The sequence below is a fragment of the Salvelinus fontinalis genome, chromosome 34, assembly GCF_029448725.1.
Source record: "Salvelinus fontinalis isolate EN_2023a chromosome 34, ASM2944872v1, whole genome shotgun sequence".
In the NCBI taxonomy this organism is placed as follows: domain Eukaryota; kingdom Metazoa; phylum Chordata; class Actinopteri; order Salmoniformes; family Salmonidae; genus Salvelinus; species Salvelinus fontinalis.
In genome coordinates, this window is record NC_074698.1 from 16,090,380 (window position 1) to 16,216,671 (window position 126,292).

At 46.0% G+C, this 126,292-nt stretch overlaps 6 protein-coding genes, 1 long non-coding RNA gene and 3 other non-coding genes across 27 annotated transcripts in view; 5 read left to right on the top strand and 5 right to left on the bottom strand.

Annotated features, from left to right (window-relative positions):
- The window catches only part of LOC129833286 (ras-related protein Rap-2a-like), a 1,752-nt gene extending 119 nt beyond the window's left edge, over positions 1-1,633 (top strand). Inside the window, exon 1 of the mRNA XM_055897757.1 lies at positions 1-1,633. This exon is cut by the window's left edge and continues 119 nt beyond it. Within this exon, the coding sequence (XP_055753732.1) occupies positions 1-723 (723 nt within the window). The 3' untranslated portion in view covers positions 724-1,633.
- A 2,761-nt stretch (positions 1,634-4,394) lies between these two features.
- On the bottom strand, positions 4,395-15,317 carry LOC129833285 (phosphoribosyl pyrophosphate synthase-associated protein 1-like). 3 transcript variants are annotated; one of them, XM_055897754.1, is made up of 11 exons: positions 14,915-15,316; positions 14,299-14,351; positions 12,272-12,338; positions 11,692-11,864; positions 11,101-11,216; positions 10,934-10,989; positions 10,683-10,828; positions 9,653-9,697; positions 7,587-7,657; positions 7,244-7,390; positions 4,395-6,551 (listed from the first exon to the last, which is right to left on the bottom strand). In XM_055897754.1, the coding sequence occupies exons 1-11, from the start codon at positions 14,995-14,997 to the stop codon at positions 6,393-6,395; spliced, it is 1,116 nt and encodes a 371-aa protein (XP_055753729.1). In that variant the 5' UTR covers positions 14,998-15,316; the 3' UTR covers positions 4,395-6,392. The 3 variants fall into 3 exon arrangements, with proteins under 3 accessions (XP_055753729.1, XP_055753730.1, XP_055753731.1); XM_055897755.1 differs by lacking the exon at positions 9,653-9,697; XM_055897756.1 differs by lacking the exon at positions 4,395-6,551 and having other exon boundaries at positions 6,558-7,390; positions 14,915-15,317.
- Positions 15,318-18,720: 3,403 nt separating this feature from the next.
- LOC129833287 (cytoglobin-1-like) lies at positions 18,721-26,712 on the top strand. The gene is made up of 3 exons (XM_055897758.1): positions 18,721-19,060; positions 25,425-25,656; positions 25,757-26,712. Exons 1-3 carry the CDS (start codon positions 18,918-18,920, stop codon positions 25,913-25,915), a joined length of 534 nt encoding a protein of 177 aa, XP_055753733.1. The 5' UTR covers positions 18,721-18,917; the 3' UTR covers positions 25,916-26,712.
- A 23,879-nt stretch (positions 26,713-50,591) lies between these two features.
- LOC129833288 (fas-binding factor 1 homolog) lies at positions 50,592-64,827 on the top strand. Of its 16 annotated transcripts, none has more exons than XM_055897769.1 (31): positions 50,592-50,766; positions 54,067-54,091; positions 54,192-54,233; positions 54,353-54,431; positions 54,560-54,620; positions 54,712-54,762; positions 54,857-55,082; positions 55,225-55,263; positions 55,416-55,553; positions 55,657-55,801; positions 55,937-56,100; positions 56,184-56,277; positions 56,470-56,910; positions 57,041-57,103; positions 57,231-57,319; positions 57,873-58,106; positions 58,276-58,325; positions 58,435-58,485; positions 58,639-58,767; positions 58,861-58,961; positions 59,057-59,263; positions 59,432-59,539; positions 59,705-59,844; positions 59,978-60,114; positions 62,874-62,996; positions 63,202-63,387; positions 63,574-63,750; positions 63,869-64,063; positions 64,161-64,260; positions 64,345-64,478; positions 64,679-64,827. In XM_055897769.1, exons 3-31 carry the CDS (start codon positions 54,206-54,208, stop codon positions 64,760-64,762), a joined length of 3,774 nt encoding a protein of 1,257 aa, XP_055753744.1. In that variant the 5' UTR covers positions 50,592-50,766; positions 54,067-54,091; positions 54,192-54,205; the 3' UTR covers positions 64,763-64,827. The 16 variants fall into 16 exon arrangements, with proteins under 16 accessions (XP_055753744.1, XP_055753742.1, XP_055753738.1 ...); XM_055897767.1 differs by lacking the exon at positions 50,592-50,766 and adding an exon at positions 50,815-51,143 and having other exon boundaries at positions 59,750-59,844; XM_055897763.1 differs by lacking the exon at positions 50,592-50,766 and adding an exon at positions 50,816-51,143 and having other exon boundaries at positions 57,249-57,319.
- Positions 64,629-66,890, bottom strand: LOC129833292 (uncharacterized). Its single transcript, XR_008756058.1, has 7 exons — positions 66,741-66,890; positions 66,274-66,348; positions 65,918-65,950; positions 65,697-65,758; positions 65,442-65,470; positions 65,174-65,236; positions 64,629-64,926 (listed from the first exon to the last, which is right to left on the bottom strand). It is a non-coding gene; the product is annotated as an uncharacterized LOC129833292 (long non-coding RNA).
- Positions 65,311-65,383, bottom strand: LOC129834057 (small nucleolar RNA SNORD49). Its single transcript, XR_008756185.1, has one exon. It is a non-coding gene; the product is annotated as a small nucleolar RNA SNORD49 (small nucleolar RNA).
- LOC129834055 (small nucleolar RNA R38) lies at positions 65,551-65,622 on the bottom strand. Its single transcript, XR_008756183.1, has one exon. It is a non-coding gene; the product is annotated as a small nucleolar RNA R38 (small nucleolar RNA).
- LOC129834056 (small nucleolar RNA R38) lies at positions 66,104-66,175 on the bottom strand. Its single transcript, XR_008756184.1, has one exon. It is a non-coding gene; the product is annotated as a small nucleolar RNA R38 (small nucleolar RNA).
- An 802-nt stretch (positions 66,891-67,692) lies between the features above and the next one.
- On the top strand, positions 67,693-118,305 carry LOC129833290 (sphingosine kinase 1-like). Its single transcript, XM_055897777.1, has 5 exons — positions 67,693-68,259; positions 77,372-77,521; positions 80,114-80,208; positions 80,371-80,486; positions 113,350-118,305. Exons 1-5 carry the CDS (start codon positions 67,833-67,835, stop codon positions 114,200-114,202), a joined length of 1,641 nt encoding a protein of 546 aa, XP_055753752.1. The 5' UTR covers positions 67,693-67,832; the 3' UTR covers positions 114,203-118,305.
- Positions 118,306-118,392: 87 nt separating this feature from the next.
- LOC129833291 (serotonin N-acetyltransferase-like) lies at positions 118,393-121,497 on the top strand. The gene is made up of 3 exons (XM_055897778.1): positions 118,393-119,644; positions 119,951-120,105; positions 120,287-121,497. Exons 1-3 carry the CDS (start codon positions 119,494-119,496, stop codon positions 120,740-120,742), a joined length of 762 nt encoding a protein of 253 aa, XP_055753753.1. The 5' UTR covers positions 118,393-119,493; the 3' UTR covers positions 120,743-121,497.
- Positions 121,498-126,292: the final 4,795 nt, after the last annotated feature.

Below are 126,292 nucleotides of genomic sequence, written 5' to 3' on the forward strand. Positions count from 1 at the left end.
TCATCTCTAAAGGTTCAAGGAGAGTTATTTTGTAACAATAGCAGAATTGGAAGAGAGAGAGCCAGTGTTAGAGGAAGTGTGTCAGAGGAAGTCATCATGTCTCTAGAAGTGAAGGAGAAGACTGAGGTGCGTCTGGTGTTCCTGGGGTCGGCCGGCGTGGGGAAGACGGCCCTGATCAGCCGCTTTCTCCAGGACACATTCGAACCCAAGCACCGACGCACCGTGGAGGAACTGCACAGCAAGGAGTTCGACATCGGAGGGGCCAAGGTCACCATCCACATCATGGACACCAGCGGCAGCTACTCCTTCCCGGCCATGAGGAAGCTCTGCATTCAGAACAGCGACGCGTTCGCCCTTGTGTACGCCATCAATGACCCTGAGTCCCTGGAGGCTGTCAAGAGCCTGCGAGACGAGATCCTGGCGGTCAAAGAAGACAAGTTCACACCCATCGTGGTGGTCGGCAACAAGACGGACCGGCATGGCGAGCGGACGGTGTCCAGCGAAGACGTGCTGTCCACTGTGGAGCTGGACTGGAACAACAGCTTCTTGGAGACGTCTGCCAAGGAGAACAACAACGTCCTGGAGGTGTTCAGGGAGCTGCTGCAACAAGCCAACCTGCCCAGCCGGCTGAGCCCAGCACTGAGACGACGCAGGGAGACCTTCCCCAAAGACGGCAACAAACGGCCCCCCATGAACAAGACCAACAGCTGCCTCATTTCCTAAGGCAGAGGGGCTGGAGGGGTCTGACAGGCAGACAAAGGCAGACAGGGGCCAGAGAGGCTGAGGATGGGGACCCGAAGCTGGGTCAGTGTTACAGACAAACACAGTGGTGTTGAATGTGCTACTACTGCTGCTGCTATAGACCGTGCTGCTGAGTTGGAGTCTGACGGCTTCAATTCCCTGTAAGCCTCCTCATCTAACCATCCTAAGTATCTCCACCACAGTATTTCCACTGAAGTAGAGGAAAGGAACACTGTCTGTTAAAGGGGAACCGGAACTAATGACATCACACAGGTGCGGGACATTGATAAAGCTGAAACTAAATGAAAGAAGTGCAAGAACACTGAATGTCCTGAATGTGGTGGTGTCATTGTTAAAAAATATCTTGTGACAGTGCAAAAGTGTCAATGAGCGTACTTTGTCAAGTTTTCAATCTATGTCCTACTATGTTACTGTTGTGTTTGCCTTTTGTAAGTGTCGACGGTGTTCACTTGCAATAGCTGTGAAGATAGACAGTTGTGGCTAATTGGGCAAAAGCTGAATTTGGACAATGTGTCATGAGAGCTTTTTTATTCATCAAGTGAAGTTTCTTTGTGACAAATCTTTATTTTGCTTGTCAATTTGTCTGAATCAACTCTGGTTGCGTTCCTCATTCTATAATACCAATTTGTTGTTTGGCAATATTTATATGCACTTGGAGTTATTTTGCACAGATATTATTTATTAAAAAACGTACAAAATGTGTTCAAATATAAATTATATAGAGTGTATTGTTTTTCTATGACAATTTGAAGTACATGTTGATGATTAAATCATGTTTATTCACCAAAACAGTATAACAAATACATTATGGTTTTATTACTTGTATATATATTGTCTATTCATGATAAATAAAATATTATTATATATCAAAGTATTAGTCATGGTCATTTTCGGTGGACTCATTTTGACAGGTGCTTATTGGAAACAAAAGTGTAATAAACTAATGGCCAAGTAATAACACATCTGGTATGAGGTGTGACAAGGACTCATTTATCATGCAAACATCAAATCTCTTTACTCAAGTCAAAACTCAACAAGCCAGAGACTGTATAACAGACTAGCCAGAGATGATATTTAGAACAACTTACAAAGCAATACCACCAAAGAATCTGTCAATTTCCAGTATGATTGCAGCAGAGACCTGGCCAAGCTCTGGAATAAATAAAAAGAACACAAACAAGCATACAATCAACAAGCTGATAATAAAATCAGCTTCATTACCAGGGGCGTAGAATCATCCCAAAACATCATACCAGTATCACAAATCCACATCCTCAAAAATCACTTCCTCCCAAAACCTTCAATAAGTATCCTACCTCTTCAAGCATCTTCACCATCCTACCCATGCTAGATGACGGAGACGTAATTTGTAGATCGGCAGGTAAGGGTGAAATCAAGTGGCTAGATGTTCTTTACCATTCGGCTATCAAATTTGCCACCAATGCTCCTTAAAGAACACATCACAGCACTCTATACTCCTCTGTAAACTGGTCATCTCTGTACACCTGTTGCAAGACCCACTGGTTGAAGCTTATTTATAAAACCCTCTTAGACCTCAGTCCCCCCTATCTGAGATATCTACTGCAGCCCTCATCCTCCACATACAACACCCGTTCTGCCAGTCACATTCTGTTAAAGGTTCCCAAAGCACACACATCCCTGGGTCGCTCCTCTTTTCAGGTCGCTGCAGCTAGTGACTGGAACGAGCTGCAAAAATCACTCAAACTGGACAGTTTTATCTCCATCTCTTCATTCAAAGACTAATTCATGGACACTCTTACTGACAGTTGTGGCTGCTTTGCGTGATGTATTGTTGTCTCTACCTTCTTGCCCTTTGTGCTGTTGTCTGTGCCCAATAATGTTTGTACCATGTTGTGTTGATACAATGTTGTTGTGTTGCTACCATGCTGTGTTGTCATGTGTCGCTGCCTTGCTATGTTGTCTTAGGTCTCTCTTTATGTAGTGTTGTGGTGTTGCTTGTCGTGATGCGTGTTTGGTCCTATATTATATTTTTTATCCCAGCCCCTGTCCCCGCAGGAGGCCTTTTGGTAGGCCATCATTGTAAATAAGAATGTGTCCTTAACTGACTTGCCTAGCTAAATAAAATGTTAAATAAAAAATGTTAAAATGTCACCAGTTACAGTAAGTTGTCTCACATTACCCTCTAGTGGTAGGCCTATATGTTTTTGACATTGCTTGTCTGTCACACAACGCACCTTGAAATCTATGGGGAAACCCGTTAGTAAATACAAAACCTGGCCAGAGCAGAAATAAAATACTAGGGAACATCTCACTGTGCCAGACAAAAGACCTTTGTTTGTGCTGCTCGGCAGGATGTCAACTTGTTCCTCCAATGCCCAGATCATTGACATGGCTAGTAACAGAAAACATTCTGCAGGGAATCATGTCTAGGTTCCATATGAAAAGAGTGTGAAATTCTACTTTCCTGATCAATGCATCATTAACCTGACACTGCCACAAAAAAATTAAGTTATATAATATGGTTGCATAGACATTTCAGATTTAGCATATGACTTCCTGTAGCTATCTATATCAACAATTACCTGCAGATAATGTTTCCATAGTAACAATCAGAATCCAGTATAAGTGTACTTAATGAAAGTTAAGACTGTAACAACTGTGCTCTAGTGATAATTCTAATATATAGTACTGTGCACACACATGCACACAGAAATATGTTTCCCCTTTCCAGCCACACACAGAGACATGGTGCATTGTTTCCCTCTGCCCAGACGAGGAAGTGACCTATGATCTGTGACACTCTAGTTCCCCTTTGAGTCCTGTTTAAACACAAAGCTCGAATGCACCAGCTGGTTCACACTCACCACCGCGCACCGACAGAGACCCACACTCAGGTGCGTACCACTCTCTCCGGGGTTGGAAGGGCTTCCGTTTACCATCTATCAAAACTTAAAGAATGTACAATTTATTTTATAGGTGATGGGCTAACTTACAGGTCCTAAATATTATGCATGCAAATTATCCAAGACTTCATAGGGCCAACATCAGAAGTCAGCACTTCTAGTTAAAAGAAATTCTATTACTAGTCTATAATGTCTCTATCATACCTTTTTACAGTTCTTAGGAGTGGTGAAGTATTTTAGCATGTGCATCCTTACCAATGCCTCCACTGCATGGGATAAGAGTTTTCTAGTCCGTCTCTGCCCCTCGACTTGGTCAAAGCTCCTCAGTGATGAGTAGAAACCTGAGAAGTTTGGAACAAGTAAAGGGTCCCTGACTTCATCTGAAGAAGTTGTCTCACTGTACTGTCCACTAACTGCATTAGGTAGCTATACTACAACAACACAAACCAGAAGTAATGTTCTCTGATCAAAGCGTAGATAAAACTCAGTGGTATTTTCCCCTGATCAAGTATAACAATTGACAATATTGGGATTGTGCGATGGTCAAATAATTGTGTAACTACAAATCAATAGTTCTGGGATCTGATAAAGGTTGCCCTGAATAATGTGAAGGGTTCATTTTAACAGAAGAGTCAATTGATTGTTAAGACTAGAGATACTAGAATTCTCCAGAATAAAATGTAACTGGTTACATTATTAAACACATTACAATTTTGTTCACCAATAAAAAGTCTGGCAAAAAACAAATGAAGCCAAAGGTTTATTTTAACTTACAAAAAATTGGATGCAGACACCAATTATTTGATTAATCATAAACTCACAAATAGGCTACATCAAGATCAGACAATGAGGGTGAAGTAACAAATCAACGTGCTATCGGAAGACATGGATATGAGTTGGCATAGCAACAGCTATTTCTCTCCACGGACCTTTCCTCATGTCTGTACACAGGTATAGTTAGCGGTTTACAATTATCACATCCTACAGGATAACAAAAGAACGAATGTCAACAACAAAAGTAACAAAGAATGGTAAAGAGAAAGTTCTGCCGAACGGAATGCAACACATTTACATTTGCAGACTTTGCTGTACCAGAGACATAGGCACAAGCATTAAGAGCGTTTTTTCTTCACATACATTATGCATTTGCCTCAGAAGCATATCTCCCTGAGCTTAAAGGTCCAACAGAGTGTTCAGACACGACTTCCCTTGAACATCAGTTTGACTATTAGTCCACATCTTTTCACAGGGGACACTAAATGGCATCCATCATGACAGATCTCAGTCCTCCTGATCAGCAAGTTGACACCACAATTCCATACATCATACAGTAAAGGGTCACGATTACAATTTCTATATTCAAAACCATGACCTCAGCATGGACACATAATGCATATATTGTCAGTCTTTCTGAATGCCAATGAGAAGCAACAAGACTATATAGGAAAGTCTACTTCAGAGTCAGGATGTCATATCCCCCTTTAATATAAAAGGTAATATCCATTCCGATATCCAGCTGATGTTATACAGTTTGCCCAACGATCTGTGGCAATCATGACATTTGTTACAGTTACACAGAGAATAGTTGACTGACTGGACCAATACAGTAACAATGACTAGGACAGTGTTTGGGATTCAAACATGGTGGGTCAAAAGTTCCTAATCTGTGGCCTAATGTGTGGTGGTAAACAATACATGTGGTCTTATTAGATGTATTTGGTGAGTCAGCCTGAATTCACGAGGCTTAGGTGTTACACGGAACACAGAACTGGTTGGGAGCTGCTGTACTAGGGTTCCTTTAGCTTTGTTCTCGGTAGGTTTTGCATTAACACACCTGCAGCTAAATGCAAAGCAGTCACAGTGCTCGGTAGGCCTGGAGGGCCAGAGGTGGGGGGGAATGATTCAAGCAATAAGTGATGTTGTTGGGAAGATACTTCAACAGAGTGAAATACGGTCACCCTCCTTCATAACGGAGAACTGAAGAAAAAGCCATCATTAGATATGTTGACAGTGGCTAGACCAGGGGTGAGCAATCATTTTGGCTCGAGGGCCACATCGGGATTTCAACATTAATCAGAAGGCGGCACAGATTTTCTTCAAAAGCAATTTGTGGGCCAGAAAAAGGGCAGTTGTTTGAAAAAAATATCGGTCCATTATAATATCTACATACTTTCTATCTAGCTTCAGACATTCAAGAGTGGCCTGGAGTTTTTTGACCCAAAATAAATCCCCCCCCCTACACCTTTTATTCAGGTGGGAAAACAGTGAACGTGAACCAACAAAATAACAAATCCCTTCCTATCTTGAAGCATGGAGGAATTAAAAAAGACATCAAAACTACCATGGAGGTGAGGTACAGTAATTCATGCATTGCTGGTTTGCCAGACCTTAGCATAGTAAGGCAAAAAAAAACACAAATGACCTGACAACAAATATGCACGTTAAATCAACCTTTTAGTATTGCTTAACTTTTTGTTTCTTTTATCACTTTTATTGAGCAACTCCATGTTATGTTTCGGGCACTAAAAGCTGATGAAAATGCATTTTATTGGTTTGTAAGAGGGGATATGATGACGGTACTCCCCCTCGTCCTAGTCATCTGAACTAGGCTGTATGTGAAGGTGCAGACAACAGGGACAGTATGCACTTCTAGCACTGTGGAGAGAGGAGGGGAGCATAGCGTGTATACCACCAGCCTTTCTCCAAACACCTCACCTAGCACAGACTGAAGCCTATGTCTCTGGCCTAGTCGTCCACCGTGATGTTGCGGAACAGGTAGGCCATGGACTCCCCGTTGTGGATGCGGCGGATGGCCTCGGCCAGGATCATACTGACGTCCACAGTCTTGATCTTGGGACACTGGAGCTTCTGTACCTCGTGAGGGACGGTGTTAGTCACCACCACCTGGGAGGTAGACAGACAGGGATCAGAGGAGGAAACACCATAACAAAGGTCGGCCGTGTGCAGTAGATCACCTGGTGGGTGTCCACGAACAGTGTTGATATTACATGTGGAATCGCTTGGAAATAAATGGAAAATTATGGACAATGTACTGTGGTCAAAGGCGATAGGATGGCCGGGCCACCCGCTGCTTTCAACCGTTCGTCGGCGTGGTCTATTTTGTCTCATTCCCAGACTGAACTGTGCCTGACTACCGTATCTTATAACAGCCTTTATACAAACGACGAAACAAGTTGCAATACCTTGCACACAGGTGGTACATAGAAAGTGTTGCCACTGCCTTTCTGTTGTAAAGTGACTGAAAAGCTTTTACGATGAGGAACTGAGCACTTCCCCTTTCAAGATGTAGTGATAAATTCAGAACACAAGGCTGCTGTTACAGATGTAGAATCTTAATTTGATCACCCTGTTGCAGGAAATGTAATGCTTCTAAAACTTGTAGTGTATTTGAAGTTTAAAAAGGCTTCTGAAGTTTGTCATTTCCAATTGATTTTCCCTCATGAAAAACGTATCAACCCCTACAAAAACATCTATTAATTACAATCCACATAATAATTCACATTTCCTGTTGCTGCAGGATTATTTTCCTGCTGTAGCAAACTGTCTGAAATGAAGATCCTACATCTGTATCTCACTTCGTCAATGGCGGACTCCTCAATAAGACGGGGGGCATCGGCAGACAGCAGCCCATGTGTAGCCATGATGTAGATCTTATAAGCTCCTCTCTCCTTCAGAATCTCAGCTGCCGCCACAAAGTCCTCCACGTCGTCTATGATGTCATCCTGGGAAAGAACGGCAACCACAGGATTGGAAATGATGTACGCCTGTAGTTCCTTCATCCATAATCTAAGGCTGTCATATTCTGTTATTAAATACAATGTGGCAAAATGTTGAAAATTAATTTCAAGTGGCTCATTTTAGCACAGGCCTTCCAGGACAAAACCACAAATGGCCCAAACAAAGGGGCACATTTCTTACAACAATGATGGCGATTCTTCCTCCCACATCTCCTACAACAGTGATTGGGGGCTTCTCCTTGGCCATCATTACTGAAAAGGAAGAATGAATAGGTCACTGCTAGTGATCACATACAGTATCCATAGGCATAAACAGTAAAACTAATGAAGATACATCTCAGAGTAGATTGGGTAAATGGGGTTAAAAAGTATGAGCTTTCTACAATTACAAAGTCCAATTTCAATCACTGTTATGATTATGTATTCTTCAATTAATAATTGATGTTCCATGCAATTCCCCCCCTTCTGGGTAACTGACTAACATTCTCTTTTCAAAATGAGATGTATTTGGGAAATTAGATAAATTCTGTTAATTGTCCCAATTATACCCTTATAGTGGAATGGAATGGAAATGGAATGCCAAACTCATTCCAGCACAAGGATAATCAAAATGACAGGCTTTTTGCCCAGCATACCCAATCAGACGCTGATATTAAATTGCCTCCACAACACACTGTCTGCTCAGAGCTCAGTGCAGACATTTGGCAACAGTTTGCATATAGCAATATGCACAACCTAATCTTGTCGTTAATCCATCAAAAACGATAGAGGCAGACAAGCACTGATGAGGTAATCACACGCTTACTAATGTTCCAGGTTTGTCTTATTGAACACCACTGTTGTCAGTCAATGGGGGAAGCGCGCAATCAGCGGATGGACAATCAGCCAGCCAGAGTGGGGAAGCTGATTGTGGCTAGTGGATGCTAGAGATGAGCAGGGAACACAGGTTCATGCCAGGAACACATTCCTTCCTGGAACACATGCCTTCCTTACAGGGGACCACACACAAGCAATAATAAGCACTGGAACATTTCAGCTTTTCAAAATGCATCAACATCACCACTAGGTCTTAAAACCTTCTGTAGTCTTAAAGAGGTACTACCTAGAATGTTTTCAGGTAGAATATAGAAATGAATCAAAATGATCTAGTAAAAACTATAGTTAGGCCTACACATATGTTAGAGATAAACTTGTCTTGGATATGTGAGGCAAGAGTTGAAAAGCCTGAAGATCTCAGCAATCCTCTCAATGAAGCTAGAAGCCAGCATTGCTGAGCTAAGGAATACATAAGCTATAATACAACTAATATGTGATAGTCATGGTTTGAGGTTATAATCAGATTTCATATTCACACCCAAACCAGTAGATGTGTTGTTATTGACATGTAGGGTCCACATTTAGGATTTATAGTTATTTAAATGTGGGAAGGCCCAAGGTGCGTGACACAGCAGCCCAGTGGTTTGTATGGGCAGCACGGAATAGGGTGAACACAGCATAACCCTGACCTGACCTACTGTGGTGTACTGTACTGTGTGTGTTCAGCAGCACATACAAGAACAACATGCTGCCACCCACCCAAAAATCTGGATATTTGCTTAAGATTCTGAAAAAAAGGATGATCCTGTTTCCTCTTCCTAACATGCTGTATTAGGCCTATATATCAAAGGCATGCTTAATTAGTATTCAAAACATGCATTTCTGAAGGCCAGGTGTAAACCAGACTCCTTCGGGCGAGGCTTCAATAGGGAAGCATGATGTGTTGATTGGCAAGATGAGTCCGGATGAAAATAAAAACATGTATCTGGGAGAAATGGTTCCGTTTGTCAGATGATTGAAGAGAGTCTCACAAAGCAACTAACGGAGGGCTTTCAGGCCATCTTGCAAAACAGTCTGAAGTCTCTGCCTCTGACACGGCACACTGCTGGAGACCTGACTGTGGATCAAGGAAGACATTGATCCATTCCTGATGAGGATCTCAACAGTATGCAGTGAGGGTACATAGGCATCAGTACATCCACTATGGATCTGTAGCGCTGGACCACATCAACTAACTGATCCAGATCATTTGTAATTGGACCATTGATTGTCTTTGTTATGCTTTCCTCAATCACAACTGAGGACCTTGCACTTAAGACTGTTTGTTGGCAAGATGATTCGAAAACCCTTGATCACTACATGCACGCATTTAGGAACCATTTGGAGAGGAACCATTTGGTGGTCAAAAGTGAATTAAGTTTACGGTCGTACTTGGGAGCTCTATGCCTGGGAACGGAGCTTGTTGTTTGCTGCCAGCTATTATCAACAAATAAACACCACGTTAACACACATCCACAGAGACTCGACATAACAGACTACGAAGACATGAAGCCAGGACTGGGAAAATCCTCTTACATGAAGCAAAATCGTTAAAGCTAACCCGTGAAGAATCCAAAACCATTCCTCTAAGCTTATTCATTCAAGAAATGTGTAGGACAGTTTGCAACTGACCCAGGCTTACAATAAGAGGATTTTCTAAGTCAAGGATAATAAATTAAGTAAATAATACAAATATTATTACAAACACTAAAGCTGAAGGGGGACACAGCCAGTTGGGCATAATAAATACTCTGGAGTCATTTGCCAATGACACAAAGCCCAGACAGAAAGTCTGACCATGTTTTGTCAGACCCAACTGTTTTAACAGCCTTACCGCGAATGTACTGAGAAAATGAGACATATTCAATATCAAGTTAGTGTCATTCTCTCAAAATGAAAAACAAAATGTCATTTTTAAACATGCAAACCATTCTAAAACAATTTGGTATGAATGCCTTTACATTTTAGGGAGGCTAAGGTCGCAACATTAGTAGAGACAGTGTATCTGTGGAATTAGAACATGCAGTAAATAGGCTAGACAATTCAAGATCCTTTAAAAAATAATGTCAGGTGTTAAAATGGTTATAGCAGAATCATCCCTTATGAAGCTGTTAGTGCTGACATTAAATCCATATGAGGATTTTGCAATGGATATTTTGGGGGGTTGAAATAATTCTTCAAATAATTCAGAGACTTGAACATTTCACACTACACTTAACATATTTTTGGATGCAACCATTGACGAGTACAGGCATCTATGCATCCATCTATATCTTACAGACACAGCCTGACCAACACTAAAGAATTGGGGAAGCTACAGACAAAGATACAGTTTCAATTTGATCTGATGGCAGACTGACTACAACTACACCTGGCTAGTTACCAAGCTATAAGCTATATAGGGCTTCTAGAGAAGTCTTACAAGGCAGCTCCAGCCCAGGGTGTCCTGAGGTGTTACGGACACAGGGGGGAGAGTGTCGTCCGTCCGCCATGTCAGACTCTGAACACTGAGCCTCGCCATGCATCACTGCCAGGCCCAAACGCAGCCGCTCTGCATAGGACTGAGCTCTGAAAGACAACAGCAAGAAAAAACTGGAGAAATGCAGACACCCTTTTACATTATTTACATTAGATGATCACACTCCAGGCCTCCGTAACTAAATAGTATGTTACCTCTTAGCAGCAGACGGTGACTTTGCAACAATAATGGCGTTTCTGTAATCTGGGACCTGAAGGGAAGTGAGAGCCCACATTTTACATCGAATAGGCTGCTGTGTGTAGTTTACTATCTTACAACTTTACTACCAGGCATGGCACATGAGCTACAGTGAGATGGTTACCTCCTCCTGGATGTACTGAAGCAGAAAGGGGGAGGCACGCAGGTTGTCCACTGGAAAACTGAAGAAGCCCTGGATCTCCTTCTGATGTAAGTCCATGGTGATGATGTGAGTTAAACCTGGAAGGAGAAAGAGGATAAGAAAAGAGACTGAAGAAACAGCAGACTGCTTTTAAGAGAGGGTGCAGAATGAGAAATCAGCCACAGTGGCAAGTTTAACGGGAAATGTAAAACATTTCCACTTCAAATTCTTCTCCAGCACAACCCCAACACCAACACATGTGAAAATGGCACGTTTCTATTTTGTAGTAAAAATAAATAGGTGGATGAGTGCTTCCAATGACATCAACCAATTAGTAGACAATTAGAAGTCAATGCATACTCATTATTGGTTAAAATCACGTGATGCACACCGCTGACGTCATTGGAAACACTTATCTTCCTCTATATTTTTTCCACAAAACAAAAAAACGTGCCATTTTCACATATTTTGATGTTGGGGTGGGGCTGAAGATTACAAATATGAAGTTGAAAAATGTATTCATTTTCCTTTAACACAGTAAACTGTTAACACTTGCATACAGGCTGTAATTACCTGCTTTGGCTAGCATGGAAGCCAGCAGCTTGCACACTATGGAACCCCTTTTTCTCATCTTGCACTGCTTGCTGTAGGGGAAATAGGGAATGACCCCAATTATGTTCTTTGCACAGGAGGTCTTAAGGGCGTAGGCCATGACCAGCAGCTCCATGATGGCCGTGTTGACATCTCTGGTTAAAAAAAAGGGAAAAGTGTCAATAACAAATAATGGTCACATTTATGGTGCGGTCAGTGCAAACTCATGCTGAGCAACTCTCCAGCAGAGGGCAACAACATATGCTCAGTACAGCTTGTGCACGCCAAGTCAGATGACAGATAAGAGGATGGCTATTAATAACACTGGTAGCTATTCATATTATGGTAGATGAGCTTGTGCCTGATTTATAATGTGTGAATCAAACAGGTTTGAATATGGGTAATGCAACCTAACACGTGATGTGACTGTGTGAATACCCCTCCTACAACATAGATTGATATGCATAGTCCTAAAGGCTGCACCACATTACACACACAGTATAGGTGTGTGTGTGTCCTAGAACAGAAGTGTGGAGGAGATTACATATTTCAGTCTACTCACCTGGGTATGGTCTGGATGATGAAGATAGTTAGGCCGCGAACAGATTCCTTCACGTCTACTCTGGTCTCTATCAAGGGTCACATAAAGTTGAATCAACAGCAAGTGTGGGTAAAATGCTAACTTTACACTTACAGCTCCCCAAATGTGCCTAGACTTGTCTATGTCAACTAGGGCATAACACTCAGTTCAGACATAATTATCAAGCCATTGTAAACACTTATCTGTAACATGTAATTTTATCTAAAAGAAAAAAATGCTTTGTATCAGGCCAAACAAATAAGTTGTCCTTTGTATTAGCAGAGTAGGCAGAGTGACTGGGTTTCAACTAGGAGTTGGAACTGGTTCAGGGAACAAAACCATTTTTTTTTTTTGGAGGAACAGAATCGGTAACGAACGTGATCTATACTGTTCTGGAACAGAACAGTTATTTTAAAAGTATGGGAACCGGTTAATAACATTATTTTATGTTCCAGGCATTTTTTTCAGTCCCACAAAAAATGCAACAAAGCGCCTATGCAAAGCCCTCCCTCTCTCGCTCTCAATTTCAGTCCCTTCTCGCACCCTACACTTGTCTGTCCAATCCATGTAAATAGCTTGCCCGCTCCATAGCAAGCTATTCTATCCGCACTAATTGGTGGTGATTTAATTTTGAACTAAATGTTGTTGTTTTTTTAATCTTCCATTTCAGAGGTTTAAAAAGGAAGGAATGATATAAAACGTTTTTGGGGTTAGAAACGGTTCACCACTTAATTTTGCTGTCAGAACAGTGCAACAGAACGAAAAATAAAATTGATGGTTCTGTACAGAACGAAACGATTGGAAAATAATTTGTTTCAACCAATGATTTATACAGTGCATTCGGAAAGTATTCAGACCCCTTGACTTTTTCCACATGTGTTACGTTACAACTGGGCCACTCAATGTCTGGCTGGGCCACTCAAGGACACTTGTCCCGAAGCCACTCCTGCGTTGTATTGGCTTTGTGCTATGGGTCGTTGTCCTGTTGGAAGGTGAACCTTCACCCCTGTGGTTCCAGGTTTCCTCCAGACGTGAGGCTTGGCATTCAGGCCAAAGAGTTCAATCTTGGTTTCATCAGACCAGAGAATCTTGTTTCTCATGGTCTGAGAGTCTTTAGGTGCCTTTCGGCAAACTCCAAGCGGGCTGTCATGTGCCTTTTATTGAGGAGCGGCTTCCGTCTGGCTACTCTACCATAAAGGCCTGATTGGTGGAGTGCTGCAGAGATGTTTGTCCTTCTGGAAGGTTCTCCCATCTCCACAGAGGAATCGGGTTCTTGGTCACCTCCCTGACCAAGGCCCTTCAACCCGATTGCTCAGTTTGGCTGGGTGGCCAGCTCTATGTAAAGTCTTGGTGGTTCCAAACTTCTTCCATTTAAGAATGATAGAGGCCACTGTGTTCTTGGGGACCTTCAATGCTGCAGAAATGTTTTGGTACCCTTCCCCAGATCTGTACCTCGACACAATCCTGTCTCGGAGCTATACGGACAATTCCTTCGACCTCATGACCTGGTTTTTGCTCTGACATGCACTGTCAACTGTGGGACCTTATATAGACAGGTGTGTGCCATTCCATGTCTAATCAACTGAATTTACCACAGGTGGACTCCAATCAAGTTTTAGAAACATTTGAGTCTCATAGCAAAGGGTCTGAATACTTATGTAAATAAGTGATTTCAGTTTCAAAATTGTAATACAGTTACAAACATTTCTAAAAAACTGTTTTCGCTTTGTCATTATGGGATATTGTGTGTAGATTGATGAGGATTTTTTTTTTTATATACATTTTAGAATATTGGCTGTAAAGTAACAAAGTGAAGGGGTATGAATACTTTCCGAATGCACTGTATACCAGTGGAGTCAGCTGAGAGAAGGACGGCTCATAATAATGTCTGGAATTGAGTCAATGGAAAGGTATCAAACACATGGTTTCCATGTTATTATTACAATTATTATGAGCTGTCCTCCCCTCAGCAGCCTCCACTGTTATATACATAATTAGTTTCAACTCACCTCTATTGGACTCTTGATAGACCACCGACTTGCCCAATTCAACTCCTAGTCGTCTGTGAAAAAACACACCAGACAAATCAGTACAAGAGGTATGACACTGTGATGTGTCTTATTCAGACAGGACAGAGGCCCTGCATGGAAACTGATCCCACTCTGACTAAGCCTGCTGTACCTCCATTTGAAACCCAAGCAAACGAGCAACATGTTGTAATGTGTCACATTGTAATTCAGAGACAGTGGGCCCACTACCTTGCATATCTAGACATGGGGAGAGTTCAGCTCGATCACAGACACTCGCTCCCTGTTTCAATGTCACTAACGTTAATAAAAGACAGTTCCCAGTTTCACACAGCCGAGACACCCAACATTGTCTCACATTAAATCAATTCCCTTAAGCCTCTGAATGTCATTGTCAACATCTAGCAAATTACCAACTCATTAACCCAATAGATTAATGACAGTAAGCAAGACCCCTGGCTAAATTCAAATTACTTCATCTGTGGCCATGCACCTGCAAACACCAGCATACACATTTTAGCGAGCTAGCTAGCAACATTATCTGGTTAGCTATCTATCATAACACATACATTTAGCTAGAACAATAAAATATACATACTCAGTTATCTTCTTGGCTAGTTCTGTACATGCTGCAGTAGAATTGGCAGAGAAGACCCGATAACCACTTTTTGCGACATTCATTCTGGTAGCTTGTTAGCTAGCTAGCACCTGTGTAAACCGCTAGCTAGCTTCTTCTCAAACTAACGTTACCACACTTGCAGCTTGCTAGCAAGCTAAGCTAACTGTTAGGTAGTCATACGAAGAAAGATACAAAAACGTGCGACGTTGATGTTAAAATGCACTTTGTTATTATTAGACCTTATTAAATCCAGTATGAATATAATCTCCCAAGATAGTTATGCTAGTTGAGTGAAATAAATTGCTTGCGGCTAGCTCCTCTTTAGCTTTGCTGTCTGTCTGACTGTGTGTGGTTGGCTGGAGATGAAGAGATGAACAACACAAAAAAAAAAGAATCCTGACCCGAATCAAAATACCAGTCTGGGGAAATATTTTTTATTTTATTTGACAGACCTGCCGCCTGTTATTAGTTGAGTTAGTAATGTATGTATTTTTAGTTGGAAACGGGAGTGTTTTTGAATCAATTAGTTATTTGGATTCCTGCACTGGGAGTCAAGTAGCCCAAAGGCCGGCAGAGTCGTTTCATTTCACCCTCCATCTTATTCTAATGTTGTATTTTATTTAACCAGGCAAGTCAGTTAAGAACAAATTATTATTTAGAATGATGGCCCACCCCAGCCAAACCCGGATGACACTGGGCCAATTGTGCGCCACCCTATGGGACTCCCAATCACAGCCAGATGTGATACTTCCTGGATTTGAACCAGGGAATGTAGTGACACCTCTTGCACTGACATGCAGCCCTCATATAATCATATAATCACTGGGCTGGATTTATGAGATGTGAATGAGAGGCTTGTAAGAATCATGACTCTTTGGAGTTTTTAGTTCATCATTTGCTGGTCGGTGGTCCTGCGTGCTCTGGGCATTACTTACTCAAATGAACTAAATTAGTCAAAAGATTTGTTATTTTGACTGAATGAGTCAAAAACATCAGTCAGGAGCTTGCAGGGATTTGTAGTCTTGCATGATGTCTACTTTGATGCTAATTCGCTTTTTCGATTATATGAGAGTAAATAGAGCCGAATATTTTTGATAAAACTCAGAGAGAGATGTACATGGTTATCAAAACATCATGCCAATGTAAGCCTACACGAAACACAGCCTTTATTTTAAGTGTTTCTAAAATCCCCTATGGGAAAAACGAATAGTGTAAAAATGATTGGAACCATTTCCCTGTTTGACCACTACGTTCTAGTTGTATCATGACAACACCACTGTGGAGCTCTATTAGGTTAGGGGTGAAAAAACAGACTGCTGCAACCTGATTACCTGAACGCGATACACAACATCCGGGATTAACATTTAGCCACTCTAGCAGGGCGGTGGAAAATGTTTTTTTTTTACAAGGAAAGTACAAATATTTTCCCAATTCTTTTCCGCCTTCTCTCTATTAAATAAAGCGAATGAATAAGTTGAAGCCTATGCAGCCTTAATGGAGAATGTTTCAGGTACAAAAAGGTCCACTAGGGATACGAATGTGTTGCCGGCTGCATACAATGCGTTTGGACGGTAAAATGAAATTATTCAATATCTCCATCAGCCGAACTTTGGGCTTGAAGTGAAGAGTTTAGTTGAACATCTGATTTGCTTCTTGCAGCAATCATCATGCGGATAGTGCTGATGTGATGCACTACTGCTGTGTTGACAGGACATCTCTGATCTATCTATCCTACAAAGGATACCCAAAAACAATACATTCATGTTTTCCTTTAGGCTATGTATAAAATAAGCATGGAAACATTTTAGCACCTGTGATGTCTGTGTGTGTGTGTGTGTGTGTGTGTGTGTGTGTGTGTGTGTGTGTGTGTGTGTGTGTGTGTGTGTGTGTGTGTGTGTGTGTGTGTGTGTGTGTGTGTGTGTGTGTGTGTGTGTGTGTGTGTGTGTGTGTGTGTGTGTGTGTGTGTGTGTGTGTAGGTGGTTCCTGTTCACTTGATTTCTTCTTGCAATTGCTCAAAATAACCTCGAGGTCAACAACTGTCAAGTTTTAATCAGACCCGTGCGTCAATCTAAGTAACACAATAAAAAAATGGCCATCAAAATCCGTCACCTAAGGTTGATGTCAGTGCCCCTGTGGAAATCGAATTAGCATAATAATAAATAAATAAACATCAAAAGCTGTCAGTTTAAGCTAGAGATCTGTTTTTTTTTCATTGGATGTGTCTCAATCCACCGCATTTGCCTATGTCGCACTTCCGCATCTGCGGTGAAAGGTGACCAAGCTAGAGCGGTGTTTGTCAGACCAGGAGATATCCCGAAAATCAGTATTCTCACAAAATCGTCTGTAGCGTCCAAACGGTTTGGCCTAGAAATCGATTAGGACCCCTCTATGGGAAGATGAGACTCTCATGAACACAATGGTGTTCTCAAGCGTTTTGGGCGATCTACCAACTTCTGTCTGTAGCGTTCAAACAGTTTGGGCTACACACTAATACGCCAGGACATAAGGAGAAAGATCAGTGCTGTAACAACGAATTTTTTTATGTGAAACACTTTGCAAGCTGTGTCTTGTGAGTGTAAGCTAAAGCCTACTGAAGACCCTGGAAGATCATTAGCATCATGTGGAAAGCAGTCCAGTGTATCAAATTCACAATATCAATTACAGAGTCACAGTGGCACATGTTCCAGCTTGCACTGCTCACCGCTTGACTAACCTATTCCCCATATATTTTTAATTTACAAGACAACGTCCACACCCAGCAAACCTGCCCTTAATCCTTGGGTATGTGTTCAAGTTCACACTACTTTATAGTTTATATCTTGCAAAACATCGATCCCTCTCATATGAAAAAGTACAAGTGAAAAACTGTCCTCTCTATGGACATCGTTCATGTTTTACATAGATTTCCTTGATGGAGAAGTTTAGAAGAACTCTTACAGGAATTGGACCTCACAAAGCAAGGTGTTGAACATGTATTAGCTCAAGCTTGTAACCCTTATTTGATAGTGATTTTTTGACTCCCATGTAACCTACTTTCTGCTTACACATCCAATCCACAAGTATCTTGTTACTGTATCTATTATTACCAAACCACAAGAACGGAAAGAAGGAGATTGTGAGATAATAAGGTCACTTCTACACCAATGTCAAAACACAATCTCAAAAGAATAAGGAGGATGAAAGTGAATTCATAACGAGACATGTCTGGAGATAACACTGCCAACAGTAAACTGGCCATGAAATGTCGAGGTTTGTAAATGTGTAACTTGATACTTCAGGGAGTGTACCTGTGGACAACATTCTAGTTACTGATATGATCTTTCCTTTTTTATGGAGGAAAACTAAAACCAACAAAAGACTGCTCCATTTCTAGCGTACCTTAATCTTTTGAGCAATGCCATTTATCTGTGTTCATATGAGAGCAAACATAACATTTTGTCTAATGCAGATCATTTTGACAATGCCCTATAGCTGTTAACTTTTTTTCACATGTTACTCTTGAAAAATCTGAATGCTTTTCCTCTCAATATCCCCTCCAATACACACACACACACACACACACTCACTCACACACAAACATGAAGCATTTCGCTACGCCCACAATAACATCTGCTGAACATGTGTATGTGACCAATACAATTTGATTTGATGAACACACAAAACAGAAAATAGGCAAGTACCAAATTGGGTGGCGAGGGAGAGGGGAGAGAAAGAGAGAGGGGGAGGGGGAGAGAGAGAGAGGTGTGTGGCTCCTCCTCACTCTGTGTGCGCTCTCTTCCTCTCGCTTTTTAGTGTGTTCCTCATTCACTCACTCAGAAAAGGTTGAGAGAGGGTCTCTCAGCAAGAGAAGGGTAATTAAAAAGGTGATTGTTTGAACGAGAGAGACTGTGTAAACAAAGGGAACTGTGTGGGTGTTGTGTTCTTGGGGACTCTTATCACCTGTCTACAACACACCACTCCTGCAGCACTATAGGACTCCTGGATGGAGAGGCAGCAGGGAGAGGTAAAGGCAGATCGCCTGGAGCGCCTAGAACCACTCTGTGACTCAGAGAGAGAGATGATCAAGGACACCTGGGCCAAAGTCTACCAGAACTGTGATGATGTCGGGGTGGCCATTCTCATCAGGTAAACTTTACCTATACTCTCTTTCCTTTTTTCTTGCCTATAACATCTTGAAATTGTCAGTCTAAAGACACTGAAAAACTTGCCTAGGTGCACTCATTTCCATTTGGGGAGTTGTGGAGGGCTGATGACAGAAGAGCTGTAACTTATTGAATGCTGACTGTTTCAACACAGCACACACATATTGTTCTTGGTGCACACACACACACACTCACACACAAACTGAGCTGGTGATTACAGTCCCCTGACCAGTGGCAACAGCTTCTGTCACCACAGGGAGCAAAACTCTCAGCAGCATCTTGTTATCATAGGGATGTTCAGGGCCTCAACCAAGGCAGATTTAGAACTAGGCTAAAGTTTGCTTCTCCTTAATTATTACATTGCCAATATGGCAATTGCACATGGCTCCTTATCTTGCTCAATAGTTGTTTTACCAAATCGTGTTGCAATAGTTGAGTGTAATAAATCACAATGTTCTTGCAACCTAGATTACAATCTCTCCATGACCCTTGCATGATCCCCACTATAAGTGAAGGGAACGGAAAGTTATTTTAACGTGTGAAGATTGTAACATGACGATTGACTTGACTTGCATGCTCTCAGTCTGTTAGAGAGAGCGCCATCATTCATATCTGAGCTACTGCATCTGAAATTGGCTCCCTTCCTATCAGTTGGCAGAATCAGAGGGGAAAGCGTGCAGCTCAATCCATTTTGCTGCTTATTCCAATCTGACATATTTGGCTCTGCAGGTGCTCCCTCTCTGAGGGCAGATCATGTTTCACATATCTGCAGACCAGGGATTTCTGACCTGACTCACTGAACCCTCACAACCCGTCTCTGTCTAATCTCTCATTGAGCCCCATGAAGATCAGTGATCAGGGACACTCCCTCCATTCATCATTACATAGTGGACAGGAGGTCATTATACTGTATCAAACCATTAAAAGGCAGATAGCTTTGGGTATACTACCGTCCATGACTTACTGTATATATATTATAGCAGACAAGCAGTTGCTAACCTCTGTGACCATTTGTGATGAGCAAGGCCTTTGTAGTGGGGATGTTTGCACCATGAGACAGCATTGCCCCTCATGAGTCAATAGCTGCGTACCAAGAGTTTTCATTTATATTTTTCGTAGACTTCTATTTACCACCACAAACCGATGCTGGCACTAAGACCGCACTCAACGAGCTGTATAGGGCCATAAGCAAACTAGAAAATGCACATCCAGAGGCTCCTAGTGGCTGGTTATTTTGAGGCAGGAATATTGAAATCCATCTTACCTCATTTCTACGAGCAGATCTTTATTATAATTTGTATTGTTTTCAAAGCTACAGAACTGTTTCACTAGCACAGACTGGAATATGTTCCAGGACTCATCCGATGACATTGAGGAGTTTTTCACATCAGTCTCTGGATTACAGGCAATATCCGCACTGAGCTAAAGGCTACAGCTGCCGCTTACGAATCCTACTACACCGGCTCTGTTGCTCGTCGGAGGTGGCAGGGTTTGCAAACTATCACAGATTACAAAGGGAAACCCAGCCACGAGCTGCCCAGTGACGCAAGCCCACCAGACAAGCTAATTGCCTTCAATGCTCGCTTCAAGGCAAGCAACACTGAACCATGACTGAGAGCACCAGCTGTTCCAGACAACAGTGTGATCACTCTCTCCGTAGCCGATGTGAGTAAAAACTTTCAACAGGTTAACATTCACAAGGCCGCAAGACGGATTACCAGGACGTGTACTCAGCGCAAGTGCTGACCAGCTGGAAAGTGTCTTCACTGACATTTTGAACCTCTCCCTGAAACAGTCTGTAATACCTACATGTTTCTAGCAGACCACCAGACCACCGACTCAAATTTGCATACCTCCCCAACAGATACACAGATGACGCAACCTCTATTGCCCTTTCCCACTTGGACAAAAGGAACACCTACTTTAGAATGCTGTTCATTTACTATAGCTCAGCGTTCAATACCATAGTGCCCTCCAAGCTCATCACTAAGCTAAGGACCCTGGGACTGAACACCTACCTCTGCAACTGGGTCCTTGACTTCCTGCCGGGACATCCCCAGGTGGTGAGGGCAGGCAACAACACATCCGCCACACTGACTCTCAACACAGGGACCCTCAGGGTTGCGTGCTTAGTCCCCTCCTGTACTCCCTGTTCACCCATGACTGCGTGGCTGTGCACGACTCCAACACCATCATGTAGTTCGCCGACATCACACCATTTTGAGCATCTTGACTGGCTGCACACCACTTGGTATGGCAACTACTTCGCATCTGACCGCAAGGCACTACAGAAGGTAGTGCGGACAGCCAAGTACATCACTGGTGCCGAGCTCCCTGCCATCCAGTACCTCTATACTAGGCTGTGTCAAAGGAAGGCCATAAAAATTGTCTAAGACTCCAGCCACCAAAGTCATAGACTGTTCTCTCTGCTACTGCACGACAAGCGGTACCAATGCACCAATTCTGGAACCAGCATGACCCTGAACAGCTTCCACCATAAGCCATAAAACTGCTAAATAGTTAGTTAAATAGTTAAAAGGACATAATCTGGGTCATAAATTGCAATGCTTTCATTTGATTCAATACTTGAATACCGGTACTTAAAACATCTTAAGCCTCAAATTGCTCTGAGGCATTCCAAATGCCTGTAGTATTACATGGTGACATGGAGCACTTACAAGGAGCAAACTTTAGCTGTCTTTGAATCTTTGGCATCTTTGGAGATTTGAAGGCATGTTCAATTATAATGTCAAACCTGAAACCTCAACTGCTCTCTCTGTCAGTTTAATACTAAAAGCTATGGTTGGTTAATTTAGCTCTCTCAATAATTAAAATATCCAATGTGAAATACCCATAGCTCTCTGAAAGTGTTGTATCCGGCTACGGATGCATCTCATTGTAACACAATCCAGGGTATCCATATGTAGTTGTATTTGCATTTATCAAATACCTATACAATTTCCACTCAGTATGTCACTTTTAGAACAGCCATGCAACTATCTCAGAAATCCGCTCTATCCCAGAGTAGAGTAGGATTAACAGACTGATGATTATAAAACACTAATGAGGATATTTATATGCAGCCACCATAGGTCAAGGATGAGATTAAACACCACTGTCTTCAGTACTTATGAGTGAAACAGAGGATCTGGCTTTACAAATGAATATCATTGCATAGACCCTCCATTTTATGCAGAAGATAATGAGATACCCGCTCCTCTGTCTTCCTTGTCTGCTTCCTCTGTCACGTTCCTCTTCCTGGAAATGACTGGACCAAAGCGCAGCGTGGTACGAGTTCATGATATTTTATTTAATCAGAACACTTGAACAAAAATAACAAAGAGAAAAACAAACAGTTCTGTAAGGTAACTATACAGAAAACAACTACCCACAAAACACAGGTGGGAAAAGGCTACCTAAGTATGAGTCCCAATCAAAGACAACGATAGACAGCTGCCTCTGATTGAGAACCACACCCGGCCAAACACAAAGAGATAGAAAACAGAAATAAAGAAACTAGAATGCCCACCCTAGTCACATCCTGGCCTAACCAAAATAGAGAATAAAAGCCTCTCTATGGCCAGGACGTGACAGTACCCCCCCCCCCCCCCCCCAAAGGTGCGGACTCTGGCCGCAAAACCTGACTCTAAAGGGGAGGGTCCGGGTGGGCTTCCTTTACGGCGGCGGCTCTGGTGCGGGACGTAGAACCCCCTCCGCCTCTGGCTCCCCCCACTTTGGTGGCGCCTCTGGTGCGGGGACCCTCGTTGCGGGCCCCGGACTGGGGACCCTCGTTGCGGCCCTGGACTGGAGGCCGTCGTTGGAGGCTCCGGACTGGGGACCGTCGCTGGAGGCTCCGGACTGGGGATCGTCGCTGGAGGCTCTGGACTGGGGACCGTCGCTGGAGGCCTGGTCCTTGGAGGAGGCACAGCATGAACCAGGCTGGGGAGACCTACTGGAGGCCTGGTCCTTGGAGGAGGCACAGGATGAACCAGGCTGGGGAGACTTACTGGGGGCCTGGTCCTTGGAGGAGGCACAGGATGAACCAGACTGGGGAGACCTACTGGAGGCCTGGTCCTTGGAGGAGGCACTGGATGGACCGGGCTGTGGGGGAGCACTGGAGTTCTGGTGCTTAACACTTGCACCTCTCCTCTTGGCTGAATGCCCACTTTAGCCCGGCACGGGCGGAGCGCAGGCATAGGACGCACTGAGCAGTCACAGCGCACCGGAGACACAGTGCGCAGAGCCGGCGCAGGATACCCTGTGCCGAAACGGCACACCGGAGACCAAGAGCGCTGAGCTGTCACAATCCGCCCTGGCTGGATGCCCACTCTATTGTGGTACTTACGGAGAGCTGGCTCCGAGCGCACCGGGCTGTGCATGCGCAACGGAGACACGGTGCGCTTACCCGCATAACACGGTGCCTGCCCGTTCACTCGCTCCCCGCGGTAAGCACGGGAAGTTGGCTCAGATCTATAGCCTGACTCCGCCAATCTCCCCGTGTGCTTTTGGGGGGCTGCCTCTCGTGCCTGCTTCGATGACTTGCCTCCTCATATCACCGCCGCTCCTCCCTCGCTGCCTTTATTTCCTCCTTTGGGCTGCGATATTCCCCAGCCTTTGCCCAGGGTCCTTTACCGTCCAGGATTTTCTCCCAAGTCCATGAGTCCGAAAAACGCTGCTCCTCCTTACCACGCTGCTGGTGGTGGGTAGTTCTGTCACGTTCCTCTTCCTGGAAATGACTGGACCAAAGCGCAGCGTGGTAGATGTTCATGATATTTTATTTAATCAGAACACTTGAACAAAAATAACAAAGAGAAAAACGAACAGTTCTGTAAGGTAACTAAACTATACAGAAAACAACTACCCACAAAACACAGGTGAGAAAAGGCTGCCTAAGTATGATTCCCAATCAGAGACAACAATAGACAGATGCCTCTGATTGAGAACCACACCCGGCCAAACACAAAGAGATAGAAAACATAAAAATAAAGAAACTAGAATGCCCACCCTAGTCACACCCTGGCCTAACCAAAATAGAGAATAAAAGCCTCTCTATGGCCAGGGCGTGACATCCTCCCAACACTTGATTTCACAGGTGAGGGTAGTGGAAGCCATGTGCTTTCATCGAAGCACAATGGCTTCCCCATAAAGCTTCCATTTTCTGTTGTGGGTTTTAAAAGGATAGAGGTATGGGACATCTGGAACAGATACACACAGACAGCTGTATTGTATCTGTCCTGGTCACTGTAGGCTGTAGTTTATTGCTCAATACTATTCTCTTTCACAATGTGGTCTCCAGTGTTCAAACCAGTTTATGCCACAAAGAAACCCTATGTCATCATTGGAATTTGAGTTATTCTGTTTTTATATGGTAGAGAATCAGATGTGTGGTACGTAAGGAATATGTCTTATCCTAATACATTGTTTGGGTGTTTACAAGAGCTGACAGGAATACACAAATACTGTAGCACACCAATGTTGAACATGAGTGTGGGTGTAGGTGCATCCGTCCAAACCAACCATATGGTATATCCCTATGATGTAGAGCTAATTGTCTCCAACCCCGACAGTAACACAGTGAGGGGGAAGCAGCAGATGAAGTCACTGCTGCCTGAGTACACACAGCCATTCTGACCGTTTATTTCAGTGTGTAATTACACAAGCAACCAACTAACCATCTCAATTTCATTAGCGCACTTCACTGTTGGTCTGCTAATCCTATGGCCAGACATGGAGATGAAACACCAGCTTTGTGAGTTTTAGGGGAGAGCTGTGCAGCTTGTATACAGTCACTGTCAGCCACTGAGACCAGACATCAGGGACCACATTGGAAACAAGTGGAATCGCTATACCGTGTTATCGCCTAGGTTGTACCCAGTGCATATTTTTCCAAATAAATCAATCGCCTGGACCAACAGGTCTCCTAGACCTAGGAGAACATAGCAGTAGCCACCGAGATGCCAGGATGTACACAGACCTGTAGCACGATGACAGGCTGGGTGTGATACTGTATATCACAGGCTGGGTGTGATACTGTGATACTGTGGTACATGATATAATTGTGCTTTTTTTTTTTCTTCACTCAGTTTTTTTGTAAACTGATAAACATTTCTTCTGCCTTATCAGCTAGAAGAAATTTATGTTTTTATCAACAGAGTTATCTTGTATTTGAATAGCACATGCTTGTGCTCAGGCCATGGTTGAGTAAATGAAGCATAACCTGTACAGAACCTGGAAAGTGGTTAAACATTAAAAGGGAAAACATGCTCTGCAGCTGTGTCAACACGCTCCAACTATGTTTACTTATAATATCTCACTGGGCCAAGTAATGCACCTCCTTTCTTCTACAGGCTCTTTGTGAACTTCCCCTCCTCCAAGCAGTACTTTAGCCAGTTCCAACAAGTTGAGGACCCTGAGGAGCTGGAGAGGAGTGCCCAGCTCAGGAAGCACTCACGCAGGGTGATGAACGCCATCAACACCCTGGTGGAGAACCTCCATGACGGGGACAAGATTGTGTCTGTTCTGAAGCTGCTGGGCAAGGCCCATGCACTCAGACACAAGGTGGAGCCTGTCTACTTTAAGGTGAGGAAGAACCAGGCAGTATGTTTTCACATTACCATTATCCACAGGCACACCAAAGCAAATGTATCACTCATTCCATTTCCCTCTCTCTCTTTCTCAGATCCTGTGTGGGGTGATTCTGGAGGTGCTGGTTGAAGACTTTCCTGATTACATCACTCCAGAGGTGGCAGGGGCTTGGACCAAACTGCTGGATGCCGTCTACTGGCATGTGAAAGGTGTGTATGAGGAGGTGGGCTGGGCCTCCAGCTCTGTTGTGTGAACCATCTGTCTGTCTGGGTCAAAGTAACCGTCAGTGACTACTGTGGACTCCCGGAGACTGACTACTACTGGAACTTGGCTTAAGAGGAGGACGATCTACGTCTGACCATTCAGGGGAAAAAATGTATCTTTCCAGAGCTCAAAAAATCTTCCTATGTATCATCATGGCTCCCTCCCTGTATCTTTCCTATGCCCCACTGTGGGGTGTGTTCTTCTGATGGACTCTCTTATGAATGATGGGGTGGTGGTTTGTGCTGACTTTGGTTGGAATGTGTGTGAATGGCCATATGTGTGTATGCGTTTATGTTTGAGGTAGAGCATAAGCCCTACACAGACTGATAGAATCGTGGATGTCTCTTCAGGTACACTGCCATGAGATTATGTTGAAGATTGAGGATGGGCAGACATAAGAACTGTATTATGTCATAGAGACAGTCTAAACGTACACTCTCATACACATGTTTTTATCTTTACACCAAAAACAGATATACAGGGGAGAGTATGTCTTCTGCTAATCACTCAGTTGTTAACCTGGGTTGTGCCTTTCTTTATCCCTGACACTGACATCAAGATCTTTGTTCATTTCATGTGATGCTTTGCTGGTGTTTCCTGGGCAGTATATTGTATTTCAGAATCAGTCACCCTTCAGAATCAGATCCACTTCACTGTCTCACAAAATGAGAAATAACTTGTGAGGTGTGGTGTCCACATTTAAGCAATGTAAATGTTTTTTGTATCAATGCCTGTATCTGCATAATAACATAATAAAGCAAAACAATGATTATATCTATAATGAAATTATGACATGCATATTATTCTTAATCCCTTGTTTTTCACTGTGAGGTATTAGCACGCTCTTTCCTCCTGCTGTGGCCTACTCCCTGTGAGTCAGCAGTCCTAACGATAGGTGGATTAGCAGGAGGCCTAAAGTTATTTATACCTCCCATTTCACCAGACACTCAGAGAGAATTGCTCAGTTCTGAATCCAGCCACCTCTCCCTGCACATCATTGATTGTTGTGGGAACACAAGTGCACACGTTGCCTTTCACACCAGCATCAATAAAGACTTGTGTACCGTATGTGCTCCCCCATACCAACCTACTGTATATAGATATCATTACACAATAGAAGGTGCAGTAACAATACATTAGTATAATGAGTCTGGATTACTTAATGACTTCTATGAAGGTGCAATAGAACTACTAGTGATATGTTATTTACATATATGCCGAATCTGATAATGAAAACAATGACATGAACACACACAAACATTAAGACAGCTGTGCTTTGTCCCCAAGATGAAGGCTTAATCTAGGTTTTCATTATATAAATGATTTTACACAAGATCAAGTTCAAGTAAACTCAAGAATTCTAGTAGCCTACAAGTGCATGCATTCTTTGTTTAATATAGGCTACACGCTCTACTCTATCAAAGCCCTGAGACATTACACAATAAAGACAAAACACTCATTATGACTTTAAGCATGAGAGTATGCTACTACAGCAAAATCAAGGTCCATAACAGCCCTGCAGCGCTAGTTCAACCCACACCACATGAATGGCCACAGTACATAGCGCCCCTGTAAAGCTACACTAGTGGCGATGGAGGATTAAAAGGTTGAGCTCAGACCACAAACACTACTTTCTGTTTACCTCCTGCCCTTGCAACAGGGCCTTCACCTGATCTGAGCTAATCCCACAGGCTAATCTTGCCACTAGCTTGAGAGCCACAGGAATCATTCTACTCTCCCTCAATGGGAGGAATGGTCCCAGTGTTCTAACCCAGCTGCAGTCCCAAAACGGGATACATGTGATAGGACCATGTGCACCACTACGATGGTCCTCACCACTATTGCTGTCATCCTATACAGAAAGTTCTCAAACCGAGTCGAACCGTAAGTACTCTTATTTTTACTCTTTATCATCCTCTCCCTCTTGCTCTGGTCACGTTCACTTCTTGAGGGAAAACCTAGTTGATAATACACAGAGCCACATGTATCTGGTCACATGTACAGGTAAGGTTGACAGATTTTGTGAAATGTATCTTGGTTGGTTCGATATATATATTTTTTTTAATAGTTTTTGGTTGCTTTGTACTTACCTCTTGCATCACGGTGTTATGTCACACAGTGCATCAGAACTGTTAACGGTTGTGTATTTTGATACTGCCATGGAATTTGTGTACTGTTTGTAAGTGTTCTCATGTCCTTCATGGAAAATTACAGCAAATATCCCAATAGCACTGAATGTAAATTATTTGAACAGATATCTAATTACCAATCAAACATGAAATCAAACATTGATCAAAATGTGATTACTCTAAGGGGTAATCATCTAAATGCTAGATAAATTATGCTATATCACTGAAAGTATCCTGAAAGTCATGGCTTGTCTTCCTCAAATCATACACAATCTTGATCGAACATCAAGTGGAAAGTTTCCAGGTTAGCGCTGCAGCTGCAACCTGGACTCAGGGATAGACGTAACATAGTAAAGAAAAAATCTTTGACACTCACATTAGTATGATATGCTACGTTTGGTATGGTATGTATTATAATTTGTGGTGCTAAGTAGTTGCAAAGTTGTTAATTACCTAAAATGCTAAAGTTGTCCATGATGAAATTCGAACACGCAACCTTTGGGTTGGTAGACGTTCATGTTATACCTCCCTCCTTAAATAACCTTCTGTCTTATGTAACCACAAAACACAACATATCATACTAATTTGAGTGTCCCGGACAGAGTGGCTATATATTAACAAAATTGCAGCTAATGTAGGGATGCATCTGAGCTCTTGAGCTCTTGCATCTGAGCTCAAAAATGCATCTGAGCTCTTGAGCAGAGGGCTGCTAATTGACTCTAAGTGCAATCCTCTCAGCCCCCCTGGCCCTGCATGACGACTCACATGGCAACAGCACATAATGTCATGTGGCTGCAGCAACATATCAAGCTCAAAAGCATGGACAAATATTCATTATGTGATTATATCAAATTAGGATCCATAGTTTTATCAGTCTTACTGACAAGTCAAGAATTGTAATGAAGCTTCAATATGTGCTAACATCAACAACACTGGATTGATGAATGTCCCTCATCTCCCATTTCAGGCACAATGTTGATGATGCCAATGAGGTGCCCTACATGAAGAGCAATGGAGTGGACCCTAAGAAATAACAACCCTCACAGCAGACGTAGCTCTAGTCTACAGTTTACATGGTACATAAAAGTAAAATAACAAGTAGCCACAGAACTGAATGCTGTCTGATATTTCAAGATGTGGAAAGGAATGCAAGAGGAGGAGGGGAAGAGAGAGGGAGGGAAAATTGAACATGTGGCAGAAGTAGAGATGCATGAAGTGAGAAGATGTATGCCCGTTCCACATTAAGCTTTCAAGTACTCACCACTACGCTGCTCCCACTAAATGATTTAGTGGCAGAACAACAATTCATCAGCTCAGAGGAAGGTTATTATAAATGCATTACCTCCCCAAGCCTACCAGTTCAATGGAGTCGTGCAGGGCCTCATAAATATGGGTCAATAAAGGGACACACAAAAGACTCAGGATGAATGAAATAGGCTTTATTGTATTAGTGTGAACTTTCACCCTTCCTGTGCGTAGAAGCTCTCAGATCTGAGGTGGGTCTTTTCAAATGAAGAGACGTGAGTTTATTCATTTATTCATAGCATGATATCTCCCTAAATGATTAATGCCCCCCCGCATGTAAGCTTTTATGCACCCTCTTTTCTCTCTTTTCTTCCAGACACGAACTGAAGACAGGTCTTCACCTTGATGGTTACACATCTGGTGAGTTCTCAATGGCTGCATTCTATGTCTCAAACTTAAACACCAGAAATGGAGAAGTACTACTGGATTACTACTCATTACTACTACCTGAGATCTACACAAAACCTACTGGTTTTACTACTTGATTGCTATTTAGATGTGTAGTAAACCAGTAGTGATTTATATAGTAATTTAAGTAGTAATGAGTGATGCATTGAGACGTTTCACTACTGGTGAACACTACATATTTCCTATTCAAGTCAATACATAATTCTTCCTTGATGACTACTGAGCTTTTGGGTATCTGCTACTTAAAAACTTCTTCGGGATCGGTGTCCCTTCCACGGGACGGTTGAGCTAACATAGGCTAATGCGATTAGCATGAGGTTGTAAGTAACAAGAACATTTCCCAGGACATAGACATATCTGATACTGGCAGAAAGCTTACATTCTTGTTAATCTAACTGCACAGTCCAATTTACAGTAGCTATTACAGTGAAATAATACCATGCTATTGTTTGAGGAGAGTGCACAATGTTGAACATGAAAAGTTATTAATAAACAAATTAGGCACATTTGGGCAGTCTTAATACAAACATTTTAATAGAAATGCAATGGTTCATTGGATCCGTCTAAAACTTTGCACATACACTGCTGCCATCTAGTGGCCAAAATCTAAATTGCACCTGGGCTGGAATAATACATTTTGGCCTTTCTCTTGCATTTTAAAGATGGTGGTACAAAACAAATACAAAATAATGGTTGGTTTTCCTCTGTATTATCTTGTACCAGATCTATTGTGTTATATTCTCCTACATTCCTTTCACATTTCCACAAATTTCAAAGTGTTTCCTTTCAAATGGTACCAAGAATATGCATATCCTTGCTTCAGGGCCTGAGCTACAGGCAGTTAGATTTGTGTATGCCATTTTAGGCGAAAATTGAAAAAAAGGGTACGATCCTTTAATACCTACACATACCGACACAATTCCTACATGTTCACTATTGAATAACTATGTAATGCCTTCACATTACTGCTCTATGCCTACTCAATCCCTAATGAATAACTACTGCCATTTGTGTGTGAAGTGTTATGTCACTACTGATCACTACTGAAAAAAAAGTGGGATACATGCCAGCAAAGCCATTACACAACACTAAACAATACATTAATTGCACTGAAACAAACAGTGCCCACAAACGGCCTATATAAAGCTGTCTCAACAGCAGTCCCAACATCTTACCACTGCCACACCTGGCTATCAGCGGAGCTTAGTCTCACAGCGAAACAGTTAATTCAGCCTCATTTACTGCCTTTTAGAACAACATAGCTGATATGGCTGACTTGCCATAGCTGATATGATTGACTTCCAAATGTGGTTTCTAATGACAATTAAGATGTACAAACAATGGCATAAGGGGACAACAAGCGGATTAGAGGCAATCCGTAATTTTGATTAAGACATTAATGAGCGAGCTAGGACAGACCTAGTCAATATAACTATTTGTTTTGCACTTTTGAAATGTACAGGAACAGAATTCAGAACATGGGCCGTTCTTACAGTGTTCTCCCTGTACCCCAAATCAGAACCGTAGGATAAATAAGGGGGGCATATAAGCAGACAATGAAAGCTCTTACATTATTCAATGATTACATTTCTCTAAAACAGGTTATAGGCTACATGTGCACAACGAAGTAGAAGAAATTAAGAGGGGTAAATAGACCAAATTATTAGGGTGAGGCACATGGGCTACTAACATCTTACTACACAACATACACTTAGTATTACTTTCTTAGCTACAGTATAAATATCTCCCTGGCATATTACATCATTTATGCAGCAGCATACAATATCTTTTGGGCTCACCTTGTTGTGTTGTGCTCACTTGAACAGGAAGGTGGGCACGGCGGTCCTTCGTGGGCAAATTTTGTCATCAAAGTCTGGCATTCTCTGGATTTATGGTGCTTTCAAAACAACTGGGGACTCTGTAAAAAACAAGGTAGAATCATGATGACGACATTGATCTTCAGGTCATAGCTCTAGAAAAAGGCCGGATTTACAATTCCGAGTTGGATGGCCGTTCAAAACTTATTTTCCCAGTCGGATCTCGTTTATTCCCGACTTCCCAGTTAACTTGACATCAGTGAGTTCAAGACTTCGCAGTTCTGAGTTAACAGTTGTTTTGAGCGCGGCACAAATCATGCTTCATTGACAGCATGGCCAAGGTTGAATGTTTATCATTTTAAACTTGTAAAAGAGCCCCTTAATCCCAGATTTTTAAAAAATATATGATTTAACCAGGTAGGCCAGTTGAGAACAAGTTCTGTGACCACACAGCTACTCCACTGAATAGCAGGCCGGGGATTGCTTTGCAATGCTTGCAGTTAGCCACTGTCACTGATTCCTTCCAAACCACTCGTTTTTGAATTCGTGATTTCCAACTTGTTGTGTAATGTTTATGTCCAATGGCCGATGAGCACTGATATGTTTTATCTTTACTATTTCTCTTCATATGACAAGGATTAAAAAGGATTTGCCAGTAGATTATCAACTTGATCCATGATGATGACTGCTAGCAAAGATTTTGGAAGTATGATGTTGACATGATCAGTCCATTCAAAACTACTGTACATAAAGCGTGATTTGAAATCATTTTACCTGTGGCCAATGACCTTGAGCCTTCTTGGATGGGCACTTCTAATGTAACTCTATGGTAGCACCCAAGGGGATATAATTTTCTAGCTCTGCCCTTAGACTTGGCAGTGATGTAGTGTCCCCATGAGTGACAGAACACTGAGCCAATCACGCTGAAACGCTATTTTCTGCTGGCTTGCCCCACCACCACAGAGAGCACTGAGCTAGGCTGAAACACCTGCATTTTGAAGCTACCTTACTCATGAAAACAAAAAAGAGACCATGTTTGTATGCGGCTTTATTAACTCAATGATATATTTTTTTTTACATTGTTTGCAAACTGATATGTAACACGTATTAATTCCAAAATAATATGCAAACAGGCAAGCCCCACCAATTTTTTTTATATACTGTACATTTATTTATTTTACCTAAAAGTGTGGTGCTCAAAAAATGCCCTGAATGACGAATCGCCACTGATTAAATTACATATTTACACTTTTGTTAATCCCTTTGAGGCCTTGTCTTCATTCAGCTTTGACTTCTTCAGGATCAGTGGGTCCCCCATGGGACGGTTGAGCTAACGTACGTTAATGCGATTAGCATGAGGTTGTAAGTAACAGGAACATTTCCCAGGACATAGACATATCTGATTTTGGCAGAAGGCTTACATTCTTGTTAATCTAACTGCACAGTCCAATTTACAGTAGCGATTACAGTGAAATAATGCCACACTATTGTTTGAGGAGAGTGCACAGTTTTGAACTTGAAAAGTTATTAATAAACAAATTAGGCACATTTGGGCAGTCTTGATCCAAAAATGTAACATAATGCAATGGTTCCTTGGATCAGTCCAAAACGTTGCACATACACTGCTGCCATCTAGTGACCAAAATCTAAATTGCACCTGGGATGGAATAATACATTATTGCCTTTCTCTTGCATTTCAAAGATGATGGTACCAGATCTAAAGTGTTATATTCTCCTATATTCCCTTCACATTTCCACAAACTTCAAAGTCTTTCCTTTCAGATGGTATCAAGAATATGCATATCCTTGCTTCAGGGCCTGAACTACAGGCAGTTAGATTTGGGTATGTCATTTAAGGTGAAAATTGAGAAAAAAGGGTCCGATCCTTAAAAGGTTTTTAACTATCTTCAGATTCTCTTTTTTGTTGCAGCCATGTTTCTCCATCACGTAATCTTTTAGAAAATAAAGACAAGCACCAGAGACAACAAAATATAAGCCATTATCAATTATTTGCAATCAGAGGTCATATAAGACAACACAGAAAAACATTTGCATACAAGCACACATACTTATTAGCTAGCATGACGAAAACAGAGGCTACAAAGCTACATTCCAATGGGGCTAGCAAACAACTAGGCTAAACACAACACCGTTTTGGCTAGCAATCTTTTTGTTGAGGTAAAAAGTTTATATAAACTGCTAAACAACAACATGAAACTATTCAGAAAACATAAACAAGAGTTAAACTTACAGATGGTGGCAGCATAAAGGCTATGAAAGACAGGATGATGAAGGATGGAAGATGATTACATTCGGAATTGTCAAAAACAGTAGCTAGCCAACAACAACCAACTACTTCCTGTTTTGCCTTCATCTGCGGTTGAGAAAAGCCTGTGTAATCTGGCAATCGTGTTGAAATGACTTATTTCCTACCAACATCAAGTAGTAAAACCTATACCTGATTACTATTGAAAAGCCTGTGTAGAAAAGCTGTAGAATTTTAACTACATATTTACTACATGCATCATGTAGTAAAAAGCTCAACCTGATTACTACTGTAATCACTACTGTTTTCATGCTGAACACTACAAAACACTACTTGTGTATCTTGAGTAGTGCATCATCTACACAATCCTTACAAGTCTCTACATAGTCACTACTGCACGAATAGGTTTTGTGTAATAATTCAGTAGTACTTTTTCATGCGGTACTTACAGTAAGTACTTACAGTAAGTAAAAATACTTTAAAGTACTACTTAAGGAGTTTGAGGGTATCTGTATTTTACTTTACTATTTATATTTGACAACTTTTACTTTACTACATTCCTAAAGAAAATAGTACACTTTTTACTCCATACATTTTCCTTGACACCCAAAAGAACTCGTTACAATTTGAATGCTTAGCGGTACAGGAAAATGGTCCAATTCACAGACTTATCAAGAGAACGTCCCTGCCTCTGATCTGGCAGACTCACTAAACACAAATGCTTCGTTTGTAAATTATGTCTGAGTGGCGGAGTGTGCCTCTGGCTTAATATAAGGAATTTTATGTATTTTTACTTTTACTCAAGTATGACAATTGTGTAGTTTTCCACCTCTGAATGTACCACTGCTGATTGAAGCTCCTTGCTAACATGTTAACTCCTGTGCTTTGGGTATTTTTTCAGTCTAGTTTGACAGGCAAACATTCTATAACCTAAACCCCAAAATGGGTATGTTACAGACAACAGCAGCAGCTCCATCTCAGTCATCTGGAATTGATGCAGCTGGCGCCATTGTCTCTCCAGTGTTCAGAGACTGTGCATTGCCACGGGAAAAGCATCCGGAATTAATAACAAGCCAGGGCAGGCCAGCACAACAAGGATCTTTTTTTATCACATCTTCAATCCCCCATCTGTCCTGCAGATCCCTCTAATGTTATTTCGGCAGAGGACAGTCCCAGGAGGCCTCCCTCCTCCTTCTTGAGGCAGGAGAATTCCATTTCTGGGAATGAAACCTCAACCAATCACATCTTGGTGGAGCTGAATCTACAGAACAACATCTTGGTTTATTGTGGGTTTCTTGTTTTGTAGAGTTGGACGTTTTCTTAAGGCTTAAAGAAGGCCAATGGTCAATGTAAAACTGTTGGAAAGTGTTCCGTGCCTCAAAAAACAGTAGTTTTCTTTGATTGTCATTTTTTGTCTTTGAGCAAATAGGGCTATACAGATTTGTGTCCATTGAGTAAATTATAATGGCTTTTAAAGAAGAGGCAGAACTTTAAAATTCTGCACTTTAAATGGTAGGATGTTTTTGGTAATCTTTCACATTCCTAAAGTGACCTAAATATTGTTTTTGACTGAAACAAGGAGCTATGGATAAGCAATATGTTTAAAATGAATCGCTTGAACCCATAAATATTTGACCAAATGTCAGAGAACATAAATGTCTTGTAGTGAAGATGTGTGTGCCATGGCTACTCAATCTAAAGCGCAATGGAAAGAGGCATCTGTTTTGTACCCCTCTGTCAACCCTCTCCAGTCACAATGCATTGCTATGTGGTGAAAGAAAGCCTGCAATGAATCACCTCTTTCCCTACACCTTTAGCATCCCGTTGGTCCCATTGAAGGAGCAACAGTCAGAAAGAGGTGTGTTACTAGTCTGCCTATGTTCAAAACACCGCTCCAACTTTACTTTACATTTTTAAAAGCAGCTAGGTGTCACCTTAGTAAACGTCTGCCTTGAGTCAGAGCTTGGTTATGATGGTGGTTACTGGTAGGACGGTTTGTTACAGAATCGACTTTCCTTTGACATGTCATCTTACAACCTGCTTCTTCTCTCTAAAGCAAAAATGATGTCTGTTCTTTGCTCTCCCCACCTGATCAAATAAAGAGATTGGAAAAAAATTATTTAGTTTGTACATATTTTTATGGCCTTGGTTTTAATTTTCCCTTGTTGTAGGATACCTACTCCCAAATGTTGCATTGTATGTACTGCATGATGACCGTTACTGTATTACCACTTATAAGAGACCCTTCAACATGTAACATACACAGTCTGAGATATTGAATCTGTTCATGCTTGTTTTTTAACCACTCCAAACAAGAAGAATTAAGTAGATGCCTAGGAAGATGTCATTTGACCTCATAAGGATAAAATACTGATCACAAACGTGAGCAGGTAAATATAGCTCTGCTGCTGACACAACAGCCTTGTGTTATTCACTTCCAATCTCACCAGGCGTCAACATGACAGTGGTTACTATCAAATCATTAGACTGGCAAATGACCCCACAAATTGGTTGAAGGACCTTGAAAAAGGTCCATAAAGAAGCCAAACGAGTCAGGTTTTGGAAGACGCACGGCTCTCGACCTTCGCCTCTCCAAAGTCCACACGGGAGTTGCAGCGATGGGAAAAGACCCTAACTACCAAATAGATACCACGAAATTGGGGAGAAAATTGGGTAAAAAAAACAAAAAAAACAAGAAGAAGCCAAAGGAAAACACCTATGGTGTTACAGGCAACACAATATTATCTTTGCTAATAACACCAGCTTCATGACAATAACAAGATGTTCCTGAATAAATAGTTTGCAAATGCAGACTTTGGGAGAGGGTATAGCAGACTTTCATTACCTCTGATCTCCCCACCTCCCTCAAAACTACAAAGGGATGGCAATACCCACTAGAGATAAATGGAACAGTCGCTGTTACAACAACCATGAACAACCCAAAAAACGTGAAGCGGTGGTTAGAGGTCCCTCCATCTTCTACAAGCCTCCTCAGAGTAAGGCCTGGAGTGGAGACATCTGAAAGGGCCTTTGAGTGCTGGGGAAGTGGTCAAGGGGGAAAGTTGTTAGTAAGGCTGTTACTGTCCCACTAGACACACTCTAGTTGAATCAATGTTGTTTCCATGTTATTTCAATGAAATTACGTTGAACCAACCGCCACACTGGCAGTCACGAGTCATGACCACAGTCAAATTCCACGTGACTGTTGAGGTATATAGGCTTCTCCAAAACGGCGTGCTGGTGGTCATTAGCAGCCTACCAAACTTGCTAACGGCCAGTCGTTAATGGCCTGGTACTCAGCGCTCTGTTGTCCCGCTAATCACTCTGGCATCAATGCAAAATGCAAATGCAATTGAAAATCAAATCAAACACTTCATGAGAGCCCTGGAATTCAGAGTTTGAGCGGAATATATTGTGTTCATATAAGCCCATGTTGTACAACATTTCTACAGGCTATACTATGAAAACAGAGTTTTGATGGCCTATGTTAAAAAGAGGAGGATCCCATAAGCTTTCTATAGGCGAGGCCTACTACATTGTAAAAAAATATAAATGCAACAAATGTTTTGGTCCCATGTCTCATGAGCTGAAATAAAAGATCCCAGAAATGTTCCATATTCACAAAAAGCTTATTTCTCTCAAACGTTGTGCACAAATTTGTTTACATCCCTGTTAGGGAGCATTTCTCCTTGGCCAAGATAATCCATCCATCTGACAGGGGTGGCATATCTAAAAGCTGATTAAACAGCATGATCATTACACAGGTGCACCTTGTGCTGGGGACAATAAAAGGTCACTCTAAAATGTGCAATTTTTCCACACAACAGAATGCCACAAATGTCTCAAGTTTTCCAGGAACGTGCAATTAGCTGCAGGAATGTCCACCAGAGCCGTTGCCAGAGAATTTAATGTTAATTTCTCTACCATAAGCCGCCTCCAATGTCGTTTTAGAGAATTTGGCTGTACGTCCAACTGGCCTCACAACCGCAGACCACGTGTCACGTTCGTCGTAACATTGAAGAGAGGAGGACCAAGGCGCAGCGTGATATAAATACATTCTTCTATTTATTATAACGTAATGAAGAATACTTAAACAGACTTACAAAACAACAAACGAACATGAAGCTATATAATGACAAGTGCAGACACAAGCAACTTACACATAGACAATCACCCACGACATACCCAATGAATATGGCTGCCTAAATATGGCTCCCAATCAGAGACAATGATAAACAGCTGCCTCTAATTGAGAACCAATCTAGGCAGCCATAGACATACAAACACCTAGACTAGACAAAACCCCATAAACATACAAAACCCCTAGACATGACAAAAACACCTACATCCCCCATGTCACACCCTGACCTAACTAAAATAATAAAGAAAACAAAGATAACTAAGGCCAGGGCGTGACACCACGTGTATGGTGTTGTGTGGGCAAGCGGTTTGCCGATGTCAACGTTGTGAACAGAGTGCCCCATGGTGGGTTATGGTATGGGCAGGCATAAGCTACAGACGACGAATACAATTGCATTTTATTGATGGCATTTGAATGCACAGAGATGCTGTACCGTGATGAGATCCTGAGGCCCATTGTCATACCATTCATCTGCCGCCATCACCTCATTTTTCAGCATGATAATGCATGGCCCCATATCGCAAGGATTTGAACACAATTCCTGGAAACAGAAAATGGCCCAGTTCTTCCATGGTCTGCATACTCACCAGAAATGTCACCCATTGAGCATGTTTGGGATGCTCTGCATGTTGCGTTTATATTTTTGCTCAGTAAATAATTACTACTGTCTAAATAAAAATATTCAAAATACTTCACCAGAGAGCATGACTTAGCCACACAGGATCATTAGCTTGTTTTAAAAATGTTGCTATGGATAGTTTCAAATCACAAGTGTGTAAGTCTATGCTTATTTGGGAATCACGGAATTTGGCAACATGAACGGCAATATGTTTCTGTCAGTGACAAGCAACTAAAATGTGTGAAGATAATATGTATTGAGTATAATATAAAATGTTGTAACAAGGAGGAGAGGAAGGGTGGGTGGAGAAGACATGTCTCTCTCCAGAATGCATGCACTCAGCTCTCTAGAATGCGCTCAGTGGTCTCCTAACAATTATTGCGCGTTAATTGTTTCATTATGTGAATTGTTTGCCCTTTGATTGTTATTTTTTTTAATCAATGTCCCATCACATACAGTTGAAGTCGGAAGTTTACATACACCTCAGCCAAATACATTTAAATTCCATTTTTCACAATTCCTGACATTTAGTCCTAGTAAAAATTCCCTGTCTTAGGTCAGTTAGGATCACCACTTTATTTTAAGAATGTGAAATGTCAGAATAATAGTAGAGAGAATGATTTATTTCAGCATTTATTTCTTTCATCACATTCCCAGTGGGTCAAAAGTTTACATGCACTCAATTAGTATTTGGTAGCATTGCCTTTAAATTGTTTAACTTGGGACAAATGTTTTGGGTAGCCTTCCACAAGCTTCCCACAATAAATTGGGTGAATTTTGGCCCATTCCTCCTGACAGACCTGGTGTAACTGAGTCAGGTTTGTAGGCCTCCTTGCTCGCACACACTTTTTCAGTTCTGCACACAAATGTTCTATAGGATTGAGGTCAGGGCTTTGTGATGGCCACTCCAATTCCTTGACTTTGTTGTCCTTCAGCCATTTTGCCACAACTTTATAAGTATACTTGTGGTCATTGTCCATTTGGAAGACACATTTGCGACCAAGCTTTAACTTCCTGACTGATGTCTTGAGATGTTGCTTCAATATATCCACATAATTTTACTTCCTCATGATGCCATCTATTTTGTGAAGTGCACCAGTCCCTCCTGCAGCAAAGCATCCCCACAATATTGATGCTCCCACCCCTGTGCTTCACGTTTGGGATGGTGTTCTTCGGCTTGCAATCCTCCCCCTTTTTCCTCCAAACATAACGATGGTCATTATGGCCAAACAGTTATGTTTTTGTTTCATCAGACCAGAGGACGTTTCTCCAAAAAGTATGATCTTTGTCCCCATGTGCAGTTCCAAACTGTAGTCTGGCTTTTTTATGGCGGTTTTGGAGCAGTGGCTTCTTCCTTGCTGAGCGGCCTTTCAGGTTATATCGATATAGGACTCGTTTTATTGTGGATATAGATACTTTTGTACCTGTTTTCTCCAGCATCTTCACAAGGTCCTTTGCTGTTGTTCTGGGATTGCTTTGCACTTTTCGCACCAAAGTACGTTCATCTCTAGGAGACAGAACGCGTCTCATTCCTGAGTGGTATGAAGGCTGCGTGGTCCCATGGTGTTATACTTGGTTACTATTGTTTGTACAGATGAACGTGGTACCTTCAAGCGTTTGGAAATTGCTTCTAAAAAAGAAAATCTGAGTTCTTGGCTGATTTCTTTTGATTTTCCTATGATGTCAAGCAAAGAGGCACGGAGTTTGAAGGTAGGCATTGAAATACATCCACAGGTACACCGCCAATTGACTCAAATGATGTCAATTAGCCTATCAGAAGCGTCTAAAGCCATGACATAATTTTATGGAATTTTCCAAGCTGTTTAAAGGCACAGTCAACTTAGTGTATGTAAACTTCTGATACACTCGAATTGTGATACAGCGAATTATAAGCAAAATAATCTCTCTGTAAACAATTGTTGGAAAAATTACTTGTGTCATGCACAAAGTAGATGTCCTAACCGACTTGCCAATACTATAGTTTGTTAACAAGAAATTTGTGGAGTGGTTGAAAAACAAGTTAATGACTCCAACGTAAGTGTATGTAAACTTCCGACTTCAACTGTATGTCACCAGTAGGCCTAGAAAATGTACCGTTAATCTCCAGTCATTTTGTTACATTCATTTCTGTTAATGCATGTATTAATTACAGTAATTTACCGTTCTCATTCTCGCAATGGAAACGTTGTTTGCAAAATTCACAACCTCCTACACTTGTGAGAAACAAGTTAATGTAGGAAAGTGCCCATTTGGCAATGTCTGATTTCTGATTGTCTTAACTCACTACGTCCACCCACAAATAAAATGAGATTCTCATAAAAAAATTCTTCACCTCACACAGTAAGTCAGTCTGTTTTTTTAACATCCATTGCGAATGATTTGAAATATTTTTGTTGGTAACATCCTTCCAACACCGCCAGCCTCCATAATCACCAAACCTTGGTATGAAAGACCATAATATCATGATATGATGATACCATATACAGTGCATCGGAAAGTATTCAGACCCTTTGACTTTTTCCACATTTTGTTACGTTGCAGCCTTATTCTAAAATAGATTATATTGCTTTTTTTCCTCATCAATCTACACACAATACCCCATAATGACAAAGCAAAAACTGTTTTTTAGAAAAATGGAAATAACACATTTACGTAAGTATTCAGAACCTTTACTCAGTACTTTGTTGAAGCACCTTTGGCAGCAATTACAGCCTTGAGTCTTCTTGGGTATGAGGCTACAAGCTTGGCACATCTGTATTTGGGGTGTTTCTCCCATTCTTCTCTACAGATCCTCTCAAGCTCTGTGTCAGGTTGGATGAAGAACATTGCTGCACAGCTATTTTCAGGTCTCTCCAGAGATGTTTGACCAGGTTCAAGTCCGGGCTCTTGTTTGGCCCCTGAAGGACATTCAGAGACTTGTCCCGAAGCCACTCCTGTGTTGGGGTTGAAGCCACTCCTGTGTTAGGGTTGTTGTCTTGTTGGAAGGTGAACATTCACCCTGAGATCCTGAGCGCTCTGGAGCAGGTTTTCATCAGGGATCTCTCTGTACTTTGCTCTGTTCGTTCCCTCGATCCTGACTAGTCTCCCAGTCCCTGCAGCTGAAAAACATCCACACAGCATGATGCTCACACCACCATGCTTCACCGTAGGGATGGTGCCAGGTTTCCTCCAGACGTGACGCTTGGCATTCAGGCCAAAGAGTTCAATCTTGGTTTCATCAGACTAGAGAATATTGTTTCTCATGGTCTGAGAGTCTTTAGGTGCCTTTTGGCAAACTCCAAGCTGGCTGTCATGTGCCTTTTACTGAAGAGTGGCTTCCGTCTGGCCACTCTGCCATAAAGGCCTGAATGGTGGAGTGCTGCAGAGATGGTTGTCCTTCTGGAAGTTTCTCCCATCTCCACAGAGGAACTCTGGTGCTCTGTCAGAGTGACCATCGGTTTCTTGGTCACCTCCCTGACCAAGGCCTTTTCCCACAATTGCTCAGTTTGGCCGGGCGGCCAGTTCTAGGAAGAGTCTTAGTGGTTTCAAACTTTTTCCATTTAAGACTGATGGAGGCCACTGTGTTCTTTGGGACCTTCAATGCTGCAGAATTGTTTTGGTGCCCTTCACCAGATCTGTGCTTATACACAATCCTGTCTCGGACAATTCCTTCGACCACATGACTTGGTTTTTGCTCTGACATGTACTGTCAACTGTGGGACCTTATATAGACAGGTGTGTGCCTTTCCAAATCATGTCCAATCAATTGAATTTACCACAGGTGTACTCCAATCAAGGTTGTAGAAACATCTCAAGGATGATCAATGGAAACAGGATTTTGAATTTTGAGTCTCATAGCAAAGGGACCCATTGTCATTATGGGGTATTGTGTGTAGAATGATGAGGATTTTTTTTGTATTTAATCCATGTTAGAATAAGTCTGTAATGTAACGAATTGTGGAGAAAGTCAAGGGGTCTGAATACTTTCTGAATGCCCTGAGTCATTAAAACTGCTGTATGTCCCGAGCTCACTGGCATGTAGGAAACTGTTGCAAGTTAGTTATGGCTTCGGGCCATACCAAGTTGATGTTTTGATACAATGTGGCACTTCACTAGCAAGATAGATAGAAAGGGAGGCAGACAGTCGGAATTGAGAGATGAATGTGATTGAAAGAAACAGAATTTTCATCAAGATATTTCCTGCTGTTTTTATTTTTCGGCTTTAGGCCTATGTATTTTACTTAGTTGTATTTTACTTAGTTGACATGGAAGTTATAGGTCTACTGCTGCATTGGCCTATAGGCTGTCTATGCGTTAATTTCTCTAGCCGCCAATAGACCACAGTGTATCAATTTGTCCATATTTTTACTTTTAGATTTGTATCATTTTACTTCAGATTTTATGATTAACCACGTCAGAATGATTTTGAATAAAGACGACGTTATTAGTGAAATTAAACTGTTCCACAAAAATGCGCATATAAAAATAATCATAACTGGCACACAGATCGGTAGAAATGGTAGGATAAATTATAAGCCTCCCCAAACTTGAAACTCAGGAGCTGCCTATGGTCTTTACTATAACACCCATAAAAAATTATGAACGTGCAAGCATGTGCACACAGAGGAGGTCCCGTGAAAAAACGTGCCCACCTACGGAAATCAAAGGCCCGTCCAACGGATTAATTCTGGCAACGGCCCTGGTGTGCAGTCTAAATAAACAGTGCATGCATTTTTTTGCGACTTGTATCCTAGCCTATAGGCTTATGTGTTTTGATCATGTTTGTATCACACCAAATAACCCCTGGAACAGGGTTGGAGAGCCCATAGCCTACAGAGCTTGGTGAAGCAAGACACCTGGAACAGGGTTGGAGAGCCCATAGCCTACAGAGCTTGGTGAAACAAGACTCCTGGAACAGGGTTGGAGAGCCCATAGCCTATAGAGCTTGTTGAAACATGTATTCTTATAAACCCGTATCATTAGGCAATTTCGTCTGAAAACAGAGTTTTGACTGGCCTCTATTTATGTTATGTTTTAGGAAAACAGCTAACTTCCTGCATTTCAACACAGTTTGCCATGGGGCAGAGAGAAAAATCAGCAGTTTTATAATGCTATTCTACACATATTTTCATGAGTCTGAGAAAAATGTACAGTTAAGGTAATATTCTGCTACTCGTCACATTTTGCCATGATGCTGAGAGAAAATGTTGCAGTTTTGAAGTGAAAATCTCACTTTAAAAGTTAATATTCTGTAAGCTCATACCCAAATAATGTTGACTCATCCTATACTGGTATTGGTGGCCAAAGCATGAATTTTAGAAAAAACACCCCACCTCAAACTTGTATCTCAAACAGACCATTTAAAAAATGCTTGCTATTTTCTCATAGAGGATGATGTCATCCTCCTGAGGAGGATAAACTGGCCAATCAGCAGTCTTTATTTTTATTTAACTAGACAAGTCAGTTAAGAACACATTCTTATTTACAATGATGGCCTAGGAACAGTGGGCTAACTGCCTTCTTCAGGGGCAGAACAACTCATTTTTACCTTGTCAGCTCAGGGATTCGATCTAGCAACCTTTCAGTTACTAGCCCAACGCTCTAACCACTGGGTTACCTGGTCTACCTGCAATAATATTTTTAATGACTGGTATACGCCCACACCATTCTGTTGTTGGGACACACACACACACACGGACACACACACACTTCATTACAACACAGAAAAGTATCAGAGCACAAGGTGAGACCCAGATGCAGACACAGGAGGCAGATGGTTGGAGTCTTAGATGTTTATTGATCCAAAAAGGGGTAGGCAAGAGAATGGTCGTGGACAGGCAAAAGGTCAAAACCAGTTCAGAGTCCAGGAGGTAAAGAGTGGCAAGCGGCTCGAGGTCAAGGCAGAAGGCAGGTGGGTAAAGAGTCCAGAAACAGGCAAGGGTCAAAACCGGGAGAACTAGCAAAAAGAGAATAGAGAGGGCCTCCCGGGTGGCGCAGTGGTCTAAAGGCACTGCATTGCAGTGCTAGCTGTGCCACCAGAGACTCTGGGTTCGAGCCCAGGCTCTGTCGCAGCCGGCCGCGAGGTCCATGGGGCGACGCACAATTGGCCTTGCGTCGTCCGGGTTAGGGAGGGTTTGGCCGGTAGGGATATCCTTGTCTCATTGCGCACTAGTGACTCCTGTGGCGGGCCTGGAGCAGTGCATGCTGACCAGGTCGCTAGGTGTACAGTGTTTCCTCCGACACATTGGTGTGGCTGCGCATCCGGATTGGATGAGGGCTGTGTTTATGAAGCAGCGGCTTGGTTGGGTTGTGTTTCGGAGGACGCATGGCTCTCGACCTTCGTCTCTCCCGAGCCCGTACGGGAGTTGTAGTGATGAGACAAGACAGTAACTACTAACAATTGGATACCACAAAAAAGGGGGTAAAAAAAAGAGAATAGAGAAGGCTTGGACATATAAGACAAACTGGCACAGAGAGACAGGAAACACAGGGATAAATACACTGGCACAGAGAGACAGGAAACACAGGGATAAATACACTGGGGTAAACAAGCAACACCTGGAGGGGATGGAGACAAACACACGGACAGGTGAAACTGATCAGGGTGTGACAGAAAAGCTGCTCTTTAATAATAATAATAATAAAAAAATTGGAAGGAAAATTATTTCACTCATATTGTAATTAATTATAAGTCATATTTCATAGAAATCTGGAAACACTGGACAGTTACTTTAAAGGTCGACTTTGGACAAAACCACAAATATAATATATAATATATATATATATATAATATAGTTATATCAGGTCATTTAATGCTTAAAAACAAAATTAAAACATGAATGAGATATTTGGCTACAGAAGTGAGATTTCTTACCAATCTCTACAGTTTCTGTGAAAAACAAATCCTGTGAAATGACCTCAACACTGTCACGTTCCTGACCTATTTATGTTAGTTGTTATGTGTGTTAGTTGGTCAGGACGTGAGGTTGGGTGGGCATTCTATGTTTTCTGTTTCTGTGTTGGTTTTGGGTTACCTGGTATGGCTCTTAATTAGAGGCAGGTGTTTGGCGTTCCTCTAATTAAGAGTCATATTTAGGTAGGCGTTGTCACAGTGTTCGTTGTGGGTGATTGTCTCCTGTGTCAGTATGTATGTTCGTACCACACTGGACTGTAGCGTTTGTTTGTTTCGTTTCGATGTCGTCTGTTTCCTGTACGTAAGTTTATGTTTAGTTATGTAAGTTTATGTTCAGGTTTCGTCAACGTCGTTTTCTTGTTTTGTAGTTTGAAAGTGTTTTGTTTCGTTTCGTGTGGCCATCGTATTTTTAATAAAGATGGCTTATTTCCCAACTGCTGCGTTTTGGTCTGAAGATCCTTCTCTCCTCACCTCATCCGAGGATGAGGAGAGCACAAGCCGTTACAGAATCACCCACCACGCTAAGACCAAGCGGCAAGGGAAAATTAAACGGAGTAAGGGACAGGAGAGAAAGGAGCAATGGACATGGGATGATGTTTTGGACGGAAAGGGTTGCTACACTTGGGAGGAGATCCTGGCTGGGAGGGATCGCCTCCCATGGGAACAGGTGGAGGCACTGAGGAGAGCAGAGGCTACCGGAGAGAGGAACCGGAGCTATGAGGGAACGCGTCTGGCACGGAAGCCGAAAAAGCCCGTAAGTAATTCCCAAAAATTTCTTGGGGGGGGGCTAGGAGGTAGTGGGCCAAGGGCAGGTAGGAGACCTGCGCCCACTTCCCAGGCTTACCGTGGAGAGCGGGAGTACGGGCAGGCGCCGTGTTACGCAGTAGAGCGCACGGTGTCTCCTGTACGAGTGCATAGCCCAGTGCGGGTTATTCCACCTCCCCGCACTGGTAGGGCTAGATTGAGTATTGAGCCAGGTGTCATGAGGCCGGCTCAACGCGTCTGGTCTCCAGTGCGTCTCCTCGGGCCGGCATTCATGGCACCGGCCTTACGCATGGTTTCCCCGGTTCGCCTACATAGGCCGGTGCGGGTTATTCCACCTCCCCGCACTGGTCGGGCGACCGGGAGCATTCAACCAGGTAAGGTTGGGCGGGTTCAATGCTCAAGAGTGCCAGTACGCCTCCACGGTCCGGTATTTCCGGCACCACCTCCCCGCCCCAGCCTAGTACCTACAGTGTCTACACTACGCACTAGGCTACCAGTGCGTATCCTGAGCCCTGTTCCTCCTCCACGCACTCTCCCTGTAGTGCGTGTATCTAGCCCGGTGCCTCCAGTTCCGGCACCACGCACTAAGCCACCTGTGCGTCTCCAGAGCCCTGAACACACTGTATCTTCTCCCCCTACTAATCCTGATGTGCTTGTCCTCAGCCCGGTGTCACCAGTGCCGGTACCTCGCATCAGGGATAGAGTAGGCTTTGAGAGTACAGTGTGCCCTGTCCCTGCTCCCCGCACTAGTAGGAAGGTGCTTGTCATTAGCACGGTGCCTCCAGTTCCGGCACCACGCACCAGGTCTACAGTGCACCGTATCCGGCCAGAGCCATCCGTCTCCCCAGCGCCATCTGAGCCATCCGTCTCCCCAGCGCCATCTGAGCCATCCGTCTCCCCAGCGCCATCTGAGCCATCCGTCTCCCCAGCGCCATCTGAGCCATCCGTCTCCCCAGCGCCATCTGAGCCATCCGTCTCCCCAGCGCCGTCTGAGCCATCCGTCTGCCATGAGCCTGCAAAGCCGCCCGTCTGCCATGAGCCTGCAAAGCCGCCCGTCTGCCATGAGCCTACAGAGCCGTCAGCCAGACAGGAGCCGCTAGTGCCGTCAGCCAGACAGGAGCCGCTAGAGCCGTCAGCCAGACAGGATCTGCCAGAGCCGCCAACCAGACAGGATCTGCCAGAGCCGCCAACCAGACAGGATCTGCCAGAGCCGCCAACCAGACAGGATCTGCCAGAGCCGCCAACCAGACAGGATCTGCCAGAGCCGCCAACCAGACAGGATCTGCCAGAGCCGTCAGAGAGCCATGAGCAGCCAGAGCCGTCAGAGCGCCATGAGCAGCCAGAGCCGTCAGAGCGCCATGAGCGTCGAGAGCCGTCAGCCTGCCATGAGCGTCGAGAGCCGTCAGCCTGCCATGAGCGTCGAGAGCCGTCAGCCTGCCATGAGCGTCGAGAGCCGTCAGCCAGCCATGAGCGTCGAGATTCGTCAGTCAGCCATGAGCTGCCCTTCAGCCTGAAAAGGCTAGATACCCAGAACTGCCCATCAGTCCAGAGCTGTCTCTCTGTCCGGAGCTGCCTTTCAGTCCGGAGTTGCCCCTCTATCCTGATCTCCCTCTCTATCTTCATCTACCTCTATATTCTTATCTATCCCTCTGTCTTGATTTATCTCTCTGTCCCGGTGTTGTCCTTATTAGGTAGATTATTAAGAGGATTTTGTGGGGGGAAAAAGAGGGTGGACATTCTTGGAGGGAGGAAGCTAGGATGGATTATGGTGGGGTGGGAACCGCGCCCGGAGCCTGAGCCACCACCGTGGTTAGATGCCCACCCAGACCCTCCCCTAGACTTTGTGCTGGTGCGTCCGGAGTTCGCACCTTGTGGGGGGGGTAATGTCACGTTCCTGACCTATTTATGTTAGTTGTTATGTGTGTTAGTTGGTCAGGACGTGAGGTTGGGTGGGCATTCTATGTTTTCTGTTTCTGTGTTGGTTTTGGGTTACCTGGTATGGCTCTTAATTAGAGGCAGGTGTTTGGCGTTCCTCTAATTAAGAGTCATATTTAGGTAGGCGTTGTCACAGTGTTCGTTGTGGGTGATTGTCTCCTGTGTCAGTATGTATGTTCGTACCACACTGGACTGTAGCGTTTGTTTGTTTCGTTTCGTTTCGATGTCGTCTGTTTCCTGTACGTAAGTTTATGTTTAGTTATTTAAGTTTATGTTCAGGTTTCGTCAACGTCGTTTTCTTGTTTTGTAGTTTGAAAGTGTTTTGTTTCGTTTCGTGTGGCCATCGTATTTTTAATAAAGATGGCTTATTTCCCAACTGCTGCGTTTTGGTCTGAAGATCCTTCTCTCCTCACCTCATCCGAGGATGAGGAGAGCACAAGCCGTTACAAACACATACTGGAGGAGTTACTGGCTAGCTACAAGTGGCTAGCTTAGCTAATCAACTAGCTACCGCAGTCGCGAGCACATGACCAGAATGACAAATCGATGAACCACCAAAAGCGAGACGGAAAAGCTGCTTTTAACATACCTAATTTAAAAAAAAATGTTTTAAATTATAAATGTATGTTTGAAAATTGAGAAAGGAGGAGTTCAACTGTTTTTTGTGCCCAAAGTCAACCTTTAAAGCTAATTTCCTACATTTTGCCATTGCTTATGAAGTGTTCATATGCTACCTGCAGGGCCCTAACAAAACAAAAAAAACATTTAAAGTAATTATTGGGGGGGGGGGGGGGGGGGGGGGGGGAATTGACCTGTTCTGAACATTGGAGTTGCATCATGCAGCCTTAGAAATCTCTAGCCACTTTAATAATAAAAAAAATGAATGTAATAAATGTATCACTAGTCACTTTAAACAATGTCACTTTATATAATGTTTACATACCCTACATTACATCTCATATGTATATACTGTACTCTATACCATCTACTGCATCTTGCCAATGCCGTTCGGCCATCACTCATCCATATATTAATATGTACATATTCTTATTCATTCCTTTACACTTGTTTGTATGAGGTAGTTGTTGTGAAATTGTTAGGAATTGTTAGATATTACTACACGGTCGGAACTAGAAGCACAAGCATTTCGCTACACTCGCATTTACATCTGCTAACCATGTGTATGTGACCAATAACATTTGATTTGATTTAGAATGTATTAGAAATCAAAACATACAGCTTAAGGTTTGTATCACAACTAAAGTTGCATAAATAATTAAGGATATAAGAGGACCTGTTTCAAATAATCACTTTGTTAACTGTGCTCAATACAGAATAGCTGCACGTGCGCACTCCCTCTGAAATCGGTTGGGAAAAATATATTTTATATTTTATTCAGCTATATTCAGTTGCTATATTCACTCTTACTATAACATTATATAAAATAATGCCATGGGAATTATAAGCAAACCATGTCTGCTAAATGAACTAGTGTAGCCTACAGCCATATTGCATAGCCAGATCATGGCCTAACATAAGGACAACTCAGAATATGCTATTCTGTTCTTCTGAAATAGGCAACATTTTCTTCATATCATAATTTTCTTTAGACCTGCCTAAAATAAATAGATTGATTGTAATGTGTAGGCTATATTAAATGGATTTGTTGAGAGTTTTTTTTATGTAGATGTTCCAAAGGTCTGCATCAGTGGCTTGTAGGCTGTGTGGAAGCCTATGTACGCTAAATGTGTTTATGTTAATTAACGGTCAATTACCGTGAGACCGACAGTTATTTGCATGACACTTACCTTCTGACACAATTTCATGATCTCTCCTGCCCTACTTATTAGGAGCTCAAATAGAATTGGTTTGATCCCACCTCACAAATTTAAGTGCTCTGTGTTGTTGGTGCTGGAATGGGAAGGGGACAAGATGTTTTGCATGTAACCAATAAAGTTTTCAAGATCTATAACTTTCAAATACAAAACGCAGCATCATATGATGCAAAATGCATCATACCGGCTGTATTTCGAAAGTTATATATCTTGAAAACTTGATTTTTTTTTTTTTATTTATTTTTTTTTTATCCCGTTTTCTCCCCAATTTTCGTGGTATCCAATCGCTAGTAATTACTACCTTGTCTCATCGCTACAACTCCCGTACGGGCTCGGGAGAGACGAAGGTCGAAAGCCATGCGTCCTCCGAAGCACAACCCAACCAGCCGTACTGCTTCTTAACACAGCGCGCCTCCAACCCGGAAGCCAGCCGCACCAATGTGTCGGAGGAAACACCGTGTACCTGGCCCCCTTGGCTGGCGCGCACTGCGCCCGGCCCGCCACAGGAGTCGCTGGAGCGCGATGAGACAAGGATATCCCTACCGGCCAAACCCTCCCTACCCCGGACGACGCTATGCCAATTGTGCGTCGCCCCACGGACCTCCCGGTCGCGGCCGGCTGCGACAGAGCCTGGGCGCGAACCCAGAGACTCTGGGAAAACTTGATTTCTAACATGCAAAACATTTTGGGACTGAATCAACAATGGACTAAAGAAACAAATACCAAAAGTTAGTTTTGGGTGGAGTTTTCCTTTAATTCATCTGTTCGTGCCACAGATTTTGTTGGGTATAGTTGATACAGTCCATCACCACCATTGACTGAATGATTAGCTATGTAGACCATTTAACAATGTTGTTATATAATCAGTTACTTCGCTTCTGTACACCAATACTGACCTGCAATTAAACACAAAGTATTTAGCTAGATAAAAACAATATTTGTTATTCTATATTCTGCTATTCTGTACAATAATATATCTTGATATCTTGAAATGTTCTAACCTGACACGCCACCTAGTGGTGACCAAACAGAATGTTTAATTACCAATAATTCATTGGTAAACAGGGAGTGTACGTTGAAAATGCTACAACAGAGGAACCTGCAGGTAAACACACTGATAAAAGCATATGGATTGGTATTTTATGAACTTAAAATGAGGGGTGGTTAGATTTACTCTAAATATTTAAGTTAGTATTCAGTCATTCAACCTGGTCAATCAGAGGGAGTAGGTTTTGACTTTCTAGCTAACGTTAGCTAACGTTACCTACACCGTTAACGTTAATGCATTCCTGATGAGACAACCGCATTTCCATGTCATTTGAATGTAGCTAGTGCTGGTGGTAACGTTACAACACCTAGCTGTCCACACTCAGCATTATTTGTCCGTTGTTTCTAAATGCTTAAAAAGGTAGCTAGTGACCAAATATACTAGCTAAAGTTTGTGAAATAATAACTACAGACAGTAGCTTCTAGTCGTCTAGCCAAAGCAAATTTGCAGACTTGCTGGGATTTCCCTTCGTTGTGGTTACCAATAGTCACCTTGACGCTTAACTTTAGCTAGCTAGCTAGCTAACATTAGCTATTACATTTGCTCAGATTTAACGCTGCTGCAGTCAGAGAAACATCATGGTAAGTATCGTATACTATCTAAATCAAGATAAGAGTAATTTATCACAAGTCTCCTAATACATTCTTGGTCATTCTGCAAGATCAACCCTCTTGAGATGTAATAGTGCTCAGTATAGGTTGTTGAGAGCAAACGTTAGCCAATTCCCCACAACAAAATAGAGTCTAGTTAAAGCTTACAGTTTATAACTATTCAAGTGCCAGTCACCCCCATTGACTGCAGTGAAATTTGTTTTAAAACCCCTAACCTGGGTGGGTATAATTTATGGAACGTTCTAACAGGAATCTGTAACAAAAACTTCGTAAATAACAAGGTTGTCAACAAACAACGCATACATATGTCATTACGTTTTTCATTCACCACGTTTATTCCGAAAAATGTCTGTCCTCGCTCTGGTAGCCTATGGACAACCTGTCTAGGATCAGCGTGGCGCTAGCGGCACTCCCCCCCCCCCCCCACTGAAAAACCAGTGCCGCGAAATTCAAAAAAAATATTTTTTTAAAATATTTAACTTTCACACATTAAAGTCCAATACAGCTAATGAAAGACACAGATCTTATGAATCCAGTCAACATTTCCGATTTTTAAAATGTTTTACAGGGAAGACACAATATGTAAAGATGTACATCTATTACCTAAAAACACATTAGCATATTCCACCATCTTTTATTTGTCCACCAACACCAGTAGCCATCACCAATTCGGCTAAACTAAGATATTTATAGCCCCTAACCAACAAAAAAACTCATTAGATGACAGTCTGATAACATATTTATGGTATGGGATAGGTTTTGTTAGAAAAAAGTGCATATTTCAGGTATATGGCATAGTTTACAATTGCACCCACCATCACAAATGGACTAGAATAATTACAATGAGCAACGTGTTTACCTAACTACTAATCATCAAACATTTCGTAAAAATACACAGCATACACGAATCGAAAGACACAGATCCTGTGAATACAGACAATATTTCAGATTTTCTAAGTGTCTTACAGCGAAAACACAATAAATCGTTATATTAGCTTAGCACATAGCAATTAGCAGCCCAGCATTGATTCTAGCCAAAGTGAGCGATAAAAGTCAACATCGCCAAAAGATATTAATTTTTTCACTAACCTTCTCAGAATTCTTCCGATGACACTCCTGTAACATCACATTACAACATGCATATACAGTTTGATCGAAAATGTTTATATTTAGCCACCAAAATCATGGTTAGACAATGTGAAATGTAGACAAGCTGGTAAAGAAAACGTCCTTGCGCCACTTAGACAGTGATCTACTCTTATACATAAATACTCATAAACGTGACTAAAAAATATAGGGTGGACAGGGATTGATAGACAATTTAATTCTTAATACAATTGCGTTATTACATTTTTTAATTTATCCTTACTTTTCAATACAGTTTGCGCCAAGCGAAGCTACGTCAAAAAACATGGCGTCCTAAGCCACTAAAATGTTTCGACAGAAACACGATTTATCATAATAAAAATGTCCTACCTTGAGCTGTTCTTCCATCAGTATCTTGGGCAAAGGATCCTTTCTTGGGAGAAATCGTCTTTTGGTGGAAAGCTGTCCTCTTGCCATGTGGAAATGTCAACTACGTTCGGGATGAACTGAAAAGCGTTTCCAACTTTTCACATCGTTGCAAAAATAAATGTCCCAAAATCGCACTAAACGGATATAAATTGCTATAAAACGCTTTAAATTAACTACTTTGTGATGTTTGTAACTCCTATAACGAGTGAAAAGATGACCGGAGAAATATAACAGGCTAAACTAATGCTTGGAACAGGAGAGGGTCGGTGTCTTCCACGCGCGTTACGCAGCAAGAAAAGACTTGCTAGCTAAAGGTTTTTTTCATTTGTAGGGCCTGTGAACGAGCAATCGAGCCCGTTGGAATCGTCATCACGTAAAGGCATCCAGGGGAAGACGTAAGAAGTGTCCGTATAGTCATAGCAACGACAGAGCCCTTTTAAATGACTTCAGAAAAGTGGCCAACGTTTCTCAAATCTGACTCCATGTCAGGGAAATTGCTGTAGAATGGGCTCTGTTCCACTTAGAGACAAAATTTCAACTCCTATAGAAACTATAGACTGTTTTCTATCCAATAATAATAATAATATGCATATTGTACGATCAAGGATTTTGTGGGAAGCCGTTTAAAAAATTAGCCACATTAGCATAAATAGTCTAAACAGCGCCCCCATCCCCAACAGGTTATTAAGAATAAGCTATGTGGTGAGTTGATGCCTATTCGACAGCTAGTTAGCAAGGTGATTTTATCGAGCTACTTTGTATGCGTTGTTTGGCCATCTTGTATTTTACTAAGTTTTTGGAAAGTTCCACAAATTAAACCCACCCCCTATCCTATGTGTTCCTAATCGATACAGGCTAAACAGAAGAAAGGACAGAAGAGTAAGTCCCTCTGATGTTGTTATTTACCCATTTAAATCCTGCACAATACAACTTGAATGCAGCTCACAGATTCATTCAATATGATGTTTTTGTACTCCAGGTTCAATTGATGACATGTTAGGAGACCTGTTGGGAGATGATGGTATGTAATTACATCCCTACAACAGATCTGTGACCATTCAAACTGACAAATCATTAGTATAATATACTGTACGTACACACTGTGTAGTGATGGTAAAGTTTTCCTGTTTATTTGTACAGATTTCCCAGTGAAGGCCAAAGTTCCGGCCCGTGAAGCAGGCAGACTAGGACCTCCTCTACCATCACGCAGTGGAAAACGGTGAGTTAACTGGGACTGAAACAATTTACTGCCAGATCAGAGAGTAGTCTCAACTCTTTCTTTCGTGACTATTTAGATAGAGGATACTGTCAGTCTGCTTGCTAATTCTATGCGTTTTGGTTCTCCAGCTCACTATTGGGCGACGACGACTTCTTCAGCAAACTGGCTGAAGAAGCGGAAAAAGATGAGGTGAGTTGGCAGGTCATACATTAAGTATGGCAGAGAGGCAGTTGACTATGTTTTCCTTCATATACATCTTTTATATTCACTTCCAATCCAGGGCTCTGATGTTTCTGAGGCTGATCCCACAGCCTTACTGGAGAGCATGAAGGTAATGATCCCTTGTTCTAATGACAAATCCCCAGGGAGTAAGACTCCAGGCTTTATGTGTGAACCCCAGCTGTGTCTGTTCTATCCTTACATAGGACATAGATGATATGGACGCTGATCTCTTTAGATCAAAGAAAAAGCCCAGTTCAGCCCCAGCTCAGAGTAAAGGCTCCGGCATTGGAGGACCTACGAAAAATCCTCCTAAATCAGGAAACAAGTTAAAAGGAGGAGAAATCTCAGATGAGCTACACATTGAGGAGAAGAAGCCAAGTTCTGCTCCTGCATCGACAGCACGTGGCTACCAGAGGTTCAGTTTCACTGGTGAGCTGACTATCCTGTCTGGGTCTTTGGCTAGTCTGGCTACACCATTGGTTATCAATGACCAGGGCCACCAAATTAGTATTAATACAATGCGAATATACATAATTGTACATTATTTCTCCCTATTGCTGCATTGCTTCAGATGATGATGACGTTCTTGCCCCAACAACTGACACAAAAGGTACCAAAGCTAACAGTTGGACCCATGTATAGACCAAAAAATACCAACTGTAAAATCTATTAGTGGCCCTAAGTGTAGAGTTCTTAACACCATAAAGCATATAAATATCAAAACAGTATCCCCAGCTCTGGTATCATATCTGTTGTCTACAGACTTTGATGACCCTTTGGCTGACCTGTTAGATGATCTACCCATAGAAAACAAAAATGAGCCAAAAATCACCAAAAAAGCTCCTACAGAGAAATCAGTGCTGCCCCCAGACTCCCCTATCATAAAGAAAAAAGAAACAGGTTGGTGAACTTGTGTTTTATTTGTGAATTTATACATTTATAATTTATACATGCCCAAAAGAAGAGAGCCAGAATGTATCAAATGCATATATTTCTCCTGTAGCCTCACCAGCTCCAGTTGCAAAAAAGCGGGACGAGCTTATGTTTGATGATGATGAGGATGACCTAATGGATGCATTGGGGTTTGGGGAGAGTCCCAAAGAGAGCCCTAAGAAGAATGAGACCGTGCTCATACCAAAGAATGAGAGGTAGGGTCTCAAATGCCTCAGTCAACATCATAAGTTCCAACCAAGGCTATTACAAAACCTATGGACTATGATAAACCCAACAAAAAGACCATTTGAAATGCACCCTCCCTGTTCCTCTGCGCTGACTGTCTCTAGCAGCAGTGAGCCCCCTCAAAGAGCACGCACCAGGCTAGATGAGATTCTGGGGCGTGGGACGTCCCCTCGCCTTCTGGAGCGCCCTCCAACAGGGGAGAGGAAGGACCCTCCGCAGCAGCAGCAGGAAAAGCAGAAGCATCATCAGGAGACCCCCACTACTAAAGGTAGCTAACACTCCATGTTTTTGTATTTAAAGTGTGATATAGTATTCTTGAATTAAATGAGAGTTGTTGTTTCCCTTTGTCAGACCCCTTCCTAGAAGAAGACCTGACGTTTGGTTCCTATCAACCTACACTGGTCACTACACCTGAGGGACGACACTCACGCAGACAGTCGGTCAGGTAAGTCAGAGCTCTAGCAGAAGCCCTCAGTTTGTTTTGGTCAAAGCCTGGATCAATGCTTAGTTGGGTCAATAAAAAGTCCATCATATTTAGATATAATCTGAGTTCCTGAAGCTTATTTATGTCAGCTACTGGACCAGAGTGTATGACAAAGGAAATGGCCACCATCTAAGATTAGCCACTCCTTTTCAGATTCTCCACTGAGGACAACAGTGCCTCTTCTCCTGAGAAGAAACCCAAACCCATCACCCCCACCACGCTCACCCCTACCTTTCCCCGGCCTGCTGCAGACTGGCTGGGGCTCTCACAGGATGATGATGAGCAGGAGGAAGAGCCCCCGCCTGTACCAGAACCCTTGAAGACCCCCTCTTCATCAGTGGGAAGCAAACCCTCCTCGTCTGGCAACCGCATTCCACAGCCATCGACAGAGACTCCAAACACCTCCTTCAAATCCCCCAAACCAGTAGGACCCAGTGTAGAGGTCTCTGGAAGCCAAAAGGACGAAGAGGATTGGCTATCAGGGGCATTGAGCAGGAAGAAGACTCAATCATCCACACAGTCAGAGGAAAAGAGGACAACCCAGGAAGACTTTCTGGGGTTTGGAGACGAGGTAGATCTGGAGTCGTTTCTCAGGTAAGGCTAGGACTAGGGTACTCCACAGTGAAGGCTGGGTCATACTACCACAGTTCTAGAGAAACACCTACATTAGAAGCGACTGCTAACATCTCAGTATGTTGACATTGATTGTCTGTTACTTCCTCAGCAAACGTGGTTCTTCACCAGCTTCCAGGAGGAAAGATGCATCCACCCCCAACAAGGAACCAGGGTATGATCAACCTTAATCTAAATAGCTGTGATGTGTAATATCTACCACTGCAATATTGCCCCAGTGAGCCAAATAAGTTCTGGTGCTTTTGGACATTGAGGTCAGGATTATGTTCCTTCTCTTCAAGAGATTCTCCTCTGCCCAGGGAGCCCTCCCATAGACAGCCCAGCCCTACTGCTCACTCTACCCCAGTGAGAGAGGACCAGTTCAGGCCTGGTATGTTACTCACTCCCGTCTTAGAGGACCCAGCTAACCATGTCTATTTTCCCTCCACGTTGTGCTATTCAACTTCTACCTCATGGGAAGCATCTTTTATAACAAACTGTTTTGTTTTTCCAAGCCAAGTCTCTTTCTAGTCATTTGGCTGACCCAGAGCCTACTAGAATGTCTACCCCTATCCCAACTGACCCTCCTGAGCAGACACAGGAAACCAATCACACATTCATTAGTGACCCAGCTGAGCCAATAGGGACAAAGAGTCATGCCCAGCCCCGACCAGCTCATTCCACTGCCGAAGTAACCGAGCCTATCAGGCAGAATTCACACACAGACCACACCCCTCACTCACCTAAGACCCGTACTGAGCTTGTCACACATCCACAACCCACAGTCATGTCAAAGGCACACATCAGCTCTCCCCTCCCCACAGATACCAGTCGAGCAGTCCACTCATCTCCTCCACAATCCCCCACAATAGTCATCCAACATCCACCCACCAAACCTCAGCCTTTCCCTTCCTCTCAACTAGTCTCCCCCTTTTTATCCACAGCTGTGTCTGCTAGAGTAGGCTTCTATCCTGACCAGACCCCAGACCCCTCTCCCCTGCCAACCTCTGCTACCATTAGCTTCCCCCTGCCCCAGCAATACCATCCACCAGCCCTGCAGGATCACACGGAGCCAGGATGGCCAAGTCAAGCAGAGCTGTCCTGTAACTACCCTGCCCAGCCATGGCAGTCTATGTCTGGCCCCATGCCCCATGCTATGATGCCTGGCTCTATGCGGTGTAGGTACTCTTAGGGAAACATAGGGATAGCTTATGGACAGTAGTCATTTGAATAACTTTCCAACTGTATTCGTATTTCTAATAGTTATGCCTCTAGTTTCTTATCAATCACTGGCATTGATGATGGGCAGATTGTCCTGATTGACACATACTGTTCTTGGTTTCCCAGTGCCACAGCAAAGCCAGATGCAGAACACTGCACCTGTTGTCCAACCACAGGTATGTAGAGGCCTTTCTATTTTTCGTTTATATGCCCTAAAATCATCCATAATGACATATGTTTGGAAACCATAAGTCACTTATTTAACTCTTCCTCTCTTTTAAACAGGTGTCTCTTTCAGCCAACAGTTTGCAACAACTCTTACTACAACAGCAGCAGGTGACACAAATCTTCAATTACCTTTTCATTTGATGGAAACACTTCGCATTTCATTCGTTTTACTAATGTGAACACAGATACCTCAGGTTTTATCAGATGTTCCATTTTGAGAGTCTTCGGTAACTTGACTTTGGTATCCGTCTCTGACCGTAGTTGGAGTCCCAGCTGCTGGGGTTAGGGGGAGCTGCGGATGTAGCTGGGCTGCAGAGACAGAAGAGAGAGACTGAGAAGCAGAATGGACATCTAGCTTTACAGGCCCGCATCATCAAACTGGAGGGACAGGTATCTATCAACTGTCTTTTTGACAGTGCCCTTCCTCTTTCTGCCACTTCCATAAACAACATTCAGCTCTGACTACCTCGTCTTCTCTTCCAGGTGAGATCTCTACAGCAGGAGCTAGACCAGAACCAGATGTTGCTGGAGAGTGTTCAGCAGAGACACAAGCAGGACACTGAGCTCATGGAGAACACACACAGGTATGACAGGAGCTCAGAGACCTATAGAGGTCCTGCCACCACCACAGATTGAATCACTACCTCTTTACCCAAAAGAGTGTGTGTGCATCCACCAGGGCTCGTGTGAAGCTGCTTGACGATTCCGCGGCACAGCGAGAAGCACGGGCACGACAGGAATGCGAGGACCTAGCAGAGCGCCTAGCCACCGTCACACGTATAGCTGAACAGGAGCGTATGGAGCTGCAGGCAAAGCACCAGCGCAGACTGGCCCAAACCCAGCAGGACAGAGACCGAGAGGTGGAGCGACTCAGAGACCTACAGAGGTAGGGGGCTGCAAGATACCACATTAGAGAACAAGAGATTGTGGCCATGCCTGTATTTTCTCCCTAAAGCTCAGCTATTTTCACTGCTTGTGGATAAATAATGTATGTTATCTTTATATTTCCATAATGTTCCTTAAAATTTTCTGTGTCACGGTTTCCTTCCTCTAGGAAGTCTATTTTAGAGATGAAGAAAGACCATGAGGATCAGGTCCAGAGGCTGAAGAGATTGAAGGATGAGGAGATTGATGCTGTGACCAGTGCCACATCACAAACCAGGTCACACATGCATTTCTACTCGATACTCATTTTTAACCATACTCTGCTTAATATCCGACCTTTGCATAAGAATTATACAGAGGACATGCTACATGTAACCAAACTCGTAACTTACTACAAGTTGACATCATATAGCCTCTCTCATTCTGTGTATTGGTGTTGTAGGTCCCTGACAGTGGTGATTGAGCAGATGGAGCATTTCTCCCACAGGCTGGGGGACCTTTCGTCTCGGGTGGAGAGCACCCATGAGAACACAGCCCAGGGGCTGGAGCAGGGGGCACGGCAGAGAGACGAACAGCTCCGAGGTATCATACCACTACTCAGTTTTATGAAAAGAAAACAAGGATTTTCACAAAACAGTAGTTTCTATTTATTTTCCCTTCAGTCAGTGAGAATGTCATGACGTTATGTGAAAGTCAGCTTGTCTACTCGTTTCAGTGATGCAGGACCGTCTGGGCCAGCAGCAGAGGGCCATGGCAGAGGAGAGAACAAGGCTCAAAGAAGTCATCGCCAAGATGGACACCCAGCTGGCTGAGCAGCAGAGGCAACTAGAGAAGGTCAGGAGTCACTCAGAGGTTAGGTCTTTGTTGACTGTGCTTCTATGACAGGTCGTCATTGTAAATACGATTCTTAATTGACTTACTTGTATAAATAAAGGTAAAATAAAAATGTTGCCATGTCACCCTGGGAAAAAATGGGATTGGAAAGAAAAACGTGTCGAGTGACTTCATTTGAGGTCTTGTGTGTCACAGGGCTCCAGTTGGTGGCACCACACCCCTAAAAAAAATGAATTGGCAGCTTCACAATAGTATACATTTGAGGCACCATCTTATAAAATCATTCACAATGCTTTATTATCATATATGCAGTCACTTTAACTATACATTCATGTACATACTACCTCGACTGGGCTGACCAACCAGTGCTCCCACACATTGGCTAACCGGGCTATGTGCATTGTTTCCCGCCACCCACCACCCCCTTTTACACTACTGCTACTCTGCTCATCATATATGCATAGTCACTTTAACCATATCTACATGTACATACTACCTCAATCAGCCTGACTAACCAGTATCTGTATGTAGCCTCGCTACTTTTATAGCCTTTCTTTACTTACCTATTGTTCACCTAATACATTTTTTTGCACTATTGGTTAGAGCCTGTTTTATTGACAATTACATGAAGTTGATGCAAAGAGTCAATATTTGCAGTGTTGACCCTTCTTTTTCAAGACCTCTGCAATCTGCCCTGGCATGCTGTCAATTAACTTCTGGGCCACATCCTGACTGATGGCAGCCCATTCTTGCATAATCAATGCTTGGAGTTTGTGGGTTTTTGTTTGTTCACCCACCTCTTGTGGATTGAAGTTCTCAATGGGATTAAGTTCTGGGGAGTTTCCTGGCCATGGACCCAAAATATCAATGTTTTGTTCCCCGAGCCACCACTTTTGTCTCATTGCAAGGTGCTCCATCATGCTGGAAAAGGCATTGTTCATCACCAAACTGTTCCTGGATGGTTGGGAGAAGTTGCTCTCGGAGGATGTGTTGGTACCATTCTTTATTCATGGCTGTGTTCTTAAGCAAAATTGTGAGTGAGCCCACTCCCTTGGCTGAGAAGCAACCCCACACATGGTCTCAGGATGCTTTACTGTTGGCATGACACAGGACTGATGGTAGCGCTCACCTTGTCTTCTCCTGACAAGCTTTTTTCCGGATGCCCCAAACAATCGGAAAGGGGATTCATCAGAGAAAATGACTTTACCCCCCCCCAGTCCTCAGCAGTGCAATCCCTGTACCTTTTGCAGAATATCAGTCTGTCCCTGATGTTTTTCCTGGAGAGAAGTGGCTTCTTTGCTGCCCTTGACACCAGGCCATCCTCCAAAAGTCTTCGCCTCACTGTGCATGCAGATGCACTCACACCTGCCTGCTGCCATTCCCGAGCAAGCTCTGTACTGGTGGTGCCCCGATCCCGCAGCTGAATCAACTTTAGGAGACGGTCCTTGCGCTTGCTGGACTTTCTTGGGCACCCTGAAGCCGCCTTCACAACAATTGAACCGCTCTCCTTGAAGTTCTTGATGATCCGATAAATGGTTGATTTAGGTGCAATCTTACTGGCAGCAATATCCTTTCCTGTGAAGCCCTTTTTGTGCAAAGCAATGATGACAGCACGTGTTTCCTTGCAGGTAACCATGTTTGACAGAGGAAGAACAATGATTCCAAGCACCACCCTCCATTTGAAGCTTCCAGTATGTTATTTGAACTCAATCAGCATGACAGTGATCTCCAGCCTCGCCAACACTCACACCTGTGCTAATGAGAGAATCACTGGCATGTCAGCTGGTCCTTTTGTGGCAGGGCTGAAATCCAGTGGAAATGTTTGTGGGGGATTCCATTCATTTTCAAGGCAAAAAGGGACTTTGCAATTAATCTGATCACTTTTCATAACATTCTGGGGTATATGCAAATTGCCATCACAAACTGAGGCAGCAGACTTCGTGAAAATTAATATTTGGCCACGACTGTACACCTGTTTTCTGCACATTTGACAAATGAACTTTGATTAAGTGTAACAGACATGTTATTCAATACATACGGTACATCTAACATGTCCAAGCAGGAATGCATGATTCAAATTGTTTTTTATATGCAACCTAATCCAGTGATTCATTAATTTTTGGTTCAAAAATAGGGCTCCAGACATTTCAGCATATAGGCATGAATGTACCTTCATCTTTGTGAGCTAATATATAGACATAATTCAATTGGCGCTAATTCACCCGAGGAAATGGAAACACAACACATTAGCTAGACCTAAATAAACACCTATTGCGAGAAGCATACATTCATCTATCAGTAAATGTAACATTCTAAAAGATTTGGCCGATGCGCAATTTCAGAGCCATATCAGATCCTGTGTAAAACAGTGCGCTTTGAGCTCAATAATGATCGTTAAGAAATGTGTACTACACCTACAGAAAGCAGAAACCCTTCCATTTTTAACATGGTTAACTAGCTTGCTTTTAAAGTTATTTTCCCCGCAAATGCATGAGGCTCGCTCATTACAGCATCCGGACCCATTAAAACAGGCAGGTACAGTGGCACAGCAGACACATTTATGAGGATAATGCACTTCACTGTTGAACAAAAATATGTTTTGATTGAGGTAACCAGGTAGAATGTACAGCTTGCACCAGTGCCACCAATAAGATGTACTTGCACAGCCAAGTCAAAAGGGTCACAATTATATTCACAGAGAGGTTTGGTCTTAATTTGCATAAATGGTTAGCTTTTCCTTCCATTTCCCCAGAATGTTAAATATGATTGTGTTGTAGGAGCGCTGGAGAGTGAATGCAGAGCAGGCTAAGGCCGACTCATCTCAGAGAGGCCTGGACGAGGAGAGACGCTCTCTAACTCAGCACATTAGCATGGAGAGAGAGGAGCTGGAGAGGGCAAAAGTAAGACAGATACTGAGAGAGAAGTGGTTTAAAGATGTCTGCCAGATCCCTACTCAAGTGTTTCCCAACCATGGTCCTCAGTACCCCTTACAGTACACCGGATTCAACTAATCAAGCCCTGAATGAGGTGTACTCTTTGGGGGTACTGGAGGACCAGGGTTGGGAAACACTGACTTAGGAGACCCCTACTCCCCTCCATGTCTAGAGTGCCCTGTTGGAGGAGCAGCAGCAGGTAATGCAGCGCTGTGCAGAGGAGAGGAGGAAGCTGGCGGCTGAGTGGACCCAGTTCCACACCCAGGAGAAGCAGAGGCAGGACCGGGCAGAGCGGGAGGCCAGCCGGGCACTGGAGAGGGACGCCCACAGAGAGGGCTCCATCATCAGCATGGCACAGGTACTGCAGACTAGGATAGGACAAGAGGCTTGTATGTCTAGCATTGTTGCATGCAAACTGCCAGCGTTTTAACATGTTCAGGCAATGGAGTGAACTTAACCCAATCGTCATTACATTTCACTCACTTGATCTCAACCAATTGAGATTTGCAGAGCTTTGAAACAGGCTGTCTTCTGTAATCACCAGGAACAGGTGGACCTGAAGCTGCGTGCTGGGGAGCTAAAGCAGCATGAGGCAGCTGTAGCACGGGAGAGGGAGGCTCTGGAGAGACAGAGGGAGGAACTGGACAAGGAAAAGGAGAGGCTGAGTGGTACAGGCCTGCAGCTGAAGACACGTGCCCAGGAGGTAGAGGCCTTCAGCAAGGTCTGGACCGCAATTAGCTAGCTATTGGGTTGACAGTAATGTATATAAATCATTGGTTGTTGTATGCGATAGTGGAGGTAGCACAATGTGACTGGGCACCCTGCGTCGGTATTTGCAGCTGGCATCAGAAAAATATATTGAGGGGGAGAAGGCCCTACAGGAGTCCAGACATGTAGAGACTGAGCACCAGACCAGGCTGAGGAGCATCCACTCCCAGATGGAGAGACTGAGACAGCAGGAGCAGCACCTCCATCAGGTCAATAAGTGGGGGGTATACCAGCCAATCTCCCACCACACATCTGGAATGGTTCCAGTCAGTCCTCCTATAGCACCTTTGAATTGTGTACAAATCATATCCAGACTCATGGAAATGTTAGTGGTATATCAACTAACCATTTCCCCTTCTGCAGGAGAGAAGGAAGATGACTGAGCAGCTTAGAGAAATGGAGAGACTCAAGCACAGCCTTCCAATCACTCCTTTCCCTCAATCTATGGACCCTATATTCACAGGTGGGCTGAGCCTTTTACAAAACAAATATTTTTTCACTGAGTTAACACAGAACAGCATATTTTACAATATTGTAAATACTGCAGAATTCAGACCAGTGTTGGCAGTACCTCAGATGGCCTCCACTAAGGCTGTTCGCCAGCCCTCGCCCCAGTTTTCTAGTCCGGATTCTACAGAGCTCCAGGCCAGATTGGCCTTGCTCAGGCACACAGCAGAGAAGGTAACTAATGCATTACTAATCAAATTGAGTGCTTACAATCAGTTTAAAGTTGGACAGTGTGAGCCAATTTCAGAGGGCCAAAACAGTTTACAACAGAAGTCAGCTTAGAAAATTACCCTAGATGTTCTAGTAAAGATGGACCAAGCAGAATAGTTTCAAAATCTTTATTGTCGATCAATGTACTTGTTTTATCTTCTTAGGATCGTGACTTTCTGCAGGACGAGCAGTTCTTCCTGGACGCACTCAAGAAAGCACCTTACAATTCAGCCTTTCACACAGATTAACAATGGGCCTTAGAGCCCTGTGACTTTCTGGTTTTAAGTACACCATTAAACTTGACATTCTTTAATGTTTGCATTGAACTTGTTTCTTTTAGTCAGGCACTGATCGTTCATTTGGTCATTTCAGTTCTTGAGTCCTGTCCTTGGCACGTCTTTGACCCCATTACCTAAAATGAAAAACATCTAGTAAGCCAAGGAAGGGCTCCAGCAGTCAACTGTTACCTTATAAAACCAGAAAGTCAGTATATATGGAGCTCCCATCAAGCCTCAGGGGTTTCTATAAGTCAACACTGCTGTTCAGACAGGGATAACATGTTTCATCACAGGCTTGTTACCCTCTTCACATCTGCACCACCATTACTAATATCATTTAATTATCAGCCATAAGACTAATTCAGTTCATGTAGTAGTTACCTGATCTGATTCCAATGGCATTACTTGCTGTATTTTCAGGGGTTCACATCCAGGTTGGTAGACCTGTAGAGAAATTACATTAATTTGGTTCAATGCTACAATTGCCAAAAGCATGGTGACTTTCAGGGCTGTGAATTTCTCAGAGCAGCTTTATCAGGCGTCAGTTATCGCATCAGACGGCACTTCCTATGCAGCAATTTCATCTCGGAAACCACTGTCGCCATTATATCCACAGTAAAGTAAACCTAAAACCTTGCTGAGCACTTACCAATCAACTGTCCTCTTGACTCTCCGGCACTATAAACATTTGAAATATTAATACGTGTTCATCATGGTAATACTTTAATGAATCATTATCCCACAATATGAATCTCCCATCAAGTCTCAGGGGTTTCTATAGGTCAACACTGTTGTTCAGACAGGGATAACTTGTTTCATCACAGACTTGTTACTACACCCTCCACAGATTTAACACCATTACATAGCAATCTGACCGTCACTTAATGGCCAAAGTAACAGTTACCTGCTCTCACAGGAGTAACTTCATTGGAACATTTTCATGGGATCACACCCAGGTTGGCAGACCTGTAAAGAAATTACCATGTTTGGTTCACATTACCACAACAGTCAAAAACATCACATTCAGAGCTGTGCATTTCTCAGAGCATCTTCAGTGCAAAGTAAACTAATCAATGTCTCCATTTGAGTCACAAGAGACCATAGACGTTCTAGCTAAGTACTCACCAAGCAACTCTCCCTTCACCCTCTGAGGCCACACTACAAGAAAGGGTGTAATTAGTCCATTACTGCACGACTTCAATTGATGATCTTGCTATGCAACATGGCTACATATAACCTTAAACTACGCCACACAAGTCACTCAACTGACTACTGCTAAAACGTACCCATTTAAATCATATGAGTCTTCCATCAAGCCTCAGGGGTTTCAGTAAGTCAACACTGTTGTTCAGACAGGGATAACTTGTTTCATCACAGGCTTGTTAATTAAGCTAGGAGACACTTCAGACCTGTTCAAATCTGACTGTCATCAAACTGCCCAATTTTGAACTGGTCAAACGTAATCATGGAGATTGTTTCACCTCTTGACTGGCCACAGCTCATAGGACTTCTGACGTCCATCCACGTAGTTAAGATGGGAGTCCGTTCAAACGGTTCTGAAAGGTGCAGATAAAGATCAGAGGGATACATAGTTGACCACATGCAATAAGATACAATATAGAGTGTAAACAATGTTTCCGCGCTAGTAAATTAATCATAAGTGTGCCGCAAATGTTGACGCAGACCACCACGTTCCCACACCTCAGGCGACCTGTTCCACAGTGATTACTAAACAAAATCCGAACACTACCTAAAACCCGTTAAGTGATAAGGAAAATCAGGTAACATATGTTCGAACCTGATCTACAGAAACGCCAGGGTTCTAGAATGTTATTTAAACAGGCCAGGCCTAGACTTTTGGTTAGGAAGTTAGCTAACGTTAGCTTGCCATGTGGCTAGCAGTTAGCGAACTAGCTACTTCTGCACATGGCTAACAGTTGTAACTTACAATTTACACTCATGGTGGCTGGTCGACACTGGAGTTCGTAGAGTGTCTTTGAAGCATTTTGCTATGAGTTGATGCAGATAGTTACACCCCCCCCCCCAAAAAAAGCGACCGCCACATAGCCTCCGCACAACATTACGTTCAAAAGACTGAAAATGTGCTCTTGGTAGGTATTTATACATTTCAACACGTCATACCCCCCATGTGACCAATCTTGGACCAGTAGGGAGTGGGTTTGAATTTCCCAGAGCAGACCTCAAGTGGCGCACATATCAGGAAGGTTACTCACTCAGCGGTTGGGTTGGGTGACTTAATTTTTTAATCAGTGGTTGCAATCTGTCTCAGTGAATGCACCTATTAATACATATTTGTGATTTAATTTACATATTTTTCTTCTTTCTTTGCCCTCTGTTGCAAGCCAGTGTCCCTTGGTGCACATTTATGCACGTGTGGCACACTGGGGGGCATAAACTCCAGGACATAGCAGGCATATATCCGACTTTGTGAAATAATCATGGAAATATATATACCAGTAGTCTAGACCTAAATGATTGAACAACATAGGATATTCTGACCATATAGCCTACAAATAGACAAATGAGAGCCTTGGTTTGAAAATACCTAATTGCATTTGGTGAGGCTATAAGAGAGTAATCAATCTAAAGCATTGCATCTCGTCTTTCCTAATAATATTCTAACATCAATAGATCGTATTATTTGCTACTGGTAAAATAGGGCCTTGAAGTAGACTAGCCTATTCATTATCCACGAGGTAAATAGCAAAGCGGTAAATATGCCTAACTGAGCAACAATGTAACCAGTAGCCTGCAGGAAAATGGGTTATGGTAATATTTGCTCAAGATGCAAAACATTTATTATATTCCATGAGGAGAGGTGGATTCCTGGCATGGGGCATCCTTGTCCAACTTTCATTTCTCATTGTGTGATTCCCCTTTTAGTCACTAGGGAGAGACCTTTCAACAAGGAAAACAGCTGGTTGACTCCGGGTCCAACAGCAGTCAAACAGGCAGGGGCAGCCAGCCGCAGTTATCCTCATCAACCGCACGCCGGTCTGCGGATCACATCGTCCACGGGATGGATAACGACATCGCCGAACCGGACCCATCCCGGCAGCACAATGGTGTCGTGGAAGGGCTTTATGGAGAATTCACGGACTCGCTCAACGCAAAGGTCAGATATTCTGTCAGTTTGACTGAGAGTGCTCTCACTATTCAAAAGATCTCATCGTCACCTGGACAGGATGAGGTGGTTTTCCATTTAGCTGACTGTCTTGGCTGCCGGGCTTATAAAGTGGAGGACGAAGCTGACGTTGGGGCGTTCTTTACAGCCTATTTCTACCCGTTCAAGAGGCGATGGATAAGTACAGGCATGACCCGGCAGAAAGTAGAGCAGTGCTTTCGGGTCGCACTGGTCCAGGACCCTCTCACCAATCTTCAAGAGGCAGAGAGATGGGCGCGTGCCATCAGAGAGGCTTCTATCCGCCAGATACCCCGACGACATGGTGAGAAGCAAGGCTGCATAGTTTAAATAAAACAGTTGTTTCTTTCTGGTTTAGTTATGTTTGATGAGGGCGTAGGTTCTAATTTAATTTAGCCAAACAGCATCAAACTTTAGGCTATTTATATGGATAATCTGAAAAGTCTGTCATCATTGCCATATACTGTGGGTCTATATGTTTCCTCATTTATTTAGGAGGAATTGTATACTCTGCCCAGGGAAATGGGGCGTATAAATTCAGTTCAAAATGTGAGGGTAACTTTCCATCACCTTTATCCCATACTGCACCTAAGGTCCAGTAATTCACAACCTGCTTACTCGGTTTCTATAGAATAGGATAGGCTTAAGTGCCAACTGACTGGGAAAGCTTGGAGAAGAAAATGGAATGTCCTGGAAATGGAATGTTGTTCATCTCTCACACCCAAGAACCAGCTTTACCTGCTGTGGGAGGATGACTGCCAGTTACACTTCTCGGAGTGAAATCATTTGCATAGATTTGCAACTGTGAAATTTCTGTATAATTTGTAAGGGGTAATTTAGTCATCCCAAAAGCAACATTGCTGAACCCAAGTACTCAAGTGATTGAACTCATCGTTTTTCATCTAATGGTGCTTATGCCGGTTGTCTTGGATCACGAAAACCCTTATTACAACACAACCGTATTCAAATGCCTGCTTTTGAAATCTTCGGTCCATATCATAGACTTAGTGCAGAGACCCGACTGACCCTTCAGTTCTGAACATGAAACAGAGTGCTGCTGATGCTAGTTACCCAGTTATCACTCACTGAGGAGATCATTTGGTGTGGATGAAGCTGCCACAGGGAGAGCCATATACAAAATATTATGCTGACATTCTGTCAAAATATCACACTTTATTTTGAATTGAGTTTATCCAAGTTATTGCTACAAGATGAAATGTCTCACATTATTGTGTGCTTCATTAAATTGCATTATTAGATTGGTTTTATTGGTTTATTCGGATCCCCATTTGCTCTTGCAAAGCAGCAGCTATTCTTCCTGGGCTCCACACAAAAACATAGAACATGACAAGGAACAAAACACTGATACGCTGATAGACAAGAACAGTCACACAAATAAGATAGGAGTGCATGTGCCATGGGCCTAAATAGGCAGAATGTAAGGGAATTTCCATCTGAATAAAAAAGGAGAGCTGTCGAGGATATAGTCAATCATACATCTATTTGGTTTAAGTTGCAACAAGGAGACACCCTCCAGCATAGAAACATAAAAAACATCTAACAGTCCTTCTCTGAGAAGGCACTTATATATTAATCAGACAGTACCAAATATTCTCTAAACATCAGCCCGAGAGCCTTGTATGAAGTCAAAATAAAAGACAGTGACTTTGCCAGCCGCTACAGAATCACACAGTGTTCATAATGTCATTGTGTCCTCGGTCCTTGTTTCTTCAGTAGCTCTGGCGTCAATCACTATCGAACGATATGAGAACAATCCATAACATTCAGTGACAGGACTAGTGACCATCAACCCCTACACAAATGAGTATCATAAATAGAGCACTGGAAATCATATATTACAGAACGGGAAAACATATACATATGCTAAGCATTGTGTTAATTATCTTAACTGAATATCAACTTTATTCATCTTAAATATTCCCCATTCGACAGAGTGAAGATAATTCTCCATAAAACAGGGGTGCCTGGCTATTATCTGCTTAGGGGCGCTCTCTAGACCCCTCAGTGGCATAGTTCTAGAGGAAACGGATATTTGATTTGACAGTGACGGATTTGGAATGTTGGTTGCCAGAAATGGAGTCAGGTGTTGGTGGAATAAGGAATGAGGTCGCCCCGTGAATTGCCCTTTAGGTGTCCAAGGCAACTGAGACAAGGGTCTTTGTGGGAGTTGCACCTTAGGCTACTCACACAAAGGAGTTTCAGAGCTTTGCCAAGAAGACAGATGGTAACCTGACCTGAGAGGTATATTAATGAAGTGTCTATCGATAGCCACTGATGATAAGCCATTGAAATGCTAACAATTGATGAACTGTGGCATGACTCAGGATTCCTTCTCTAGTACAAGAAGGCTTCTCCATCTGTAGTACAGTGACTACTGCATAATGCAATGATATCATTAATTTATACGTTTTTTTTAGCATTCAAGATTCGGGCCAGACAATAATACAGTATTCAACAGAATATATTATGTATTTTAAATGAGTAATGGGAAGCTAATAGATGCAACAATATATGCCACATTAATTCCTAGTTCTAGAGCAAGGGTGTCAAACTCATTCCATAGAGGGCCTAGTGTCTGCAGGTTTTTGTTTTGCCTTTCAATTAAGCCCTAGACAACCAGGTGAGGGGAGTGACCTTAATGTATGAAAGTCAGAGGGACAGAGGGTGTATGAAAGTCAGAGTGACCGACTAATCCCTGTTCTAGAGGGTGTATGAAAGTCAGAGGGACCGACTAATCCCAAAAGGAATATTTATGTTAATTAATTTCATTTTATCTGGATTAAGAATTGGAATTGGATTAAGAAGGCAATTGCTTTTTTTGCTATAAGGTTAATGTTTAGGAAAAGCTATCAGACACTTTCAGTGCGTAATACCACATCATTCTGTTGAAACTGTAGATGCTAGATATTCCTTTTTTTATTATTTATTATTGTGGTTCAGTCACAGCTTGACTGTGTAAGGACTGCACAGTGTGTGTTTAAGTATCTGCAGTCTACCATTCAGTTCCTGTCACAGCCAGGTCATAACGGACTGAATGAGGTGTAAATAACGAAATCCTCAAACAATGTGATGTACTTTTGCACATCAAAGGCCATGGAAGGTAATATCCTGCTATTTGCCATGCCTAGAGGTACCATAAAATGAATGTCTGCATTTTTGTAAAGAAATTTAGTCTGTCTTGACTTTCAGGAAGGAAAAACAATTTCAGTGTGAACTTAAACGACTAAAACCAGATATGAAGTATGTAAAAAAGATAATGGACCTATATATTTTTAATAAGATCATCTTTGATAACTAACAATCACCAAAATAAAAACTCTGGGAGAATCTAAAATTCAAAAAACGTCATGGCCCCCATTGATTTTGTTATAATGTTTGAGTCACTCAGATAGCATAAGAACATGTCATAAGCCATGGCAAAATGTGTAAAATTGCAGGAAATTAGCTTTAAAACTTCAAAATGTTGTCTCTCCGTGTGTGTTCCACAGAGAGGGTATGTATTTGTCACTGTGATATTGCCCTACGGCCCAATGCTCTGCTGGCGCCACAGTGTCTCTCAGTGATGGAGACAAGAGCTGAACGGTCCCCCTGCTACATCAGTGGCCTCTCACCCCAGCCAGGCTGGTCCCCCGGGGCCCTCGTCTCCTGCTCTGCTCCCTCAGACAGGCCTGCCTGTGACAGGCTGTCAGGGCCCCTGGCTCTACCTCTGTGGGCTGGGTGTCTAACCCCCCACCCTAATCTTGGACTCACTCAAGCTTGTTTGCAGATATGCCAGCTATGTCTGAGTCATGGAGGTAGTGTTACACCTTGGGGACACCTGAGACAGCAAGCTTTCACTTAAAGCCATTTCTACCAGCATTGTATTTTGTTTTCCTCAGTGTTCTGGCTAGTTTTCACTAATATTGATGTGTCAAAGCAATAATGCAATAGTGTGTGGACATAATGAGAGATATTATGTTCTAAATTCATGTGTTTGGTAATACTATATTTATTGCTTTAGTAGTAGATTGATTATACACAGCAAAGTTGATCAGTTAATCAGTTCCGTTAATTTGATCCAAGCCTCAGTACTTGTTAGTACTTACACCTACTCAGCCACCTCACCTCTCTGTTTACTCTTTTCCTCAGAGAAACACACACACTAGCTTGCTTGTCAGACAGCCCTTCAGCATGAGTCAGGGTCACATCTGCCCACAGGCACTTAACCACAGGCACACACACACACACACACACACACACACACACACACACACACACACACACACACACACACACACACACACACACACACACACACACACACACACACACACACACACACACACACACACACACACACACACACACACAGGGCCTAAAAGGTTGTTTCCACAGAAATGACTCTGGGCAGCATGTTACAAAATATGACTTAGGGAATGGGCATCAAAGCTTTAATTATTAAATCAAAAACAATATTGAGCTGGCTCTTTATTTAGGGTCCTCACTGTTTCTGTAACCAACTTGGCTGCTGAAGATCACCGCCTGAAACAGAAGCCCTGTTCATACCTAGTTCTAACATGCACCTTTTGTACTGATCTTGTCAGTATTATGATTGTGCCCACATTTTTAGACAGGTGTAGACGATGAAAAGACACATTGTGATTTGATTGTAATCAGATCTTCCTGAGGTAGTCAGGCACGGATTGTGTCTGGATATCAGTCAAGTGTAAACAGATCTGCAATGGTCAAACTATTTAAATTATCATTATACCAGCCTCAAACATCATTGACAGATACCACCATTGATTTACGGCATCAGTAATTGTCTTAAAATAAAAACAATCATGTTATTTTGAAAGAATATCTGTCAAATAATTTGCTTACAGGGAGGCACCAGCTAATCTGGTCACAATGCAGACACAGTGAACGGATAAGAGACACATTTTAATACAATGTGTAGACATGACAAACCTTGATCACCTAGTTATTGGATCATATTGATCAGATCACATGTTAGCGCTAGGTGTAAACAATGCTATAATGAACCCTGTATGACTGCTACTGAAACTTTTGTAACTATCAAGCTCTGATAACCAACTTCAATTCGGATAGCTTTGCTTTCGTGCTGTATCCATGTGAATGAGTTTTTTTCCTGTGATAAGTGAAACACCAAGCTATACAGTATTTCTAGTTGCAGTCCATAGGTGCACAAACGTACACTTCTTTTAATGTCAACTTAATATGTTTTCCATACCCAATTGTACCATAAATAGACCTAATAATGATAACCGGTCTTTGACTGATTAGATCCCCTGTGAGCACATATGTTAGAGCCCACCTCTTACTGACCCAGGAACCATGGAAATGCTTCCTCGAAATATACTCTGAGGCTTCTGGGAGCTGAAGGCTTTTGAACAATGGGAGGCCCTATGTTTAAAACTAACGTTACCAAGTTAATGAGTAGACCAACGTCTAGTTTGTGTCTTTAGTTTTAGCCCCAAGCAACTATTAATGTACTGCTACAGGAAACTGAAGGAGTCAGGAGACAGGAAACACAGCAGAATACAGCAGAGCATGATATTGCTTACATGGAAATATCTCATGTTCTGTGGTGGTTAAGGCGGTGCTGAATTCTTACTCACAAGCTGTCAGGGGAGGATGTTAAACCACCTCTGTATTTGAAGCACAAGGACTACAGCATTGGCTTTGACCCCTGAGGAGGCAGTGATTGTTCTGTCATCCCTGAACTGTTTTATTGAAGCCTTTATTTGGCTCATTGTATTGAGAGCATTTTACAGAGCTCATTTGACCTCACTTGAGTGGAAAAACGGACCCTAAAAGTTGTGTACCAAACGGCAGCATCCACCATTGTGTCTGAAAGACATGAAGTCAGAGCCTTTAGTGTATAAAAGCCACATTGTGTAGTGTGAAAAAAAAAATACAATGGCAACCCTTTGTATGAATGGGGAAGAGTTAGCAAGATTGTGTTTTGATACTGTCTTAATACTGCTCTTTCTGATGGTTTCACACCTCACTTTGAGATATTTCGGTACCTCTGCTGTCCCTGCACAGGAGCCAAATGAGTAGGAGGTGCCACTCCAGGTCAGCCGGCTGGTAATTGGATTTCTGGGCAGGGACAGGGGAGGCCATTTCCGCTCAGACGGCACTGGGCATGAACCAGACAGAGGGGCCTTGTGTGGAGGGACAGTGGCACAGCAGGGTAAGGGTGTACTGGTGCCAGTCCTGTTGGCATGAGGCTACAGGATGGAATTCACAGGGTAGTGCGATGGCTGTTTCACTGCTCCCAAGGGTCCAATTAGGCCCATAGGACCGGTCCCAATGCCCAGCAGAACCGGACTCACATTCACTGGTGGGAAGTTGTGGCACATGCAGGGTTCAGAGGATAATGCTCAACTGCCAACCTTGATCCGGTACTGATAATGTCTGACAAGGTTAATTTGCATCTGAAGTACTACTCATAACCACAAACAAGTGTAATCTCTGTAAAGATGACCCCAATTAGTCGATTGGTCGATTGTTTGGTCGATAGACTGTTGCTTGACCAAGATTTCGTTAGTCGAGCAGTGGCAAATATATATTTTTTTAATTATGTGGACTAATCCATTTTGAGGCCGCAGGGATGGCAGACCACAGTATCACCAGTAGTACATTTACCGTTAATTACTATAAATTCTCATTTGGAATGTTTGTTTGGTTATGGTAATTTATGTTAATACATTCAATATCTTATCATAATTACTCGTCCTGGGTGGCACAGCGGTCAAAAAGCACTGCACCGCATTACTGAGGCATCACTACAGCCCGGAGTTCGATCCCAGGCTGTGTCACAACCGGCCATGACCGGGAACCCCATAGGACTGCTCACAATTGGCCATCCGGGGTATGGGAGGGTGACCGGTGCGGCTTCCCTTGGCTCATCGTGGTCTAGCAACTCCTTGTGACAGGGCCGGGCGCCTGCAAGCTGACTCCGGTCATCAGTTGAACGGTGTTTCCTCTGACACATTGGTGCGGCTGACATCCGGGTTAAGTGAGCAGTGTCATAAGAAGTAGGTGGCCAGGCGGGTCATGTTTTGGAGGACCTTCGCATCTCCCGAGCCAATTGAGGAGTTGCAGAGATGAGCCAAGGGACTTAATTTGGGGAGAAAACGGGGTAAACAAAATATGCTTGTGACCAAACTGCCTGTTTAGGGTCGGGGCTGGTTAGTACTGGGACGGGAGATCGCCTGGGAATACCAGGTGCTGTAAGCTAAAAACTATATTATTTTTACAGTCTTGTCATTGTAGGAGTGGAAACGTTGTTGGCAGAGTGCACAACCTAAGTTTTGGTTTATTTCATTCCATTTCCGAGTTGTCAATTTATTCACTGTCTTTTGTTTGAAGCGCTTCTGTCAATCTTGAGTAAGTACATGCACCTGATTACACATAGAAGTAGGCCTAGGCTACCTGGCCTGCACGCAAATGTAGACCTATAAATGTGCCCATTTGGGGATCTGATACTATTTCTGATTGTCTTAACTCACCATCACTGTGGAGTTTCTCAAAGTCATTTTTCCTTCGCCTCAAACAGCAAATAAACAAAGTCTGTTTTTACATCCATTGAGAATGACAATAGTTCCTTAACGTAGCCTAATTGAAAAATTTGCTCCCTTTTGATAACCACTCAGCATGAAAGGGTGAAAAAATCTCATGCTCTGATCCGGTTGAAACGTCATAAAATAGGCCTGCCTGATTACCTCTTATCCCTTGCGCAAATAGCCTACAGCTTTGTCTGTTTGGGAAACTCTGAGAGCCCAGGATATTTTTACATATTAGCAATGGCAATAGAAGTAATTTTTTTATTTGAATAATATTCATTTAGATAGAATTGTGATTAACCACATGAAATTGATTTTGAGACATGAGGACTTTAATATAAATTTAATGAAACTGTTCCACGAATATGTGCATATGAAAATCATAACTGGCACGCAGATCAGGAGAAATGGTATGATAACTTGGCACTCCAAATGGAAAAGGTTGCCAACCGCTGGTGTATCCTATTACCGGCAACTTCAGGAGCATAATGGCAGAATCTGTGAAGCCCAGCAGCAGCGAGAGGAGGAGGGTCGGGTCAGGAACAGGTTAGGCTTATTGATCTCTAGCTTCCTCTTTAGTAATTTGTGTGTCTTAATCTTTAATCGCAGTGCTTAAAGCATCAGACAAGATAAGTAGCCTGCATATAGTTGATTGTATTCAAACATAGGGTGTGTTTATAAATGGAAAAACACATGTTTTTAAATTTGGAGCAATCTATTGTTTGAAAGAACAGACGACTCTCGACTAAGATTTGTTTTTGTCGGGGACAGCCCTAAATCTCTCTTATGATTTATTATGGCCTCTGAGAAGACACTGTCCCCTGTGCAGAAAGACAAGGGCATCTATAGTAACTACAGTATCAGAGGCTAGAAGTTCATCCTGAGTTAAAAACAACTGTCTCTGAAATTATCTCTCATGGGGCTCTGCAACATCTGAACAAGTTCAGCCAACTTTTAATTAATCCGTTGGTGTCTGGTAATAATTGTAAAGATAACCACATTCTCCGGTAGTTTTGTAATACTTTTTAGCCAGTAGTTCTGAAAGTAGCACTCATGAGCCAAAAGTGGTCCCCGAAAATTGTGTTACCTCACTTATGTGCAGATGTGTGCACCACGTCAATGCTTTCTCTCTCGCTCTGCTCTGTGTGCATCTTTCTAGCTTTCACTCAAATTGCGAGGGGCTGAAGCTCATTCGCTGCAACTCAAATTGCTAGGGGGCTGGCCCACCTGTGGGAAAATGTAGGGAAAATAGAGCAGCACAGAAAAGCTGTTGCTTTCAAACTAGGGATTTGTGGCTAATTTAGGTAAAACTGCAGATTGACACATCCAGCCCAAAGCGGCAGGTTTAAAAAATACTTAGTATTCGCCAAAGTTCCAGAGCATATCATCAACTTCAACATTAGGCGAATGACTTGAGGTGGCATGTGTTTTGTTTGACTTACATTTCTGGGGGAAAATAAGTGGGTCACAAAAACAATAACGTCAAGCACCATCTGTGAGTGAATGGTGTCACTGCCCTTGGTATCACTGTTTAATGCTATCTTTTTGAACAATGGTTTTCTGCCAAGGGATCTAGAGGGTAGAGACTCCTTTCATAACCACTTTGACATGTCTGAGATTGATGTCAGAAAAACATTTTGAAAGACAATGGAGAGTTGCATGATTGATGTTTCCTTGATACTAGAAAATTAAGTGGAGCAATTATTCCCTTGACAGCTTGAGAATACCAACTCACAAACTATTCCTTCTTCCCTCTTCTGTTTATCTACATCTCTCACTCTATTGCTCTGTTTTTCTATTCTCTCTCTCTCTCGCTCTCAGATGTGAAGTACTATGAGGTACGGCGGCCCTGCAGGGTCATGGTTCTGGTGAACCCCCAGAGTGGGCGGGGCCAGGCTCTCCAGCTTTTCTCTGGGCAAATCGAGCCCATGCTCACCGAGGCTTCAGTCCCCTACACACTGGTCATCACTGGTCAGTTCCCTAGACATTGGTCATCACTGGTCAGTTCCCTACACATTGGTCATCACTGGTCAGTTCCCTACACATTGGTCATCACTGGTCAGTTCCCTGCACGTTGGTCATCACTGGTCAGTCCCCTACACACACTGGTCAACACTGGTCAGTCCCCTACACATTGTTCATCACTGGTCAGTTCCCTGCACGTTGGTCATCACTGGTCAGTCCTCTACACATTGGTCATCACTGGTCAGTCCCCTACACATTGGTCATCACTGGTCAGTCCCCTACACACTGGTCATCACTGGTCAGTCCCCTACACATTGTTCATCACTGGTCAGTCCCCTACACACTGGTCATCACTGGTCAGTCCCCTACACATTGTTCATCACTGGTCAGTCCCCTACACATTGGTCATCACTGGTCAGTCCCCTACACACTGGTCATCACTGGTCAGTCCCCTACACACTGGTCAACACTCAGTCCCTTACACACCTACCTGCTTGAACCCTATTATCGCACTGCCCTCATTGTTTGCACACACACACACACACACACACACACACACACACACACACACACACACACACACACACACACACACACACACACACACACACACACACACACACACACACAGTGTTTGACTGTTTGGCACTGCCTTGTTGGATCCCCTGCTCCCAGTATTATATACTCTCAACTGCTTTTCACTAACAGTAGCGATGAGTTCAAAGTCACTGAACTCTGCATAACCTTTCACTGAATTAAAGTCAGGTATCTTTGAGCAGCAGGAACAATCCAAGGAGCCAGAAAGACTTTTAAAAATCCCTTCAGCTACATATTAACACCACCACCTATACTTCACCATCACCCAGTATAGCTGACAAGAAGCTATCTCTGCCAGCGTTACAAACCATCACCCGGTATAGCTGACAAGAAGCTATCTCTACCAGCGTTACAAAACATCACCAAGACACCTATGCCTGAAAATTAATTCAGTGCCTTCTTAATCTTTGAAACAACTGAAAAAGGAGAGAACAGAGAGAGAGGAGAAAGAGTGTGAGTTCAGTCCCAGGGGACATGGGGAAGGTTAGCATCTGGGTGGTGATGAACAAAGACAGTCTAATTACCGACAGTCGGGGTGACGATGCCGACCTGGGACTGCTGGCAGCTGGGGCTGGGAGAATATGGGTCACCAGAGGCTCTCTCAGCTAGCGCTCAGCTAGCACTGCTCCCCCTCCACTGCCTGGGTACTGTAGCTAGCCTGTCTGAGTGGATTAACCAGCGCCACCTCGCTGCCCTGCCTGCCTCCACTTAGAGAATGGAGCCCTGCAGAACTATCATGTCACCTACTAGTCTCTGCCAGAGGACTAAGGCACACTGAGAGGATCGTCTTTCAGCGAGGGGGTAAATCTGGGGTTTTCTGTGGTGTGTGTTCATGTGCTTGTGTGCACCTGCATGTGAGTGTCTCCCTCAGAAACTGAGGGAGCTCATGTGGAAAACAGTTCAATGTTCAAGTAGCTATGTATTCAGGAACTGAAAGCAAAATAACGTTATATTGGGCATGCGGTATCATCCTAACCCAAAAGGGACCTTGATTCATATCACATTAACAGAGAGTAGCTACCAAGCTATAGCTCATCAGAAGAGAGGATTACGTAAAATCCAGAAAGTCAAGAGATGGTGAGGTAGCCCCTGTCTATGTGTGTTTGCATGTGGCACTGACCCCGTGAATAAGGAGAGGACTGGGAAGTGCAGCCTCAGCCTCCAGCCAGCAGCATAGAGTGCTGAGTCAGCCGCAACAACCTCCCTCTGCTTTTGCCTGACAGCACAGGACCACATCACTCCGCTCTCAGTCTCCCCATACATACCAAACAGCATGGACTTAAAGGTAACTCAGTGGGTGAGGGAGGGCTAGGGGACAGGTACATGTTAGGCTAGGAGAGGAGAGGAGGAGAAGAGGAGGAGGAGGAGAGGGGGAGAAGAGGAGGAGGAGAGGGGGAGAGGAAGAGGAGGAGGAGAGGAAGAGGAGAGGGGGGTGGATGTAGTAATGGAGTTTTTTCTGGTCATTTTTCAAACCTCAAAACATACAGTAACTCAAGCAGAAAAGTAATGCCCTTGTGATGACAATGCCTCAACACACCCACACAGACACAGGCATAGACACACACAATTGCAATAACAAACAAACACAGTACTGCCTTTAGCAGAGCTGATATTTGCTGCAGAACACGAGTCTCAGCTGGCAGAATGGTGCTAGACAGTGTGCTTAGGGGGGATCCAATAAGACCCCCTGCAGCGCGACTGTCTCAAGGACATCTCCAGTAAAAACTCCACTAAACAAACAGAGTCGGCCCCAGTCGTCACATTAACCATCACAGCAGTGGCAGATGTTTGCACTAAGGCCTGGCTGCTTTGAAGACTGGTCCAATTTTGATATGTATGGACTGATAGAGGGAAATGTAATCTCTTTTCTCTCCCATCCCACTGATCCCTCCCTGGGGGCTTCTGGTGAAGGGAGGCCATCTCTCGGACCTTATTCTCGCACTCTTTCCTCCCTCCTTCTCGCTGTCCCTCTCTCATGGTGTTTCTCTCTGTCCCACATAGAGCACCAGAACCATGCGAGGGACCTGGTGAGAGAGACTGATCTGTCACAGTGGGACGCTCTGGTCATCCTGTCAGGAGACGGGCTGCTGTTCGAGGTGCCAAAAGTATAGACACTGCATAAACACATTTCCAGCATAGCTAACTTGTCTAAAGTTTCCCTAAGACTGTTTGAATAAGCAGTGGGGTTTGTGGGGTACAACTCTCAGTTGGAGGGTCATGGCCTGATGCTGTTTGTGTGTGTTTGCCTGTCCGGTCAGGTGTTGAATGGTCTTCTGGAGAGAGAGGACTGGGAGGAGGCCATCCAGACCCCATTGGGCATCTTACCAGGGGGCTCGGGCAACGCCCTGGCAGCCTCCGTCCACCACTACACTAAGTAAGTCCACTAATGAGACATTTAAATGCATAGAGTACAGTAGAATGGAATGTGATAGGAAAACTGGCCTGGACAAAGAAGGTGATTTATCCCTTTTCTATGGATGTAATTATCTGACTGGGCAGATTAGGCACATTTCTTCGAGAGACAAGGGAGAGAGATAGTGTCTGCTTCAGCTTCACACTTCATAAAGTCCAAGGAGAGTCATTATTTGAGGGTTGCTGATAGCTACTTTTAATGGAGTGATGTAATGGGTTCTAGAGCAACTAGAAATTCAGTGGACTACTACTGAGGTAGTGTCTGGACCGCCTTTATTACTGCTGTTTGTGAAATATGAGCCCCCTACATTTACAACATCAACAGAACAAAATACACAGCGAGTTGTATAACATCAGATATCTATCACAGTTGAATAAAGGTTTGCAACCTATGAACAACCCTAACCCTAACACCCCTGTTCAACCCGAACCAAGCTAACCCTAGCCACAACCCTTACCCTAGCCACAACCCTTACCCTAGCCACATCCCTTACCCTAGCCACAACCCTTACCCTAGCCACATCCCTTACCCTAGCCACAACCCTTACCCTAGCCACATCCCTTACCCTAGCCACATCCCTTACCCTAGCCACATCCCTTACCCTAGCCACAACCCTTACCCTAGCCACATCCCTTACCCTAGCCACAACCCTTACCCTAGCCACATCCCTTACCCTAGCCACATCCCTTACCCTAGCCACAACCCTTACCCTAGCCACAACCCTTACCCTAGCCACATCCCTTACCCTAGCCACATACCTTACCCTAGCCACAACCCTTACCCTAGCCACATCCCTTACCCTAGCCACATCCCTTACTTACCCTAGCCACATCCCTTACCCTAGCCACAACCCTTACCCTAGCCACATCCCTTACCCTAGCCACATCCCTTACCCTAGCCACAACCCTTACCCTAGCCACATCCCTTACCCTAGCCACAACCCTTACCCTAGCCACAACCCTTACCCTAGCCACAACCATTACCCTAGCCACAATCATTACCCTAGCCACACCCCTTACCCTAGCCACAACCCTTACCCTAGCCACAACCATTACCCTAGCCACAATCATTACCCTAGCCACATCCCTTACCCTAGCCACATCCCTTACCCTAGCCACAACCCTTACCCTAGCCACAACCCTTACCGTAGCCACAACCCTTACCCTAGCCACAACCCTTACCATAGCCAAATCCATTACCCTAGCCACAACCATTACCCTAGGCACAACCATTACCCGAGCCACATCCCTTACCCGTGCCACATCCCTTACCCTAGCCACAACCCTTACCATAGCCACAACCATTACCCTAGCCACATCCCTTACCCTAGCCACAACCCTTACCCTAGCCACATCCCTTACCCTAGCCACATCCCTTACCCTAGCCACAACCCTTACCCTAGCCACATCCCTTACCCTAGCCACAACCCTTACCCTAGCCACAACCCTTACCCTAGCCACAACCCTTACCCTAGCCACAACCATTACCCTAGCCACAACCCTTACCCTAGCCACAACCATTACCCTAGGCACAACCATTACCCGAGCCACATCCCTTACCCGAGCCACATCCCTTACCCTAGCCACAACCCTTACCATAGCCACATCCATTACCCTAGCCACAACCATTACCCTAGCCACAACCATTACCCTAGCCACAACCCTAACCCTAGCCACAACCATTACCCTAGCCACAACCCTTACCCTAGCCACATCCCTTACCCTAGCCACATCCCTTACCCTAGCCACATCCCTTACCCTAGCCACATCCCTTACCCTAGCCACAACCCATACCCTAGCCACATCCCTTACCCTAGCCACAACCATTACCCTAGGCACAACCATTACCCGAGCCACATCCCTTACCCGAGCCACATCCCTTACCCTAGCCACAACCCTTACCATAGCCACATCCATTACCCTAGCCACAACCATTACCCTAGCCACAACCATTACCCTAGCCACAACCCTAACCCTAGCCACAACCATTACCCTAGCCACAACCATTACCCTAGCTACATCCCTTACCCTTACCCTAGCCACAACCATTACCCTAGCCACAACCATTACCCTAGCCACATCCCTTACCCTAGCCACAACCCTTACCCTAGCCACAACCCTTACCCTATCCACAACCCTTACCCTAGCCACAACCCTTACCCTAGCCACAACCCTAACCCTAGCCACAACCATTACCCTAGCCACATCCCTTAACCTAGCCACAACCATTACCTGAGCCACATCCATTACCCTAGCCACATACCTTACCCTAGCCACAACCCTTACCCTAGCCACAACCCTTACCCTAGCCACATCCCTTACCCTACCCACATCCCTTACCCTAGCCACATCCCTTACCCTAGCCACATCCCTTACCCTAGCCACAACCCTTACCCTAGCCACATCCCTTACCCTAGCCACAACCCTTACCCTAGCCACATCCCTTACCCTAGCCACATCCCTTACCCTAGCCACAACCCTTACCCTAGCCACAACCCTTACCCTAGCCACATCCCTTACCCTAGCCACATACCTTACCCTAGCCACAACCCTTACCCTAGCCACATCCCTTACCCTAGCCACATCCCTTACTTACCCTAGCCACATCCCTTACCCTAGCCACAACCCTTACCCTAGCCACATCCCTTACCCTAGCCACATCCCTTACCCTAGCCACAACCCTTACCCTAGCCACATCCCTTACCCTAGCCACAACCCTTACCCTAGCCACAACCCTTACCCTAGCCACAACCATTACCCTAGCCACAATCATTACCCTAGCCACATCCCTTACCCTAGCCACAACCCTTACCCTAGCCACAACCATTACCCTAGCCACAATCATTACCCTAGCCACATCCCTTACCCTAGCCACATCCCTTACCCTAGCCACAACCCTTACCCTAGCCACAACCCTTACCGTAGCCACAACCCTTACCCTAGCCACAACCCTTACCATAGCCAAATCCATTACCCTAGCCACAACCATTACCCTAGGCACAACCATTACCCGAGCCACATCCCTTACCCGTGCCACATCCCTTACCCTAGCCACAACCCTTACCATAGCCACATCCATTACCCTAGCCACAACTATTACCCTAGCCACATCCCTTACCCTAGCCACAACCCTTACCCTAGCCACATCCCTTACCCTAGCCACATCCCTTACCCTAGCCACAACCCTTACCCTAGCCACATCCCTTACCCTAGCCACAACCCTTACCCTAGCCACAACCCTTACCCTAGCCACAACCCTTACCCTAGCCACAACCATTACCCTAGCCACAACCCTTACCCTAGCCACAACCATTACCCTAGGCACAACCATTACCCGAGCCACATCCCTTACCCGAGCCACATCCCTTACCCTAGCCACAACCCTTACCATAGCCACATCCATTACCCTAGCCACAACCATTACCCTAGCCACAACCATTACCCTAGCCACAACCCTAACCCTAGCCACAACCATTACCCTAGCCACAACCCTTACCCTAGCCACATCCCTTACCCTAGCCACATCCCTTACCCTACCCACATCCCTTACCCTAGCCACAACCCATACCCTAGCCACATCCCTTACCCTAGCCACAACCCTTACCCTAGCCACAACACTTACCCTAGCCACAACCCTTACCCTAGCCACAACCATTACCCTAGCCACAACCCTTACCCTAGCCACAACCATTACCCTAGGCACAACCATTACCCGAGCCACATCCCTTACCCGAGCCACATCCCTTACCCTAGCCACAACCCTTACCATAGCCACATCCATTACCCTAGCCACAACCATTACCCTAGCCACAACCATTACCCTAGCCACAACCCTAACCCTAGCCACAACCATTACCCTAGCCACAACCATTACCCTAGCTACATCCCTTACCCTTACCCTAGCCACAACCATTACCCTAGCCACAACCATTACCCTAGCCACATCCCTTACCCTAGCCACAACCCTTACCCTAGCCACAACCCTTACCCTAGCCACAACCCTTACCCTAGCCACAACCCTTACCCTAGCCACAACCCTAACCCTAGCCACAACCATTACCCTAGCCACATCCCTTAACCTAGCCACAACCATTACCTGAGCCACATCCATTACCCTAGCCACATACCTTACCCTAGCCACAACCCTTACCCTAGCCACAACCCTTACCCTAGCCACATCCCTTACCCTACCCACATCCCTTACCCTAGCCACATCCCTTACCCTAGCCACAACCCTTACCCTAGCCACATCCCTTACCCTAGCCACAACCCTTACCCTAGCCACAACCCTTACCCTAGCCACAACCATTACCCTAGCCACAACCCTTACCCTAGCCACATCCTAGCCACATCCCTTACCCTAGCCACATCCCTTACCCTAGCCACATCCCTTACCCTAGCCACAACCCTTACCCTAGCCACATCCCTTACCCTAGCCACAACCCTTACCCTAGCCACAACCATTACCCTAGCCACAATCATTACCCTAGCCACATCCCTTACCCTAGCCACAACCATTACCCTAGCCACAACCCTTACCCTAGCCACAACCCTTACCCTAGCCACAACCCTTACCATAGCCACATCCATTACCCTAGCCACAACCATTACCCTAGGCACAACCATTACCCGAGCCACATCCTTTACCCGAGCCACATCCCTTACCCTAGCCACAACCCTTACCATAGCCACATCCATTACTCTAGCCACAACCATTACCCTAGCCACAACCATTACCCTAGCCACATCCCTTACCCTAGCCACAACCCTTACCCTAGCCACAATCCTTACCCTAGCCACATCCCTTACCCTAGCCACAACCCTTACCCTAGCCACAACCCTTACCCTAGCCACAACCCTTACCCTAGCCACAACCCTTACCCTAGCCACAACCATTACCCTAGGCACAACCATTACCCGAGCCACATCCCTTACCCGAGCCACATCCCTTACCCTAGCCACAACCCTTACCATAGCCACATCCATTACCCTAGCCACAACCATTACCCTAGCCACAACCATTACCCTAGCCACAACCCTAACCCTAGCCACAACCATTACCCTAGCCACAACCATTACCCTAGCTACATCCCTTACCCTTACCCTAGCCACAACCCTTACCCTAGCCACAACCCTTACCCTAGCCACAACCATTACCCTAGCCACAATCATTACCCTAGCCACATCCCTTACCCTAGCCACAACCCTAACCCTAGCCACAACCATTACCCTAGCCACAACCCTTACCCTAGCCACATCCCTTACCCTAGCCACAACCCTTACCCTAGCCACAACCCTTACCCTAGCCACAACCATTACCCTAGCCACAACCCTTACCCTAGCCACATCCTAGCCACATCCCTTACCCTAGCCACATCCCTTACCCTAGCCACAACCCTTACCCTAGCCACATCCCTTACCCTAGCCACAACCCTTACCCTAGCCACAACCATTACCCTAGCCACAATCATTACCCTAGCCACATCCCTTACCCTAGCCACAACCATTACCCTAGCCACAACCCTTACCCTAGCCACAACCCTTACCCTAGCTACAACCCTTACCATAGCCACATCCATTACCCTAGCCACAACCATTACCCTAGGCACAACCATTACCCGAGCCACATCCTTTACCCGAGCCACATCCCTTACCCTAGCCACAACCCTTACCATAGCCACATCCATTACTCTAGCCACAACCATTACCCTAGCCACAACCATTACCCTAGCCACATCCCTTACCCTAGCCACAACCCTTACCCTAGCCACATCCCTTACCCTAGCCACAACCCTTACCCTAGCCACAACCCTTACCCTAGCCACAACCCTTACCCTAGCCACAACCCTTACCCTAGCCACAACCCTTACCCTAGCCACAACCATTACCCTAGGCACAACCATTACCCGAGCCACATCCCTTACCCGAGCCACATCCCTTACCCTAGCCACAACCCTTACCATAGCCACATCCATTACCCTAGCCACAACCCTAACCCTAGCCACAACCATTACCCTAGCCACAACCCTTACCCTAGCCACATCCATTACCCTAGCCACAACCCTTACCCTAGCCACAACCCTTACCCTAGCCACAACCCTTACCCTAGCCACAACCCTTACCCTAGCCACAACCATTACCCTAGGCACAACCATTACCCGAGCCACATCCCTTACCCGAGCCACATCCCTTACCCTAGCCACAACCCTTACCATAGCCACATCCATTACCCTAGCCACAACCATTACCCTAGCCACAACCATTACCCTAGCCACAACCCTAACCATAGCCCCAACCATTACCCTAGCCACAACCATTACCCTAGCTACATCCCTTACCCTTACCCTAGCCACAACCCTTACCCTAGCCACAACCCTTACCCTAGCCACAACCATTACCCTAGCCACAATCATTACCCTAGCCACATCCCTTACCCTAGCCACAACCCTAACCCTAGCCACAACCATTACCCTAGCCACAACCCTTACCCTAGCCACATCCCTTACCCTAGCCACAACCCTTACCCTAGCCACAACCCTTACCCTAGCCACAACCATTACCCTAGCCACAACCCTTACCCTAGCCACATCCTAGCCACATCCCTTACCCTAGCCACATCCCTTACCCTAGCCACAACCCTTACCCTAGCCACATCCCTTACCCTAGCCACAACCCTCACCCTAGCCACAACCATTACCCTAGCCACAATCATTACCCTAGCCACATCCCTTACCCTAGCCACAACCATTACCCTAGCCACAACCCTTACCCTAGCCACAACCCTTACCCTAGCTACAACCCTTACCATAGCCACATCCATTACCCTAGCCACAACCATTACCCTAGGCACAACCATTACCCGAGCCACATCCTTTACCCGAGCCACATCCCTTACCCTAGCCACAACCCTTACCCTAGCCACATCCATTACTCTAGCCACAACCATTACCCTAGCCACAACCATTACCCTAGCCACATCCCTTACCCTAGCCACAACCCTTACCCTAGCCACATCCCTTACCCTAGCCACAACCCTTACCCTAGCCACAACCCTTACCCTAGCCACAACCCTTACCCTAGCCACAACCATTACCCTAGCCACAACCCTTACCCTAGCCACAACCATTACCCTAGGCACAACCATTACCCGAGCCACATCCCTTACCCGAGCCACATCCCTTACCCTAGCCACAACCCTTACCATAGCCACATCCATTACCCTAGCCACAACCCTAACCCTAGCCACAACCATTACCCTAGCCACAACCCTTACCCTAGCCACATCCCTTACCCTAGCCACAACCCTTACCCTAGCCACAACCCTTACCCTAGCCACAACCCTTACCCTAGCCACAACCCTTACCCTAGCCACAACCATTACCCTAGGCACAACCATTACCCGAGCCACATCCCTTACCCGAGCCACATCCCTTACCCTAGCCACAACCCTTACCATAGCCACATCCATTACCCTAGCCACAACCATTACCCTAGCCACAACCATTACCCTAGCCACAACCCTAACCCTAGCCACAACCATTACCCTAGCCACAACCATTACCCTAGCTACATCCCTTACCCTTACCCTAGCCACAACCCTTACCCTAGCCACAACCCTTACCCTAGCCACAACCATTACCCTAGCCACAATCATTACCCTAGCCACATCCCTTACCCTAGCCACAACCCTAACCCTAGCCACAACCATTACCCTAGCCACAACCCTTACCCTAGCCACATCCCTTACCCTAGCCACAACCCTTACCCTAGCCACAACCCTTACCCTAGCCACAACCATTACCCTAGCCACAACCCTTACCCTAGCCACATCCTAGCCACATCCCTTACCCTAGCCACATCCCTTACCCTAGCCACAACCCTTACCCTAGCCACATCCCTTACCCTAGCCACAACCCTTACCCTAGCCACAACCATTACCCTAGCCACAATCATTACCCTAGCCACATCCCTTACCCTAGCCACAACCATTACCCTAGCCACAACCCTTACCCTAGCCACAACCCTTACCCTAGCTACAACCCTTACCATAGCCACATCCATTACCCTAGCCACAACCATTACCCTAGGCACAACCATTACCCGAGCCACATCCTTTACCCGAGCCACATCCCTTACCCTAGCCACAACCCTTACCATAGCCACATCCATTACTCTAGCCACAACCATTACCCTAGCCACAACCATTACCCTAGCCACATCCCTTACCCTAGCCACAACCCTTACCCTAGCCACATCCCTTACCCTAGCCACAACCCTTACCCTAGCCCCAACCCTTACCCTAGCCACAACCCTTACCCTAGCCACAACCCTTACCCTAGCCACAACCCTTACCCTAGCCACAACCATTACCCTAGGCACAACCATTACCCGAGCCACATCCCTTACCCGAGCCACATCCCTTACCCTAGCCACAACCCTTACCATAGCCACATCCATTACCCTAGCCACAACCCTAACCCTAGCCACAACCATTACCCTAGCCACAACCCTTACCCTAGCCACATCCATTACCCTAGCCACAACCCTTACCCTAGCCACAACCCTTACCCTAGCCACAACCCTTACCCTAGCCACAACCCTTACCCTAGCCACAACCATTACCCTAGGCACAACCATTACCCGAGCCACATCCCTTACCCAAGCCACATCCATTACCCTAGCCACAACCATTACCCTAGCCACATCCATTACCCTAGCCACAACCCTAACCCTAGCCCCAACCATTACCCTAGCCCCAACCATTACCCTAGCTACATCCCTTACCCTTACCCTAGCCACAACCCTTACCCTAGCCACAACCCTTACCCTAGCCACAACCATTACCCTAGCCACAATCATTACCCTAGCCACATCCCTTACCCTAGCCACAACCCTAACCCTAGCCACAACCATTACCCTAGCCACAACCCTTACCCTAGCCACATCCCTTACCCTAGCCACAACCCTCACCCTAGCCACAACCATTACCCTAGCCACAATCATTACCCTAGCCACATCCCTTACCCTAGCCACAACCATTACCCTAGCCACAACCCTTACCCTAGCCACAACCCTTACCCTAGCTACAACCCTTACCATAGCCACATCCATTACCCTAGCCACAACCATTACCCTAGGCACAACCATTACCCGAGCCACATCCTTTACCCGAGCCACATCCCTTACCCTAGCCACAACCCTTACCCTAGCCACATCCATTACTCTAGCCACAACCATTACCCTAGCCACAACCATTACCCTAGCCACATCCCTTACCCTAGCCACAACCCTTACCCTAGCCACATCCCTTACCCTAGCCACAACCCTTACCCTAGCCACAACCCTTACCCTAGCCACAACCCTTACCCTAGCCACAACCATTACCCTAGCCACAACCCTTACCCTAGCCACAACCATTACCCTAGGCACAACCATTACCCGAGCCACATCCCTTACCCGAGCCACATCCCTTACCCTAGCCACAACCCTTACCATAGCCACATCCATTACCCTAGCCACAACCCTAACCCTAGCCACAACCATTACCCTAGCCACAACCCTTACCCTAGCCACATCCCTTACCCTAGCCACAACCCTTACCCTAGCCACAACCCTTACCCTAGCCACAACCCTTACCCTAGCCACAACCCTTACCCTAGCCACAACCATTACCCTAGGCACAACCATTACCCGAGCCACATCCCTTACCCGAGCCACATCCCTTACCCTAGCCACAACCCTTACCATAGCCACATCCATTACCCTAGCCACAACCATTACCCTAGCCACAACCATTACCCTAGCCACAACCCTAACCCTAGCCACAACCATTACCCTAGCCACAACCATTACCCTAGCTACATCCCTTACCCTTACCCTAGCCACAACCCTTACCCTAGCCACAACCCTTACCCTAGCCACAACCATTACCCTAGCCACAATCATTACCCTAGCCACATCCCTTACCCTAGCCACAACCCTAACCCTAGCCACAACCATTACCCTAGCCACAACCCTTACCCTAGCCACATCCCTTACCCTAGCCACAACCCTTACCCTAGCCACAACCCTTACCCTAGCCACAACCATTACCCTAGCCACAACCCTTACCCTAGCCACATCCTAGCCACATCCCTTACCCTAGCCACATCCCTTACCCTAGCCACAACCCTTACCCTAGCCACATCCCTTACCCTAGCCACAACCCTTACCCTAGCCACAACCATTACCCTAGCCACAATCATTACCCTAGCCACATCCCTTACCCTAGCCACAACCATTACCCTAGCCACAACCCTTACCCTAGCCACAACCCTTACCCTAGCTACAACCCTTACCATAGCCACATCCATTACCCTAGCCACAACCATTACCCTAGGCACAACCATTACCCGAGCCACATCCTTTACCCGAGCCACATCCCTTACCCTAGCCACAACCCTTACCATAGCCACATCCATTACTCTAGCCACAACCATTACCCTAGCCACAACCATTACCCTAGCCACATCCCTTACCCTAGCCACAACCCTTACCCTAGCCACATCCCTTACCCTAGCCACAACCCTTACCCTAGCCCCAACCCTTACCCTAGCCACAACCCTTACCCTAGCCACAACCCTTACCCTAGCCACAACCCTTACCCTAGCCACAACCATTACCCTAGGCACAACCATTACCCGAGCCACATCCCTTACCCGAGCCACATCCCTTACCCTAGCCACAACCCTTACCATAGCCACATCCATTACCCTAGCCACAACCCTAACCCTAGCCACAACCATTACCCTAGCCACAACCCTTACCCTAGCCACATCCATTACCCTAGCCACAACCCTTACCCTAGCCACAACCCTTACCCTAGCCACAACCCTTACCCTAGCCACAACCCTTACCCTAGCCACAACCATTACCCTAGGCACAACCATTACCCGAGCCACATCCCTTACCCAAGCCACATCCATTACCCTAGCCACAACCATTACCCTAGCCACATCCATTACCCTAGCCACAACCCTAACCCTAGCCCCAACCATTACCCTAGCCCCAACCATTACCCTAGCTACATCCCTTACCCTTACCCTAGCCACAACCCTTACCCTAGCCACAACCCTTACCCTAGCCACAACCATTACCCTAGCCACAATCATTACCCTAGCCACATCCCTTACCCTAGCCACAACCCTAACCCTAGCCACAACCATTACCCTAGCCACAACCCTTACCCTAGCCACATCCCTTACCCTAGCCACAACCCTCACCCTAGCCACAACCATTACCCTAGCCACAATCATTACCCTAGCCACATCCCTTACCCTAGCCACAACCATTACCCTAGCCACAACCCTTACCCTAGCCACAACCCTTACCCTAGCTACAACCCTTACCATAGCCACATCCATTACCCTAGCCACAACCATTACCCTAGGCACAACCATTACCCGAGCCACATCCTTTACCCGAGCCACATCCCTTACCCTAGCCACAACCCTTACCCTAGCCACATCCATTACTCTAGCCACAACCATTACCCTAGCCACAACCATTACCCTAGCCACATCCCTTACCCTAGCCACAACCCTTACCCTAGCCACATCCCTTACCCTAGCCACAACCCTTACCCTAGCCACAACCCTTACCCTAGCCACAACCCTTACCCTAGCCACAACCATTACCCTAGCCACAACCCTTACCCTAGCCACAACCATTACCCTAGGCACAACCATTACCCGAGCCACATCCCTTACCCGAGCCACATCCCTTACCCTAGCCACAACCCTTACCATAGCCACATCCATTACCCTAGCCACAACCCTAACCCTAGCCACAACCATTACCCTAGCCACAACCCTTACCCTAGCCACATCCCTTACCCTAGCCACAACCCTTACCCTAGCCACAACCCTTACCCTAGCCACAACCCTTACCCTAGCCACAACCCTTACCCTAGCCACAACCATTACCCTAGGCACAACCATTACCCGAGCCACATCCCTTACCCGAGCCACATCCCTTACCCTAGCCACAACCCTTACCATAGCCACATCCATTACCCTAGCCACAACCATTACCCTAGCCACAACCATTACCCTAGCCACAACCCTAACCCTAGCCACAACCATTACCCTAGCCACAACCATTACCCTAGCTACATCCCTTACCCTTACCCTAGCCACAACCCTTACCCTAGCCACAACCCTTACCCTAGCCACAACCATTACCCTAGCCACAATCATTACCCTAGCCACATCCCTTACCCTAGCCACAACCCTAACCCTAGCCACAACCATTACCCTAGCCACAACCCTTACCCTAGCCACATCCCTTACCCTAGCCACAACCCTTACCCTAGCCACAACCCTTACCCTAGCCACAACCATTACCCTAGCCACAACCCTTACCCTAGCCACATCCTAGCCACATCCCTTACCCTAGCCACATCCCTTACCCTAGCCACAACCCTTACCCTAGCCACATCCCTTACCCTAGCCACAACCCTTACCCTAGCCACAACCATTACCCTAGCCACAATCATTACCCTAGCCACATCCCTTACCCTAGCCACAACCATTACCCTAGCCACAACCCTTACCCTAGCCACAACCCTTACCCTAGCTACAACCCTTACCATAGCCACATCCATTACCCTAGCCACAACCATTACCCTAGGCACAACCATTACCCGAGCCACATCCTTTACCCGAGCCACATCCCTTACCCTAGCCACAACCCTTACCATAGCCACATCCATTACTCTAGCCACAACCATTACCCTAGCCACAACCATTACCCTAGCCACATCCCTTACCCTAGCCACAACCCTTACCCTAGCCACATCCCTTACCCTAGCCACAACCCTTACCCTAGCCACAACCCTTACCCTAGCCACAACCCTTACCCTAGCCACAACCATTACCCTAGCCACAACCCTTACCCTAGCCACAACCATTACCCTAGGCACAACCATTACCCGAGCCACATCCCTTACCCTAGCCACAACCCTTACCATAGCCACATCCATTACCCTAGCCACAACCCTAACCCTAGCCACAACCATTACCCTAGCCACAACCATTACCCTAGCTACATCCCTTACCCTTACCCTAGCCACAACCCTTACCCTAGCCACAACCCTTACCCTAGCCACAATCATTACCCTAGCCACATCCCTTACCCTAGCCACAACCCTAACCTTAGCCACAACCATTACCCTAGCCACAACCATTACCCTAGCTACATCCCTTACCCTTACCCTAGCCACAATCATTACCCTAGCCACAACCATTACCCTAGCCACATCCCTTACCCTAGCCACAACCCTTACCCTAGCCACATCCCTTACCCTACCCACATCCCTTACCCTAGCCACATCCCTTACCCTAGCCACAACCCTTACCCTAGCCACATCCCTTACCCTAGCCACAACCCTTACCCTAGCCACAACCCTTACCCTAGCCACAACCCTTACCCTAGCCACAACCATTACCCTAGCCACAACCCTTACCCTAGCCACAACCATTACCCTAGGCACAACCATTACCCGAGCCACATCCCTTACCCGAGCCACATCCCTTACCCTAGCCACAACCCTTACCATAGCCACATCCATTACCCTAGCCACAACCATTACCCTAGCCACAACCATTACCCTAGCCACAACCCTAACCCTAGCCACAACCATTACCCTAGCCACAACCATTACCCTAGCTACATCCCTTACCTTTACCCTAGCCACAACCATTACCCTAGCCACAACCATTACCCTAGCCACATCCCTTACCCTAGCCACAACCCTTACCCTAGCCACAACCCTTACCCTAGCCACAACCCTTACCCTAGCCACAACCCTTACCCTAGCCACAACCCTAAACCTAGCCACAACCATTACCCTAGCCACATCCCTTAACCTAGCCACAACCATTACCTGAGCCACATCCATTACCCTAGCCACATACCTTACCCTAGCCACAACCCTTACCCTAGCCACAACCCTTACCCTAGCCACATCCCTTAACCTACCCACATCCCTTACCCTAGCCACATCCCTTACCCTAGCCACAACCCTTACCCTAGCCACATCCCTTACCCTAGCCACAACCCTTACCCTAGCCACAACCCTTACCCTAGCCACAACCATTACCCTAGCCACAACCCTTACCCTAGCCACATCCTAGCCACATCCCTTACCCTAGCCACTTCCCTTACCCTAGCCACATCCCTTACCCTAGCCACAACCCTTACCCTAGCCACAACCATTACCCTAGCCACAACCCTTACCCTAGCCACAACCCTTACCCTAGCCACAACCCTTACCATAGCCACATCCATTACCCTAGCCACAACCATTACCCTAGGCACAACCATTACCCGAGCCACATCCTTTACCCGAGCCACATCCCTTATCCTAGCCACAACCCTTACCATAGCCACATCCATTACTCTAGCCACAACCATTACCCTAGCCACAACCATTACCCTAGCCACATCCCTTACCCTAGCCACAACCCTTACCCTAGCCACATCCCTTACCCTAGCCACAACCCTTACCCTAGCCACAACCCTTACCCTAGCCACAACCCTTACCCTAGCCACAACCATTACCCTAGCCACAACCCTTACCCTAGCCACAACCATTACCCTAGGCACAACCATTACCCGAGCCACATCCCTTACCCGAGCCACATCCCTTACCCTAGCCACAACCCTTACCATAGCCACATCCATTACCCTAGCCACAACCATTACCCTAGCCACAACCATTACCCTAGCCACAACCCTTACCCTAGCCACAACCCTTACCCTAGCCACAACCATTACCCTAGCCACAACCCTTACCCTAGCCACATCCTAGCCACATCCCTTACCCTAGCCACATCCCTTACCCTAGCCACAACCCTTACCCTAGCCACATCCCTTACCCTAGCCACAACCCTTACCCTAGCCACAACCATTACCCTAGCCACAATCATTACCCTAGCCACATCCCTTACCCTAGCCACAACCATTACCCTAGCCACAACCCTTACCCTAGCCACAACCCTTACCCTAGCCACAACCCTTACCATAGCCACATCCATTACCCTAGCCACAACCTTTACCCTAGGCACAACCATTACCCGAGCCACATCCTTTACCCGAGCCACATCCCTTACCCTAGCCACAACCCTTACCATAGCCACATCCATTACTCTAGCCACAACCATTACCCTAGCCACAACCATTACCCTAGCCACATCCCTTACCCTAGCCACAACCCTTACCCGAGCCACATCCCTTACCCTAGCCACAACCCTTACCCTAGCCACAACCATTACCCTAGCCACAACCCTTACCCTAGCCACAACCATTACCCTAGGCACAACCATTACCCGAGCCACATCCCTTACCCGAGCCACATCCCTTACCCTAGCCACAACCCTTACCATAGCCACATCCATTACCCTAGCCACAACCCTAACCCTAGCCACAACCATTACCCTAGCCACAACCATTACCCTAGCTACATCCCTTACCCTTACCCTAGCCACAACCCTTACCCTAGCCACAACCCTTACCCTAGCCACAATCATTACCCTAGCCACATCCCTTACCCTAGCCACAACCCTAACCCTAGCCACAACCATTACCCTAGCCACAACCATTACCCTAGCTACATCCCTTACCCTTACCCTAGCCACAACCATTACCCTAGCCACAACCATTACCCTAGCCACATCCCTTACCCTAGCCACAACCCTTACCCTAGCCACAACCCTTACCCTATCCACAACCCTTACCCTAGCCACAACCCTTACCCTAGCCACAACCCTAACCCTAGCCACAACCCTAACCCTAGCCACAACCATTACCCTAGCCACATCCCTTAACCTAGCCACAACCATTATCTGAGCCACATCCATTACCCTAGCCACATCCCTTACCCTAGCCACACCATTACCCGAGCCACATCCATTACCCTAGCCACATACCTTACCCTAGCCACAACCCTTACCCTAGCCACATCCCTTACCCTAGCCACATCCCTTAACCTACCCACATCCCTTACCCTAGCCACATCCCTTACCCTAGCCACATCCCTTACCCTAGCCACATCCCTTACCCTACCCACATCCCTTACCCTAGCCACATCCCTTACCCTAGCCACATCCCTTACCCTAGCCACATCCCTTACCCTAGCCACAACCCTTACCCTAGCCACATCCCTTACCCTAGCCACAACCCTTACCCTAGCCACAACCATTACCCTAGCCACAATCATTACCCTAGCCACATCCCTTACCCTAGCCACAACCATTACCCTAGCCACAACCCTTACCCTAGCCACAACCCTTACCCTAGCTACAACCCTTACCATAGCCACATCCATTACCCTAGCCACAACCATTACCCTAGGCACAACCATTACCCGAGCCACATCCTTTACCCGAGCCACATCCCTTACCCTAGCCACAACCCTTACCATAGCCACATCCATTACTCTAGCCACAACCATTACCCTAGCCACAACCATTACCCTAGCCACATCCCTTACCCTAGCCACAACCCTTACCCTAGCCACATCCCTTACCCTAGCCACAACCCTTACCCTAGCCACAACCCTTACCCTGGCCACAACCCTTACCCTAGCCACAACCATTACCCTAGCCACAACCCTTACCCTAGCCACAACCATTACCCTAGGCACAACCATTACCCGAGCCACATCCCTTACCCGAGCCACATCCCTTACCCTAGCCACAACCCTTACCATAGCCACATCCATTACCCTAGCCACATCCCTTACCCTACCCACATCCCTTACCCTAGCCACATCCCTTACCCTAGCCACATCCCTTACCCTAGCCACATCCCTTACCCTAGCCACAACCCTTACCCTAGCCACATCCCTTACCCTAGCCACAACCCTTACCCTAGCCACAACCATTACCCTAGCCACAATCATTACCCTAGCCACATCCCTTACCCTAGCCACAACCATTACCCTAGCCACAACCCTTACCCTAGCCACAACCCTTACCCTAGCTACAACCCTTACCATAGCCACATCCATTACCCTAGCCACAACCATTACCCTAGGCACAACCATTACCCGAGCCACATCCTTTACCCGAGCCACATCCCTTACCCTAGCCACAACCCTTACCATAGCCACATCCATTACTCTAGCCACAACCATTACCCTAGCCACAACCATTACCCTAGCCACATCCCTTACCCTAGCCACAACCCTTACCCTAGCCACATCCCTTACCCTAGCCACAACCCTTACCCTAGCCACAACCCTTACCCTAGCCACAACCCTTACCCTAGCCACAACCATTACCCTAGCCACAACCCTTACCCTAGCCACAACCATTACCCTAGGCACAACCATTACCCGAGCCACATCCCTTACCCGAGCCACATCCCTTACCCTAGCCACAACCCTTACCATAGCCACATCCATTACCCTAGCCACAACCCTAACCCTAGCCACAACCATTACCCTAGCCACAACCCTTACCCTAGCCACATCCCTTACCCTAGCCACAACCCTTACCCTAGCCACAACCCTTACCCTAGCCACAACCCTTACCCTAGCCACAACCCTTACCCTAGCCACAACCATTACCCTAGCCACAACCCTTACCATAGCCACATCCATTACCCTAGCCACAACCATTACCCTAGCCACAACCATTACCCTAGCCACAACCCTAACCCTAGCCACAACCATTACCCTAGCCACAACCATTACCCTAGCTACATCCCTTACCCTTACCCTAGCCACAACCCTTACCCTAGCCACAACCCTTACCCTAGCCACAACCATTACCCTAGCCACAATCATTACCCTAGCCACATCCCTTACCCTAGCCACAACCCTAACCCTAGCCACAACCATTACCCTAGCCACAACCCTTACCCTAGCCACATCCCTTACCCTAGCCACAACCCTTACCCTAGCCACAACCCTTACCCTAGCCACAACCATTACCCTAGCCACAACCCTTACCCTAGCCACATCCTAGCCACATCCCTTACCCTAGCCACATCCCTTACCCTAGCCACAACCCTTACCCTAGCCACAACCCTTACCCTAGCCACAACCCTTACCCTAGCCACAACCATTACCCTAGCCACAATCATTACCCTAGCCACATCCCTTACCCTAGCCACAACCATTACCCTAGCCACAACCCTTACCCTAGCCACAACCCTTACCCTAGCTACAACCCTTACCATAGCCACATCCATTACCCTAGCCACAACCATTACCCTAGGCACAACCATTACCCGAGCCACATCCTTTACCCGAGCCACATCCCTTACCCTAGCCACAACCCTTACCATAGCCACATCCATTACTCTAGCCACAACCATTACCCTAGCCACAACCATCACCCTAGCCACATCCCTTACCCTAGCCACAACCCTTACCCTAGCCACATCCCTTACCCTAGCCACAACCCTTACCCTAGCCACAACCCTTACCCTAGCCACAACCCTTACCCTAGCCACAACCATTACCCTAGCCACAACCCTTACCCTAGCCACAACCATTACCCTAGGCACAACCATTACCCGAGCCACATCCCTTACCCGAGCCACATCCCTTACCCTAGCCACAACCCTTACCATAGCCACATCCATTACCCTAGCCACAACCCTAACCCTAGCCACAACCATTACCCTAGCCACAACCATTACCCTAGCTACATCCCTTACCCTTACCCTAGCCACAACCCTTACCCTAGCCACAACCCTTACCCTAGCCACAATCATTACCCTAGCCACATCCCTTACCCTAGCCACAACCCTAACCTTAGCCACAACCATTACCCTAGCCACAACCATTACCCTAGCTACATCCCTTACCCTTACCCTAGCCACAATCATTACCCTAGCCACAACCATTACCCTAGCCACATCCCTTACCCTAGCCACAACCCTTACCCTAGCCACATCCCTTACCCTACCCACATCCCTTACCCTAGCCACATCCCTTACCCTAGCCACAACCCTTACCCTAGCCACATCCCTTACCCTAGCCACAACCCTTACCCTAGCCACAACCCTTACCCTAGCCACAACCCTTACCCTAGCCACAACCATTACCCTAGCCACAACCCTTACCCTAGCCACAACCATTACCCTAGGCACAACCATTACCCGAGCCACATCCCTTACCCGAGCTACATCCCTTACCCTAGCCACAACCCTTACCATAGCCACATCCATTACCCTAGCCACAACCATTACCCTAGCCACAACCCTAACCCTAGCCACAACCATTACCCTAGCCACAACCATTACCCTAGCTACATCCCTTACCCTTACCCTAGCCACAACCATTACCCTAGCCACAACCATTACCCTAGCCACATCCCTTACCCTAGCCACAACCCTTACCCTAGCCACAACCCTTACCCTAGCCACAACCCTTACCCTAGCCACAACCCTTACCCTAGCCACAACCCTAACCCTAGCCACAACCATTACCCTAGCCACATCCCTTAACCTAGCCACAACCATTACCTGAGCCACATCCATTACCCTAGCCACATACCTTACCCTAGCCACAACCCTTACCCTAGCCACAACCCTTACCCTAGCCACATCCCTTACCCTACCCACATCCCTTACCCTAGCCACATCCCTTACCCTAGCCACAACCCTTACCCTAGCCACATCCCTTACCCTAGCCACAACCCTTACCCTAGCCACAACCCTTACCCTAGCCACAACCATTACCCTAGCCACAACCCTTACCCTAGCCACATCCTAGCCACATCCCTTACCCTAGCCACATCCCTTACCCTAGCCACATCCCTTACCCTAGCCACAACCCTTACCCTAGCCACATCCCTTACCCTAGCCACAACCCTTACCCTAGCCACAACCATTACCCTAGCCACAATCATTACCCTAGCCACATCCCTTACCCTAGCCACAACCATTACCCTAGCCACAACCCTTACCCTAGCCACAACCCTTACCCTAGCCACAACCCTTACCATAGCCACATCCATTACCCTAGCCACAACCATTACCCTAGGCACAACCATTACCCGAGCCACATCCTTTACCCGAGCCACATCCCTTACCCTAGCCACAACCCTTACCATAGCCACATCCATTACTCTAGCCACAACCATTACCCTAGCCACAACCATTACCCTAGCCACATCCCTTACCCTAGCCACAACCCTTACCCTAGCCACATCCCTTACCCTAGCCACAACCCTTACCCTAGCCACAACCCTTACCCTAGCCACAACCATTACCCTAGCCACAACCCTTACCCTAGCCACATCCTAGCCACATCCCTTACCCTAGCCACATCCCTTACCCTAGCCACATCCCTTACCCTAGCCACAACCCTTACCCTAGCCACATCCCTTACCCTAGCCACAACCCTTACCCTAGCCACAACCATTACCCTAGCCACAATCATTACCCTAGCCACATCCCTTACCCTAGCCACAACCATTACCCTAGCCACAACCCTTACCCTAGCCACAACCCTTACCCTAGCCACAACCCTTACCATAGCCACATCCATTACCCTAGCCACAACCATTACCCTAGGCACAACCATTACCCGAGCCACATCCTTTACCCGAGCCACATCCCTTACCCTAGCCACAACCCTTACCATAGCCACATCCATTACTCTAGCCACAACCATTACCCTAGCCACAACCATTACCCTAGCCACATCCCTTACCCTAGCCACAACCCTTACCCTAGCCACATCCCTTACCCTAGCCACAACCCTTACCCTAGCCACAACCCTTACCCTAGCCACAACCCTTACCCTAGCCACAACCATTACCCTAGCCACAACCCTTACCCTAGCCACAACCATTACCCTAGGCACAACCATTACCCGAGCCACATCCCTTACCCGAGCCACATCCCTTACCCTAGCCACAACCCTTACCATAGCCACATCCATTACCCTAGCCACAACCATTACCCTAGCCACAACCATTACCCTAGCCACAACCCTTACCCTAGCCACAACCCTTACCCTAGCCACAACCATTACCCTAGCCACAACCCTTACCCTAGCCACATCCTAGCCACATCCCTTACCCTAGCCACATCCCTTACCCTAGCCACAACCCTTACCCTAGCCACATCCCTTACCCTAGCCACAACCCTTACCCTAGCCACAACCATTACCCTAGCCACAATCATTACCCTAGCCACATCCCTTACCCTAGCCACAACCATTACCCTAGCCACAACCCTTACCCTAGCCACAACCCTTACCCTAGCCACAACCCTTACCATAGCCACATCCATTACCCTAGCCACAACCTTTACCCTAGGCACAACCATTACCCGAGCCACATCCTTTACCCGAGCCACATCCCTTACCCTAGCCACAACCCTTACCATAGCCACATCCATTACTCTAGCCACAACCATTACCCTAGCCACAACCATTACCCTAGCCACATCCCTTACCCTAGCCACAACCCTTACCCTAGCCACATCCCTTACCCTAGCCACAACCCTTACCCTAGCCACAACCCTTACCCTAGCCACAACCCTTACCCTAGCCACAACCATTACCCTAGCCACAACCCTTACCCTAGCCACAACCATTACCCTAGGCACAACCATTACCCGAGCCACATCCCTTACCCGAGCCACATCCCTTACCCTAGCCACAACCCTTACCATAGCCACATCCATTACCCTAGCCACAACCCTAACCCTAGCCACAACCATTACCCTAGCCACAACCATTACCCTAGCTACATCCCTTACCCTTACCCTAGCCACAACCCTTACCCTAGCCACAACCCTTACCCTAGCCACAATCATTACCCTAGCCACATCCCTTACCCTAGCCACAACCCTAACCCTAGCCACAACCATTACCCTAGCCACAACCATTACCCTAGCTACATCCCTTACCCTTACCCTAGCCACAACCATTACCCTAGCCACAACCATTACCCTAGCCACATCCCTTACCCTAGCCACAACCCTTACCCTAGCCACAACCCTTACCCTATCCACAACCCTTACCCTAGCCACAACCCTTACCCTAGCCACAACCCTAACCCTAGCCACAACCCTAACCCTAGCCACAACCATTACCCTAGCCACATCCCTTAACCTAGCCACAACCATTATCTGAGCCACATCCATTACCCTAGCCACATCCCTTACCCTAGCCACACCATTACCCGAGCCACATCCATTACCCTAGCCACATACCTTACCCTAGCCACAACCCTTACCCTAGCCACATCCCTTACCCTAGCCACATCCCTTACCCTACCCACATCCCTTACCCTAGCCACATCCCTTACCCTAGCCACATCCCTTACCCTAGCCACATCCCTTACCCTACCCACATCCCTTACCCTAGCCACATCCCTTACCCTAGCCACATCCCTTACCCTAGCCACATCCCTTACCCTAGGCACAACCCTTACCCTAGCCACATCCCTTACCCTAGCCACAACCCTTACCCTAGCCACAACCATTACCCTAGCCACAATCATTACCCTAGCCACATCCCTTACCCTAGCCACAACCATTACCCTAGCCACAACCCTTACCCTAGCCACAACCCTTACCCTAGCCACAACCCTTACCATAGCCACATCCATTACCCTAGCCACAACCATTACCCTAGGCACAACCATTACCCGAGCCACATCCTTTACCCGAGCCACATCCCTTACCCTAGCCACAACCCTTACCATAGCCACATCCATTACTCTAGCCACAACCATTACCCTAGCCACAACCATTACCCTAGCCACATCCCTTACCCTAGCCACAACCCTTACCCTAGCCACATCCCTTACCCTAGCCACAACCCTTACCCTAGCCACAACCCTTACCCTAGCCACAACCCTTACCCTAGCCACAACCATTACCCTAGCCACAACCCTTACCCTAGCCACAACCATTACCCTAGGCACAACCATTACCCGAGCCACATCCCTTACCCGAGCCACATCCCTTACCCTAGCCACAACCCTTACCATAGCCACATCCATTACCCTAGCCACAACCATTACCCTAGCCACAACCATTACCCTAGCCACAACCCTTACCCTAGCCACAACCCTTACCCTAGCCACAACCATTACCCTAGCCACAACCCTTACCCTAGCCACATCCTAGCCACATCCCTTACCCTAGCCACATCCCTTACCCTAGCCACAACCCTTACCCTAGCCACATCCCTTACCCTAGCCACAACCCTTACCCTAGCCACAACCATTACCCTAGCCACAATCATTACCCTAGCCACATCCCTTACCCTAGCCACAACCATTACCCTAGCCACAACCCTTACCCTAGCCACAACCCTTACCCTAGCCACAACCCTTACCATAGCCACATCCATTACCCTAGCCACAACCTTTACCCTAGGCACAACCATTACCCGAGCCACATCCTTTACCCGAGCCACATCCCTTACCCTAGCCACAACCCTTACCATAGCCACATCCATTACTCTAGCCACAACCATTACCCTAGCCACAACCATTACCCTAGCCACATCCCTTACCCTAGCCACAACCCTTACCCTAGCCACATCCCTTACCCTAGCCACAACCCTTACCCTAGCCACAACCCTTACCCTAGCCACAACCCTTACCCTAGCCACAACCATTACCCTAGCCACAACCCTTACCCTAGCCACAACCATTACCCTAGGCACAACCATTACCCGAGCCACATCCCTTACCCGAGCCACATCCCTTACCCTAGCCACAACCCTTACCATAGCCACATCCATTACCCTAGCCACAACCCTAACCCTAGCCACAACCATTACCCTAGCCACAACCATTACCCTAGCTACATCCCTTACCCTTACCCTAGCCACAACCCTTACCCTAGCCACAACCCTTACCCTAGCCACAATCATTACCCTAGCCACATCCCTTACCCTAGCCACAACCCTAACCCTAGCCACAACCATTACCCTAGCCACAACCATTACCCTAGCTACATCCCTTACCCTTACCCTAGCCACAACCATTACCCTAGCCACAACCATTACCCTAGCCACATCCCTTACCCTAGCCACAACCCTTATCCTAGCCACAACCCTTACCCTATCCACAACCCTTACCCTAGCCACAACCCTTACCCTAGCCACAACCCTAACCCTAGCCACAACCCTAACCCTAGCCACAACCATAACCCTAGCCACATCCCTTAACCTAGCCACAACCATTATCTGAGCCACATCTATTACCCTAGCCACATCCCTTACCCTAGCCACACCATTACCCGAGCCACATCCATTACCCTAGCCACATACCTTACCCTAGCCACAACCCTTACCCTAGCCACATCCCTTACCCTAGCCACATCCCTTACCCTACCCACATCCCTTACCCTAGCCACATCCCTTACCCTAGCCACAACCCTTACCCTAGCCACATCCCTTACCCTAGCCACAACCCTTACCCTAGCCACAACCCTTACCCTAGCCACAACCCTTACCCTAGCCACAACCATTACCCTAGCCACAACCCTTACCCTAGCCACAACCATTACCCTAGGCACAACCATTACCCGAGCCACATCCCTTACCCGAGCCACATCCCTTACCCTAGCCACAACCCTTACCATAGCCACATCCATTACCCTAGCCACAATCATTACCCTAGCCACATCCCTTACCCTAGCCACAACCCTAACCCTAGCCACAACCATTACCCTAGCCACAACCATTACCCTAGCTACATCCCTTACCCTTACCCTAGCCACAACCATTACCCTAGCCACAACCATTACCCTAGCCACATCCCTTACCCTAGCCACAACCCTTACCCTAGCCACAACCCTTACCCTATCCACAACCCTTACCCTAGCCACAACCCTTACCCTAGCCACAACCCTAACCCTAGCCACAACCCTAACCCTAGCCACAACCATTACCCTAGCCACATCCCTTAACCTAGCCACAACCATTATCTGAGCCACATCCATTACCCTAGCCACGTCCCTTACCCTAGCCACACCATTACCCGAGCCACATCCATTACCCTAGCCACATACCTTACCCTAGCCACAACCCTTACCCTAGCCACATCCCTTACCCTAGCCACATCCCTTACCCTACCCACATCCCTTACCCTAGCCACATCCCTTACCCTAGCCACAACCCTTACCCTAGCCACATCCCTTACCCTAGCCACAACCCTTACCCTAGCCACAACCCTTACCCTAGCCACAACCCTTACCCTAGCCACAACCATTACCCTAGCCACAACCCTTACCCTAGCCACAACCATTACCCTAGGCACAACCATTACCCGAGCCACATCCCTTACCCGAGCCACATTCCTTACCCTAGCCACAACCCTTACCATAGCCACATCCATTACCCTAGCCACAATCATTACCCTAGCCACAACCATTACCCTAGCCACAACCCTAACCCTAGCCACAACCATTACCCTAGCCACAACCATTACCCTAGCCACAACCATTACCCTAGCCACAACCATTACCCTAGCCACAACCCTAACCCTAGCCACAACCCTTACCCTAGCCACAACCATTACCCTAGCCACAACCATTACCCTAGCCACATCCCTTACCCTAGCCACAACCATTACCCTAGCCACAACCCTTACCCTAGCCACAACCCTTACCCTAGCCACAACCCTTACCCTAGCCACAACCCTAACCCTAGCCACAACCATTACCCTAGCCACATCCCTTAACCTAGCCACAACCATTACCTGAGCCACATCCATTACCCTAGCCACATCCCTTACCCTAGCCACACCATTACCTGAGCCACATCCATTACCCTAGCCACATACCTTACCCTAGCCACAACCATTACCCTAGCCACATCCCTTAACCTAGCCACAACCATTATCTGAGCCACATCTATTACCCGAGCCACATCCATTACCCTAGCCACATACCTTACCCTAGCCACAACCCTTACCCTAGCCACATCCCTTACCCTAGCCACATCCCTTACCCTACCCACATCCCTTACCCTAGCCACATCCCTTACCCTAGCCACAACCCTTACCCTAGCCACATCCCTTACCCTAGCCACAACCCTTACCCTAGCCACAACCCTTACCCTAGCCACAACCCTTACCCTAGCCACAACCATTACCCTAGCCACAACCCTTACCCTAGCCACAACCATTACCCTAGGCACAACCATTACCCGAGCCACATCCCTTACCCGAGCCACATCCCTTACCCTAGCCACAACCCTTACCATAGCCACATCCATTACCCTAGCCACAATCATTACCCTAGCCACATCCCTTACCCTAGCCACAACCCTAACCCTAGCCACAACCATTACCCTAGCCACAACCATTACCCTAGCTACATCCCTTACCCTTACCCTAGCCACAACCATTACCCTAGCCACAACCATTACCTAGCCACATCCCTTACCCTAGCCACAACCCTTACCCTAGCCACAACCCTTACCCTATCCACAACCCTTACCCTAGCCACAACCCTTACCCTAGCCACAACCCTAACCCTAGCCACAACCCTAACCCTAGCCACAACCATTACCCTAGCCACATCCCTTAACCTAGCCACAACCATTATCTGAGCCACATCCATTACCCTAGCCACATCCCTTACCCTAGCCACACCATTACCCGAGCCACATCCATTACCCTAGCCACATACCTTACCCTAGCCACAACCCTTACCCTAGCCACATCCCTTACCCTAGCCACATCCCTTACCCTACCCACATCCCTTACCCTAGCCACATCCCTTACCCTAGCCACAACCCTTACCCTAGCCACATCCCTTACCCTAGCCACAACCCTTACCCTAGCCACAACCCTTACCCTAGCCACAACCCTTACCCTAGCCACAACCATTACCCTAGCCACAACCCTTACCCTAGCCACAACCATTACCCTAGGCACAACCATTACCCGAGCCACATCCCTTACCCGAGCCACATCCCTTACCCTAGCCACAACCCTTACCATAGCCACATCCATTACCCTAGCCACAATCATTACCCTAGCCACAACCATTACCCTAGCCACAACCCTAACCCTAGCCACAACCATTACCCTAGCCACAACCATTACCCTAGCCACAACCATTACCCTAGCCACAACCATTACCCTAGCCACAACCCTAACCCTAGCCACAACCCTTACCCTAGCCACAACCATTACCCTAGCCACAACCATTACCCTAGCCACATCCCTTACCCTAGCCACAACCATTACCCTAGCCACAACCCTTACCCTAGCCACAACCCTTACCCTAGCCACAACCCTTACCCTAGCCACAACCCTAACCCTAGCCACAACCATTACCCTAGCCACATCCCTTAACCTAGCCACAACCATTACCTGAGCCACATCCATTACCCTAGCCACATCCCTTACCCTAGCCACACCATTACCTGAGCCACATCCATTACCCTAGCCACATACCTTACCCTAGCCACAACCCTTACCCTAGCCACAACCCTTACCCTAGCCACATCCCTTACCCTACCCACATCCCTTACCCTAGCCACATCCCTTACCCTAGCCACAACCCTTACCCTAGCCACATCCCTTACCCTAGCCACAACCCTTACCCTAGCCACAACCCTTACCCTAGCCACAACCATTACCCTAGCCACATCCCTTACCCTAGCCACAACCCTTACCCTAGCCACATCCCTTACCCTAGCCACAACCCTTACCCTAGCCACAACCATTACCCTAGCCACAATCATTACCCTAGCCACATCCCTTACCCTAACCACAACCATTACCCTAGCCACAACCCTTACCCTAGCCACAACCCTTACCCTAGCCACAACCCTTACCATAGCCACATCCATTACCCTAGCCACAACCATTACCCTATGCACAATCATTACCCGAGCCACATCCTTTACCCGAGCCACATCCCTTACCCTAGCCACAACCCTTACCATAGCCACATCCATTACTCTAGCCACAACCATTACCCTAGCCACAACCATTACCCTAGCCACATCCCTTACCCTAGCCACAACCCTTACCCTAGCCACATCCCTTACCCTAGCCACAACCCTTACCCTAGCCACAACCCTTACCCTAGCCACAACCCTTACCCTAGCCACAACCATTACTCTAGCCACAACCCTTACCCTAGCCACAACCATTACCCTAGGCTCAACCATTACCCTAGGCACAACCATTACCCGAGCCACATCCCTTACCCGAGCCACATCCCTTACCCTAGCCACAACCCTTACCATAGCCACATCCATTACCCTAGCCACAACCATTACCCTAGCCACAACCATTACCCTAGCCACAACCCTAACCCTAGCCACAACCATTACCCTAGCCACAACCATTACCCTAGCTACATCCCTTACCCTTACCCTAGCCACAACCATTACCCTAGCCACAACCATTACCCTAGCCACATCCCTTACCCTAGCCACAACCCTTACCCTAGCCACAACCCTTACCCTAGCCACAACCCTTACCCTAGCCACAACCCTTACCCTAGCCACAACCCTTACCCTAGCCACAACCCTAACCCTAGCCACAACCATTACCCTAGCCACATCCCTTAACCTAGCCACAACCATTACCTGAGCCACATCCATTACCCTAGCCACATCCCTTACCCTAGCCACACCATTACCCGAGCCACATCCATTACCCTAGCCACATACCTTACCCTAGCCACAACCCTTACCCTAGCCACAACCCTTACCCTAGCCACATCCCTTACCCTACCCACATCCCTTACCCTAGCCACATCCCTTACCCTAGCCACAACCCTTACCCTAGCCACATCCCTTACCCTAGCCACAACCCTTACCCTAGCCACAACCCTTACCCTAGCCACAACCATTACCCTAGCCACAACCCTTACCCTAGCCACATCCTAGCCACATCCCTTACCCTAGCCACATCCCTTACCCTAGCCACATCCCTTACCCTAGCCACAACCCTTACCCTAGCCACATCCCTTACCCTAGCCACAACCCTTACCCTAGCCACAACCATTACCCTAGCCACAATCATTACCCTAGCCACATCCCTTACCCTAGCCACAACCCTTACCCTAGCCACAACCCTTACCCTAGCCACAACCCTTACCCTAGCCACAACCCTTACCATAGCCACATCCATTACCCTAGCCACAACCATTACCCTAGGCACAACCATTACCCGAGCCACATCCTTTACCCGAGCCACATCCCTTACCCTAGCCACAACCCTTACCATAGCCACATCCATTACTCTAGCCACAACCATTACCCTAGCCACAACCATTACCCTAGCCACATCCCTTACCCTAGCCACAACCATTACCCTAGCCACAACCATTACCCTAGCTACATCCCTTACCCATACCCTAGCCACAACCACTACCATAGCCACAACCATTACCCGAGCCACATCCTTTACCCGAGCCACATCCCTTACCCTAGCCACAACCCTTACCATAGCCACATCCATTACTCTAGCCACAACCATTACCCTAGCCACAACCATTACCCTAGCCACATCCCTTACCCTAGCCACAACCATTACCCTAGCCACAACCATTACCCTAGCCACAACCATTACCCTAGCTACATCCCTTACCCTTACCCTAGCCACAACCACTACCATAGCCACAACCATTACCCTAGCCACATCCCTTACCCTAGCCACAACCATTACCCTAGCCACATCCCTTACCCTAGCCACAACCCTTATCCTAGCCACAACCCTTACCCTAGCCACCACCCTTACCCTAGCCACAACCCTTACCCTAGCCACAACCCTTACCCTAGCCACAACCCTAACCCTAGCCACAACCATTACCCTAGCCACATCCCTTAGTCGAGCCACATCCATTACCCGAGCCACATCCATTACCCTAGCCACATCCCTTACCCTAGCCACACCATTACCCGAGCCACATCTATTACCCTAGCCACATCCCTTACCCTAGCCACAACCCTTACCCTAGCCACAACCCTTACCCTAGCCACATCCCTTACCCTAGCCACAACCCTTACCCTAGCCACATCCCTTACCCTAGCCACACCCCTTACCCTAGCCACAACCCTTACCCTAGCCACAACCCTAACCCTAGCCACAACCCTTACCCTAGCCACAACCCTAACCCTAGTCACATCCCTTACCTTAGCCACATCCCTTACCCTAGCCACAACCCTTACCCTAGCCACATCCCTTACCCTAGCCACAACCCTTACCCTAGCCACAACCCTTACCCTAGCCACAACCCTAACCCTAGCCACATCCCTTACCCTAGCCACATCCCTTACCCTAGCCACAACCCTTACCCTAGCCACAACCCTTACCCTAGCCACAACCCTTACCCTACCCACATCCCTTACCCTAGCCACATCCCTTACCCTAGCCACAACCCTAACCCTAGCCACAACCCTTACCCTAGCCACATCCCTTACCCTAGCCACATCCCTTACCCTAGCCACAACCCTTACCCTAGCCACAACCCTTACCCTAGCCACAACCATTACCCTAGCCACAACCCTTACCCTAGCCACATCCTAGCCACATCCCTTACCCTAGCCACATCCCTTACCCTAGCCACATCCCTTACCCTAGCCACAACCCTTACCCTAGCCACATCCCTTACCCTAGCCACAACCCTTACCCTAGCCACAACCATTACCCTAGCCACAATCATTACCCTAGCCACATCCCTTACCCTAGCCACAACCATTACCCTAGCCACAACCCTTACCCTAGCCACAACCCTTACCCTAGCCACAACCCTTACCATAGCCACATCCATTACCCTAGCCACAACCATTACCCTAGGCACAACCATTACCCGAGCCACATCCTTTACCCGAGCCACATCCCTTACCCTAGCCACAACCCTTACCATAGCCACATCCATTACTCTAGCCACAACCATTACCCTAGCCACAACCATTACCCTAGCCACATCACTTACCCTAGCGACAACCATTACCCTAGCCACAACCATTACCCTAGCCACAACCATTACCCTAGCTACATCCCTTACCCTTACCCTAGCCACAACCACTACCATAGCCACAACCATTACCCTAGCCACATCCCTTACCCTAGCCACAACCATTACCCTAGCCACATCCCTTACCCTAGCCACAACCCTTATCCTAGCCACAACCCTTACCCTAGCCACAACCCTTACCCTAGCCACAACCCTAACCCTAGCCACAACCATTACCCTAGCCACATCCCTTACCCGAGCCACATCCTTTACCCGAGCCACATCCCTTACCCTAGCCACAACCCTTACCATAGCCACATCCATTACTCTAGCCACAACCATTACCCTAGCCACAACCATTACCCTAGCCACATCCCTTACCCTAGCCACAACCATTACCCTAGCCACAACCATTACCCTAGCCACAACCATTACCCTAGCTACATCCCTTACCCTTACCCTAGCCACAACCACTACCATAGCCACAACCATTACCCTAGCCACATCCCTTACCCTAGCCACAACCATTACCCTAGCCACATCCCTTACCCTAGCCACAACCCTTATCCTAGCCACAACCCTTACCCTAGCCACCACCCTTACCCTAGCCACAACCCTTACCCTAGCCACAACCCTTACCCTAGCCACAACCCTAACCCTAGCCACAACCATTACCCTAGCCACATGCCTTAGTCGAGCCACATCCATTACCCGAGCCACATCCATTCCCCTAGCCACATCCCTTACCCTAGCCACACCATTACCCGAGCCACATCTATTACCCTAGCCACATCCCTTACCCTAGCCACAACCCTTACCCTAGCCACAACCCTTACCCTAGCCACATCCCTTACCCTAGCCACATCCCTTACCCTAGCCACATCCCTTACCCTAGCCACACCCCTTACCCTAGCCACAACCCTTACCCTAGCCACAACCCTAACCCTAACCACAACCCTTACCCTAGCCACAACCCTAACCCTAGTCACATCCCTTACCTTAGCCACATCCCTTACCCTAGCCACAACCCTTACCCTAGCCACATCCCTTACCCTAGCCACAACCCTTACCCTAGCCACAACCCTTACCCTAGCCACAACCCTTACCCTAGCCACAACCCTTACCCTAGCTTCATGTCCACACCCCAGTTCAACCCTAACCCCATTATCTTACAGTTAGACAGTGCAGATGGTTATGTTTAAAGTACTGTAACTGTCCAGCGTTTCCAGATCTCTATGAAATATGACCCATAGTTAATTACAATATGAGTTAAATTGTGTTCCTTCCAAAAAAAATGTAATTAAGAATGTTAAAAAGCAGCTTTTCTGTGTTGGAATGGTGTGGGCATACCCCAACAACAGAATGGTGTGGGTGTACAGTGTACCGGTCATTTAAAATATTAATGTGAGTAAACTGCTGATTGGCCAGCTCATCCTCCTCTAGACTGCTGATTGGCCAGCTCATCCTCTTCAGGAGTATGACATCATACTCTATGAGGAGATAGCAAGCCTTTTTGAAACAGTCACTTTGAGTTTTTCTCCAAGTTATACTTTGGCCACAAAAACGAGTATAGGACAAGTCAACAACATTATTTGGGTATGAGTTAGCAGAATATGAAAAGAAAAGTGAGATTTTCACTGAACAGTTACTTTAAAACAATGGGATTAGGATTTAACCGGCTTGTGGACATGAACCTAAGGTTAGGGTTATGGCGAGGGTTAGGGTTACTGCTGTAAGTACAATGTATTACAATTCTAGAGTTAGGGTTAGGGTCATTGCTTTTAAGTGAAGGAGTAGCTCCGGCTCAATTGAACCACAGACTGATACCTAACTGCCCCAGTCTACTGTGAGCTGACTGCTACTCCCTGCAGGTCTCCCCCGGCCTGGGGTAAGGAGCTGCTGCTGAGCTGTGGCTTCCTGCTGTGTAAAGGCCTGGTGACTCGGCTGGACCTGGTCTCTGTCCACCTGGCCTCCAGCCAGCGCATCTTCTCCTTCCTCTCCCTGGCCTGGGGCTTCGTGGCCGACGTCGACATCGAGAGCGAGAAGTACCGCCTCGTTGGCCCCATGCGATTCCTGGTGGGTACGCTGATGCGCCTGGCCTCCCTCAAGGTATATCAGGGTAGGCTGGCATACCTGCCTGCTCCTCCCTTCACACCCCAAAACTCCTCCCTCTGCTCCTCTCTACCCTGTGGGCCCAACAACTCCCCCAATCAGAACTCTCGCCACAACCACAGCACAAACTCCAACCACAACACCGCCCACAACTCCTCCAACATTGCCATCACAACCATGAGGACCGAGCCCCAACCAGTCAACCAGAAGGGGCCTCCTGACTCGCTCCTACCAGCCTTAGAGCAGCCGGTGCCTGATCATTGGACAGTAGTGAATGAGGAAGACTTTGTACTGGTATTGGCCATGTTCCAGTCCCACTTGGCTGAGGACCTGTTTGCCGCCCCTGGGGCCGCAGCAGACGACGGCTTCATCCACCTGTTGTACGTGCGTGCAGGCATCTCCAGGCTAGCCCTGCTCACACTCTTCATGACCATGGAGAAGGGGGGCCACCTGGCTATCGGCTGCCCACACCTTGTGTATGAGAGGGTGAAGGCCTTTCGCCTGGAGCCTCTGTCCCCCGAGGGAGCGATCACTGTGGACGGGGAGATGGTGGAGTACGGGCCAGTACAGGCCCAGGTTCATGAAGGAATCGCCAGGCTCATCTCAGGCTGAGAATCTACTCGGAGAGTCTGTCCTCCCCACAGCTCTGACTTCTCACTCCCTTTCTTACTCTGTCTACTGTATATACAAAGTGCCAAAGACATTATATCAGCCTTTGGAAAATCCCCCCTCTTTTTTTCTACAGATATAGATACTGAATGTATCTGTGTCCTGTTGTTTAGAGATCCTCCATTTCCTCTCCATGCTTCATTCAGGGTCAAAGCCATGGGTGTTCTTGCAGCTGGCTGGTCTCAGCTAAGAGTGTGTGTGTATGATAGTGTGTTGTGAGCGGTGTGTTTAGTAGGGAGGGGCCCATGGCTGAGGAGTACCTTGTGTGCACCGCTGTCTGACTTAATAAGTGTGACACACGTGAAGAGAATCACATTCTTCTGTCCCGCGAGGATGTGGCAGGCAACCAGCTCTACGCCCGCTATCTAGCCCCGGGGTAATCATTCTGTGGAGGATGAGACACGGGCCTGACATGAAGATCTTCCCACCTCATGATATACTGTTCGAGTCATGGATGTAGGTTCTCTATGGAGAAGCACAACGTTGGAGAATGCAGCATTGTGGACCTCCACCAATGATATTAGGTTACTCTTCTCTCTCTCATCAGTGAAAACCTCCACTTTACCTCTTCGTTTAATGGATGGGGTGGAAGGGGTTAGGTGCTAGTGAGGTCGTGTTCAAGCAGCGTGGAGGTTCAGGAACCTGGCCAGAGGTTGTTGAGGTTGCCTTCTTATATATCTTGCCTGTCTCCTACCCTGCTGCTGCTGCAGCTCTAGCCAACATGCTTCTTGCTGCTGCTGCAGCTCTAGCCAACATGCTTCTTGCTGCTGCTGCAGCTCTAGCCAACATGCTTCTTGCTGCTGCTGCAGCTCTAGCCAACATGCTTCTTGCTGCTGCTGCAGCTCTAGCCAACATGCTTCCTGCTGCTGCTGCAGCTCTAGCCAACATGCTTCTTGCTGCTGCTGCAGCTCTAGCCAACATGCTTCTTACTGCTGCTGCAGCTCTAGCCAACATGCTTCTTGCTGCTGCTGTAGCTCTAGCCAACATGCTTCTTACTGCTGCTGCAGCTCTAGCCAACATGCTTCTTACTGCTGCTGCAGCTCTAGCCAACATGCTTCTTGCTGCTGCTGTAGCTCTAGCCAACATGCTTCTTGCTGCTGCTGCAGCTCTAGCCAACATGCTTCATGCTGCTGCTGCAGCTCTAGCCAACATGCTTCTTGCTGCTGCTGCAGCTCTAGCCAACATGCTTCTTGCTGCTGCTGCAGCTCTAGCCAACATGCTTCCTGCTGCTGCTGCAGCTCTAGCCAACATGCTTCTTGCTGCTACTGCAGCTCTAGCGAACATGCTTCTTGCTGCTGCTGTAGCTCTAGCCAACATGCTTCTTGCTGCTGCTGCAGCTCTAGCGAACATGCTTCTTGCTGCTGCTGTAGCTCTAGCCAACATGCTTCTTGCTGCTGCTGCAGCTCTAGCGAACATGCTTCTTGCTGCTGCTGTAGCTCTAGCCAACATGCTTCTTGCTGCTGCTGCAGCTCTAGCCAACATGCTTCTTGCTGCTGCTGTAGCTCTAGCCAACATGCTTCTTGCTGCTGCTGCAGCTCTAGCCAACATGCTTCTTGCTGCTGCTGTAGCTCTAGCCAACATGCTTCTTGCTGCTGCTGCAGCTCTAGCCAACATGCTTCTTGCTGCTGCTGCAGCTCTAGCCAACATGCTTCTTGGACCACCTCCTTCCTGACACACAACACACAGGCTTGACTCTCCCTTTCAGATCTGGAGCACTTAGCAAGGAGGGGGATGGTCTCGTCTGCTACATATGATCCCTTTCTTCTAGCTGTGTTAAGATTGTACTCCATCCTCCTTCACAAGATTTTGGAGCCATCAGCACCTAATGTGTCCTTATTCTGAAGCTTTATGGGTGAATGAAAAATACTAGCTGATAGAACTATAAGCAGTTGAAGAAGATACAGCACATTGTCGATTTTTATGAACGTTTTTATTGTAGATAAAATAATATAAATATTTCTGTTGTTTTCTGTCCAAGCACACACTAAGAAGGGAAACAGGGTTTTGCACTACGCAGCACTGCATAGGTCAGTGGGTTTTGCACATTGACTCGATCAATAAGAGTTGGAGCGACCAGGCCAGAGTGCTGTGCTCTCTGCTGGGGCCTTTTTCTTGTCAGGGCGGAGATGATGAGCTTAGTGCACTGGAGCAGATGTGAGCATAATCATCAGTTCTACTCGCACCAGTTCATGCCAAGTCGGGTTCACCCCAGAGATATAACAATTACTGGTTTAACTAATCCTAGAGCCCACACTTGGTTTGGTTTGGATCAAAATGTCATATGGGTGGAATGGTTTTAATGTACTGTATAATGAATCTAAAAGGATGCTTAAAATGACTCTTCCTGAAGGTATGCTGACTGCAGATGTGATATTAACTTCTCCCATTCTGATTTCAATCTTCCATTTCTGTGCCAGTACCTGACTTTGATATGCCTTTAGATAAATAAAAGTTCAAGTTTTATTTGTCACATGCACCAGTACAGTGAAATGCTGGATAAATAATTTATGATAAAAATATTAAACATACTGTACGGTACCTTTTACCCCATACATACCTATCTACCTACCTAATCCTCATGTGTCAGGCTCTGCTGGTGGTGTTGACAAGGTCATAGACCATGCATACACAAGTAAAAGCACATATCCAAATTGAGAGATTAGCTATGCAAATTATTTTAATGTGGCCCGTTCTAGGACGCCTCACTGCTCTTTATGCAGTGTGAGGGGTCCCCCTAGTGGATTTACCTTAACCAGTCATTGCAGTGCAAGTGGTGGAAGTTCTGACAAAGTACTTGCACATTTGTTTCTATGGTACAACAGTAGTAATGTATAAAATCTTATGATAGCTCACTTTCATTCATTGTATGTTTGGTTGCATTGATTCACTAGCATACTGGTATCCAGGTTATGAAAACAATTACGAGCCATTTTGAATTAAACTACAATCACTTATCATATTTCCATCTGAATATCAAAAACCTGCATTTGAATCACCTCAGGTACGGTAGCTCATGCTAGACAGTGTATACTGAGTATCATCTCTCCTCAACCGAATATAATCTCTCCTCAACCGGACAGACAAGCGGACATCCATTGCTGACCCTGGCTGACCCTAGTGACTGTTATGTAATATGTACAAAAAACAAACCAGTCTCAACACATCTGAGTGGAGTAATTGCAATTGTGTTGAACTACTGTTATCTTCTGTGTCCTGTCCCCTTGGCTGGTAGGGTGGACTGTGGAGTGACTACATCATAGTACTGTTATGTTCTGTGTCCTGTCCCCTTGGCTGGTAGGGTGGACTGTGGAGTGACTACATCATAGTACTGTTATGTTCTGTGTCCTGTCCCCTTGGCTGGTAGGGTGGACTGTGGAGTGACTACATCATAGTACTGTTATGTTCTGTGTCCTGTTCCCTTGGCTGGTAGGGTGGACTGTGGAGTGACTACATCATAGTACTGTTATGTTCTGTGTCCTGTCCCCTTGGCTGGTAGGGTGGACTGTGGAGTGACTACATCATAGTACTGTTATGTTCTGTGTCCTGTCCCCTTGGCTGGTAGGGTGGACTGTGGAGTGACTACATCATAGTACTGTTATGTTCTGTGTCCTGTCCCCTTGGCTGGTAGGGTGGACTGTGGAGTGACTACATCATAGTACTGTTATCTTCTGTGTCCTGTCCCCTTGGCTGGTAGGGTGGACTGTGGAGTGACTACATCATAGTACTGTTATGTTCTGTGTCCTGTCCCCTTGGCTAGTAGGGTGGACTGTGGAGGGACTACATCATAGTACTGTTATGTTCTGTGTCCTGTCCCCTTGGCTGGTAGGGTGGACTGTGGAGGGACTACATCATAGTACTGTTATTAATATTCAAATACTGCTGTAGTCTTCTCATTGCATTCATGTCATTTTGTATGTCATCATTCCCGTGTAGGAGAGAGATCTATATTTTTTCCAGGGTTTCATTTAGTAAGAACCACAACTAAATACATGAATCATGCTGTATCGACTGTCTGAATGGTAATAAAATTCCCAAATTCTTCAAGAGTTCTGTCTTGTTCATGATTAGCAACCATCTTTTCCAGAGAGCATCAACAATGTTAATTGTCTTTTTAGTTTTTATATAAAGTGAAAATGATTATCCAGGGGTTAATATTGTCCATTACAGGTGTTGTGTATTTGAGGGTGTATTATTGTTCTGCTTTTAGGACCAGACTAATCTTATCTTTATGATAGCAGTGTTTCAGTGTCAGTACTGCTGATAGCTTCTCTCCCTCTAACCATGGATACCCATTCTAAATATCCACCTGTTGAGAGAGTAACCACTAAATAATATCATTTGTAGGCCTATACTAAGGAGACCTGTATAGAGAACTTGGCTGGAGTAAGAGTTGACCACAATTACTCCATGCCTACTATATCTCCCAAATATACAGGAGAATATCCACTTTGCCATGTGTCAGTCAAACTCAAGGGATGACGATAGAAGCTAATACGCCGAGTTGTGGAAACAATTTCTATAATCTGTCACGTGACATAGTAATAATCACTGGCTTTATAGTGAAGAGGTGGACGTCTTTCAGGGCACGCAAGAGAGAGAGGAGGGAGGAGATAAAGAGAGGGTGAGATAAGACAATAAGGCAGGTAGAGAGTGTTCGGATGAGATTGCATCAGGTAAGTAAAGCAACGTTATTTTCAGTTACAGTGCTCTTGTTGGTTACCATATAATTTCAGAGTATCTGCATATGAGTATCTGCACATGATGGCAATCAAATATCGAATGGCAGAGGAAAAAACATATTGTAAATGCATTACATTCAGTGTGTTAATTCTCTATTCTGTGTTACATTAATTCTCTAGGCAATTAATAAACAGGTTGTCACAACACTGCCATTTGTGCGTAAAGCAGCTGACCTCAGGTCGCTTAATTTCTGGTTCTAGTTAATTGCTCTCCACTCCCCCTCGCTCCAAATTCTATTATTTCATTCATGAGCACCGACGTCGTACTATTCATATTCTAAATGGTAAAATGACTCACATCTACATGGACCACATCCTATAAATACGGATTCTACTCCCTCTTGGTCATCTGTGCACAGGCTGTCCCAACAAGAGGAGGAAACTGAAGATTAACCCTCGTGTAACAGCCAAGAGAGAAGACTTGTGCAAACACACAACAATAGAAGGAACAGAAGAATATCGAAGTAATCCAACTGGAGTTATAAAAGTTGTAAAATGTCACTAGTGGGCGCCCTGCCTTTCCTGAAACCGCGCCTTTCCCCTTCTGTTTCTCCTGGGCGTCAAAGAAGACACACACTGCCGGCAAGCGAGTTCCGACCGCTCAACACGCAAGATGCCATCAGCGTGTTCGAAATCGAGAAAGAGGGTAAGTTGTCCATAGATTCAGTTATAAATGTGTGTATGTAATATGTGTTATGAATTAATGGCACGAATATACAATGTATGAGCGTTATCAGGGGTACTCAAGTCACGCGTAAAACTCGTGCCAACAGCCTCTCCTTGGGCTTTACGCACGTTGACTGGGCGCGCTAGTCTGTCTCTTGATTTCCATAACACTTTGTATTAATCCCTTGTTATAGGTTTAATGCACTGATACGGATACGCCTTGGCATTCTTAAATACAGTGAGTTCAAAGATGATGAAAATGTGTCTCTCTCTTTTCCTCCGCCAGCCTTTATCTCTGTGTCAGGAGACTGCCCGCTCCACCTTGATGAGGTGCGTCATTTCCTCACGCTGTGTCCAGAGCTGTCCATGGGCTGGTTTGAGGAGGGGAGACTAGTAGCCTTCATCATTGGGTCCCAATGGGACCAGGACAGACTCAACCTAGTAAGACACCTATGATGTTATATAATTTCCTATTGATTCATAGGTCATTTACTCTATATCTTCCTGTGTTTTTATTAGCTCACTGATAGTTTTTCGAAATCAGGTGCTCTGTATTACATCACCGTACACATTATTGAATGAACTTTACTTGAGCTACATTTGCATTTTTCCTTTGCTGCAGGACGCCCTAACTCTTCACAAGCCCAAAGGTTCCACAGTTCATATCCATGTGCTGGCGGTCCACCGGACCTTCCGGCAGCAGGGCAAGGGCCCTATCCTGATGTGGCGCTACCTGCAGTATCTACGCTGCCTGCCCTATGTGCGCCGTGCTGTGCTCATGTGTGAGGACTTCCTGGTTCCCTTTTACCAGAAGTCTGGCTTCAAGGTGCAGGGCCGCTGTTCCATCACGGTGGCATCACTGACCTTCACAGAGATGCAGTACCCTGTGAGGGGCCATGCCCTGATGCGGCGCAACAGTGAAGCTATTGGTTTTCCTCAGACTGCGTTATTATTGGAGGAACAGACTCAGAGGCTTGAGTCTGTGTTATTATTGGAGGAACCGATTCAGAGGAGTGAGTCTGCATTGTTATTGGAGGAAGAGACTCAGAGGACTGAGCCTGAGCCTGCGGATGTGTAAATCTTTTTTTACTGAGTAAGATATTAGATTCCTGCTGTACATATCAACTATGATGTAAAATAAAGTGATGTAAACATTTACATTTATATCTAAGATGGTAGTCTAAAGTGCACACCATACATGCATGACCAATGCAGGGAGTCTTTAAGCTTTATCACAATGTTTTAATTTCAGATACCTAACGTTATTTAATATGTGACTATTTCAACGTTAACTAGCTACATGCTAATGAATGTTAGAACAAATATCGTGTGACTTCTGTCTGTGTGAGATTATATTTTTACTGCAAATGTTCCCGTTTTATTTATTGTAAGTTTTGTCTGAAGGTTTGGGTTGCAAGCCCCCTCCTCTATGACGGTATATGGACTGACGTCACTGACTACCAGGCTTAGCAGCTCAACCGTGCCTCTTTATCTCTATTAGTGGGCATTAGGTATACTGTAAACGTCTGAGGATTTACAAGAGGATCCTTTCATTGGACTGCCAGTAGATCTAGTGACTTAACAAGCCCGTTTTCATACAATGAGAAAAGTAGGCTACATTCACACTCATTTGGATTCATTTGTTACTGAAACGGTTCGTCTATTCATTTCCCTTTGGGTCATATGTGCAGAGCGTTGATCAAACCATGTAATATCTTCTCTTACTCCACCAGAACCTGTCTTACTCTTGAAACCAATCATATCTTAAATAAATATGTTTTTGTACTGTTTTTGTTATTAAAAAATATAATAAAGATGATAATGTATTAACTTTCTGAGCATGTTCAATTTGGATGACTTCAGTATAACAATGACATTTATTGTTGATTCATTTAACTATATTTATTCATAAGAATACACAACATCATATGCATACTTTGTCTGTTTTTACACATGCAGCCAAATTCTGATCTTTTGCTAAATTATTGGTCCAATATGTGGGAAAAGATCCGAATTGGGCTACCTGTGTAAACGCAGCCTAACATTTGTCACGACCCAGAACTAAAGCTTGCGTGAACATGGTCAGCTACTGGACAGGAAAGACTACTGGATAGCAGCTTTCAATCTATAGCTAGAGGACTCCTGATATCTCCAGGCGACTTCAACCTACTTACATCTACCTTCGGTTAATTTCTTTCCACCTCTTTCTTTCCCCTCCTTTCCAATTCTGGCCTCACCCTTTCCCGGACCCCTCCCACTCACAAGGCAGGCAATACGCTTGACCTAATCCTTACTAGAGGCTGTTCGCCTACTAATCTCACTGCAACCCCCCTCCAGGTCTCAGATCACTATTTTATTTCCTTTTCTGTCTCCCTCTCCTCCTCCTCCTCCTCCTCCTCCTCCTCCTCCTCCGACCCAACCCAACCCACTCAGCCTCTACCCAGATGGTCATGTGCTGTCACAATCTTCGCTCTCTCTCTCTTCCACTACTCTATCCTCATCTATCCTATCATCTCTTCCTTCTGCTAAATCCTTCTCCCTCCTGTCTCCTGATTCTGCCTCTTCAACCCTACTTTCCTCCCTTTCCGTATCTTATGACTCGTACTGTCCCCATTCCTCCCGGCCGACTCAGCCCTCCCCTCCAGTTCCATTGCTGAGAAAATTATTGCGAGCATACAGAGCAGGACGAAAATCGAGGAAAGCTAAATTTATGGAGGACCTATCATCCTTTCACTCCCTCCTCTCTACATTTTCTTCCTCTGTATCCGCTGTGAAAGTCACTTTCTATCACTCCAAATGTAAAGCTTCTTCCTTTAACCCTAGGAAACTCTTTTCCACCTTCTCCTTCCTCCTTAATCCTCCACCCCTTCCTCATCCCTCTCTGCAGACGACTTTGTCACCACTTTGAAAACAAGGTTAATGACATCAGCTCCTCATTCACTCAGCCTAGTGAGTCTATTGGTCCCACTGACACAGAACAACTACGCCTTTAACACAGTGAACCATCAGATCTTCCTCTCCACCCTCTCAGGGCTGGGCGTCTCAGGCTCTGCACACTCTTAGATTGCATCCTACCTGACAAGCCGCTCAAACCAGGTGGCATGGAGAGGATTTGTGTCTGCACCACATACTCTCACTACTGTTGTCCCCCAGTGCTCGGTTCAAGGCCCTCTCCTTTTCTCTCTATACACCAAGCCACTCGGCTCCGTCATATCCTGACATGGTCTCTCCTATCATTGTAATGCGGATGACACTCAATTACTTTTCTCCTTCCCCCTTCTGACACCCAAGTGGCGACACACATCTTTGCATGCCTGGCAGATATCTCAGCTTGGATGTCGGCCCACCACCTCAAGCTAAACCTTGACAAGACGAAGCTCCTCTTCTTCCCAAGGAAGGCCTGCCCACTCCAAGACATCTCCATCACGGTTGACAATTCTACGGTGTCCCCCTCCCATAGTGCAAAGAATCTTGGTGTGACCCTGGACAACACCCTGTCGTTCTCTGCAAACATAAAAGCAGTGACTCGCTCCTGCAGATTCATGCTCTACAACATCCATCGAGTATGACCCTACCTCACACAGGAAGTGGCGCAGGTCCTAATCCAGCCACTTGTCATCTCCCGTCTGGACTACTGCAACTCTCTGTTGGCTGGGCTCCCTGCTTGTGCCATCAAACCCCTGCAACTTATCCAGAATGCCACAGCCTGCCTGGTGATCAACCTTCCCAAGTTCTCCCATGTCACCCCGCTCCTCGGCACGCTCCACTGGCTTCCAGTCGAAGCTCGTATCAACTACAAGACCATGGTACCTGCCTACAGAGCAGCAAGAGGAACTGCTTCTCCCTACCTTCAGGCTATGCTCAAACCCTACACCCCAACCAGAGTGCTCCGTTCTTCCACCTCTGTGGTTGTCCCACGGACATGCACTAACTGTAAGTTACAAAAATGTAAAGTGCAGGGGCTAATTTTTGACTCAAATTGAAAGTTACAGATTGTTATAATTCCTGACTGAGTTTCGGTGAGGGTGAAATAGTAATTTTTGGAATTCAGTGGAAATAAAGCACTGACTGCCATATCTTAGTGTTGTTCTTTTACATTAAGTGTATTATTACACCTGCTTAAATTGATCATCTCTCTCAAGGTGGTATTTATTGGAGAGAAGGCAAAGCATTGCGGAGTACTTTTTGCCAAATAAGGCATACTGTCACCCTGTCAGTCTTCATCCACAAACCTGCCAGGTACACAACTGAACCCACACGGAAGGGTAAATCTGGCACAAGGAAATAAACTCCCCTCACTCATTTATTTAGAACCAAATCTACAAAGTAAGCTCAATTATAACATGATCCGATTTTTCATCCTAAAATTGTATCATGACAAATTATTTAAATCCCATCTACAAAGGGGAGACAACCATCACCATACATGTCAACAAAGCCATGTAAACACTGCTATGGTGTGTTTGAACGAATTCTACCCACAGATCACCTAATTCCATCCTTTTGGTTAGAAATGCGTGCATTTCTCCTTGCTGCTCTGGATGTAATAGTGTTGGGATATTTTCTAGCCGTTAGTGAGGAGTGCTGCTGTATGATGTGTTTGCTGAGGTCACAGCAATGAAAGAAGGTCGACTCCCCCAGCCATCAGTTAGAAGCGTGAGCGGCACTAAATTGTATTAAATGAAAGACAGGTGTCAGTGACGCCTATTCATCCCAACAGTGGAAACAGAGTGGTGCAAATGCTTCCTCTTGTGTGCAGTGGACACAGGATCAGTGCCAAAGACCGTGGTATGGCATTATGGCAATAATCACACAGCAATACAAAAGGGCCTGCAATTACTTTCGTCATTCTTTTTTCTTTGTTTACAATGACTGAAAACAACTTACTGTCACACCCTGATCTGTCTCACCTGTCTTTGTGCTTGTCTCCACCCCTTCAGATGTCGCCCATCTTTCCCATTATCCCCAGTGTATTTATACCTGTGTTCTCTGTTTGTCTGTTGCCAGTTCGTCTTGTCGAGCATACCAGCGGTTTTCCCATACTCCTGTTTTTGCTCTGTTTCCCCGGTTTTGACCATTCTGCCTGCCGTTCTGTCCCTTGTGACACTACCCTGGATTACTGACCTATGCTTGCCCTGAGCCTGCCTGTCACTGGTCCCTCCGGAACTGTGTCATTACCACATCTGGTCCCCATTTCCCTGATTGTAATTGTATAAATGTGCCCTTTGGTTCAAACCATTGGGCTGTCGATTATTGTTCCAATGTCCGTTGGTTGTGTGAGTACCTGTGCTGTGTTTTGGCTTTTGTGCCGTTTGTATTGCGCAGATGATTACGGGTCTCGTCTAGTGTGGTATCATCGTGTGCGTGTATGTTACGGGTCTCGTCCCGGTGTATTTATTCAAGGTACTCCTCGCTCTTTTGTTTGGGTTTCTACCCTGTGTTTTGCATACGTGTTTGTTTTGTCTTCGTCCCCGTGCCTTTACATGGCGCGCCGTAATTTGGGTAAATAAAAATCCATATTACGCATTACAGCACCTGTCTCCCGATCCCTTTACCGACGTGACAGAATAATCAACCATCAAGGGAGACAGAGGGAATTGCCCGTCCGACGACACTACGACTGGTCTGTCCGGCGCCGCCGTAACTTCAGAAGCTGCAACTGGGCCGTCCGACATCGCCACATCTGGTCCGTCCGACAATGCAACTACAGCAGCTGCAAATGGGCCGTCCGACATCGCCACATCTGGTCCGTCCGACAATGCAACTACAGCAGCTGCAACTGGGCCGTCCGACATCGCCACATCTGGTCCGTCCGACAATGCAACTACAGCAGCTGCAACTGGGCCGTCCGACATCGCCACATCTGGTCCGTCCGACAATGCAACTACAGCAGCTGCAACTGGGCCGTCCGACATCGCCACATCTGGTCCGTCCGACAATGCAACTACAGCAGCTGCAACTGGGCCGTCCGACATCGCCACATCTGGTCCGTCCGACAATGCAACTACAGCAGCTGCAACTGGGCCGTCCGACATCGCCACATCTGGTCCGTCCGACAATGCAACTACAGCAGCTGCAACTGGGCCGTCCGACATCGCCACATCTGGTCCGTCCGACAATGCAACTACAGCAGCTGCAACTGGCTAGTCCGACGCCGCCGCAACTTTGGCAGCGGCAAATGGCCTGTACGACGACGCAACTTCGGCAATTGCATCGGGTCCTGATCGACCCACACTGCGTTCCTGTGATCGTCCTCAGGGCTGGTGTGCGTCAGGGAGGGGGTACTGTCACGGATCCCTCCAGAACTGTGTGATTACGCACACCTGGTCCCTATTCCCACTGATTGTAATTGTTTAAATGTGCCCTTTGGTTCACACCATTGGGCTGTCGATTGTTACAATGTCTGTTGGTCGTGTGAGTACCTGTGCTGTGTTTAGGCTTTCGTGCCACTTGTATTGTGCAGATTACGGCTTTTGTCGTGTGGTATCATTGTGTGCGTGTATGTTACGGGTCTCACCCCGGTGTATTTATTCAAGCTACTCCTCGCTCTTTTGTTTGGGTTTCAACCCTGTTTTGCATACGTGTTTGTTTGGTCTTCGTCCCCATGTCTTTATATGACACGCTGTAA

Excerpts from the sequence above, each read along its gene's own strand:
- LOC129833285 (XM_055897754.1), bottom strand. The coding sequence starts at position 14,997 with ATGAATGTCGCAAAAAGTGGTTATCGGGTCTTCTCTGCCAATTCTACT. Across the intron at positions 9,698-10,682 it reads CCCTGGGCTGGAGCTGCCTT|CTGGCAGCAAACAACAAGCT; the intron begins GTAAGACTTCTC and ends TGTTGATAATAG. Across the intron at positions 7,658-9,652 it reads CCCAGGCATAGAGCTCCCAA|TAATGATGGCCAAGGAGAAG; the intron begins GTACGACCGTAA and ends CTTCCTTTTCAG.
- LOC129833287 (XM_055897758.1), top strand. The coding sequence starts at position 18,918 with ATGGAGAGGCAGCAGGGAGAGGTAAAGGCAGATCGCCTGGAGCGCCTA. Across the intron at positions 19,061-25,424 it reads GGGGTGGCCATTCTCATCAG|GCTCTTTGTGAACTTCCCCT; the intron begins GTAAACTTTACC and ends TTTCTTCTACAG. Across the intron at positions 25,657-25,756 it reads TGGAGCCTGTCTACTTTAAG|ATCCTGTGTGGGGTGATTCT; the intron begins GTGAGGAAGAAC and ends TCTCTTTCTCAG.
- LOC129833288 (XM_055897760.1), top strand. The coding sequence starts at position 51,120 with ATGCTACAACAGAGGAACCTGCAG. Across the intron at positions 55,802-55,936 it reads CTCATACCAAAGAATGAGAG|CAGCAGTGAGCCCCCTCAAA; the intron begins GTAGGGTCTCAA and ends GACTGTCTCTAG. Across the intron at positions 64,064-64,160 it reads ACACATCTGGAATGGTTCCA|GAGAGAAGGAAGATGACTGA; the intron begins GTCAGTCCTCCT and ends CCCCTTCTGCAG.
- LOC129833290 (XM_055897777.1), top strand. The coding sequence starts at position 67,833 with ATGGATAACGACATCGCCGAACCGGACCCATCCCGGCAGCACAATGGT. Across the intron at positions 68,260-77,371 it reads CCAGATACCCCGACGACATG|ATGTGAAGTACTATGAGGTA; the intron begins GTGAGAAGCAAG and ends TCTCGCTCTCAG. Across the intron at positions 77,522-80,113 it reads CTACACACTGGTCATCACTG|AGCACCAGAACCATGCGAGG; the intron begins GTCAGTTCCCTA and ends TGTCCCACATAG.
- LOC129833291 (XM_055897778.1), top strand. The coding sequence starts at position 119,494 with ATGTCACTAGTGGGCGCCCTGCCTTTCCTGAAACCGCGCCTTTCCCCT. Across the intron at positions 119,645-119,950 it reads GTTCGAAATCGAGAAAGAGG|CCTTTATCTCTGTGTCAGGA; the intron begins GTAAGTTGTCCA and ends TTCCTCCGCCAG. Across the intron at positions 120,106-120,286 it reads ACCAGGACAGACTCAACCTA|GACGCCCTAACTCTTCACAA; the intron begins GTAAGACACCTA and ends CCTTTGCTGCAG.